General features: G+C 45.6%; 1 protein-coding gene across 2 annotated transcripts; it reads left to right on the top strand.

The window, feature by feature from the left end:
* Positions 1-76,940: 76,940 nt before the first annotated feature.
* On the top strand, positions 76,941-136,465 carry ST8SIA2 (ST8 alpha-N-acetyl-neuraminide alpha-2,8-sialyltransferase 2; the record flags this gene model as incomplete). 2 transcript variants are annotated; one of them, XM_079701014.1, is made up of 6 exons in its annotated part: positions 76,941-77,038; positions 111,056-111,118; positions 113,173-113,301; positions 117,598-117,855; positions 122,516-122,809; positions 136,180-136,465. In XM_079701014.1, 6 exons carry the CDS (start codon positions 76,941-76,943, stop codon positions 136,463-136,465), a joined length of 1,128 nt encoding a protein of 375 aa, XP_079557140.1. The 2 variants fall into 2 exon arrangements, with proteins under 2 accessions (XP_079557140.1, XP_079557141.1); XM_079701015.1 differs by lacking the exon at positions 111,056-111,118.
* Positions 136,466-144,179: the final 7,714 nt, after the last annotated feature.

Here is a 144,179-nt window from a genome sequence, read left to right as displayed (position 1 = left end):
TGTGTGTATAACTGAATCATTTGCAGTACAGTAGAAATTAACACAACATTGTAAGTCAACTATACTTCAATAAAATAAATATTTAAAAAACAAACAAAAAACACTGGTGGCTTAGGAGTCTCTGTTCAAGAGCTTTTGTGTAACCCCCCGAGTTAGTTGTATTCTGACGACAAGGGCCATCCTGAGCTGAGGTGGCAGTGTCTTTGCCATTGGATGCCTAAATACGTTTTAGCTCCAGAGGTTCTGCGGATGCTGGGAGGTGGTTTAAGCTCTACCAGGCAATGACAGGTTGCTGCCTGCAGGTAATCCCCTCATCAGCAAAGTAGATGAAGTAGATTCATTCAAAGGGAGAGAAAAGAATGTTCTCTTGGGATGTTCATTACAAATACAGTTCTGGAGCCAAGCAAGGAGTTAAGCTTGCTGTTAACCTTTAGAAGCAGGAAAAAAAATAGATGGGATATAAGATTGAGATCTCCAGTTAGTGGTTTTTAAAAAACCTGTCAGATTTAATTAAATCATCACAAGTGCCTTTTAAAGGGCTCTGTGTGGTTGTCCTGCACAGTTGGAGGAACCTGATCCAAGAGGCAGCGGGGTTTGGTGGCTCGCCAACTTCTGTCCTTTCCCGGGCAAAAAACACAAGTCAGCCCAGTAGTGCTCGTCATCATGTGGACCCAGAAGGCCATCAGATGCAGAGCTGGCATCGGGTCCTGCGGCTCAGCACTGTGCGGGAAATTTGCCAGAAACTCTGATGCCCACATCTTTTGGTCCTCAACTGGCTAGACTTTCTCTGCAGTGCTTTGTATCTACTGAGTTCCTAAGTTACAGCCTCCCCTTCCTCTTCACTCCCGGTAGCACCAGAGACACAGTATGCAGGACTTAACTTCCATTCTCTCATCCAAGAGACAGCTACTGTATTAAATGAGAAGCCTCTATTGGTAAAAATATTATAATACATATTATTGTATGTGAATGATATAGGTAAAAATGACAGTAGGAAATACTTCTTCAGGAAATCGACACTGTTCTCAATACTTTACACATTTCCAAACTCCAAGACAAATCAAAAACTAAGTGCGAAACTGTGCGTGGCAATCAATCATGTTGTTCACCAGAGAATCCTGGTTCTCTGTTAGTTTGCAACCTCAGGAGCTGCCCAGGTATAATCTGAAACCAGCCCCATCCACAGAGGGCAGAGAGAGACCAAAGAAAGATGCAGGTTACTCCAGGTTGGTAGGTGGCAGGTTTAATAAACAAGGGGACTTCCATATGAGGGTTGTCTTGGGCACCACAAAATGAGTAGATCTTAGTACCCACCTGCCAGAATCTTAAAGTGTTTATAGAGAAGTTAACAGGGTTCAGTCACATATTCCATCTAGATGGTCTCAGCAACACCCTTCTGTTTCAAGGTTGTGTCCTTGGGCAGCTTCTGGGGTGGGGAAGGCAAGCAGAATGTACATTCCAAGGACAGGAGAGGGAGTGAGGCACCTCCGATTGCCTGGGTACAGCTCACATCCTTTCGTTGACCTCTTCCAACACTCCACACCTCATGACACCTCTTACCATTTCATAAGGCCCCCTCTTCTGCAATGTGTCCTGAGCAGTCAGCAAGGGGTTTTACTATCATGGAGGTGGCTTTTTTGGTGGCTATCTGGCTGCATTGGAGGCAGATGTCACAGCAATAGTATAGGCACATGTAAAAGAAAACACAGATGAAAATAATGCTTCCCAAAATAAGTAATTTTTTTTTTACCAAGAGCCCCATGATATGAACCACTAACTTAGTAAGTCTCCTAAGCTGGGGGGGAGGGGTCTGATCACTTAGGGTATTCATGTGTGTTTTTATGTGATTTAATAAAGATGAATATTAGCAGACTCCTCAGGTATGAGCACACAACATTTTAGTTGGATAACGGCACAAGTGCCTCCTTGCGAGGCAATAATGATGTCTAAGGCCATTCTATTTTGGAGGACAGCTTTTCTCATTAGAGACATTTCAGTGTTGAGGACAGGCTTTGCGAGCTATCATTTAAGCCCTGCTGGGTGAATTTATATTTACATAAAGTAACCTAAAGAAAGTTTAGTATCACTTATTTGACAATGCTTCCTATGTAATTTAATGTATCAAATAAGCCTAATTAATTTAATATCTCTCTTTTATGAAAAGAGAGAACACATATTTTGAGATGTTTCAGGGGCCCTCTGGAAAAATCCCAAAGTTAGTTAAAGGTCAACAAGACTTCATTTAGAATTTGATTTTGTGGAAGTTTGTCAAAAATATCAAAAGGTTTAAACCAGTTGATTACATAGGTCACTGTGAAAGAATACTTTGTCATCCCTTTAACCAAAACAATAAAGACTTCAAAGACGAATATAGAAAGTTACATAGTTATAAAAAATCTTTGTTCTTTTAATAAAGAAGATGCAGTTTTCTTAAGTAATCAAAAACCTGATAAAGTCAACAAGAAACACAAGAAATTATTTTGATAAAACATAGAATCTTTGTTTTCTAGATTACTTAAAAGGTAAAGAAAAACCTTTCACAATCCCATCAAGAACAGACAAATAGTCCAAAAAAACCTCTGTCCTTTTAGCAGATGAAAGAAAATTGTTTTATTTTTACATAAGTACACTATTGATATTAAAGCTTATTTTTTTAAGCCAGTAAAATAGAGCTCTTTTACTAATTAATTTTCGTAGTACCGCTGAAGGTAGAAAAATATCACATGTATGTAACATATACCCACAGACATACATAAGCATACAAACACAACATTTGCCACAGCTACTGAGCCTGCGTGCCACAACTACTGAAACCTGATTGCCTAGAGCCCGTGCTCTGCAACAAAGAGAAGCCACAGCAATGAGAATCCCGTGCACTGCAACAAAGAGTAGCCCCCGCTCGCCACAACTAGAGAAAGCCCGCGTGCAGCAATGAAGACCCAATGCAGCCAAAAATAAATAAATAAAATAAATAAACATTTAAAAAAAAAAGACTTGCATTTGTTCTTTACCAGTACTCTTATGGAGGCTGTGGACTGATTTCAGGCAAGGGAACTTCTATAGCAGTATGTATTTTAAATAACCTCTTTTTTTCCTTCTGTCTCAGGCAATTGTGGGCAGTGTTTTCATTATCTCCTGGGCTGTGTATATTTCAGACTTGATAAGATTTACAACTTCAAGTGTCAGAGGAAGAAGGCAAGTTTTCTCCTAGGATATTGGGAGTCTATTTCTCTATTATCAGAAATCTAGGGTAATTGCTATCTAACATGGTCCTTTGTATTAGGGACTGGACAGAATGGGGAACTCTGTCCACTTCACTGACAATCACCACAACATCATCCCCTTAATTCTCCTCGCTTTCCCAGAGCTTCTACTTCTTAACATCTTAATCACACTTTGTCACAATACTTGGACCTTAATCCATGACAGCTTGTGCCCTCGAAGCTTTGCAAAATGGCAAGCTAAGGTCTCCAACTTGTTATTTTGCTCTCCCACCTCGTCTGTTAGTCCTGAAGCTAGCAGAGTAGTGGACAACTGTACATCCTTCTCTAACTTCAGCTGTTCTCCCAACTTCCTGGATGGCCAGCTGAACTGCCCACAGTAGAGGTCAACCCACTGCAGTAGCCATTTGTTTCCCTTATTTGTCACAGTGCACTATGCACAGTTTCTCAAAAAAACACATTAAAGTAGCTCATGTTTTCAGGGCATCCTGTACTCATGCAGCAGTCTACAAGCATCTAACTCAGGATTTCCCCCACAGATACCTCTTCCCCCAGGCCCATTTTTTTGGTTTCCTGGCTGGCTCACCAATTGTTAGTTCACATCCTTGAGAGCATCCTGGGAATAATCTTAAACTGGCTTGTATACACGGAGGGCAAGCAGAGATTGAAGAATGAGGTAGACACTACAGATTGGTAAGTGGCAGGTTTAATAATCCAGGGAACATACATACAAGGCATGCCTTGGGCATCACAAGATAAGTAAATCTCAGCACCCGCCCACCAGAATCTTAAAGTTTATATAGAGGTCTTAAGTGGGTTCAGTCACATGTACCATCCAGATGGTCTCAACAACAACTTACTGTCTCAAGGCTGTGTCCTTGGGTAGCTTCTTGTACAGGGAAGGCAAGTGGAATGCACATTCCAAAAACAGGGGAGGGGGTGAGAAGCCTCCAACTGCCCAGATCCAGCTTTCATGTCAACATCCTCTTGATGACCTCCTCCAACATTCTCCCCTTCTGAACACACGGTTGGTTGGACATCCTGGCTCCATTGTAGTTGGAAGGGGTTGTGTGACTCATTCTGGCCAATGAATTTTGAGTGAAAGTGATACATGTCATTTACAGACTAGAGCATTTAATTGCCAATGCAAGACCCTCCATTTATCTCTTTCTCACTGGGATAGTGACTGACATCTTTTGGGATCCGAGCCCCCTACCAACCCAACAGGGATATGTGGCATTGTTGGTTTTTAATTTCTGAGCCACTATTATTTGGGTTGTTGGCTAGCAAGTCTATCTGATGAAACATATATTCATAGGTTATTTCTGGAAAGATGAAAATTTTGACAACAGTAAGAGAAGTAGAATCAGAAGTGGAAGGGATTTTATACTTTGATTTTTTTGTGCTCTTTGTTTTGTTTAGCATGTCCATGTATGAATGCCTTTCCCCCTCCTCCACCATAAAATTTTTTTAAATGAATGAATAAAATATACTGAGCAGCACTATATGCTAAGCATCACACTAGGCAACTGGGAGACACAGTTTGAAGCTATTCTATTCTCCTAGCCAAGGTCTGTAGGGCCAATGTTCCCGAGTTTTCTCTGGTCATCTACATCTTGCTCAAATGGGCCCTCGGCATACCATACAGTTCTCCTCCTCCATTCACAGCCAGGGAGGCAGACAGAATGGAGCTGGAATCTTTCTGGCCATGTCAGAGAGGTCTAAGTGAGCCTCTCCATCACCATCACGGACATCTAGGGTGGAGCTCGAGAAAGGCTGTGATGATGCCTGAAGCCTCTCAGCTCACTGTGTGAACAAGCAGTACTGCAGCTGGGTCACTTAAGGGGCCACTTCCCAGCCATATGGACATGAGCTTGAAGCAGGCTGTGTCCTGAAAAAGCTTCTGTTACAAGGGAGCCCATAAACAGCCCTCCTTGCCAGAGGCTGGGGCTATTATACCAGTTAGGATTCTTCATTCAGCTACAGAAACCCAACCACAATGGCTTAACCAAATAGAGTTATTTTCCCCCATAAAATAGAGCCCAGGGGAGGCTGTGTGAAGTGGTACAGCAGCCCATGGTGTTATCACTGTCCCAGGCTTCATCATCCATATTGTGTGGCTTTCACTCCTTGCACTTGTCATCTCAAGGCCGTAAGATGATGGCTGTACCTCACACCTCCCATCAGCATTACTGGCCAGAAGAAGAAAAGAAGCCATCTCAGGAAAGCACAAACTTCCTCAGAAATCCAATTTATATTGGCTGCAACCAGCCAATCATAGTAGTTAAGAGCATTGACTCTAAAAACTAACTGGGTTCAAATTCTGGCTCCACCATTTAATAGTTTGTTCTTGGGCTATTTACTTAACCCTGCTGTGTCTCAGTTTTCTCATGAATAAAATAGGAATAGTAGTACCTACATCATAGAAATGTTAGGAGGACTAAATTACAAAGTGCTTACAATCATGCCTGGACCATAGTAAAGACAACATAAGCCACCCAAGGCCTTGGCTCTAACCTTAGCCTCTCCCATTTTCACCAACCACCTCGAGCAAAGGGCCAATCCTCAACACAAAGGGAGGATCTGCAGAGACCTGAGACCGTCCTGTAGGACACTGCATTTGTCCTCACTCAGAGGCACTTGACTGCTGGGGCATGCAGCAATTTTAGGCAGGGCCTGGATGCGGAGTCAACCAGGAGACCTGGGGAAGGAAGGAGCTCTGAGGCAGTGCTAATGAGGCCCCTGCCACACTTTAGATCTGTGACAACACAGAATTGGTCTATATACATAGTAGGTGTAGCTGGCAGTGATGCTGGAGAAGGGCGGTCCCCTAAACTCAAAGCAAGATCCTAGTCAGCAGTCAGGTATGCAGGATGGGATGTGGGGAATGGGGCAGAGCACAGGTTCCCAGGGGAAGGCTGGGCATGGGTCAGAACATGGCTTCAAAGATGGCTCCCATCCAGCTAGGAACTAGAGAGCAAAACCGAACATATCAGGAGAGACACCTGGACTCACACACATAGGGTGATACTCAAAATAGTGCACAACCAGTAAGGTGAGGCACCTGAACAAGTAACATTCTAGACTAGGAGCATGGAGCCCCTGCTGTGCCAGGACCACTGATCATTTAGTTCCTGGACCACGGAGAGCTCTGGGTGTCCAAAGGGAGCCCAGGGAAGGGGGTGAGGCAACCAAGCAATTCAAGGGCATTTAGGCAACAGACACAATTTTCCAAATGCTAAGAAAGCATTTCAGGATTTTAACAGCTAGTTTATCTGTAAAGGTGCCTTCTAGAAAATGTCAGCCCTGCTCTCACCAGCTAAATTCCAGACACTGTCCCCACCACTTGGGTGTACATTTTTGAAGGGCCCCTTTCCTGCTCAGAATGGCTCAGGAGGAAGCAAGACTTAATCTGCAAGTACGGGGTCTCAGTGCCCACAGACCGAGGGGTAGGACTGACCCATTTCCCCTTTGTTCTTCCTCTAAATTTTCCCAACTGTAAAGGTTCTTGTTTTCCATTTTGAGGTATTTGTGGGGGATCAGGTAGCTGTTTGGGGGTTTCTGCTCAATGCCCAGCCCCAAAAGGGACTGAGAGGTGGGGGCACAGGCGGGTTCTGGAGGCCCCGCCTTCCTGGAACAGGTAACACAGAAATGATAGGGCTCATCCTCTGTTAATTGCTCCATTTCTTCAGGCAACAGGATTTTTCATAAAAACCCAATCCTGTTTCTACTCTATCGCCCTCATCTCCACCCCAAAAGCTGCTTTCTACCAACAACAATTTCAAAACTGATCTTTGAAATGACTCCTCACTTAAATCAGCTTCTGAGTTTTAAAGGGTAAGAAAATGTCTCTCGCTCATTTAGACTAAAATAATGTGTCCATTAACCACGTTGGAGACACGCAAAGTCTACTGCCTAGAAATTATCCATTAGCCTCATTTCAGGCTCTCCCACCTGCCAGCCTTCCTCCTGCGCTGCCTCAGAGTTCTAAACCTCAAACTTCATCTTGGCGTTCCCCTCCTCCAAAGACTAACGTTCCATGGCTGTCCATTGTATTCTTTTTTTAATTTTAATTTATTTATTTTTTAACATCTTTATTGGAGTATAATTGCTTTACAATGTTGTCTTAGTTTCTGCTATATAACAAAGTGAATCAGCTATACATATACATATATCCCCATATCCCCTCCCTCTTGCGTCTCCCTGTCTTCCACCCTATCCCACCTCTCTAGGGGAACACAAAGCACGGAGCTGATCTCCCTGTGCTATGGGGCTGCTTCCCACTAGCTATTCCGTCCATTGTCTTAAGGGTAAAATCCAAAATCCTCAGCCTGTGACCTAACTTTAAACTTCTTTCACCATGTCACTCCCTCTCTCTGGCCTGCGAACTCCAGGCTCCACCTCCACTAGATATATCACAACTTTATCCCAATTGTTCTGCCTTTTCCACCTGGAGAGACTTCATCCCATCTCCACCTGTCAAGTGCTAGCTTCAAGGACCTTCAAGGGAGGGAGTTAACTCCAGCCTTCTCTAAGCAGTCTTCCCAAATCCTCATGTCTTAGAAGATTAACCACCCCAAGCTCTCTCCCACCACACCTTGTTCTCACCTATTACAGAAGCCCAGTCCCTCTCACCTGTGCCCCAGCTCATCCTTTCTTCTCCATCTATGTCTACCCTTTGTTATCCCTTGAAGGCAACTTGCTCTAGGGTGTTTCTTGTGCCTCTGTATATGTTTATCCCTGGATGATCTTCTCTCCCCTTAACTGTCCAGCAAACTCAAACTCATCCTACTGAAGCAGTGGGTCTCAACCTTGGCTGCACGTTAGAATCAAATGGAGAGCATTCAAATGGGAGGTGATACCCAGGCTTTACCCCCTCCCCGCAGCAACTAAATCAGAACCTCTAGAGGTGGAAGCCAGACATCAGCACTTTTAAAGCTCCCCAAGTGGTTCCAACATGCTGCCAAGATTGAGCACACTTGTTCTGGAATCGCCTCAAGCTTTCACCTACTTTGTTCAGGTTAATTATTATTTGTATCCCAGAGCTTAGCATTATGCTTGTAACTAAATAAGTTGCTATTGAATGACTAAATAAATGAATGACTGGACGGTTGGATAGAAGGAAGGAAGGAAGGGAGGGAGGGAGGAAAGGAGGGAAGAAGGGGGGAGGAAGGAGGGAAGGAAGGGAGGGAGGAAGGGAAGGAAAAATGGAAGAACTGATGGATGCTATGTAACTCCAGAATAATCATATGCTGCCTACCACTTCTAGACTTATTCTTGGAAGGAAAGTATTAATCCCATACCTCTAGCAAGGCAACTCCTGTTGATTTCTTCGGTCTCTCCTTGCCCATACACAGAGGGCAAGGAGAGACCGAAAAAAGAGGCAGACCACTCCAAATTGGTAGGTGGCAGATTTAGGCTATTCAAAATGGCTGTTTTTTTTGCTCTCTGTGCATCCCCTGCTCGACCAGCCCCTGCTTCACCCACATGACTATCCAATCCTCTTAATTATAGGGCTTAAGTAGTCCCTGGTAAATGATGAGCCCACCTGATGTCAATCTCCCCTATAAATGGTAGCTTCCTTATCCCCCAAGCCGTAAAGACTGCTGCCATGTCCTGTCTGCCGCACATGGTGGGGTGTCACCCCAGGACCTTTTGTATAAGATCTCCCTGTCCAATAAACCGTTGATGTCTCCATTGCTGACTCCCGGCCCTTTCTTTGGTCTTGAGACTGCAGGCTTGTAGGCTTGTGGGGTGCAGCCCAACACAAGGGAACTTACTTATGGGGCTTGTCTTGGTTTCCACAAAATGAGCAGATCTCCACATTCACCCCACAGAATCTTAAAGTGTATATAGAGTCCTTAATGGGAATCAGTCACTTATACCTTCTAGATTGTCTCAACACCACCCTACTCTCTCTAGGCTGTGTCCTTGAAACAGCTCCCGCTCTGGGAACGGTGGTCAGAGCATACATTCCAAGGACAGGGGAGGGGGCGAGGAGCCTCCCATTGCCCTGTTGCAGCTGGCAGGTCAATGAATGGTCACATCCTCTCACTGACCTCCTCCCACCACTCCCTTACACAGCACAGGTACTGAGTAAATATCTGTGGATTTAAATTGAGCTGTGGCATCACGCAATTGTCAAGTTATCCACTAGAGCAGCAGTTCTCCAACTTTGCCCACGAAACACTCAGTTTTGACTTATATCAAAAGGGACCACTACTAAAAATGAAGTGATAAAAGTCTATCTTCTCCTAATTTGCAGAGGAACTTGGAATTTACTCCATTTTATATTTGTCCTTCCAAAATTTTTCTTAAAATTTTGCCTCCCTGCTGTCAACCTTTTTGCTAGCAAGTATTGATAAATTAATATGATGATTAAACATAAGAGTGAGTAAAGGAAAATCTCTAAAATATGATTAGAAAATAACATCTGGAGAATGTTTCCTCTGGCTAAATTGATTACTTGTCCTCTCCTTCCTCCCACTCTCTCTCCCTCCATCCCTTCCTTCTTTCTTTTCCTCCTTCTTTCCACAAACATTTATTTATCATGTACTAGATGCCAGGCACTGTGCTAGGTTTAATGGCACAATACAGACATGAGCTTTTCCCACAAGAAATTTACTGCAAATATTTGAATATTCCATGATTCTCACAGGTATGCTATGACTTCCAGAAACTCCACCTCTTTGACAACGTTAAGACCCACTAATATTTCACAGCCAGGGTTCCAATGAATACAACACGTGCACTTAACTGTCAGATTAAGTTGCTCTTGGTGAGTGAGCAGAACCAGAGAAGCCAGAACCAGCAGGGGGGGCTTGGGCATTCCTTCTAAGGACCCTACTTTCCCTTTGGGAATGAGCTGTGGTACCCTCTCAGGATCCTGACTGCCTCCACAGTCAAGCTCAACCTTGCCCTTTTGTTCTCAGGGCCCCAGACTCCAAGATCTTCCTGGGTTCCTTGCCGTTGTACCTTCCATAACCATACCAGCAGGATCCCTGGGATTTTCCACCTCCCTGTCCATACCCATCTTACGGTAAAAAGACACACAAACTTTAAGAGTTACAAAGATGAGGGGGGAAAAAGAATGTAGAAAACAAAATCACAGAAACCATGAATCAATCAAGTGAGCTGGACAGATTTGTGAGCAAGGAAAATCTTTCCTCAGCCCAGATTTCTCAACTCTCCCAATATCCAGCAGTGGTGCTCATTCAAATCTAGTGTGAAGCAGGTTTCTCCAAAACCTGCTTTCCATCTTTATTTGGGCCCCAGGTTTGCACTTCTAGCCTCAGAAGTCCTAGAACTTCTTACACATAATCTGTCCAGAGTAGCTCTGTCCCTAAAGCCTACTCTGTTTGCTTCCAAAAATGCCCAGCTCTGGACTACTGGTCTACCTTTCATCCCTTTGCAAAGCCATCACTCCTCCTGAGATCTGTGTGGTATGGTTTCCAGGCCTCAGGACCATCTTTTCCTCTTCATGGAATATTCAGTCAGTGTACTTGGTTTGTCTGAACCATTTACTGGTCTGCTGCCGAACTCTAGCCGTGAACAAAGCCAGACTCTAGACTTTTCAATCTATTGATTTTACTGAGCACTGTGCCCACCCTCCAGTGTCTGAGGGAATATCGTGGTGGAAGCCTTCTTACCTTGGGGCTCCTCACCATTGTTTCAGACCCCAGAGAGAGTCACTCCTGATCGCAAAGCCTAGATTTCACTGTGGTTCACTTAGCAAATTTCTGTGTTGCATACAAGAGACATTTCTAACTTCCCACTGTGGTACAAAGTAGGAAAAAAAGCCTCTCCTCTGCTCACACTATGGTCAAGTCATTCTCTGAAGATTCATCATTCAAGTGGAGGAAGGAATGGAATTTTCCAGAGGCCACTTAATTGCACTCTTATAGACTATGGTATTTTAAACATTAATACTCTGTAATAAAAGAAACTAGAAGAAATTTGGATTAATCAAAGGCAGAAGCTGGAAGAGAGAACACATTATGGAGATTGATGACATGGGTTAGATAATCACAGAGAGCCATGCATTCATTCAAGAAAGTAATTTTTAAGCTCGGGCCTTAAAGCACTAGGGTCCTATGGGGATGCTTCAGGTCTGCAAGGATTCCATAAAAGTTTGATTCAGAAATTCTATATACTTAACTATTTCTCAGTCTAACAAAAACTTGCATATTCAAAGGTTATGTTTCCAAATTTTACTTTTATTGGAGACCATTGGTACTTTAATTTGTGTGTTAACTCACCAACTTTATAATAAGTATCACAAATGTGAACAGACAAAACAAATTTGCCTGTGTTACTCACACACATACACAATGTAGGATATGAGGAATGTGGTGAAAAATATTTTTCTTGTCCTTTACAGCTGACCCCTGGGTTACTCCTAGAAAGGGAAATGTCTTTATTTGTTTTTTTCTTTCAAGGCCCACCCTCCTCCATGTTTATGTTTATTTGTTTTATTGATGAGTTCCCTTTCTCCTCAGAGCTCACGAGTCACATAACTGCCATTTGTCTTTCCAGACCCATTCCTTTCACACACATCTTCACTCTTCTTTCTGTCCAAGAGACAGATTTGAATGGATGACATCAATGGCCTCCCTTGCCCTTTGGCTCTCTGTTGAGTAGACCAGTGGGGAGCTCTAGGGAGGATAAGGGAGGGAGGAGAGTGAGGTCAAGGGAATGTATCTCTGATTCCTTTCCTTGGGGTCATTTAGGCCTAGCTGGGTCCCTCAGCAGCTGAAAGCCACTGCTGATTTCCTGGCAGCTCTCTCTTTACAAGTCTCTCCCTTTAAGTTCCACTAACCATTCCCTTCAGGCTGGGTTAAAATAATAGCTCTGGGTTTCTGTACTACCTCTTGTGGTTTCCCTACACCCACCCACACCTTTGTAAACAAATCTACCCTGAATTATCTTAATTTGGGTGTGCCATCTGTTTCTCACTGGAAACTTGACTGTACACCCTACTCCTGGTCACCTTCCCACAATGGAAAACATATGCACTTATGTGCTTCTGTTTGTATGTGTTCTTGCAAGATGGTGTTGTTCTTTATGCATGTATTTGAACTTTCTCATAAATGTTATCGAGTTATATATTTCATTCTGCTTCTTACCTTTCTCACTAATTACAATTTTTTTCAAGTTCATTCATGTTGCTATGGCTACAATTAATCTTTTGTCTCTAAACTTCTGCTCCCTGCTCTGCTCTGTGCACTCCCCACATTTATCTATCCAATCTCCAGATGATAGGTACCCAGGTGGTCTCCGAATTCCTGGCACGCAACCAATGCTGCACCGAAGTATTGTATATGTCCCTTGGGGAGCTGTGTAAGTATTTCGTCAGACTACAGATAGAGAGGGATAAAATTGCTGAGTCATTCAGTGTACATCTACTTAATTGGACTCGGTTAAGAGATGAGCACCAGCTGTGTTCTACAGAACATCACACCATCTGCCCTCCTGGTAACAGTGCCCAAGTGTGTGCATCTCCAAATCCCCACCAACACTTGGCATTATCCAGCTTTCTAATTTTGCCAATCTACTAGATAGAAAGTGGTATATTATTTTGTAATTTGTCTTTCTTTGATTATTAATAACTTTAAGCACCTCCTCAGGTGCATTTGGTTTCTGCTTCCATAAATTACATGTTCACATGCTTTGACTATTTTTCTTTTTTTAATTACTTTTTATTGGAGTATAGTTGCTTTACAGTGTTGTGTTAGTTTCTGCTGTAAGCAAAGTGAATCGTCTATATATATATATATCCCCTCTTTTTTGGATTTCCTTCCAATTTAGGTCAACACAGAGCATTGGGTAGAGTTCCCTGTGCTATACAGTACGTTCTCATTAGTTATCTATTTTATACATAGTATCAATAGTATATATAAGTCAATCCCAATCTCCCAATTCATCCCACCACCCCCACACCCCGCTTTCGCCCTTGGTATCCATACGTTTGTTCTCTATATGCTTTGATTATTTTTCTATTGGGGTTGCTATTTTACTTATTTAATCCACAAGGAGTTCCATGTATATTATTTAAAAATATCCTGTTAGTTTCAGTTTGCTAATATTTCATGTAATATTTTGTACATCTACGTTCACAAATGAAATGAAACTGTAAATTTCTTTTCTCCTATTGCCCTTATCTAGAGTAAGTTTAAAATTATAGGAATTAATTGTTCCTTACAAGAATCTGATGGCTTCTCACCATTTACACACTGGTCCAAGTCACCACAGTCCCTTACCTGGGTTACCAATGAGGGATAACTCAATGCAGGGGAGAAGGACATTGGGTTTTGGAGTGGAGCAGGCCCCCGTCATGAGCCCCCATGTGTGGTGTGATAATTATCTGCTTTTGTATCTGTCCTCCTCATTGGACTGTATTTCTAGTACCTGGCACACATGTGCATGAAATAAATGTTTAATTCATTGGTGAGTCGGAGATCATGCTGATTATTATCCATATGATTTGGAAAAAGTCAGGAAACCTCAGTTTTCTCATCTCTATTACCAGGATATAATGATAAAATCATGTGCCATAGTTGTGATAAGGGTTAAATAGAACAATGCATGTAGAGCAGCACCCAGTCTCTGGATCTGATGCATGATGATACGCATGTATGGGTGGAGGTGAGCTCAGGGATAACCCCAACTTATTTAAAAACAGGGCTCAAGAGGAAGATGGCGGAAGAGTAAGACGCGGAGATCACCTTCCTCCCCACACATACATCAGAAATTCATCTACACGTGGAACAACTCCTACAGAACACCTACTGAACGCTGACAGAAGACCTCAGACCCCCCAAAAGATAGATGAAAGGCTCTTGGTGCTGCAGCCAGGAGTCAGAGCTGTGCCTCTGAAGTGGGAGAGCCAACTTCAGGACACGGGTCCACAAGAGACCTCCTAGCTCCACATAATATCAAGCAGTGAAAATCTCCCAGAGATCTCCATCTCAACACCAGCACCCAGCTTCAGTCAACGACCAGCAAACTACACTGCTGGTCAACCTATGCCAAGCAACTAGCAAGGCAGGAACACAACCCCACCCATTAGCAGAGGCTACCTAAAAACATAATAAGGCCACAGGCACCCCAAAACACACCACCAGACGTGGACCTGTCCACCAGAAAGACAAGATCGAGCTTCAACCACCAGAACACAGGCACTAGTCCCCCCCACCAGGAAGCCTACACAACCTACTGAAACAACCTTAGCCACTGGGGACAGACACCAAAAACAACGGGAACTACGAACCTGCAGCCTGCAAAAAGGAGACCCCAAACACAGTAAGATAAGCAAAATGAGAAGACAGAAAAACACACAGCAGGTGAAGGAGCAAGATAAAAACCTACCAGACCTAACAAATGAAGAGGTAATAGGCAGTCTACCTGAAAAAGAATTCAGAATAATGATAGTAAAGCTGATCCAGGATTCTATTGCCAAGATCCAAAATCTTGGAAATAGAATAGACAAAATGCAAGAAACAGTTAACAAGGACCTAGAAGAACTAAAGATGAATCAAACATCGATTAAAAACACAATAAATGAAATGAAAAATACTCTAGATGGGATCAATAGCAGAATAACTGAGGCAGAAGAACGGATAAGTGAGGTGGAAGATAAAATAGTGGAAATAACTGATGCAGAGCACAATAAAGAAAAAAGAATGAAAAGAACAGAGGACAGTCTCAGAGACCTCTGGGACAACATTAAACGCACCAACATTCGAATTATAGGGGTTCCAGAAGAAGAAGAGAAAAAGAAAGGGACTGAGAAAATATTTGAAGAGATTATAGTTGAAAACTTCCCTAATATGGGAAAGGAAATAGTTAATCAAGTCCAGGAGGCACAGAGAGTCCCATACAGAATAAATCCAAGGAGAAATATGCCAAGACACATATTAATCAAACTGTCAAAAATTAAACACAAAGAAATCATATTAAAAGCAGCAAGGCAAAAACAACAAATAACACACAAGGGAATCCCCATCAGGTTAACAGCTGATCTCTCAGCAGAAACTCTACAAGCCAGAAGGGAGTGGCAGGACATAATTAAAGTGATGAAGGAGAGAAACCTGCAACCAAGATTACTCTACCCAGCAAGGATCTCATTCAGATTTGATGGAGAAATTAAAACGTTTACAGACAAGCAAAAGCTGAGAGAGTTCAGCACCACCAAACCAGCTTTACAACAAATGCTAAAGGAACTTCTCTAGGCAAGAAACACAACAGAAGGAATATACCTACAATAACGAACCCAAAGCAATTAAGGAAATGGGAATAGAAACATACATATCAATAATTACCTTAAATGTAAATGGACTAAATGCTCCCACCAAAAGACACAGAGTGGCTGAATGGATACAAAAACAAGACCCATATATATGCTGTCTACAAGAGACCCACTTCAGACCTAGAGACACATACAGATGGAAAGTAAGGGGATGGAAAAAGATATTCCATGCAAATGGAAATCAAAAGAAAGCTGGAGTAGCAATTCTTATATCAGACAAAATAGACTTTAAAATAAAGACTATTAGAAGAGACAAAGAAGGACACTACATAATGATCAAGGGATCGATCCAAGAAGAAGATATAACAATTGTAAATATTTATGCACCCAACATAGGAGCACCTCAATACATAAGGCAAATACTAACAGCCATAAAAGGGGAAATCGACAGTAACACACTCATAGTAGGGGACTTTAACACCCCACTTTCACCAATGGACAGATCATCCAAAATGAAAATAAATAAGGAAACACAAGCTTTAAATGATACATTAAACAAGATGGACTTAATTGATATTTATAGGACATTCCATCCAAAAACAACAGAATACACATTTTTCTCAAGTGCTCATGGAACATTCTCCAGGATAGATCATATCTTGGGTCACAAATCAAGCCTTGGTAAATTTAAGAAAATTGAAATTGTATCAAGTATCTTTTCCGACCACAATGCTATGAGACTAGACATCAATTACAGGAAAAGATCTGTAAAAAATACAAACACATGGAGGCTAAACAATACACTACTCAATAACGAAGTGATCACTGAAGAAATCAAAGAGGAAATTTAAAAATACCTAGAAACAAATGACAATGGAGACACGATGACCCAAAACCTATGGGGCGCAGCAAAAGCAGTTCTAAGGGGGAAGTTTATAGCAATACAATCCCACCTTAAGAAACAGGAAACATCTCGAGTAAACAACCTGACCCTGCACCTAAAGCAACTAGAGAAAGAAGAACAAAAAACCCCCAAAGCTAGCAGAAGGAAAGAAATCATAAAGATCAGATCAGAAATAAATGAAAAAGAAATAAAGGAAATGATAGCAAAGATCAATAAAGCTAAAAGCTGGTTCTTCGAGAAGATAAACAAAATTGACAAACCATTAGCCAGACTCATCAAGATAAAAAGGGAGAAGACTCAAATCAATAGAATTAGAAATGAAAAAGGAGAAGTAACAACTGACACTGCAGAAATACAAAAGATCATGAGAGATTACTACAAGCAACTCTATGCCAATAAAATGGAAAACCTGGAAGAAATGGACAAATTCTTAGAAATGCACAACCTGCCAAGACTGAATCAGGAAGAAATAGAAAATATGAATAGACCAATCACAAGCACTGAAATTGAAACTGTGATTTAAAATCTTCCAACAAACAAAAGCCCAGGACCAGATGGCTTCACAGGCGAATTCTATCAAGCATTTAGAGAAGAGCTAACACCCATCCTTCTCAAACTCTTCCAAACAATTTCAGAGGAAGGAACACTCCCAAACTCATTCTACGAGGCCACCATCACCTTGATACCAAAACCAGGCAAGGATGTCACAAAGAAAGAAAACTACAGGCCAATATCACTGATGAACATAGATGCAAAAATCCTCAACAAAATACTAGTAAACAGAATCCAACAGCACATTAAAAGGATCATACACCATGATCAAGTGTGGTTTATTCCAGGAATGCAAGGATTCTTCAATATACACAAATCAATCAATGTGATACACCATATTAACAAGTTGAAGGAGAAAAACCATATGATCATCTCAATAGATGCAGAGAAAGCTTTTGACAAAATTCAACACCCATTTATGATAAAAACCCTGCAGAAAGTAGGCATAGAGGGAACTTTCCTCAACATAATAAAGGCCATATATGACAAACCCACAGCCAACATTGTCCTCAATGGTGAAAAACTAAAACCATTTCCACTAAGATCAGGAACAAGACAAGGCTGCCCACTCTCACCACTCTTATTCAACCTAGTTTTGGAAGTTTTAGCCACAGCAATCAGAGAAGAAAAGGAAATAAAAGGAATCCAAATTGGAAAAGAAGAAGTAAAGCTGTCACTGTTTGCAGATGACATGATACTATACATAGAGAATCCTAAAGATGCTACCAAAAAACTACTAGAGCTAATCAATGAATTTGGTAAAGTAGCAGGATACAAAATTAATGCACAGCAATCTCTGGCATTCCTGTACACTAATGATGAAAAATCTGAAAATGAAATCAAGAAAACACTCCCATTTACCATTGCAACAAAAAGAATAAAATATCTAGGAATAAACCTAGCTAAGGAGACAAAAGACCTGTATGCAGAAAATTATAAGACACTGATGAAAGAAATTAAAGATGATACAAATAGATGGAGAGATATACCATGCTCCTGGATTGGAAGAATCAATATTGTGAAAATGACTCTACTACCCAAAGCAATCTACAGATTCAATGCAATCCCTATCAAACTACCACTGGCATTTTTCACAGAACTAGAACAAAAAATTTCAAAATTTGTTTGGAGAAACAAAAGACCCCGAATAGCCAAAGCAATCTTGAGAACGAAAAACGGAGCTGGAGGAATCAGGCTCCCTGACTTCAGACTATACTACAAAGCTACAGTAATTAAGACAGTATGGTACTGGCATAAAAACAGAAAGATAGATCAGTGGATCAGGATAGAAAGCCCAGAGATAAACCCACGCACATATGGCCAACTTATCTTTGATAAAGGAGGCAGGAATGTACAGTGGAGAAAGGACAGCCTTTTCAATAAGTGGTGCTGGGAAAACTGGACAGGGGCATGTAAAAGTTTGAGACTAGATCATTCCCTAACACCATACACAAAAATAAGCTCAAAATGGATTAAAGACCTAAATGTAAGGCCAGAAACTATCAAACTCTTAGAGGAAAACATAGGCAGAACACTCTATGACATAAATCACAGCAAGATCCTTTTGGACCCACCTCCTAGAGAAATGGAACTAAAAACAAAGATAAACAAATGGGACCTAATGAAACTTCAAAGCTTTTGCACAGCAAAGGAAACCATAAACAAGACCAAAAGACAACCCTCAGAATGGGAGAAAATATTTGCACATGAAGCAACTGACAAAGGATTAATCTCCAAAATTTATAAACAGCTCATGCAGCTCAATAGCAAAAAAACAAACAACCCAATCCAAAAATGGGCAGAAGACTTAAATAGGCATTTCTCCAAAGAAGATATACAGACTGCCAACAAACACATGAAAGAATGCTCAACATCATTAATCATTAGAGAAATGCAAATCAAAACTACAATGAGATATCATCTCACACCAGTCAGAATGGCCATCATCAAGAAATCTAGAAACAATAAATGCTGGAGAGGGTGTGGAGAAAAGGGAACCCTCTTGCACTGCTGGTGGGAATGTGAATTGGTACAGCCACTATGGAGAACAGTATGGAGGTTCCTTAAAAAACTAAAAATAGAACTACCATATGACCCAGCAATCCCACTACTAGGCATATACCCTGAGAAAACCATAATTCAAAAAGAGACATGTACCAAAATGTTCATTGCAGCTCTATTCACAATAGCCCAGAGCTGGAAACAACCTAAGTGTCCATCACCGGATGAATGGATAAAGAAGATGTGGCACATATATACAATGGAATATTACTCAGCCATAAAAAGAAACGAAACTGAGCTATTTGTAATGAGGTGGATAGACCTAGAGTCTGTCATACAGAATGAAGTAAGTCAGAAAGAGAAAGACAAATACCGTATGCTAACACATATATATGGAATTAAAAAAAAATGTCATGAAGAACCTAGGGATAAAATGGGAATAAAGACACAGACCTACTTGAGAATGGACTTGAGGATATGGGGAGGGGGAAGCGTAAGCTGTGACAAAGCGAAAGAGAGGCATGGACATATATACAGTACCAAACGTAAGGTAGATAGATAGTGGGAAGCAGCCGCAGAGCACAGGGAGATCAGCTTGGTGCTTTGTGACCGCCTGGAGGGGTGGGATGGGGAGGGTGGGAGGGAGGGAGTTGCATGAGGGAAGGGATGTGGGAACAGATGTATATGTATGACTGATTCACTTTGTTATAAAGCAGAAACTAATAAAAAAAAATTTAAGTGACAACAAAAAAAAATTAAAATAAAATAAAAAATAAAATAAAATAAAATAAAAGCAGGGCTCAAGACACCAACTGGTTGGAAGCAGGGCTGATGTTTCAGACTGGAGGAAATTCACAGGGACTCGTGAACCTGCCTACACAGGAGCACAGGTGCCTAGCTGTCCCCAACTTCCAAGGATCCCAGCACTGATTATCATGTGAACAGTGCCCTAAGTAGAGAAGAGCCCTAAAGGAAAAAGGAAGATGGAGTCTCTCTGGTCCCTGGGCCTGCTCACCACACCTCTTAACACCCATTTGACTCCACTCATTAGCGCATGAATGGGGCATTGATTACCAAGCCAAGCTATTGTGCAGCCTTTCAATGGAGTGGCTTCATGGGAGGATTTATTGGTAATTAAGCCTTGAATAAATGTTTTGCAAATGGGGTTTCTCCTGATGAATAGGAAGGGCTTTGGGAATTGAGAAACCGTCAGTGCTGGGACCATACAGGCCTGTAGTGTGTGCTTTCACTTTCACATAATTGTATGTTTGTCCATTTCAAGGCTGCCCAGGTCCCAGTTGGCAAATGACAACCAGTTACAAGTGCAGGTCTGCCCTCTTGGTTTTATTCTTTCCTGGAAGAAGTGTGTGAAGTTTCTGGATTGTTTGTCTTGGCTAGTACCAATCCAGTGGCTCCCTCACAGCATCTCACTGGGGAGACACAGTACACTGGCAGAGCCTATGGGGGAGTTCCAACCTCACCCGACAGTGCCACTTCTCCAGGGCACTGGGGAGTTACAAAGTTTCTTACAAGGTTTGGTCTGGCCAACAATTCTCACAGGGTGATTACTCTTAGCTCCTAGCAGTGTTCTCAGCCTTGATACTATTGACATTTGGGGCCAGATAATTTACTGTGGGGAGTGAGCTGTCCTATTCACTGTAGGATATTTAACAGCATCCATGCTCTTGAAACCGAGCAGGACACTGTGGTGCTCCTAGGCACGGAAGCCTTTCTGTGTCCCCCATTGCTTGTTTGTAGGGAACAGACTCCAGCCTCCATGACCTTCCTGAGTTCCAAAGGGCAGATTTGAACAGTTGCTAATCAGGGAAGGGAGGGGATGCAGAGACAAGGGAGGAGCAGCCAAGAAACAATAATGCAGTCTTAGGGCAGGGTCCTTGTTCTGCCTCAAGGGATTCACATAAAAATGTCTTTGAGCTCTTTACAGAACTAAAACCCTCAACAAATGGAAGAAGTTAGCATTCTTCATTCCAGAGAAGATCACCAATTGATAACCACAGCAAGAGGCCACCTGAGGCCAAGTTTAAGGAATGCAGACCCTACACACACCCTAATCCTTAACAGCAAACCCACCCTTGAACCATTGCTATAAACCTCCTCACCAAATCCTCCTGGGTTGGCACACACAGTTTTGAGGGGCATGAGCCTGCTGTGTCCCCCTTTGCCTGGCAAAGCAATAAAGCTATTCTTTTCTACTTCACCCAAAACTCTGTCTCCAAGATTTGATTCAGCACTGGTGCACAGAGGCTGAGCTTTTGGCATCAATCTCCACCCACTAGATACCAATAGTACACTGGACAATAAAAATGTCAGCAGACATCACCAAATGTCTCTGGAGGACAAAAATGCACCCACTTGAGAACTGCTGCCCCTACTAGAAAGGGTTTCCAAGGATTTTGACAGAAATACTGAACTTGTTTGGGGAAAAAAATGTCTGCAGATTAACAATTTTTTAGGTTAAGTTGCTTTAATTGTTTTAAACAATTTTTAAGGTTAATGAAGGAAAATTTTGTTTACAAAAATCCATTTATTCATGCCTTTGTCCATTTATCCTTACTTTCTTAGGTTCCTTTCCTATGCCAGGCACTGTTCCGGGTGCTGAGAGTTAGTAGAGAACAAGACACACAAGGTCACTGCTCTCATGCAGCTCGCCTTCTAGATGGGAGGGGCAGACTGACAGTAAACAAGTCAACAAATAAATGTAATAACTTCAGGTTTAGGTAAGTATTATGTGATTGATATGATCAAGAGTAACCTCAATGAGGGATGGAGTGGGTCACGATTTTACATGGAGATCAGGGAAGGCTTGGATCATGAGATGGAGCCAGCCACAGGGCCCTTCTGGGGAAGAGCTTTCCAGGCAGACAGAACAGGGAGGGCCAAAAAGAATGGGGGGATGGTTGGAGCAGTTTGAGCAGGTTCAAGGAAGAGAAGAGGCTGGTGTGGCTGAGCTAAAGACTAAGGTACAGTGCAGGCTGAGGTAGAGTTTGGAGAGGAAGTTGGGAGACACATCATGGTCTAGATTGTATTTTATGTGTAATTACCCACCACCACCATTATTCCTTCTAGTGGTTTGATTCCAACCATTCCTTGGTCCCACGAGGACCTCCAACCCCTTGAGCCTACCAATCTCTTACTATCCACTACTCCATCAAGTTCTTGCTCTCCTTTCTTGACTTAAATCCATGGCCCATCACTAGTAACACTCTTTTACACATCCTCAACCCCCTTCCTCTCTTTCTGCCACTGCACTTGCCTAATAAAATTTTAATCCTGCTTATATACCTCATGTTTGCCTTGGAAGAGCTGGATGTAGTTGGAGAGAAACAAACAGCAGACTTTCCTGACATTAAAGTTATGCTCACAATCTCAAGGGAGCCTTCAGCACTGCTGGCAACTTGACTCTAGTCCATACATTTAACCACTCTAGGAAAACTGAGTTATGGAGCCTTAAAATGACATCTTAAAAGGTCTGTGGTGAACAGTTTAGAAAGGCCCAACATGAGAAAATAGTTTTCTGTAGAACACATTTCTATTTCCTAACCTGTTCTTTGGAAGCAGAAGCTACTCTTGGCTATCACTCCACCAAATCTCACATTCATTTCCTCAAGTAACTGGAATGCAGAATGACTTTTCAAACTGGTAATGTGGGATTTCCCCCTCCTCCAGTCCCTTCATACTTCATGACAAATCATTAAAGTGTTCTATAGCAAGTCACTGTGAGGCCACATGAACCTTCCTCACCAGTAAATTCTCCATTGGTAGGAGGTTAGACACACAACAAATTACTCATTATAAGATTAGCCATAAATTCAGGGTTGATGGTTGATATTTGTATTAGTTTCCTATTGCTGCTGTAACAAGTTACCATAGACAGTGAATTTAAAATAACACAGATTTAGTCTCTTACAGTTCTGGAGGTCAGAAGTCTGAAATCAGTCTTCCTGCACTAAAATCCAGGTATCTGCAGGGCTGGTTGCTCATGGAGGCTCTGAGAGGAAAATCTATTTCCTTGCTCTTTTCAGCATCTGGATTCCTTGGCTTATGGCCTCTTCCTCCATCTCCAAAGCACATCACTCCAATCACTGCTTCCATCATTATATCACCTTCTCTTCTGACTCTGGTTCTTTCTGCATCCCTCTTACAAGAACCATGCTGATTGTATCAGGCCTACCTAGATAATCCAGGATAATCTCCCCATCTCAAGATTTTTAACTTGATCACAACTACGAAGTCCCTTTTGCCAAGTAAGGTAACATTCACAGGTTTCAGGGATTAGGACATGGACATATTTGAGGGACTATTATTCAACCTACCAACAACATCTGTTCAGAGGGCATCTAAACCTGAAAATAGTATTTCTCCAATAATTTCCTCAGTTTGTTCTTCAGGTCCTGTCAATTTTAAAACACCATGTAACCATGTCTCAGCCTTCAATCAGAAGTCTGTCAAATAGTCATTTGTACTTCGTATGGGTTACATCCTTTACTGGTAAGACCGGGCATCTGAGATTTGATTTCTCTTCCCCTTCATTTTCTCTTTTTTTTTTTTTTTTTTTTTTTTTTGCAGTACACAGACCTCTCACTGTTGTCGCCTCTCCCATTGCGGACCACAGGCTCCGGACGCGCAGGCTCAGTGGCCATGGCTCATGGGCCCAGCCGCTCCGCAGCATGTGGGATCTTCCCAGACTGGGGCACGAACCCGCGTCCCCTGCATCGGCAGGCAGACTCTCAACCACTGTGCCACCAGGGAAGCCCTCCCCTTCATTTTTGACACTGAAAACTGTAAATGTCATTTTGTTATCAGGGTCTCAATATAAATTAGAGAGTATTTGTTCTAAGCACAAGGTTTAAATCAGGCCTTGACTTTCGGGATACTCACTTTTATCACCTCTTTTGCTAGTCAGCTCTGGCTGCTGTGGCAATGATGAGAACTAGAGTAAAGACCAGGACTGCATACAACTGCACATTAGGCATGCCAGTTCAGCTCACAGTGCTTTTTTCTGTACCAGGGCCTGTAACAGATAAATCCCATGAACCAGACAATATTGAATATGTCAGGACTGACAATTCTCTGAGGCTGAGACATCCTGAACTATGGGAGACTGTAGCTATTACTGTGCCATCTGGGCAGGCTACAGTATAAGGAAGAATTGAACCTTGGGGGAAGAGTGAGTTGAGTTATACCTGTTGAATCCAGGGACAGTAAATTTATTAATTCATTGACTCAATCAATCAATCATTCCTTACTAATTACAAGCTGATAATACTCACCCAGTGCTGGCGCTGCAGAGATAAGAGACAATATTGTAAACATGAATTTATGGTCCCATGAGGCTTGCTACTGTTTACTTAGAACTTGCTATGGACCAGTCACTCAGAGGGAACTGTTTGGAATGTAGCTCTTGTACATATAGTCCTCCAAGAAATACCTCAGAGAATTTAGACCAATCTTCTGATTCAGGAGGAACTGGTGGGTGGAATGAATAAGAGAGGGGACTCAAGTCAAGAGCAAGTTAAGTGAAATATGGGTTCTGTCAGCCCCTGGAACCTATTTGGGGACTTTGGGATATGGGGGTCACATCACACCCTCCAGGGTTAGGCATGTGCTGATTCAAATTATTGACTGAAAGGATTAAAAGAACCAGATTGAGTTTATCTGTAGAGCAGCCTCACATTTGGTGTGTTTTATACAATTATTTCAAGGGAGCCCTGGACCCAGCTGTCCAGGGAGAGGCCGTCATCTGAAGATGGCTGTTATCACAGGTCAAAACTCACATCTCAGAAAATGTGGTGCTATCTCTGGGAAGCAGGAGGTAACATACATTTTGTTCTCATCACAGAGACAAGAAAATTCCCTTTCAGAAATGGTGCTGCTGGGAGCCGGTGTGTGAGGAGCACAGGGCAGACCCTTGTTGATTGTGGAGACAGGAGTGAAGACAGGGCCAGCTATTTTGAGCATCAGTGTGTAGTCGTTTCCATGGATGACCATTGATAATGGTAAATTAGACAAAAGCAAAGTGCTTCATGGTGCCTGGCCAAATTACACATCTGGTTGATCAAATTTTAATGTCAGCATCTGAAAGTCTAGAAAACTGGCTGAAGAATGTGCACCCCACCCTCATTTACACTCTGTCTTGGAGGTACTGGGCTGTATGGAAGACAAGGTGCTCTTTAGTCACTGACTGAGCTTCCCTCTGAACCATGTGTCCTGCTTTGATTGATGCCACTTCTTTTGAGGGAAGGAACCACATCAGGCCCACCTGCAGCCCCTATCTTAGAATGGAGTCTCAGGGGCTTGACTTGGGGGAACTAGAGAGTTTACCTGAAATGGCCAAAAGCAAAAAGATTTAGACTATGTGCAAGATAAATATGATGGAAACTGTGAGTGATGGGGATAAGAGGAAGTCTTTCTTATTCATTCATTCAGCATCTCATAAATATATATTGAGCACTTACACTGGGCCAGATTCTGCAACGAGTGATGGGAATTCAGTGGTGAACAAAACATGGGTCCTGCCTGCAAGTTCTGGCTAACGGGCATCATGGTTTAGCCCTGTAGGGATAGCTGGTGGTTGCCCGTTCCGCATCCATTCCCATCACATCCCTCCCAAGCCATACTCCACTTTACTCTGGAGGCCTGGGGTTTGAGTGGGTATGATTTTACTTCCAGCTCTGGAGATGGGCCCCACTAGCTGAGGTTAATCATTGTATCCAGAACTGCAATTAGGCAACAGGACTCCTGCCTTGGGCCACACACTTCAGAGTGCCCAGCTTTTACCCCATTTCAAGCATGCATTTTACTATAATGTGAGAGTCTGGGGGACTGGGGGGACAGACCCACAAGGAGCCTACAGCTCCCCTTATAGAGCAGGCCCTTGGTATCAGGGCTCCACTTCCTGGGCCTGCACTGGTCTCTTGCCCAGTTCTGTCCTCCCAGAGGCAGATCGTGTTGCCAGTGGACCCACACCTAGGCCAGGTGTGGAGCTTGAACATGAGGACAGGGGTATCCACATGCATGTGTATAAAGCCGTTCGCCATGTGGATGGAGCATGAGATGGACGAGCAAAGGGCGGGGTGGGGGGGCGGCTATTGCCTAGAAGCCTCTATTTGTACACTTGCCTGGAAGCCATAAATATTCATGTAAGCCTAAGATATCACATTTTCATCAACCCCACAAATGGTTCAGGAGTGGGCAAGGAACCCAAGTTAATTCAATCAAGTGAACTTCAGGAATTTTGTGGATTGTGACAGAAGGAACCTTTTAGAACTACTCTTGCCTAAAGCCAGCCCTACATCTGAAGGTTTTGGGCTTTGTAAGTCAATCAATTCCCTTTATCATTTCAGCCAGTTTAAATTGGAGTTTCTGTTTCTTACAACCGAAAACATCCCAGTAGGGTATCAATCCCATTTCTATCAGCTACCAGCTGAGCTACAATGAGCCTGCAAATCATTTTTATCTCAACAAGGCTGAATTTCCCCAAATGTACATGAGGATGATAACTCAAATGTTGCTGGGTGGCTGGGAGGAAGGAGTGAAATCATGTGTGGAAAAAATTGCCTAACCTGGCATGAAGTATGTGCTTGGTAAAGGTCACTTCCCTTTTGATCAATGTGGACCAGAAAACTCAGGTGAAGCTTCTAGAGGAGTCCACGACAGTCACTCTTTCATGTCACAAACCTTTACTAGGCCCCTCCCAGTCATCAGGCTCCACATTAGGGGTTAATAGCCAAAGATGAATGAGCCAGAGGCTCTGCCCTTGAATGGCAGACAGGCTCATGGACTGCAAGGGAGAGAGACGAGTCCTCAATCACATCAGCATGGATGAGGCTGTGCTCACCTGTCATTCCCAGGACCTACTCAGGGCCTGGCACAGAGGAGATGCTCCCCAGTGTTTGCTAAATTAATAGGATGTGAAACAAACCAGGCCTTAAAGAACAGGTTGGATATGCATAAATAAAGAGAAATTTGGCAGGCATTTTATGTTAGAAATTGCTTTTGGTTGTTATCAACAGAAACCTAACTTTCATGGCTTGTACACACAGAGATTTCCTCTCTCCTGTGAAGTTCAGAGATTATATTCCAGGGCTGACATGGTGGCTTCAAAGGACCCTTGCTTTTTCTACCTTTCTGCTTGGCCGTGTATAGCCTTCCTGTCAAGGTTTCCCCCAAAGGTCCTAGAAGGCTACTACAGTTCCAGCCATTCTATCCATATTCCAGGTAGCAGTTAGGAGGAAGAGGAAAAGTGGAAAGACAAAAAGGGGCTTACCCCAGCTGTCCTTCCTTCTCAGAGGTCCCTCCCTCTAAACTTCCACTTAAAATCATTAGCTAGAATTTAATTCTATGATTACACCTACTTGCAGAGGAAATGTTGTTAGCAAAGCACAATGGTGTCTCCATAATACAGGTCTATTGGCAATAAAGGGGAGGAAGATGGATGCTGGGGAGAAAACCAGCTGCTGCTATCACCAGTGAGCACCATAAGAGCAGAGATGAAGATGCAAATCTTATATATAGAATGGATAAACAAGGTCCTACTCTATAGCACAGGGAACTCTCCATTCAATACCCTGTGATAAACCATAACGGAAAAGAATATAAAAAAGAATATATATGTGTATATATATATATATATATAAAACCGAATCACTTTCCTGTACAACAGAAATTAACACAACACTGTAAATCAACTATACTTCAATTTAAAAAAAAAAAGATTAAATAGCCCATGACCAGGAGCAGGGAGAGGATAGATTTGGTTGGAGTGGAAGGTAACAAAGAGGTCAGGATTTCAAACTTTAGAATCAGAAATACCTGGAGGGCAGTTCCAATGCCGGATTGCTGGACCCCACCTCCAGGGTTTCTCATTCAGGAGATCTGGAGTGAAGCTCTAAAATTTTGCATTTCTAACAAGTTGGCAGATGATATTGATGCTTCTGGTGTGGGGATCACACTTTGAGAACCACTTTAGGATGAAGTTAGGACTTCATCCTCTGAGTAACATGGACCCCCTTAAAGCTTTTGAGCTGGGAAGAAAAACAATGAACTAACTGATTTATGAGGACTTATCTGTCAGAGGTCTGTAGGATGGGCTGGAGAAGGTAGAGATAGAGGCAGAGGCTGAGGCAGTAAGAAGGCAGGAATCAAACCAGCATTGGAGTTGTGTTCAGCTAGGCTTAACTGTATTATTTATAGCAATCCCATGAAGATGCTGACCTTCAAACCCCAGCTGTATCAGCTGTGGGGAAACCAATCAAGCTAACTGCCTTATGCCCAAGTCAACCCTGTTATTGAAGGTGTATTAATATTAATGATTGTTTTTTTCAATAAGCAAAAATGATATAATGACATGTGTCCCAGTCTCCCTATCCTACCCAAATGCAGCCCAAAGAAGTTTATATTGAAAAATGAGAAGCAGCTGGGTGGGACTCACAAACAAATTATCAGGTCATGATTAGAAGAAATAAGATGGCAGAGAGACTAGGTCAATGGATCCTTATTCCTTTCAAAACTGAGTCTCCCCTGGTTTCTGTTTGTTTTGCCCTCACCTAAGTTTGGGGTTTGCTTTTAGGACTGAAACATACAGGGAGGCAGGATAACCAACTGAAGATTTAAACCAACTTCAGTTTAGCCCTAGACCTAGCTGCGAAGCAGGGTTGGTGGCCAGTCTCTGGGGAAAGTCATGCTCTGGAGAGTTTGACAACCAGAATGTGGCTAGATTTCAGCCTCCATTTGATCACTTGGCCAAACCCCTTGTGCAGGACACAGCTTGTAGAAGGGTAAGAGGTGGTCAGGCTGTGAGAGGAGACGTACCCTCAGGAGCCCTGGGTTTCTCTATCAGATGGGATGGTAGGCAAGGGCCTCAGAGTTTTTGGGCAGATTAAGTGAATAAACAATATAAAGTACCTGGCACGTGGTTAGTAACCAACAGCATCAGTTTCCTTCTAGATTTCCATTTGAATCAGTGAGAGTAGCTGGATGGGTTAAGCCTCTTTGGCTGCAAGGGAATCATCTGTTCCTCCAAATCTTGGCACAGCTGCCCATGCTTAGCATTTGCAGCAGCGTGCCTGCTGCATCTCCGCCAGCATCTCATCGGCGTGAAGAAAAAGCGACGCGGGGCGCAGGACGGGAGACCAGCTGAGCTTCCGCGGTCAGCACATTAGCTCCTTAATACTGCCAGCTTCAGGGGTCGCCAAGACCCAACTGGGAGTCTGAGATCCCAGTGCCTTCCCTCCCTTTTCATTAATTTCCTAAGCTCTAACACCACTGAGATAATGCCCCGCCAGGTGCGGGGACTTCTCGAAACAGTTTTGCCCTCTGATCCAACGCATAGCGTGGTCCCTGCATACTTGGCCCAGGTGCTGGAGAGGCCAGGAAGGCAGGGGCACGGGCATCATTTCAGCAAGCCCTGTAGGTATGAGGCGATGTGGCGAGCTTTCACCGCTGATGACTCTCTTTCTAAAGGCGCCAGCCAAGAGGCTGAAGCACCAAATCCCAATTAATTCACAAAAGAAGTAGGAGCAGGCGGAGGATGAGTGGGGAGGGAGGCTCTGGGAGGGCTGTCTACCCTACTTGCCCAAGGCTGAGCAAGGGTTGCTGGATGGGGACTTTTCTCCTCTTGGTCCAGGAATAATTGTAACAAACGCTGAGCATCAATCACGGGCCAGACATGGGCAATCCAGAGACGAAAGAGACCTGCTGAGCAAGCTCACTTTTGAGTCGGGGAGACAACTGCCAACAGCCCCTAGCCTACAATGGTGCAGGAGCTCTAATAGAGCTCAATGGTGGTGGTGTGAGTACAGGAAGGAGGGATGTATTTCTGCCTGCAGCGATGGGGAGGCTTCAGAAAGGAAGGGGCACTGGAGCTGATTCCCAAAGGATGGGCAGGAATTTCCAGGCAGAGAAGATGGGAATGGCATTCCAGGGGCAGGAACAGCATGTAGCGGCCAGAGTCCTGAAATGTGGTGGGGAGTGGAGGAACAAGTAGGGAAATGACGCCAGCAAAGTAGTGACACTGAAAAGGGTCTCCTACACTGACAGACTTGTCAGGGGACCAAAGGAGGGAGAAGTCTTGTAGACCAAAAGCAAAGAGGAAAATCCTTAAGCTGCTCTGTAACACACACATACACACACAAACACGCATCACGCACTTTCCCCATCCCCATTTTGTGGAGTTAGGGAAGGGCAGGCTGGTAGGATAATGAACTTCTAGGAGTTAGGTGCTTGATACGATATCCAGGCCAGCAAGATGGAGAGAGTATATCCTAAACTCTGAGATCAGTGCAGAGGGCAAAGAGCTGGGAATGGGAGGTTAAGTTAAAAGATCTGGAAGAAGGCAGTGGAACAGGAGGAAAGAAGTTGGGCAAGAGGTAAGGGCATCTGGAATTTTACCATCCTGGGGCTCTTTATCTGCATTTTATGCAGTATCAGTGACAGGGCATGATCCCCCACTAATTATCTGGATTCGTTTGTCATGAAAGATCATCTGACCCGTGCCCCTGACCCTTCCCTATATGTAGACATTAGTGTCGGGAAAGGCAGCAGGCAGGGAGCTACCAGGAATGTAAAGCCTGGGTCTTGTAGGTACAATGTTGTTTAAGTTCATGATTATGGGTTATGTAGGGTCTGGCCCAGCTCAAGGGCTTGGAATTATGAGTGTAGGAACTAGATTCAGGGCTCAGAGTTGATGTGGGATCATTCTCCAGCCAATCAGAGAAAACCAGCATCATGCCAGTTTGTTTTCTCCCAAAACCATGTGATGGAGAGAGAAAACACAGGTGAGTCCCACCAATGATGTGAAGAAACATGCACCTGGGGCTTCTGTGAATAGGAACTGATTTTTCATTGTGTAATAGTGATGTCTAAATAGTCCAGATGGTGTCCCTGAGACCCTAAAGCACAATGGGCTGGGAAGGGTCATGGGAATTCAACCCAATAAACACTGTTTCATACCTACTGAGGCAGCACTGTGTTCGACACTGAGAAAGAGAAGAACAATATCAAATCAGGCCTGGCTTTCCTGAAGTTTACAGTCTAGGTGAGAAACAAAAAATTAAACCTTGGTTACAACTGACCTGCGCTAGGTCTATGATTGAAGAAGCATAGGTAGCCATGGAAAGCTATCCCAGGACCCAATAGGGGCTGTGTGAAGGATGTTCCAGGCAGAGGAAAAAGTGTAGCAGGGCTCTAAGATCACAGAGGCTGGCACAGATAAGCAGGGAGAAAAGTGCAGTACAGCTGGATGGAGGGCATATGCTGGGCTGGGAGGTAGGTGCAGGCTAGAGTGGAATCCCAAAGCCAGGACCAAGAGAATGGGCTTTACATAGAAATCATAGGAAGACACTGGAGATGGTAAAGCAGGGGAACAGTATCACCTTCTGGTGCAAATTACGCTGCCTTGTGGAGAAGGAACTAGAGGGTAGCAAGAGGGCAGACAGAGCTTCACTTAAGGGATTACTGTGTAGTTCAGGCAAGAGATGATGGGACCTGGATTTGAACATAGCAATGGAGGTGGAGGGAAGTACAAAGACACCAGAGATACTTATGGAAGTAGCATGGGCAGAATTTGGATACTAAATTATGATGCAGGCATAGGGGTGAAGGAGCTTGTAGTAGGCTGAATACTGGCCCCCAACAGTATCAGGTCCTAATCCCTGGAACCTGTAAATGTTACTTTATAGGGCAAAGGCACCTTGCAGGTGTCATTGAGTTAAGGATCCTAAAATGGGGAGTTTATCCTGGATTATCCACTGAGTCCTAAAAGCAATCACAAGCATCCTGTGAGTGAGAGGCAGAAGGAGATTTGACACAAGACAGAGAAGGCAGTGTGACCATGGAGACAGAGATTAGAGTGATGTGGCCACAAGCCAAGGAATGCTGGCCAGAAGCTGGAATAGTCAAGGAACACGTTCTTCTTTAGAACCTCCAGAGGGAGCGCAAACCTGTAGGCACCTTGCTTTCAGCCCAGCAAAACCAGATTTTGGGCTTCTGGCATCCAAACTGTGGGAGAAAAATTCTGTTGTTTTAAGTCACCAAGTTGTGGAAATTTATTTACAGCAGACACAGGAAACTAATAGAGAGCTGAAGAGTAAATTCTAACCATCAGTTTCCTAGTATGGACAACTGGGTGGACACTGAACATGGAAAACCCCAAAGGAGAAGTAGGTAGGTAATAGTGGGTTCCAGAATGGCCATGGTAAATGTGAGGGTTTTGTGAGCTATTGGAGGGTGGATGTCCAGCAGGTGATTGGAAATACAGCTTTGATGCTCAGGACCAATGTCTGGGCTAAAGCCTGAAACTTATGAGTCATTAGCATTTAGAGAGTAAGTAAAGCCATATTGGTGGATGAAATCACCAGGGGTGATGTGGTTCTCACCCCTAGCAACACATTAGGATCACCTGGGCAGCTCTTTCAAATGCCTGAGCTCCCTTCCTGGCTATTCTAATTAACTTAGCCTGGGTGTCCAAGCCTTCCTATTTTTTTTTTTTAAAGCTTCCCAGGTGATATTAATGTGCAACCAGAGTCAAGAGCCACTGGTGTAGAAAACAGAAGGCGCTGAAGACAAACACCTCGGAGCAGTGGTTTTCAAAGTGTGGGCCCTGGACCAGCAGCATCAGCAACACCTGGGAGCTTAGTAGAGATGTAAATTCTTAGGACCCACCCCAGACCTACTGAATTAGAGTTTCTTGGGGCGGGGCGGTGGGTGGCCCAGGAGCTTGTATTTTAGCAAGCCCTCCAGATGATTCGGATGCATGCTCACATTTCTGAGAACCACTGGGTTAAAGGATGATCATCAGAGACAAAGAAGCCCTTCCTCCAAAAAAGAGATTGAGTACAAGTAGCCAGCAAGGTGTGTGGAGATCCAGGAAAATGTGTGAACTGGCATCAAAAGGAGGTGGCATTTTTGTAAAGGGAGCAATACTGCCAAAAGGTCAGATCGACATCATTGGATGCAGTGACCATGGATGTTAGTCCTTTTTGACATTGACTAGAGCAATTTCAGTGAGCTGGTGGGATTATGGTGGATTGCAGAGATCCAGGAGTGGGTAAACATGAGGAATTGGAAGCAATGAGTAAAAAACACTATTTTAAGAAAAGAGGGAAGAAGAATGGGACCAGCAGCTAGAGGGGAGATGTGGAACCTAGGGAGCTTGTTTTTTATCTTTAGGGTAGAAATGACTTCAGAATCTTTGAATGTGGAGGGAAAAGGAGCAGAAGAGAAGGAGAAGTTGAAGATATGGGGCCAAAGCAGGGATAGAGCAAGGGTGAAGAGGAGGCAGGAGGGAATGAAGTCCAAAGCACAGGGGTTGGAGTGGCCTTGGATGCAGAGGGAAAGGAGAAATGGTACATTGAGGTATAAATCCATTAGCAGGTGTGAGGAAGCCTGAGGACATTTTGAGGACATTGGCTTGAGGTGTTACATTTCTCTGGAGGTAGACTGTAAGTAAGATCATCTGCTGAGACAGGGTGGGTGTAGGTGTGATCAATTAAAGCCACTGAAGAATGGGGACAGAGGGCTGACAGGAGAAAATAGAAGTCCTCCTGGGCAGTGTCATAGCTCTACTTCTGGTTGAATATTGGGAATTTATCTTGGCCCCAATTTGCAGGCTTGTGTGATATTTTTGTTTTCCTTTCACAATGCTCAGCAGAAAGGGCTAAGAGTTGAAGTGGTGCGTGGCTGGATTTTGCCAGGAGGGTGAGATGAAGGGGCTTGAGTTGAGGATGCTGGCAAGAGAGTGGCTGACACTCTGGATGGATCCCGGACTCTGGGCCGGGAGGTTGGGAGTTGCTGATGGACAGAGGGAAATAGATAGGTCAAGGGACAGGCTGTCTGAAGGAGGATGAATGTAACTAGTGACACACGTGAGCAGAGATGGGGCTGTGATCAGAGAATGGGATGTCTGAAATGTTATGATTTCAGAGGTGGATTCTAACAGAAGCAAACTAGAGATACACTGGAAGGTGGTATCTGGTGGACCAGGGGAAAGAGTGTGAATTCAGGTCACCAATCCAAACAGGTCCAGGTAAAGGGGCAGGGTGAAGCCGGGAAGCTGAAAGACAGAGGAGCTGGGCTGTGCTCACTGGGGTTTTGGGGGAGGGGAGGTGCCAGGGGGCCCCCTCAGAGGGGTGTGACGGGGTGCTCCAGAGACACCCTCTTGATGGGAAGTATCAAGTCCTCCTGGAGTTGCATTGTTCTTGCCTTGCACCTGACCATTGCCACAATGCATCATTGCTGTTGCTGTTAATAACAGCTGGTGTGACCTATCCAAATTAATATAGGACAAGAGTTAACGTCTGTAACTGCCCTCATCTGAGCCCCCATTTTGGAGACAACAGGGGTGGGCAGGAGGGAAGTGGTAGCAATTTCTCAGCTCTTTCTCAGCTCCCATTCCAAAGGGTTTCCCCTCCCCCTTCTCCCTCCCAAGCTGGCACCGAGGGCAGAGGGGAGCTGGCATAGCCCCGCAATGGTGAGGAGGGACCCTCTGGTCACCCACCGTCCTCTGGGTCCACATGCACCCTGCTAGGTGGTCCCTCCTCTCACGCCCTCACTGGGTTTCCTGTGCTGGTGTTCACTGAGGGGCAACCGCTACTGTCTGTTTCTTGGGAATCCTGTTGAGGTCCAAGGTGACATCTGGAGTCCCTGCCATAAGCCCCCACTTAGGTCCCCACATGCTGGGGCTACTTCCCAGTGATATTCTACATGCTGGGATCTCTCATTATTTTGTGTCCCCCACCAGGGGAAACAAGCAGGATCTTCCGGGGCCCCAGATGCCATGGGAACTGGGCAACAAGGGAGCTGGGCCCTCTCTCGGGGGCAAACATCCCCAGCTTTCATCCTGGCACCTTCCGTACTGGTCCAAGCCGAGAGCAGGCCTTCTCCAAGAGGCTGCAGTTCTCCTGGGCTACCCTCTGGGAAACAGGGAGCAAGCCCTCCTATTCTGAGATTCATCCAAATTCTCGAATGTTTCTACAAATCCTCCTCAGTCTCCCCAAGGAATCGGAGGGGGAAGAAAGCAAGGACATTCATGTCTGACCCCTTGCTCTTCACCCTCCCCCTTTCTCTGCCCCCCAGCAATGGCGGGCCTTCTGCTTCCTCTTCCTTTCTGACAAATCTTACTTCCTCCACATATTTGGTCTTCCCTCCCTCAGGCAATGAGGGCATAAAAGTCAAAAGAAGAAAACTGGATTTCTTTCTTCTTCTTTTTTATTTTCATTTTTTTTGCCACACCACAGCATGTGGGACCTTCCACAACAAGGGATCAAACCCACACCCCCTGCATTGAAAGTACGGAGGCTTAACCACTGGACCAGGGAATTTCCAGAAAACTGGATTTCTGAGAAGACAGAAAACTTTGACGGGTATTTTGAAAATATTATTCCAGTTACACTAATAACCAATAACAGTGTTAAGAGACTTATCTATACTGCTTCATAAAACTGCAGAAAAACCTTGTGAGGTAATGCTGTTATCATCATTTCATAAACAGGGAAACTGAGGCTCAGCAAGGCTAATAACATGTCCAGTATCACACAGGTAGTAAGTGATGGGGGGCGGCCTCCAACCAGGTCCACGTGATCCAGAACCGGAGGTCTTAACCACTATATACACGGCCTCAACTAGCCCAACCAGCTTCTGTCTGACTCCAAAGTCCAGAAACCATGGATCTTGTTTTCATTCTCTGTCCCTGGAGCCCCAAGGGTAACACTTTCTGCATTTTCCCCTAACAGCAACTGAAGGAGGTAAAGGAATATTTTGCCATCTCTCCAATGTCTGAACCATTGGGAAGGAAGATGGGGTTAATATTCATCCAGGCTGACCAAGATCAGTCATATCAATTGTTAAAATATTGAAAGTTGAATTGTTAAAATACTTCTATTCCAGCTGGTAAATAGCTTCAGTCCTCAAGTACCCCCCACCCACAACCCTGCCCAAGTGCCATCCTCCAGTGTCTCATTTTGATTGGTTGGAACTCAAGCTATACACGTTGATAAATATATTGAATATTACCCCTAAAAGCAGAAAAGAGGGACTTGCCTGGTGGTGCAGTGGTTAAGAATCTGCCTGCCAATGCAGGGGACACGGGTTCGAGCTCTGGTCTGGGAAAGATCCCACATGCCGCGGAGCAACTAAGCCCGTGTGCCACAACTACTGAGCCTGCACTCTAGAGCCCACGAGCCATAACTACTGAAGCCCACGCACCTAGAGCCCATGCTCCGCAACAAGAGAAGCCACTGCAATGAGAAGCCTGCGCACCACAACGAAGAGTAGCCCCTGCTTGCCGCAACTAGAGAAAGCCCGCACCAGAAACAAAGACCCAGTGCAGCCAAAAATAAATTAAATAATTCAAAAAAAAAAGGCAGAAAAGAGAAGTTTTACCCTGCTAGGATTGGACATATATGTATAAATGCTACCTCGAGCTACTGATGATACCATAAAATTGGCATTTTCTGTAACTTTAGTGAAATAACTTGTGTGAAAGCACAGAGCATAATGCGTAGCACATAGCAGGTGTTCACTAAACATTAGCTGAACTATAATCTAATTTATGTTGCTAAAAGTCTCCCTTGAGGGAGAGTTTGGACCCCAGCAATTCCCAGAGTTGATGGAACTGATACTCATAGCAATTTTCATTTAGGTCCCTGATGTAGAGATATGAATCAGATATGGCTAGAATTGGAACATCTGGATAAGCTAGCAAAGGCAATTGCCTGGCCATCAGAACCACTGGACCTGAATGGGGACTAGCTGACAGGCAAAAGCAAAGTGAAATAGGAAAGAGATTTGTGCCAGCAGCAGAAGCCAATTGTACTAACCACCAAGTCCTCCCTGTGGACAGACATTGGTCCCTGTCATTTACTGAGTGCTTTATCCTCTTTTAATCCTTAAACCCACTGTAGAAAGAGTCCCAGATTCCCATTTTTGATGTTTGGAAATTGGAATTTAGAGAGGGTTGATAACTTGTCCAAGGTCCATGGCTATTAAGACCTGGAGTCAGGAAGCCCATCCACTCTATCTGGTTCTATAGCAGTTAGTCTGTCTCCTCCACCACAATCCTAGGTGTTCCCCTTATACACTACTGTGGTTTGTTTTAACCAACCCTTAGAAGGAAATCATGAAAGTAATGGTCCAAATATTCACATATTCCCAATTAGACATGTTTCTAGTAGAACTCACCCACAATCCAGAGAGTCCAGCAAGGTCTGTTATGATGGGAAGAGTAAGGAGATGCAAAGAACCAAACACACACACCTACACCTGCCAAGAGAAACAAGAAAAGACGACATCAGTTGACAAGACCCATGACAAACACTCACTGCCTCGAGTGCTTCCATGTGGGTGGAGAATTGGATGGTGCCACAGACATACTTTGCCAATGGATGGCATCTCTGGATGAGCAGGCTTGGTCTTGGTGTAGAAGGGAGCTGTGAATGATGGGGCAGATGGATGTCCGTGGTGAGCCTGGTGGTTGGATTGATGCAGTGGGAGCTTATGTTCCTAGACTGTGCGTGTTTACAACTGGGATCAACACAGAGTGGGTGGGTCTCGACACAGGACGAACTAAGGCTGGAGTCTGTGTGTTCACACAGCATCTCTGATGTCTAGTCTTTGCTAATCTGTGTGTGTGTGTGTGTGTGTGTGTGTGTGTGTGTGTGTGTAGCTCTACATGGTTTTCAAAGTGCTGTCTCAAACAGGGTGGCTTTTTAACTGGACGAGGATTTTGAACATGCTGGTAATCTGGGTCCCTGGATCCCACTCTGTCCATTAGCAGATGGATGAGTGAGGTTACTTTTCTTTTTCTTTCTACCTCAGTGGAATTAGCTACTTTCTAACTGGTCTCCCAGAGGGTGGAAACCACTGTGTCCATGCTTGCATCCACTGCCTCAATTGCCTTTGTAAACACAGATCTGACTATGTTTCTGCTCAGAAATTATCTGAGCCTCTCCACTGCTATAGTTTGTCCATAGATGATATTCTGAGCATGGAAATGTGGCCAAATAAGTTTGGGGAGATGCTGCAGATAAGATCCTCTCTGTGTTTTGCAATGTACAGTAACATATTAAAGGGAGTACAGACCTGTTTCCTGTGTTTTGGGGTCTTCTTAATGAATTGGGCTACAGAAATGTATTGTACTTCCTTTGCCCTTTGAAACATCTGTTAAAATCTCAAGACTATACCTTATAGAATAAGCTTTGGAAAAGGCCTGCCTAAAAAATAATATCCAGACTGAGTAACTTGACTTTCAAAACCTTCCAGAATCTTGACTTAATATTCTTCAAACGTGGCAAGAGTTCAGGATCAAGAATCAGATCCCAGTTCAAATCCCAGCACTGGCATTTAATCCTATGAAACTTTGGCCTTAATTACTCTCCCATTCTGCGCCACAGTTTGCTTATCTATAAATGGCAATGACTGTGTCTTCCTTGAAGGGTTATTGTAAAGGACTGCATGAGAGAATGAATGTAGAGCCCATAGTAGAATATCCAGCCTACAGAACAGACTCATGAAAGGAATTTCTATTATTATAATTATCTTTGATCCAGAAAAGAATGAGACCATTTCTGAGTGCACAGTATCTGGCTTCCTCTAAAACTTCTACAGAATCAAATAATCAGACTCCTGATAATGACAAAAGCAGTGAAAATAACTGACCAGGGTGCTGAATACATATGAAGACTTATAGGGGTTTTCAGTGCCAGAAAAATAACTTGGCTACATGATGTAACTTACTATGAACATCACTGGCTGTGAAAATTAGAAGACAGAAGGTCTGCATTTTCTGGCCCTGGAGCTACCTATAACTTGGTGTGGGACCCTGGGAGAGAATCTTGGCCTCTGAGGGACTCAGTTTCCCCTTCTGCAAATGAGGACATTGGGTGGTAAGATAACTAAGCTCCCTACCAACTCTAAGTCCATGGGGAAACCCTCCTTCTCTATTGTCTCAGACATGTGTTAGCTAGCTCCTAGTGTGGCATTTGCTCTGCCACTCTAAGAGCATCACACTGAGATCGACACACCAATTGTGTTGCCTTATACCACAAAGGACCACACTGGACCATCTGCTCCCCAGATCTGCCTGTGTGACTCAGGTCATAGCAGCAGAAACTTGCTCTGAACGTGAGGGTCAGTCAAGAGGAAAGGCAGAAAGAGAAGGCTTTTCCTTTCTACTGATTTGGTATCTTTGTCTTGTCTGTGGCTCACTTGGCACCAATAAATGAATCCCTGGGGTGGCAGTAATGATTGGGATTTTGGTTTTATGATCTGACCATGTAGTAATCTCTGTAGAGGGAAGTTAGAGTCTCTATTGGGTGAGACAGGTGACAGATTACCTAGTTTGTCTATTTAACTATTTTAAGCTCTGCTCAATTAAGAATTTCAGCCTACAAGGAAGGAGATTGGCTCTTTTAAATATGGACCAGTGAATTTTTGTGTTTCTGTATTTACTTTTGACTTCTGGCTAAAGTTGTAGAGCTGAAGCTACAAATTCTCTATATGACTGTTAGTCCATAAATGAAAAAGGCCTTGATTTCTCATTTGTAAGAGTATAAAATATTTTCCTACTTCTGGAAGATAATATGTTTCTTAAATTATAGGATCACTCTTCTGACTTGTTTATAAACAAAAATCAATATATAAGTGGAATATTCCTAAAATTCCCAGGAAATAGAAACATTGAATTTCTGATACTTCGATGTGCTAGACCTGAAAAAATCCATCTTACATAAATTGTTAGCTCAGAAACATTGTAGGGAACCAAACACATAATTACAGAAAATTTTGGCAAATCACAGTTCAAGAAACACTAGATATATCTTTTCTCTGATTTATCAGTGTTAAGTGTAATACAATAGTACATTTTATTTTACTTGGGTATGTATTCCTAACAAAATCTGAGTCTCCTATGTTTATATAAGTTTACTAATCAAATAAACTAAGATTACTCCCAATGAGGTTTAAGATTATGAAAAATGTAAATTTGCATTCAACTGAATTGAGTCATTATCTGACTTTTTCATATCAACAGTAATTATATTTTGTATTGAACCAGTTTAGACAATTTCCAACATCTTTAGGTGAATTAAAAGCTTGGACATATATCAGAGTGAGCTAATTAATGGATAATTCTTAGACACCTAGCTATTTTCAAAATAAGATAGAATAATGAGACTTTGATTACAAATTATAATTAAAGTATATGTGCTTTTGCTTCTTATTTTTATAAGCTATACAGCTAAATCTTTGGGTCATGTTAATAAACGTATTCATTTTAAAGTGTAAAAGTGGTGTCTGTAGCTATATAAAATTGTGTTGTATGTATCACAAGTTCTGTTAGTCTGCTAAAATACTCATATATGACAGACAGTCCTCCATTACCTACCACCTAATTTGCTCTGTGAAATAGAAGTTAGTTACTTTAGTTAGAAGTCATAATTAATATGGATGGTTGAGACAATACTAGGAGCGATGGTGACAGAAATACAAGTGCCTGTGTGCTTTCACTTTTTAAGCAAGTCTATTCCAAGATATAAGGGAAGGACACAACTTGGAAAGTGAAATCTATTTGCCTTGGCTTATAACACCTGACTCTGAAAAGAAGCCATGAAAATGTTAACATTTTGACAAAGTTCTCCCAGCTTTGAAGGGCTGGCTTCCTTGATTTACTGACCAATGTCATTATCCATAATATAAAAGAATATTCTTTACCTTCTGTGTAATCTTCCTAGATAGCAAAGATTCTTTGTCTTACCAGAATAATTTTCTATCCCTCTATCTGAGCTTTATGTTTACTTTATTATGTCCTTGATTATGAAAAAGCAGTTCATCCCATAAAAATAGCTCAGATGCTTTATAAGCCTGTTATTTAAAAATATTTAACAATTACTTTGATAAATAGGTAGTCAATTATTCTTTTTCAAGCATCCAATGATCCTATCTTTTTGTTTCTTTGTTTTTGTGCGGTACACGGGCCTCTCACTGCTGTGGCCTCTCCCGTTGCGGAGCACAGGCTCCGGACGCGCAGGCTCAGCGGCCATGGCTCACGGGCCCAGCCGCTCCGCGGCATGTGGGATCTTCCCAGACCGGGGCACGAACCCGTGTCCCCTGCATCAGCAGGCGGACTCTCAACCACTGCGCCACCAGGGAAGCCCACAGAGAAGTCCCCAATGATCCTATCTTAATCAAGTATCTGAATATCCTCTGGCAACTCTTTAAATTTTTGCCTTCCCTAGATTGGATCCTAATTTAGAATAAAATAAAATGTTCAGGATATTTTCTACACCTATCTTTGAAAATTCCCAGTAGACCACTGGAAAATTGCAAAGATTTGTACTTTCACCTTATAAAAAGAGAAGTACTAAAAATAACTAGGTTTGTTTGGAGTGATTCATTGATTCTCTGGTTGGATTCACTATTGTAAGAGATGCATTTGAAGAGTTGTCAAATCAGGAGGGCTGCTCTGTCTCCCCTGCTGAGACATGGTCCTGCTTCCCAGTCTGGGCAACAGTGAAAATGGCCTGGTTTCCCTCTTCTGTCATACAGCTTCTATAGGATGAGTGGACTTAAGAATTCAAAGGATTTGGGGGAGGAAGGAGTTCAGTGATTGGAGCAAGTATGAAGAAGAAACTTCTCTTAAATTCCTTCTCTACTCTCCATGCTCACAGGCCCACCATTTTCCAGATGTTTCCTTCTAGGTGGAAACAGAGTGACCTATATAAATCAAAGACTGGCAGAACCACTTGGATGGATGAGTGGGGGTGTAGGGTGAATGTGTAGGTGGGTGAGTATGTGGGTGGTTGGATGGCTGGATGGGTGCATAGGTGGATGGGTGAATGGATGAGTGGGTGGATAGGTGGATGGATGGACGGGTAGATGGGTGGATAGGTGGGTAGATGGAGGGGTAGATGGGTGGGTGAATGGGTAGGTGGGTGGGTAGATGAGTACATAGATGGGTAGGTGGGTGTGTGTGCTACAGCAGGGATTTGACCTTACACAACTATAAGCAGTCCCTGTGTGGCTGTTGTCTGACACTGCACTTGAAGTCCTCAGAACTAATAAGCAGGCAGGGAAGATGAGTATAATATGAGGGAGATCAAGAGCAAATTGGAACTCACAGGCTGGACTAAAACCTGCGTCAACCTTGATGACCAGGCCACCTGTGGAAGCTGACCTTAGGCCATAGGGAAAATTCAGCTGTTCTTGCACACCCTAAGAAATTTTGTGAGTTTCTCAGGTTCGCTCTACCATATTTTCCAGGACACCATTTTGCTCCCACTGTAGCTTATCCCTAAATTTATCTGAGGGTCCTGTTGAGTAGGCATCCCTCTAGTCAGCCTGAGGGGACAGTTCACAAGGACCCACACCTCTTTATTTCTCTCTGATTGTCCTCTCCTGCCCTCAGGCTGTGGAGATGTTATCTAGGCTGTGTTTGGAGAAGAAAAAGAGCTGCTTGGCAAACAAATATCCTTCCCAAATATTCCTGCCATACTCTGGTGCAGTGGTTCTTTAATCTTTAAAGCCAAGTATGTGATGTCTTTTCCTCTGGCTCTGCCGTGGTCATCACTTTTGGGGGAACTGGGCTTACATCTGACTGCTGGGGCTGAAGGGTTCAGAAAGGGTGATGGAGGGAGGAGAGAAAGCAAGCAGGACATTTGGAGCAAATGGAGAAATTTGGAATCGAGTGGTACTCATCAATTAATACTCCAGAATTGTATCTACCGCAAAAATACTAAAAAACAGAGGACTGAGTAATAATTTCAACAAATAACTTACTCCTTTCCAGTAAAGAAACAAACCTCTTCCCACTATACCTACTATACACACTGCCTTCGAATCCACTGAGACATTGCCCTTGACTGTGAAAGTAACACATAGGCATGGTTGTTGGAATTGGAACCCACCATGGACCCTGAGCATCATTGTATGTTCTTGCTAAGGGTGCCAGGAATGCAAGGCACTGACTGCTCTTTACCTGGACTACTTTCCAGAGCTGTGTCTGCAGTGATTAACCTTAAGGGAAGAGGTAGCATCTCTCTCCCCAAAGCTGGCTTTCTTCCCCTTCCTATAAAAGTGATGAATCCTCCAATTACAGTGTAACATAATTCACTGCCTGTGAAGCAGCCATCCAAGCCCACCTATGTCACTTCCCTTTACCTCCATAGGACTGTAGGTCATGGAGAACTGGTACAAACAGAAGCTCCAGCTACAGATTTTGCCATGAGTAACAAAGTCCTTTGTCTCTGACCCAGGAGTGTCATGTCTTCTGCCAGCATCCATGGAACCGTGATGTGTGAGCTTGTAAGTAGGATAAAATCGCAGACCATTATCAGTTCTTTTCAATGGTGGTCTCTCAATGCCTTCTCCCAAAACATGCATGGATCACCTAGACCACCATCTATGTGTCTTAGTGTGACCCTGCTAAGTGATATAAAGAAAAGATGAAGCAGTTGATGATAACAGAAACCAAAGCCAGAGTGGAAATACAATGTCCACCTCCCACTGGCTGGGCTTGCCTGGCACGTATGCCTAGAAACCCAAAAGCACCATGACAGGAGAGAACTGTTTGATGGTGTCCTGGCCCAGCATATGTGCCTGGCTGATTTGGGTGCATTCTTGGTGGTTTTAGGAAGAGGGTATCTACAAATGCACTCTGGCTTCTTAGCTTGCTGCTAGCAAATGCTCACCATTCCCAGACTCCAAGCAGCCTTTCTAGATGAGATTTCAAACCTAATTAAGCTTAACATTATCATTGTTTTTATCATATTAAGTTCCCGCTTGGCCCACAGCAGCGGGAAAAAAGTCAGTGCTGCATCTTTAAAGAGAAACAACAGATTTTGGTTCAATTAAAAATTCATTAAAATGCAAATTAGTTTGTAAATTTTTTTCTCTCCTTCTGATGATTCCTCAATGTGGCTTTTTAATCATAGTGGGCGCTGAAGGAAAGGTGAATCCGTTGCTAAAGGAATAGAGAGGGAGAGCTGGAATTCTGGACCCCATTCACTGTGGCTGGATGCTGATTCTCTGAGAGCCTTATCCCTTCTCCTCCTCCTCCTTCCCCCTCCAACACTCTGTTTTCTCCCCAGAGGAGACTAGTTTCATGATTGCTCCCCAGTGCTTGACTGATAACTCCCATCATTTTCCTTATCTCCATCTCGCTGAATCTTAAGGGAAACACCAGAATAAAATGAATAATTACCCTTATCCACCTAGAGCCCCTGGCCATCCCTCATATTTTGATAATGCTTGCGGGGAGCTTTCTCCACTAACAGGACATTGAAATGTGACTGGGGCTTCCTGCGATGACTTAAAATGACAATTAACCCCCCCCCCAAATGGTTAGCCAGGTAACCTCTTTGCCCAAATCCTACAAAACCACAGAGCTTACAGAGAGACATGCACAAACTAACAAAATGTCTACTATATACAGCACCTGTAAGTCTTTGCCCTCATTCTCTGACCAGTCTACCCAGGAATCTTAGTAAGTTCCCTACTATTAGGCCTGGCATAGGAATGGGGAAACTGAGGCTCAGAGATTTGGGGTGATACATGCCCAAAGTCACATTACTAGAAAGTAGTAGTCAGGACTTGAACCCATATCCCTTGGATTCCAAAGCCAGTGCTCTTTCCGTTACATGAATTCCACGATTCTTTGTTTCCATTTTCACGGAGCTGGTCCGGCTTTTTGTTTCGAGGATTGACCAGCTGTTACCTCCAGTTGATTCTAAGACACGTTGGAGGTATACACTGATGCTAGCTTTCTAGAGAACATGGTGCCTCAGATCCCAGGAACGATGCTTTCACGGTGCTGCTGGCTGTGGGAAGCAGGCAGCTACTGCAAGTTCATTAGACGCCCCTAATTGCTGAGAACACATTCAGGTGGTACGGTAAATGCAACTTAATTGAGAACTAATTAACTTGTTATAGTTATCTCGTTACATGACAATTAAATGTCTAAATATTCTTTTCTTCTCAGATAAAGGAATAAAAAGGAAAATCGGGGGTGAAACTGAATCTCCCATCAGATGGTAGGGCGTAGGTAGATAGATAACAACACTGCCGGTGCAGCAATGGGGCCTCGTGGTCTTGAAGAAGTCAAGCTCATTAACACCATTTTAAAGGAAGATGTTCAAAGGCGGTGGGCAGATCTTGACTTTCAGAAGAATTCTCCATTAAATCTGGTGTGAAATGGGATTTGGCCTCAAAGGCTCCAAGAGACAGGACCTGGCAAGGACTGTTTCTCCCACACAGCTTCTCTCTAGCTATTTAAGGTTTGGGCTTTGTATCCTTTTGTTTGCTGATAATCTGCCCTTTTCTGTGAAAATCCAAGGAGACCTTCCACATAACGTAACCTCGTGCTGTTGTCAGGAGCTTATTGCCAGGGCAGGGCTCTGTTTCAGCCCAGCTCTCATGTAATCATTTGCTCTTAATCCGTTTTCAGCCACAATGTCGTTTAACCCTCTCCTCGGCCGAGTTTCCAGAAACTCCTCCAAAACGAATCACCAGCAGTGGGGGAGCTGAGAGGTGCCTCCCTGGAGGACCAGGAATGAAGGGAAAGCTAAAAGAATAAGTCTGTTCACGGCACTTTACTCTTTCAGCCCTGATGTTTCTTGTTTAATTATGTGTGTTTAAATCACCGAGAAAAGCAAATTCTGTTTATTTCCATCAGAAACTAAAATCAATATCCGGTCCTGGCAGACAAGGGAGTCAGATCCCATTCTCACGGGCTCGTTGCCATTGGAACTGATGGGCTGGTGAGTTTGGGCCGCCTTGTTGAGATCTGTTGGTATTGCATGAGGAAATTATCTGGCTTTTCATCTTAATGAAAGGCAGACATGGCTGCTTGGAAACACTCCTCTTGACTCTCTCAACCCCTCCAGTTTGATGACAAGTGCCCTTTCCAGATTTTTCTGGTTCCTCGTCTCACTGAAGATGGACCCAACCACATCGTTCCCGGGACTTTAACATTCTTCCTTTCTCACAGCCACTGATTATCTTCTGTTCTGGGGACTGATAGTGCTGACTTAACTTGCAGCATCCCTAGAGAGAAATTAGGATGCTGAAGGCGCGTTCTTTAAGGGGGAGCTACTTACCTGGTCTGCCCCCAGGCTGGATGTCCAAACCCCTCTGTCCAGGTATGTTTCTGTAAAAGACCCCTTAGTTCGGGCCTTTGTGAAGACAACAAAAGAATTAATGGAAAACAAGGAGCCCACCCTGTGGAAAGAAAAATGATAAACCACTTACTATACAGTCAGCAAAGAGCAAACTGTAAATAACATACAGTGAGATTCTGATAGGAGTTTCCAATTTCTTCTCACTACAGAACTCGTGCAACCCCTCTTTAGTATCATTAAGAAGCTTGCCTGTAATCTGATTCATCTGGGTGTTTTGAAGTTTATTTTACCATCTAGGTGTGGCTACTTTATTTCTGCTGTGTCTCTAACCCCATTCCTGTCGCACTTCAGTCTGTGCTGGGACACGGCTTCTTTGTATGAAGCCCTTGCTTGCTTCTATTTGCAGAAAACACTCAATCTCTGCTTATACATTTGTTCAAAGTTCACTTTAAGTACAGAGTATTTATCAACTGTATTGCTCAGCAAAGTGCCTGCCGCTGGTTACTCATTAAAGGGAACGGCTTCTCTTCCTATTTTGCATGGCCCTGAAGCTTTCTGTCTGTCTCTCTCATTGAGCGCTCTGTTTTCCTTGGCCAGCTGCCTCTGTTCTCAGACTGCAACCTGATGATTGGGGGCATATTTCAAACCCTCTACTTCTTGTGGGTGGGGAAGGTAATGACCAGTTTGGGACTGACATTAAAAAGAGCTCTTCTATTGCATAGAAACATAGGTACTGTGTTGAAATCCTCCTGGCAGAAGCAGCATCCTGGTGAGGGAGGTTTAACCGAAGCTTTGGGGATGGAGGTAGAGGGGGGTGGCTACAGAGTGGTGTGGTTTCTGCCAGAGAATGACTGTCTCAACGCTGGCTGCCCTTTGGAATCCCCTTGGGAGTGTTTGAAATTCTGACACCTCTGTCCCACCCCAGAGATTCTGATTGAATTACTGAGGAGGAGGGAGCCTGAATCAAGGTCGTTTCAAGTTCCCCAGGTGAGACGGAGAACTGCTAGGCTACAGGTTGGAGCCAATCAGAGTCATCAAGAAAAAGTGAGCTTCCCTTTCAGGGGAGAGCAAATCCCAACTTCATGTCCAAAGGACTAGCAACAGGATTGGCATCCACACTGGAAAGCTAAGAGTTCAAAGTGGAGCAGAAATGGAGCACAGTGTAAAGAAAGTCAACCAGACAAGAGCCACAAGGATCCAGAGTGGCCTCTGCAAGGGCCCTGGCTGGTGGGGCTACAGCTCAGACTTGAAGGCCAAGGTATCTAGAGCCCCAGTGTTCAGCTTGGCTTAATGTCTGGGGCAGGACCCGTAAGGACCTGTGGCTTCCTGCTTACAGCTCTTAGACACCATTCTGGCTGCAGTAGCTAATGGTTGAGCCACTTCATACCATTGCTACACAGATTATATGACCAATATAATGGTGTAGAATCATAGAGTATTAGAGCTGGACAAAATAATGTAGCCCAACCTTCTCCATTATATCAAAATCAGATCAGAACCTATTTCTCCTCCGCTCCACTATAAAGACTTAAAAGACTAAAGTCAAATGTTCATAGAGGCAAGCAGAAATTGTTTGAATTTTTAGTAAGAAAGTTTCAATTATCATCAACTCTATTACTGCGGAGTGGTGGGAAATGGGAATGCATCCCTAAACCAGCCATTCCCAAACTTCAGTGTGCTTGAAACATGCCCAGGGTTGGGAAGGGGAGGTGGGAGAAGGTATGCATGTTAAGAATGCAAAGTCCTGGGTCCACTCCAGAGAGTCTGATTCAGTAGGTCTGGGGCAGGCCCCAAGAATCTCCATTCTTAATATGTGAGATGCCCTATTATACGAGGAATTCTGATGTACATGGTACCAAAGCCAGGTTTTAAGAAACACTGGCTTGAGCTGTGATAGAATCACACAAATCCTGGGCAGAAAAGCAGTGTTCCAAATCAGCAATTATCAACCCTGGTTGTCCATAGAATCACCTGGGCAGCATTTTGAAAAATACTAATGCCTGGACCTCAACTCAAATCAGAACATCTTAGGGCTGAGGCCTTGTATTAGTTAGACATTACTGTAACAATGCTGTGTAACAAACATCTCAAAACTCAGTGGCTTAAAGCAACAAGCATTCATTTCTCCCTCACAGGTCTGTGGGTGGACTGGAGCTTGGCTGATCTACGTTGGGCTCAACTGGGGAAACGCTCTGGACTGCAGGTTGTATTCTGGTGAGCTTTATGTATGTTTCATACTCGTTAGAGCAGTGGCTACCCAGGGTACATTCTTCTCATGACCTATCAATGGAGTGTGAGAGACAAGCAAACTAAGCACATTTAAGGCTTCTGCTCTTGTCATGTCCAGTAACGTCCCACAGCCAAGCCCAATATCAACAAGATGGGAAAAAATACTCTGCCTAATGGTCCAAACTACCACAGTGCTCCATCCCAGACCAATTAAATAAAAACTCTGGGGCGGGGTATGGGAACTGCAAAGCCCCTAAAATGTGCAGCTAGAGTTGGGACTCTTTCTTCTAAAGGATGATTCAGGTCCCAAGCAGTTTACCCTGTGTGAAGGAATTACAGTCCTACATATTTGGAATAAAACATGAGAAGTAGCTCCATGGCAATAGGATTATTAATTAATGATAGAGAAAATAATAATAATCAAGCAAAGTACATTATTTGTTCATGTCAGCCCTTCATATATTTGGGCTTAGTTACCATGTTCTGCGCAGCCAACCCCCAGATCCTCTGAGCTGTATGCTGTCGGTTCCACTGCCCACTGTCCACGTGCCATGCTGTCACTCTCTTGCCATTGGTCTCACTCTCTTAATGCATTCTAGACATTTTATATGCACCCCTTAAATATGGGGTCTTCCAGAAAATCCCTCAGTGTGCCTGCTGTGACCTCAACTTGAGAAAAATAAAATCAGCCCCGTTGTCCTTGAGACCAAACTCCTGTTAACTCAGCCCAAGTGAAAGCTCCAGGGAGGAAACAACACCCAGGTCAGGTGCATTGACCCTGGTTCAGTGTCAAGACCAGTTCCTCAACCCTCCCTTTGGGTCTAGTCCCAGCTCTGCCTCCAACACCCTGAGTTCCCTTGGATAAGTCACTTCTCTTGGCCCCAGTTTCCTCATCTGGAAAAAGGATTCTGGAGACAGCCATGCCTTTCCCACTCTGCCCTTGGCAAGTGGATTATGCCAGCCTGAGAGTTGCCCTAGAGGAGTGCTGTTATAATCAGGGGGCTTGAAGGACACTTACCTGGGATTATTTCCCAGCATCACACTTGTGAAATGCTCAGGCAAAGGCTCATGCAGCTCCAGAAAGATTAATTGCTTTGTTGCTGCTAGCGAAACAAGCCACTAACCACATCCTCCCATATGCACAGTGACTGGGCTCCCAGTAAGGAAGCTCCCAGTAAGAAAGAGCTTTAACACAGCCCAGAGCGGGGCCATCTAGGATGTGGTTACTCAGCTATGTGCCCACCAGCCGCAGCATCCAGGGAGCCTGCAAGCCTCACTCCCTTTGGCAGTAAAGCTCTGCCTTTGTAGGTACTTCTCACTGCTCCCTGCCTTCCTCATCTCCCTGCACCTGACTACTTGGGATGGTGTTGTGGAGGTCATTCATCCAACTGCCCTTACCCTAACCCCATCCCTATGTGGCCTGACACTGCCTCCCCCTCTGTGCTTGTCTCTTTCTCTCTCCCCCAGCTTTACCATATACCTATCACATCAGCCTCCTGGACATTCCCAAAACACATCAACTTCTTTCCCTCTTACCCGCCTGGACTCCTGGGGCCACAACCACACCCTCAGGAGAGGCGTCTACTTCTGTACCAGCATCTTATCCCAATACCCTATGTTCTTTCTCCAATATCAGCACCATGCCCCTCTGCCAAGCATGGGTTTAGAGTGATTCTCAGCCACTTTTCAACAGAATCTATGTATAACCCTCCCCCAGCAAAAAAAGAAAAGCAGTCCAAAGGATTTATTTCTTTCATACTCCAGGTTAAAAATTTGGAAGAGCACAGTATGTGTATGCACCATGGGTCTCAGTTTAGACAAACTTACTAGATTTAGAAGTCTTATTTTCTCTTAAGGAGCTGTACAGTGGGTTAAAAAGTGTATGATCATAAGTTTTGTACTCATTAGCATCATTTCTATGCTGTCAAATGCATAATTCTGACTCACAGTTCCCACTGAACCTATAAGCAAGAGGATTTATTTTATTGTTTCATTTTATTCATTGCTTTTCCTTCCCTCTCAGTGTTTCCCTAGGGCTGTGTCATGGGCAAAATTTCACCTGTCATGGGGTCACAGTGGTAGGAGCTGGGAATCTGGGTACCAGTCTCTGATTGGCTGGTACCTACACTTTGGTAGGATGAGGATGTTTTTGAGAAGGATTGTGGCCCTAGCCAAAATGCTTCTAGCCAGAACAAAGGAAATCTTACTTTCTAGAAAAAGTCACACCTCTGATACCAGTGTCTAAACCTGAGCCCCAAGGTATTAGGACCTGCTCCTTAATATTTTAATGGCAGGTATTTGCATGGTAGCTTGGACAAACAATGTATTTTTCTTTTTTTTTTTTTTTTTTTTTTTGCGGTACGCGGGCCTCTCACTGTTGTGGCCTCTCCCGTTGCGGAGCACAGGCTCCGGATGCGCAGGCTCAGCGGCCATGGCTCACGGGCCCAGCCGCTCCGCGGCATATGGGATCCTCCCAGACCGGGACACGAACCCGTATCCCCTGCATCGGCAGGCGGACTCTCAACCACTGCGCCACCAGGGAGGCCCTGTATTTTTCTTTTAACTTAACTATCCCCATATTCATAAGAAGTCCCCATCATGAATAGGCAGTTCACAGAAGCAGCATACAAAAAGATATTCACTCTCACATATAATGAAATAATTTGCATTAAAAACAACAAAATAGACTTTTTTTTTCACCTAGCAGTTGGCAAAGATACACAAATTTGATACAATGCTATATTAACAGGTGTGGAGAACATTTTGATGGGAGAGTGCATTTGCATAGTTCTTTGGCAATGGTCACCAAAATGTAAAGTGTATATGATTCCTGATTTAGCAATTCTGCTCCTGGACTCTCCCAGAGCTACAGTGGCCCATGCAAACATTTCTGGAGAAAATTTCATGCCTGTGCAGACTGGACGCACTGGATTCACCTCAAGTGTGGAGAAAAGGGAACCCTCCTACACTGTTGGTGGTCATTTAACTTGTGGCAGCCACTATGAAAAACAATATAGAAGTTCCTTAAAAAACTAAAAATAGTGCTACCATATGATCCAGCCATCACACTCCTGGGCATATATTTGGAAAAGATGAAAACTCTAATTTGAAAGGATACATACACCCCAATGTTCATAGCAGCATTATTTATAATATCCAAGACATGGAAGCAAACTAATTGTCCATCAACAGATGAATGGATAAAGATATATATATATATATATATATATATATATATATATATATATATATATATATATATATATATATATATAATGGAATACTACTCAGCCATTAAAAAAGAATGAAATAATGCCATTTGACAAAACATGGATGCACCTAGAGATTGTCATACTAAGACAGAAAAAGACAAATATTATATGATATCTCATATGCTGAATCTAAAAAATAATACAGATGAACTTATTTACAAAACAGAAACAGACTCACAGGCATAGAAAACAAACTTATGGTTACCAAAGGGGAAAGGAGAGGGGAGAGATAAATTAAGAGTTTGGGATTAACTACTCTATATACAGTAGATAAACAGCAAGGATTTACTGTATAGCACAGGGAACTATATTCAATATCTTGTAATAACCTATAATGGAAAAGAATATGAAAAATAATATATATTATATATATGTACACACACATAAATGTATATATACCTGAATCACTTTGTTGTATACCTGAAACTAACACAATATTGTAAATCAAGTATAATTCACCAAAAAATAAAAATTTAACTTCAAATCTCAAAATGCACCCCAACCATGCTTAGCAATTCAACAACTCTTACCTAGTCCAAGGACTTTCTGCTCTACTAGGTGACCAGATCATACAGGCCCCTCATTTCTTAAACCTCCAACTTCTTTCAGCTGGTGACCCCTCCTCTGTCTTCATGGAGGAAGAGATGCAGATACAAACTGTTTTCCCAATTTAAAATATTGTGGTAGGTCTACCATGGGGATGGAAGATAGCATAGGATTTGGTGACAGTCAGCCTCTGAAGTAAATGGGTTTAAATGCCACATATCAGTAAAAGACTTTGGTCAGGTTATATAACTCCCTGAAATTCAGTTTCTTCATCTATATAACCAAGGTCATGATCATGGCCATGGAGGAAAGATGAGAATCAAGAATGACTCCCAGATTTTTGGCCTAAGCAACTATATAGATGGTGGTACCATTAACTCAGATGGCAAAGGTTTAGGTCAATGGTTCTCAAACTATGGCCCCTGGACCAGCAGCATGAGCATCATCTCACTCCCACCCCAAACCTACTGAATCAGAAACTCTGTGGTGGACCCACCAGTCTATTTTAACAGACATCCAGGTATTTCTGATGCGTGCTAATGTGTGAGGGCTGGTGATTTGGAGGATATACCAAAAGTGAAAGAATTTGAGTTATTTTAAGCAGGAAAGGATTTAAGGTAGTAGGTGGTTACCAAACCCTTGAAACGGAGAAAGAATACAGGTCAGGGAAAGGTGCCCCTGGTAGCTTGGTTTACCTCCAGTTTACAGAGAGAGGGGAAGCTGTGGAAGTTCGGAAAACCTCTTGAAATAATTTCAGCTTCAGAGGTAGATGATTCATAGGAAATTGCTGGGGGCCACGGCAAAATCTTTCATTTGCTGATTCCATGAGGAGCAATTATTTGGTTTCTGCTTCTCTAATTTCCTCCAAATCTCATACAAAGGCTTCTTGTTAGTGGAATCTAAACTGGAAACCCATTGTCAGGGATTTGGGGAAATGGAGTTGTTAGATTCCCAGAACCTTTGATGGGAGCAGAGTAAAAAGGGGAGGATGCTCTTGGGTTCCTCACTGAGCCCACTCCCCACTGGCACAGTGGGAAAAAACAAGAGTCTGTTTGAGATGCTGATGAGCCATTCAAAAGGAGATGTGAAGTAAGCAACTGGATATCTAGACTGAAATTCAGGGACAAGTCAGGGCTGGAGATCTAAGTGTGAAAGTCCTCAGCCTGTAGGTAATATTTAAAGCCTTGAATCCCCAAGATGACATCGTTAGAGAAAGTGTGTTACTACAGAAGATCTGAAGAGACTCATAATTTGGCCCTGGTCTGCCAGAGGAAGAGGAAATGGTCAAAAACAAGAGAAGAAAGGGCCACCCAAGAGAGTGCTTTGTCTGGAACCCTAGAGGGGGAAGTCTTTGAAGAGGAAGGAAGGGCCAACCAAGTCAGATGCTGCTGGGAGGTCTGAAAATGGACCCCTTGGTTGGCAAGATGGAGGCCATTGGTGAGGTAGCTAAGAGCCACTTCAGCAGAATGGTGGGGCAAAGCACTGTTGGGAATTGGTTGAGGAAAAAGTAAGCATAAAGGAAATGGAGACAGAGAATTGACAGCAAGCACATTTTGCTATGAAAAGGGACAGAGAAATGGCCCAACACCAGGATCTTGGTTATTTATAGGAAGAAACTATATTTCAGAGAGTTTATATGATTTGACCAAAGTCTCATACAAATAGGTGGTATTTAAACCTTTACCCCTGAGCTTGACTGTCACCAAATCCTGTGCTATCTTCCCTCCCCCAGACAGACCCTCCACAATTTTTCAGGTTGTTTTTTCCTCTGGGCTTGTTTTCCCATAGTTATTGGAAAGAAACTAAATTCCCTACTTACTCCTCAAAGCCTCTTGTCAGAAGGTGACTTTTCTTATTAGAAAAGAGATCTTATTAGACAGAAGCAGGGATGAGGCCCCATCCTGCTGAGGGATGAGGCAGGTCTTCATATCTTCAAAAGCAAAGGACTTCTACTAATTCACTCCCAAAAGCACTTTCACAGAAAGAGAACATTCAAATGGTTAAAGGGGAGAAGAAAGATAGACACTCCTTCCCTTTGATTGTTTCAGGTTAATAAATCAGTATTTGTGCAAATGGATTGACTCTAATGGCCACATGAATCTAAGCCAGGCTCAGAAAAAAGAACTCCAAAACTGAGTACGACATGGACAAGTCAATGCCACACTGGGATGGGGTTACGATCTGCCTGTCACTCACTGTCTTCCTAAGGACATCACATGACATTACTTCCCAGGACCTGGGCTATCTGATTGGCTGTGAAATCTGAATTCATCTTGTGTGGATGTCAAATGCACCTGTTATAGTCAACCCAAGAAAGGCTGAGAGCCAGTAGTGGGCTCCACAAAGGTGTTAAAATTATCTACTGATCAACTGATTTACTGAATTTACTCCTTTCTAAATAGATGTTTGGAAGCTTGATCATATATGCTACCTTGCACCCTAGAAATTATAAACAAGTTAGTTGAAACAAATAATCAAATTAGGAGAAGTTGATCTGATTTGAATTATACCTTGAAATTAAAAATGTTGTCTTATTTTCTTATTTTATTAATTTAGTTAGAAAAATAATACATGAACATTGTAGGGGAAAAAAGGAGGCATTACATTTCAGCAGTATGGTGGACAGGAGGATGCCTCACCCAGATTCCCATTCAAGGAAAGACATTTTGCCTCAGCTACTGAGTGTGCAGTCAGCAGACAGCTCCAGATGTCAGGTCCTTCAGTGTCTGCCTCAGCTCCTGAGCACCACCTTGCCCAAGAACATGCCCTTTCCAGGGGAGTTCATGCCCAGTGACTCATCACTGATGCCTGGACATTTCAGCCCAATAGGGGACAACTCTGATGGGCCATGCATGCATCAGAACTCTCTGGGAGGTTGGCCAGGGCTTTACCAAGCATGCATGCTAATTTTGTTCCTTCTTTGCCCAATCATGTTTCCTCTCACAGGTTTTGGGCCCCATTAAAAACTCCCATCTTGGCATCTACTTGGAGAGAACCCAACCTGGGATAACCGGTACTGGGAGTGGTCCAAGAAAGCAGGCAATAGGATGAAGATTTGGAGGATCACTGGCTTCTTGGTTGGCAGTGAAGACCCCATGACTGGTGGTAGTTAAAATGCAGAGAGTTCATTTGTTAGAATTCTCACCTTTGATCAATTGGAATGGTAAGCCAGCTGAAGGGAATGCATTAGCTGGTGCAACTTATCAAGAGTGTATTGGGGTGGGGGTGGGGCATAGTACCTATAAAGACAATGGATTGGATGGCTATTTTTATGCACCACTGATACCCTAGAGAAAGTTCACAAAAAGCTGACAAAAGTCAAGTGTGAAAGCCAGGGGTCTTCCCTGATAGCCAAAAAAGGGGTTTTCATCTCCTGTAGTGAGAGGACAAAGAAAACTGAGGCCTCGGCTCAGGACTTCATTTAAGAGTGGACGAGATGCAACCTAGCAAGGACCCCAGGAGATGGTGCTGACTTGCCACAAGGATGGCACCTAGAAGCATGGAGTAGTGATGGCTCATGCTAAGTGAAGTTGAAATGCCAGAACTACCATGCAGATGATGGAGAAAGGGATTAAAAGGCTCAGAGAAGTGGATGGGCTGGAGTGGATACATAGTGTAAAGCCAGAAGTTTCAACACATGTTCCAAGGAAGTCTCAAAAAAGACACCACTTTCTAAAGTCAGTGGTTGGAGGACACCAGCATCACTAAAAAGTTCAGTAGTAGCTCTCCTCTGTAAGCCTGGGCTGGTGGTGGAGAGGCTGTTACAGAGCTAGGCACACTGAGAACAATGGGGATGATGGGACCCTGGAACAATAAAGCCCAGGTGGACACAGTTATTGTGATGAGTACACAGTAATTGTGATAGGAGTGGCATCCAAGGGAGCTAGACCCACAGAAAATTCCTGTTATGGAGACAAGTAACAGAACATAATGTCACTAAAGGTGAGATAGATGGGCATCCCACAATGGTACCATTAAGCTTGTACCACCAGAAGAAAACAAGAATAGATGAGCAGAAGGCTGAAAGCTGTCACCCCAATAAAATGTCACATCCTCTTATCCATATTCTTGATTTGAGCCAGTTTTCAGACTCAGACCAATTGACTGAAGAGCTGGCTTTGTCCCAGGAGGAAGGAGTCTACAACACCATGGCAAGTACACAATAATGACTCCCACAGTCCTTCCTCAAAGGTACCTACAGCTGTTTACTTGGGTAGCTGTACACTGGGGAAAGGGGAAGTCAAACGTTTGGAGGACTGTTGGACATAAGTCTGAGCTAACACTGATACTGAGAAAACTAAGGCATCACTATCCTTCCCCCTCTGTTAGAGTTGGGGGTACATAGGAACCAGGTAATAAGTGGGGTCCTGGCCAAGATCTGGCTTACAATGGATCCACTGGGTCCATGGACCCACCTAGTGGTCACTTCTATTTTTTTTTTAATTTTATTTATTTATTTACCTATTTATTTATTTATTTATTTGTGGCTGTGTTAGGTCTTTGTTTCTATGTGTGGACTTTCTCCAGTTGCAGCAAGCGGGGGCCACTCTTCTTTGTGGTGTGTGGGCCTCTGACTGTCGTGGCCTCTCTTGTTGCGGAGCACAGGCTCCAGACGCGCAGGCTCAGTAGTTGTGGCTCACGGGCCCAGTTGCTCCGCGGCATGTGGGATCTTCCCAGACCAGGGCTCGAACCCGCATCCCCTGCACTGGCAGGCAGATTCTCAACCACTGCGCCAACAGGGAAGCCCCCTAGTGGTCAATTCTGTGGGCTCGATATACATCTTTGCGATTCATGTATTCAGTAGTTGGTGCAACCCCCATACAGGATTCTTGATCAGTAGGGTGGGAACTATCAGAGGGGGGAAGGCAAAGGGGAAGCCTTGGAACTCTGTCCTTGTTTGGAGGTAATTCTCCATAGTTATGGCACTTCTGCTCATCTTCGGAGCCAAGCACCCTGTAAGACTGTTTCTATAACAGACTGTCTTAGAAGCTAGAAATAGTGTCTCTAAGACAGAGACCCTCAGACACATTCCAGGATGATAAAATCTCCCTCCTCCCAGAAGATTTTCTTACCTTCTAGAGTAATAAGCCTAATCTTTCTCTGGAGAGGAGGATGGGTGTGTTTGCCAGCAGCCTCATGTAGGATTTAGTGTTTCCTAAGCTCATTGTTCCTGGCCTGCGACATAGACGTGTGTGTGTGTGTGTGTGTGTGTAGCATCCACTAAGCCCACTCCACATTGTCCCATGGAGCTTGGGGGACAATGGGTATCCATGCAAACATTTTGTGCCATGACTAATAAATATATTGTCTGAATGCATTTTGCCTCACTGTTTTCTTACCAATCAAATGTATGAAAGTGCAGAAAGCAAACCTTATGAACTGCTTGATTGCTTGGCCTGACTCTCCATCACCCTCCAAAACAAGAGAGCAAATCAAAAACAGGATCACGTTCTCGAAAGGATGTCAGGAATTGCTGACACTCTTAAAGACCTAAAGCAGGTGTTGGTAAATTACAACCCACAGGCAAAATCTGGCCCACGACCTGTTTCTCTAAATAAAGTTTTATTGAAACACAGCCACTTGTTTGTTTACATATTATTTATGGCTGTTTTTGCAGTATAGCAGCAGAGTTGAGTAGTTACATCAGAGACTGTATGGCCACAAAGCCTAAAATATTTATTATCTGGCCTTTTGCAGAAAAGGGTTACTGACTCATGATCTAAAGATGTCAGAATATGCCATCTCCATACATGCCTCAGTCTGGACTCTGGAAGAAACCAGATGGATCCTGAAAGATGACAATAAACTACCACAAACTCAACCAAGTTGTAGCCCCAATTGCAGCTGTCATGCCAGATGTATTGACTTTTTTAGCTCAAATTAACATGGCCTCAGGTACATGATATGTGGTAATTGATTTGATAAATGGATTCTTTTACATCCCTACCAGAAAAGAGGATCTGAAACAGTTTGCACCCACATGGAACAGGCAACAATATGCATTCATAATTTTGTCCCAGGGATATATGAACTCTCCCTGTAAAAGAGATATGAATGCTTTGAACATCCCACAGCACAGCACATTCAGTCTATCCTCTACATTGATGATATTGCAATAATTTGGGTCAGATAAGAAAGAATTGGCTAAAACACGGGACGCTTTAGTGTGACACATATGCTCCTGAGGGTGAAAGGAATAATCAGAGTTGCCACATCAATACAATTTTTAGGGGTACAGTGGTCAGGGGCATGCCAAGACATCTCCTCCCAAGAAAAAGTATTGCATTTATACCTCCCACCATGAAGAAGGAAGGAAGCACAGTGCTTGACAAAACACTGGTAGATTTTGTCAAGTTCTGGAAGTATCATATTACATACTTTGCAGTACTGTTCTAGCTTATATACTGGGTGAAATGAAATACTGTATACTTCGAGTAGAGCCAGAGCCAGAAATGCCTTTGCAGCAAGTCTAGACTTCAGTGCAAGCAGCCTTGCTACTTGAGCTGTATGACCCAGCAGAACCTATGCTATTGAGTTGATGGTGGTGAGCAAAGATGCTGTGTGAAGCAAATGGTAAATTCCAGTGAAATAACCACAGTGAAGAACCCAGGGTTCTGCAAGCCCATAGATCTGCAGTGTAGAATTATACACCTTTAGAAAATAGATCGTAGTAGAGATGGAGCACCTGACCATGGAACACAAGGTGACCATGAGTCCAGAATTTTCCATCATGGTCTAAGTCTGTCATCATGTCCTCAGGTTGGGCTGGCCCAGCAGCAGCCCAACAAAAATGAACAGGATGAGACCGAGCAACGGTTGGCCCAGAGGGTGCAAGCAAGCTGCATGAACAGATAGCCTAGATCCCCATGACTTCACTCTCAGCTCATCATATACAGGAGCCTGTATGACAAGCTGAAGGAGGAAAAACCCAAGCTTGGTTTACAGATGGGTCAATGTTATGGGCTAAATATTTATGCTCCCCCCCAAATTCATATGTTGAAGTGCCAACCCTCAATGTGATGGTATTAGGAGGAGAGATCTATGGGAGGTGATGAGGTTTAGATGAGGTCATGAGGGTGGAGTCCCCATGACAGGATTAGTATCCTTATAAGAAGAGTAAGAGACACCAAAACTTCTCTCTGCCATGTGAGGATAAAGAGAGAAGGGAGCTGTCTACAAGCCAGGAAGAAGGTCCTCACCAGGGACCAAATCTGCCAGCACCTTGATATTGGACTTCCAGCCTCCAGAACTGTGAGAAACAAGTATCTGTTATTTAACCCACTCAGTCTATGGTATTTTGTTATAGCAGCTGAGCTGTCTGAGACAGTCATCTTGGTATGTGAATACAAGCTAAAAGTGGATGGCCATTGCAGTTGCTCTAGAGTCTTGCTTAGGGGTGGCTTTGAAAGTCAGAAGTGAGGAAAACCCTTCCAATGGGTTCTACTTCATGCAGTACACCTCATCATTCACTTTGTGCAGAAGGAGAATTGGACCATAGTAAGAACACATTATAGCTCATGGGTAATATGAATAGTTTGTCTGGGTGGTCAGGAGTCTGGACGGAGAAAGATTTGGAGATTGAGGACAAAGAGATCTTGGGTAGCAGCATGCAAATGGCCATATGGAAGAGGACACAAGGTATGAAGATCTTCATATCACATATTAACATCTACCAGAGAGCATCCACCATGGAGGAGGCACTAAACAACCAACCAGACAAGATGACTCAGCCAGTTGAGTCAGCCACCCTAGGTCACTGGTTACCTTAGTGCTGACACAATGGGCACATGAATGAAGTGGCCACAGAAGGAAGGGTGGAGGCTATGCATGGTCCCAACAGCATGGGATCCCACTTACCAGGGCTACTTAGCTACTGCTGCTACCCAGTGTCTATCTGCCAGCCACAGAGACCACCCTGAGTGCTGATATGAGAACATAACTCAAAAACTACAACTGGTCACTTCAATCCTTTCATCCTGAAGAGTTAGAGAGTCCTTGTAAGAGGAATAGTATATATTCCAAGTACAGGTTTGTCTTTTCTGCCCACATGGCCTCAGCTTATCCAAGGCCTTAAAATGTTTGAACCACCACCATGGGACCTTATAGAACATTGCATCATAGGGAACACACTTTGCAGCAAAGAAGGTGTAGAAATTGGCCTACATGGAATCACCTGGTCATATCACATCAGACACCACCCAGAAGCTACCAGCCTCACAGAGCAATGGAATAGCTTTCTGAAGGCTCAGTTGAAGCACCAGCTTGGATGAAATACTCCATGAGGATGGGGTGCCGCTCTCCAGGATGCAGTATACACATTGAGTTAAAGACTTTTATATGGTATTGTGTGCCCAGTAGGAATAATGCATGGGTCTGGGAGGCAAGAGGTAGAAAGAGGAATGGCCATATTTAACATCCCTGCCAGTGACCCAGTGAAGAACACTGTGCTTCTGTTCTCTACAAAGCTGGATTCTTCAGAGCTACAGGTCCTAGTTCCCAATGGAGGTATACATTTGCCAGAACCAGAGCAAGAGCCCCACTGAATTATAAGCTATGGCTGCCACCTGGTCATGTCAAACTCTTTAGGTCCAGGGACCAACAGGAAAAGTGAGGAATCTCCTTCTTGACAGGGGTAATTGTCCCTGAAACTGAGGAGGTAGAGCTCCAGGTGATCTACTGGGTGGCTTTTCGTCCCCCCCCCCAACCTTGCCAATTGTAAATGGTAAATGAGTAAGTGCAGCATCCCTGACCCAAGAAAGGCCTGGTGACCAGGGACTCAGACCTCTGGGTATTTTAGCAAGTGAGCCCCTGAGACCAGCAGGAGTGTTAGCTGAGGGTGAGAGGAATCTAGGCTGGGTAGTGGTGGAGAGAACACTGAGTTCCAGGTGGGACCCCAAGACCAGTTGCTGTTAGTTCCTTCTAATCTTCCTCTTCTAAGTTTCCCACGGGAAGTGGGGAGATCACTAAAATTTAGTCAGGCTGCTCGAGAATGCATATGAAGAAGTGGATCTGAGTAGTGCAAATAGCAGACTGTGGACACAGAGACGTCCACCAAGATCACTGTGGAAGAAAGCTCCTGTTGCCGATGCTGCGGGAGTGCTATTAGTAGACCACTTCCAGCCATCAGCTCCTTCAGGGTTGGCCTCAGCTACAGAGTGACCTCACACAAGGGCATGCCTTTCCTAGGCTAACACATCCAATTATCCACTGTAGGGAATATAAATCTGTCCTTTTCCACCCAATGGGGGAAACTCTGATGGGCCAAATATGGTCAAGAGTTCCCTGTGTGGTTGGCCAAGCACAACTTGGCCCAACCCCCATAGCAGCGCAACTCTCACCTCAGCCAAGCCTTGCTTCCCTTTCCTCTTTTCCACTGTGGCTGACACAAGAATGAGTTGCTCAGGAGCCCGTTGAAGGAGGACATACTGTCCAGTGTGGGAGGTGTGGTCAGCAGACAACTTCCAGCTGTCAGCTCCTTCCAGGTCTGTCTCAGGCATCAGAGGTCACTACCTTCTCAGGGCAGCCTTCATCCAGTGGCTGAGCAACAAGGCTACAGAGGCCTAGCCATTCTTAGCCCATTCAGGACATATCTGATGGACAATATTGGCTCCAGGTTCCCCTCTGGGTGGATGAGGTTTTATAAGACCTGCACTGTAGTTCACTGTCTCCTTCTACACAATACCACTCCTCCCCCTCCTTTCACAGGTGTTGATCCCTAACAATCTTGGAATTTAAACTCTGTTTTTGTACCTGCCTCCAGAGAACACAAACTGCAATAAAGAGGAGGAAAAATATGTGAATTAAAGTCACCCCAAATCACAACCCCCACCATAAATAGAGAGCATGTCTCAGAGACGTGATCGCTCTGACATAAGTATATGAAATCAGCCAAATACATTGTAAACTGTTAAGACACTCTTCTTTTTATTCAATAACAGTGTCAAAATCTCAAATTTTTCATCATAATAAAATATAAAAGATTGCCAGTATCACATGCAAGTGATTTGTAGCCCCCAAACATTTTAAGAATGCTACATTCATGCCATCCAGACATACTGACATCCAATATTTTCCAATATATACCTCCAGACCTCTTATCCTAGGTATTAGTTATCTATTAGTACCAAATTACCACAAACTTGACAGCTTAAAACAACACACATTTACTATCTCACAGCTTCTATGGGTCAGGATTCTGGACATCTTCTTTCTTGGAGTTTCCAACAGGCTGCATACAAGATGTTGGCCAGGGCTGGGTCTCATCTGAAGGCTCAACTGGGGAAGCTCACTCAATGGTTGCTAGCAAGATTCAGTTCCCCATGGGCTATTGGACCGAGGGCCTCAATTCTCCAGTGGCTGTTGGCTGGAGGCTGCCCTCAGTTCCTTGCCAAATGGGCCTTTCCAACATGGTGGTTGGCTTCATCAAAATGTACAAGCCAAGAAGGCAATAGAGTCCGATAGCAAGACAAAAGTCACAGTCTTTTGTAGGCTAATTAGAGAATTGAAATCCCCTTAATGTTGCTGTGTTATACTGGTAAGAAACAAGTTACTCATTGGAAGAGGATTATACAAGGCCATGAATACCAGGAGGCAGACACCCCTGGGCACCATCTTGGACAATGTCCACTCCACCATGAATATACATACATGTTTATGTTTGCAAAGTGGGATCATATTGTTTTGTAAACTTCAACTTACTAAAAATGCAACCTAACTTTTTTTTTAACATCTTTGTTGGAGTACAATTGCTTCACAATGGTGTGTTAGTTTCTGCTGTACAACAAAGTGAACCAGCTATACGTATATATATATATATCCCCATATCTCCTCCCTCTTGCATCTCCCTCCCACCCTCCCTATCCCACCCCTCTAGGTGGTCACAAAGCACTGAGCTGATCTCCCTGTGCTATGTGATTGCTTCCCACTAGCTAGCTATTTTACATTTGGTAGTGTATATATGTCCATGCAACTCTCTCACTTCGTCCCAGCTTACCCTTCCCCCTCCCTGTATCCTCAAGTCCATTCTTTACGTCTGTGTCTCTATTCCTTTCCAGTCCCTAGTTCCTCAGAACCATTTTTTTTTAATTCCATATATATGTGTTAGCATATGGTATTTGTTTTTCTCATTCTGACTTACTTCACTCTGTATAACAGACTCTAGGTCCATCCACCTCGATACAAATAGCTCAATTTCGTTTCTTTTTATGGCTGAGTAATATTCCACTGTATATATGTGCTATATCTTCTTTATGCATTCATCTGTTGATAGACACTTAGGTTAAAATGCAACCTAACTTCTATATACACAAATGTCACTTATTTATGAGTTAAAGACTGCATAGTATTCCACTGAATAGCCATCACATGATTTATTCATGAAACCCTATTGCCAGACAATTGGTTGTTTTTGATTTTCCATTTCTATAAACGATGTTGCTGTGAACATCCTTGTAACTAAACATTTCCACACTCATTTATATGTTTGCTTAGGAAAACATTTCTAGAGATGGATGGAATTGTTGGGTTGAGGACATACTCTTTTTAAAGACTTTTGTTATGTTATGAGGTGTTTTTAACTGATCTCCATTTAATGGACTTAGGTTAACAGAAGGCCTTCATTCCTCTCTGTAAATTGTACTGCTGCTCCCAGAGCATAACGGCTGTGCAGGAGCAGGTCTCTTCCTGGTGGGTCTGCACATTTCCATTCTCACTGACCATCAATTCCTCTATAGAACAGGTGTCCCATATAACATGATTTCCATTATATCACTAAGTTTGCCCCCCAGAGAAGTTGCTCCAAATTACCCCCCTGTGAACAGTATATGGGATTATCCCCCTCTATTTAAAATCTGTTATATGAGAAGATGCTGACCCATCCTCAATAAAGTGCACACATTCTGGATTATTTTCCTAACAACAATGTGAGTTTCACACAGATGCAGCTCTTAGATGCCCCTGGAGCCAAGCACAGATCACAGGTACGTGAATCAGACTGGATGTTAAAAGCAACAGGGAGTGGTGGACCCTGTTGAGAGCTGAAGTCTGTGGCCCACTAAAGGCCTTTAGACTTGAAACATTTTAAACTACTTTGCTGGCCCAAGAAAATATTTTTGTGACTCAGCGTAAACTTGGGCTATGAGTTTATGATCCATGATTTATACTTGAGAGACACTTGGTAAAAAATAATTTCCTCTGGACATGGAAAAAAGCAATCTGTAAGCAAAGCCAACTGCCCCATATAGGTGACACTTAAGTCTTTACTCCAAAAATGTCATATGAAATGGGACAGCAGGAACTCCAAGATGGACAAAGGGCATGAAGATTAATAAGCATTCTTTTCTTGGGAAGCAAAACTAGGTGTCATAAAAAGCATAAATGAATGAACAAATGATGACAGCTTTTCTGGTACTGTGTTCCCTTCCTCCCTACCTGCTACAGGAGTAGAACGCTCTCACTTTCAGAACCTGCGAGTAATGGGAGATGCATTTATAAATACTCCCACACTTGCCATGAATCTCAGTAGCTTCACTCCACATCCCTGGAGAACTGACTATAGGAATCCATTAAGTTAATGAGGAGTTGGGTGCAGCTATATCTATGCAACATGTGACAAGCGTCACCTCATAATTGAATTGGGGATCTTTTGCAAAGACTCTGAGGGAAAAGCTCTGGCTTCAGTTTCTTAAAAATCAGATTGGTGGGCACAGAGCTGGGCACATAACGGGAAGATGTTTACTAGGATCTTGTGGCAGGTGTGTGAGCTGTGAGGACACAAATACTGTCTTAATATCACCCTCTTCCTCCTCCTTCAAGGAAGTGGATTTGCTGTTTTATATCCCTTTCTTTGGGGGAGGGGGAGGGATGTCAAGAGAAAGACTCTGGTTTTTGGTCTAATTATATGTCAGGATATCTGGGGAAAGTGGGAACATTTCATATTTTTAACTTTTTGATTTAAACAGCTAGAAATGTACATCTTACTGTGCTTGTGCCCAAATCAGAAATAGTGCAAAGTGTTGATTTATTATTGATTTTCACTGATGGTGCAAGGTGTCATTCTATTACTGACTTTTGTTATTGATTGTTTGAAGAACTGCTCAAATTTAATTTCTTCACCCAAGCTAGAAGGGGCATTAAGAAAAGGACTCCTCTGAAGAAATACCTTGGATTCCTCTGAATAAATAACTCGGATTTTCCAACCAGTTTTTGATAATCCACAGCCATCTCCCCTTGACTTGTTTGCCTTGGATACTGATTTCCAGAGATACTACTGTAACGACTTTTTCATCTCAATTCCAGTTACATTGTGATTGAAACTGGCTTCTGAGACAGGTCAATAAGCAAAATGTAAGATTCTTGCCCCTTTAGGTGATTGTCTCCTCGCTATACTCCCATTCTCTCAATTTCCCTTTCGACTCTTGGTGGTCCAGTACTTTCCTGGCACTGGCTCAGCCCAGGGATACCACTTCATTCTGGGTAAGCCCGACCCCCACCCCGCAGCCCATCTTGCACAGTGCCACCTGGTGGTTCCCCTCGGCTATTACAGCAGGACAACAAAAGCAGCTGGGGGGAAAAGCTTATCAAATGAATGGAAATGAAAGCATCCAGGACTGATTGCATAAAAGAAATCAAATGACTGATAGAAAAAATTTCCTCCTTTTGTGGAACGGCCATAAATGTACAAGTTGTATCAATGCAGAGTAAGGATTGATTCTGCAGGGACTAGTTTACAAACATCCAAAACTATATTCCTATCCACATCTTCTTTGAAAATACCTTTTATATGTTATTTTGTCAGTGAATGAGGATGACTGAGTGGTAAACCTCTCCCTATGGAAGCCCTCTCTTTACCGGCTTCTGAAAGCAAAACTGTAAAATGGTTCTCTATTATCTAGCAAATTATGATGAATCATCAATATTATTGATACTTAAGAGTTTATCCTTTCAAACGGCTGCAGCAACCTTGGAACGACAATTCCTGCTTCATTCAAAGAGTCCCCCTCTCATAATCTCACAATGGCTAGCTGTGCACTGTTGTCCTGGGTCCCGGCTAATATTTTGCCATGTGAAGGAAAAAAGAACCAAGTGGCAGTAATCTTTTTAGTATTTACTTTCTTCTTTTTTTTTTTTTAGCTATGCTTTAGAAATAACAACAAAATGTTTCTGGGATATGATTTTTAAATTTCCCTATTTTAAAAAATAGATGCCACTTAGTGATTTCTGCTTTGTCATTATTTGTGGTCAATTCCATTCTAGAAACGAAGGAAAAGAAGTTCTTTTCCTGCCAGCTTCATCTTTCCCATTGATTTCCTTTCGCAACACATGCCCCTAATGGAGCTTGAAATGAATGCAGCTTTGCTTTTGTTTTCTCCCTTTGCAGTGGCACACCTCTGCCGGAGGCCAGCTGTGGTCTGATCCTGGGGCACTCATCCTGCATGAAGGACATCTGCCCCTCTCAGCAGCTGGCACACAGACATGGTAAGGAAGGGGAGGGGAAGATGCCATCCCCTTTGCTAGGCCTGGAACCACAAGAGAGTAGTATCCTTTGAAATGAGCTGAACTATAGGGAAAAAAACAAAAGGTTTATAAAACACATAAAAGCTAAGACGTTACCAATTCAAGTAGAAAATAGGATGACAGTGCTGAGAATGTGAGGGGGGGTTTGTTATAAAAAGTCAAAGGAACTCACTTATATCTTGAAAACTACAAAATAAGAAATAGAGTTACAGATGTAGAGAATAAACTTATGGTTACTGGGGGGTAAGGGGAGGGGAGGGACTACTATATCTACAAAAGATAACTAATAAGGACCTACTGTACAGCACAGGGAACTCTGCTCAGTACTCTGTAGTGGCCTATATAGGAAAAGAATCTGAAAAAGAGTGGATGTATGTATATGTATAACAGATTCATTTTACTGTACACCTAAAACTAACACAACGTTGTAAATCAACTATACACCCCCCCAAAAAAAAAAAAAAAGAATTACAAAACTCATCAAATGTTCCAAATGGGGATTATTCACACAGAGGAAAAGGGGAAAGGAAGGACATTGTAAAGAAAGTCTTCCAAGTTCTCCAGCTGTCACCGGGTCTCTCTTTCTTCCTGACCTTCCCTGTAAGCTCTAGAAGCACAATCCACACAAACAGCTGAATCAGTGGATGTGAGAGAGTTTGGCCGAGGACCTTATGAGCACTTACAGAGGTAAAATAACCCACAATGGGGCCCTTCTGGATCTGAGACCCCAGTTTTTTTCCCTTTGGAAGAAAACTGAAAGAGTAAACTGGCCTTCCTAATCTCTCCCGGACCCATGCGCTGCTATATTGGGAAAATCTTGTGGCATTTCTCTGACTCAGTATGTGAGCAATTTAAGTGCTCACCAGGGTGGCTGTTAGGTGCCCAATCTACCTCCCATTGATGTCAGACGGCTAGAGGTGGCTCCCAGGGCCACTCAGGAAAATTTACTAAACAGCTTTCGGACCAAAAGAGTGACCCAGCTCTCATCTGTCATCTCAGTGAATTTCCAGAAACCTAAGAAATGGACTGTACTTCTTCATTGGATCACGGTTATAACTGGGGTTCTATTACTGACTAAGGACTTGGAAGCAAGTAAGTCATAGCTATCACCAATAATATGCTTATTTATGTTAAGGCAGGTACACAGCTACAAATCTCCATAATCATTCAGAATTGTCAAAATTATCTCCCTGTATGTAAACTTTTAGTCTAAGCTTCAATTGCATGTGGGATTCCAATGTACTATGAAGAATATTTGTAACATAAAAACATGCAACTCTACTTGGTGGTAAAGATAGTCTTTCCCAAAAAAATGTTCACTGTAATAAATGTTGAGTAGTAATAATACCCTTTTAGAGTTTGGAAGAGTTTGAGACAATTTGGATTTAATAAATTTCTTTAAAAAAATATGTTGTCTGGGGAAACTTAAATTACTGCTTGCTTTTCCATCTCAATAAATTTCCTCCCAGCAAAAAAGAGGATATTTCAAGATGTGTAGTGGTCACCTAACTGCATTTAAAGTGAGGATTATTCTTCTCAAAGAGAGCTGTGCACCATAGGATGCCTTGAAGTCCTGGCCAAGAACTTTATTTGTGAAGATTTGAAAAGAAAGGATGTCTTTATGAACTTCATGTTTCTTTCACCCTCACCCTTCATTTTAACAGATCGTCAGTATTGTTGCCAGCGTGAAACCATGGTCAGCAGAATTTGAGCAGTGGTGGGGCAGAGGGGAAGAGGCCCCTTCAGCCCCTGGGAGTTGCAAGATTTGGGGCACCATGTGGGCGTTAAGCCACTGTCTCCTCTCCCTGCAGGTGGCTCTCTGAATCGCCCCTTTGCTCCAGAAGCTGGGGCTGGGCTGAGATGTAGAACAACCAACAGAGAAATCCAGGTTAAGTGATGATCAGTGACATCAGGTGAGAAGTATATGAGAGGGAAGAATCTCCAAGGCTCCCAACATGAGTGGGGCAAGGTTTTGTAGGCTGTGCTTTCCTTCATTGGAAATTGCAATATGAATACTAGGTAGATGTTTACAAAACATCAAAGAAAGATTGGAAATTGTTTGCAAAACCAATTTTCTTAATATGTGCATTTATATTGGGTTATTGAGAAAGAATATTAAACTTTGGGAGAAAAAAATTCAGTGCAGAGAAAATAGGCATGACAAATTTTAATGATATTTTTCTTGATTACAGAGTCATTTATGACCATTGTAGAAAATTTTATAAAACAGAGAAACGTATGTAGAAAAATACAGATCAACCCAAGTTTCACCATCCAGCAATAACCACTGCTCACATTTTATATATATATATATATATATCCTTTCTATTTTTGCATTATCCTAAATAATAAATGAAAGTCCATATGTGATGAGCATTTACTTTATGCTAGAATTCCATGTACTTTAGTTACATTATCTTAGTTCATTCTCACTGAAATTTGTGAGTTGAGTATTGTTATTTTCCTCACTTAATATTTAGGAGACTGAAACTTGAATCAAGATCACACAAGAAGCTAAGTTCTGAACAGTGATCTGTATGATCTGGAAATCAACTCTAAACCAGAACTACTCAAAGTATGGTCCATGGACCAGTACTGGTGTGTGAACTGTATGTTACTGATCCCTGCTGAGATAAGTACAGAAAGTAAAGACAAACATTTAGAAGCTTTTATAACAATTTCACATTTGCAACATCTCTGTGTGTGATTAAGGGCTCCCCTAGATGAAGAGGGTTTGGGGATGCCTGACACCCACAGTGAGTAGCCCATGGTGTGAACTGCATACTAGTCATGCAGAAGGACATGCACTGGTCTGCAATCAATGAGCAATTTAAAACCTAATAAAAATGCTGGTCCTGCACCATGAATAGTCTGAGGAGCACTGCTCTGTTTTTAAATGTAGGTGTTATTATTCAGCTATAGTGAGGCAAATGGATCGGGAGAGCCATCAGAAAGATAGTTTGTCACTCACAGTTCCAAGAGGAGGGGGGCATGACATGCCATGCAGGACCACCAGGGGAAGCACCAGGGTCAGTCAGAAAGCAGAATGTGTAGGGAAAAAATGTGGGCAAGAGCCTTTATTGTGGTTTCCATGGAAAGGAACAGGTGAGGCAGGATAAGCAGGCTTAGGATTGGCTGGTTTGCATAATTTCAGTGGGCTCTGGGGCATAGGGTCTCTCTCTAGGTATCTGGTACTGGCCTTAGGGTATTTAGGACAAGGGGATAGTGGCCCAGACTGAGAGCCCCATAAAGAGGTGGTTGGGGTGTGGACCCTGGATTGTTTGGCTTGCACATGAAAGGCACAATTCCAGGCAAATCCTTTACCATCTCTAGGAACTGACTACCCTGGGCAGGGTAGTCTGTCTCTCCAGGGTCAGCGAGGATCCAGATGTCAAAGCATTAGAATCAAAATACCTGCTTAATACAAACCACTACACTGCCTCCTAGGGTGATAACAATGAAATAAAGGTAGGAAAATAGTGTGCTAAGAAACAGAAAATGCAACAACATGAAACTCAGCTACAGAAACAGCTCTGCTACCCACACACATGCTTATTTCTGGTCAGCAACTTCCAGCAAGTCCTTGCTTCACACAATCATCTGAAGGCAGGCCTAATGAGGGTTTGTGTGCAGAGCTGGAGGTGGGAGAGAAAAAGCCTGCCGTGGTCTTTTCCATCCCCACTGTGGGAGAGCCTGCCAGTTGTCCCCCACATCTCTCCTTCCCTTCTTCCATGATAGACTTCTTAGCTGAGCACATAGAAGGCCAGAATAGAGATTTGTTCATGCTTCTCTTGCAGCTAGGCGTGGCCACATGACAGTGTTCAGGACAAAGGGGCAGAAGCAGAAGTATCATGTGGCCAGTTTCAAGAACTTTCTTTTTGCCTTTGTCTCTTCCTCCATGCTATTGTTTAGAACTTGGATGTGATGGGTCACAAGGAAAGGGCCTCACTATAGGGATGAGACAGGGGAAAGCTGGAAGGACCTGAGTCCCTAAGGACCTTGGGGACCCCATGGCCAAACCAGCCCTGGCTATGTGCTTGGAAACTCACACATGAGAAAAAAAAACAAAAACAAAAACTTGTTTTTGGGCATTTTGTGTTTACTGTTGCTTGCAGCTAAACTTAATCCAAACTAATACACTCATAAAACCACTGGTCTCTTGATCCTTCTGCAACTTTCCCAATCTGCTTTATCAAACCTGACTTGGGGAACTGGGAAAAAAAGATGTACAACCAAAATAATACGTTTGAGGAGAAGTAGAAGAGGACTCCTGAAGGGACATTGTACAATAAACCCACTTGGGGCCAAGGGGCACTCCCCTTTAACCAGTGTTTTGTGCTATGATCCCAGCAGGTGGATATTCTGATGAACGCTGCCATGGCTTTGGAGACTATCTCATCTGGAATCTACTTTAGAAATGGTATTTCACCCAACCTGCTCACCAGGATGATGTGACTGTGGCAACTTCCTGTTGCCACTGGTCACCAGTGTTGCACTGGAAATGCCTGATTGTTAAAAAGGGCTGTCATTAAACATTAAAATATATAAACTTACACTGATAAATTATAAATAAATTATATTAAAGGCAATACATACTCGGAATGCATCACTTCTTAATTTTATTTTCTACATTTTACCTATGTTTTTTTAATTTTATTTATTTATCATTATTATTATTATTATTTTGGCTTCATTGGTCTTCGTTGCTGCACATGGGGTTTTCTCTAGTTGTGGCGAGCAGGGGCTCCTCGTCATTGCAGTGCACGAGCTTCTTATTGCGGTGGCTTCTCTTGTTGCGGAGCACGGGCTCTAGGCACGCGGGCTTCAGTAGTTGTGGCTTGCAGGCTCTAGAGCACAGGCTCAGTAGTTGTGGCACATGCACTTAGTTGCTCCGTGGCATGTGGGATATTCCTGGATCAGGGATTGAACCCGTATCCCCTGTATTGGCAGGCGGATTCTTAACCACTGCGCCACCAGGGAAGTCCCTTAGCTATGTTCTTGAGATTATTTCATATATGGTCTGTACATGGTAGAAATACTATATCAACTCTTCTCAACGTTGCCTTCAGTGAGGTGATGGTTGGGGCTTGAGATTGGCCATGGCTGGAACAGGTATTGAGTTAGTTTCTATCACAATGGATAACATGGGACCAGAAGAGAAATAGAGGTCCTCACCCCTTGAGAATTTACAATCTCACTGAAATGTCATGAAAAACTAAATAAAATTGGTATGTGCAGGAGAGCTAGCACTGGACTCAACTAGAAGACAGGAGAGCTGAATTCTGTTCTCAGTTCTGAAATTAGCAGTGGGGCTGTGGTCAAGTCTTTTGGTCTCTGGGTCCCAGGGTTTTCCATCTGTAAAATCCCCCAGGACTCCAAGCTGCAGGAGAGCAGAAACTGTGTCTACGGATCCCCACTACATCCCAGCCCTCTGGCAGAGTTCCAGACCCATGACAGGTGATGCAGCAACACTTAAGTAAATGAGTGGCCAGGAGCTGTCTCTACCCACTCTTGCAGCTCTGAAAATATGGAGGTCCATGATCCAAACTGAGGTTAAAAGAAGAGACACAGGACTGAGTGCCACGGATGGCCGGCTCAGGCCAGCTTCCTCGGATGCCTCAAGGGGTGGTGGCAGGTGAGGGGTCATGCTGGACTCTGAGCAAAGTTGGGTGAGCTGACTCAGAGAAAGCTGATTCCAGGATCGCAGTGATAATTTCGCTGAAGCACTGGTCAGAATAGAGAAAGGACATTCCTTTTCTTTTTTTTTTTTTTTTTTGACTGTAAGAAAGTATTTTTAATATGTGTATCTGACAAAGGACTGGTATAATGGATGCTTTTTTTTTTAATTGTATGATTCCTTTTTTTGTTGTTTTTTGTTAAACCCTTTTATATTGAAGTATAGTTGATTTACAAAGTTGTGCTAGTTTCAGATGTACAGCAAAGTGAGGACACTCTTTTAGGTTTATCTTTGCCATCTGGTACCTGACTTCATGCTTTGGTTCAAACCTCCTTTAATACCGTCTGAAGGGTTAGAAAAATCCCAGCAAAACTGAACCATTTCCCCACTGTCTGCTAACACCTCCAATTCCCTGGGGAGCACATTCCCAAGTCCCTTCCAAGATCTTCTGCTGATAATCCCAGAAACATTTACAGCAATTGCCTGGATATATTTCCTTCCTTTCTTTGGCTAATATACAATTTTACCACTTACAAAAGCTACAGATGGAATGCAAATGTGCCCGTTTACTTTTCCTTGTTATGGCTCGATTCTGATTTTGAAGGGTGAAAAGTTGCATTTCTGAGAACATTCAAATTTAGAGTAAATTTCAGAAGGGAAGGCAGGTTCTCTCAGCTATTGGAGGTGCAGAAACACAACAGCCTATGAGTCTGTTCTAACTATGATATTCTACTTCCTCACACCCCCCAACCCACCCTGTCCCGCCGATAGCTGTTCATAGCTTCTGCTTCAGAGATGATGAAAAAGTCAGGTCATTACCACTTTGCAAGTTTTTAACATTCTAAAATGTTAAAAATGTCAAAATTCTCTCTCTCTCGGAGAGAGTCCAAGGGTGTTAGTTACCAGGTAAGAGTTCGGAATGAGAAAATTATTATTTATTATTGAGGGTTTTTTGTTCGTTTTGGGGTTTTTTTTTGCAGTACGCGGGCCTCTCACTGTTGTGGCCTCTCCCGTTGCGGAGCACAGGCTCCAGACGCGCAGGCTTGGCGGCCATGGCTCACGGAACTAGCAGCTCCGTGGCATACGGGATGTTCCCGGACCGGGGCACGAACCCGTGTCCCTGCATCGGCAGGCGGACTCTCAACCACTGCGCCACCAGGGAAGCCCTGTTACTGAGTTTTTAAAACAAGTTTGGATTGACTGAAAGGCCTAGGCTCTTTGATGTGGAAAGACAAAAATTGAGATTTATGATCATGGTCTCTCCACTGATGAAGGGTGTGCAGGGAGTGAAGATAAATTTGTTCCTTGAATCCTGACATCCCAGAACTAAGAAGATACAGTAAGAATCAAAGGCAATGGTAGCTTACAAATCCATTTAGAACTGCCTGGAGTGCTGGAAGGTGCCTTGGCAATCTGATCCCAGAAGTTGCTGAGGCCCAGGGGAGGCCTAACTGAATTAAAATTTCCTCTCTGCCAGGTGAAACATCTTGGGCAGTTTAGCCTCTTTTGAGCCTTAGTTTCCTCCAGTGTAAAATGAAGAAGGTGGTACTCATGTGAAAGGATTGCCAAAAGGATTCTTCATTACCACCTAAGAAGTAGTTCTGGTGAAAAGTCTATATATCTGGGGGTGAGAGGTTGGGGGAGTTTAGTTAGATGTGTAAATGGTACATGCAATTGTGAGTTTCTCCAAATTTCAGCTCTGGGTGGCGGTCCCCACTACTGAAGTTGGCCCCTGGAAGGGGAAGCACGCCCTTAGCCAGTGTCAGGGATGAGAAGGGACTGCCCCATGACTGGGTGAGACTCGACTGAGCCCCTTCAGGGCTCTGCAGAGCTTCCTGTTCCTCTCTCCCTCATTAATACGCACTTCCTGGGGCCTGATGAGGTGCCTGAATAGCTAATAGACTCTATTAATTTGAGCTAAAATGTTAATGGGTGGTAGTGATTTTTCATTTGCTGCCACTCCCATAAACTCCTATATTTTAACCCACACATTCAATGACTTAGCTTAAAGAAATGGTTACCGTGGGACCTTCCAGTTTCTTGGACAAACCAAGGCAGGAAAAAGTCACGCTTAAACAGAGGGGTCATAAGGAGAGGAGGGGTCAGGATGGCCAAGCCAAGCGTGCACCCACAGGGCAGGTTACCCAGCATCAGCAGACGTGACACTTTTGATCCAATCATTCTTCCTCCTTCCAGATCCCAGGAGCAAACTCAGTTTTTGGAGACAGCTGCAAGGGGCGGTGAATGTACACAGATCACTGTCGGAGTAGCTGGCCCACACAGACTCAAGTCCAAGTGCTTAGGGACAGCATTCCACAATCAACTATCACAAGGGTTCCCTATTATTCTCCGAGTAAAATCCCATCTCAATGACTCTCAGTGCAAGGACAGCCTCCACGTTACAAAGCTAGTGCTGTTTCCCAGCAGATGTACTTGAGGGGTGTTGCTCTTTGGGTCTAGTTACAAGGATTTCTCTATAAGGGATGGAACTATTCACCAAGTTTCTACTCCTCCTGGCCACTCATAATGACTCCTCAAGTGAGTCCAAAGAAGGAAGCCTCTGAGGCTGGGATGATAACATGGGTCACCTAATAGAAGTGGAAATAGACTCTGTTGTAGCAGTGTTTATAGCAGTGACGTTTACCTGACCTGGGATAAATTTAGGATCATGGCAATCTCTCCACGATGTTCCCCATAGCAAGAGTGTAGTTGGTAGAGAAGCAGAGAGCCGGAGAGAGACAGGCCAGCCAGTTCCTTCTTGCTTTTGCGGGTGATCTTATTAATCAATTATAAGCTATTCAAGAGGCCATAGCTGTATTGTAGCTCACAGCCCCTACCACAACTACAAATTTCCAGGTCTGTCTTCCTCGTGAACCATGAACCACTAGGGGGCAGGAAACATGGGCCTCTCTCTTCTTACGCTATCTCTAGCCCCCAGCACAGAGCCTGGCACAGAGTAGGTGCTCAGTAAACACTGCCAAGTGATGGAGTGAATGGATGAGTGATTGAAATGTTAAGCAGCGTAACAGCTGTATCCTGTTCTGTCCTCTCCCTATCCCACAACCCCAACCATTCGTCTCAGAAGAACAAGGCAAAATGATAACAAATACAACTACACACAAAGAGGCAGAAGAAGGCAAAGAGGCAGAGCACAGCCAGTGCTTTGGCGGGGAAATCAAAAAGGCCCTCTTACCAACCCAGGGTTCTTCTGAAGGGGCTTAGACACTGCCAGCTCCTCTCCAAGCCCCTCTGGGACCTGGCTCTGTATGGGTGGCCCCAGAGGCACAGCCCATCTGCCTCTCCCACTCATTCACCAGGGCTTTCCAGAGAGGACATTCCATATAGCTTCTCACTTTCATAACCAGCTTGTCATTTCTGGGAAGTTTCCTGATTTCAGGATTGTGACAATTAGTGCAAGAAAAAGAAAATTGGGGTAATTATCTAATTCCAGTCAAACTTAATGGGGCCCTTCCCACCCCAGGCTAATGGTTGGTGCAAAGTGTAATTTAAGTTAAGCTGTCTAAGGTTGGGGAAGCATGAAATATTCAGCACGGGGGGCATTACCCCTTGTGGGAGCCATATTTTCTAGCAGACCTTTAGATCAGGATAGGACTCCAGGGCAGGGGAGGGGGGTGGGAATTATTGATTTTGCCAGGAGAGGGCAAGAGCTGGTAAGATGAAGCCCAGCTCGGAATTAGCACCGCGAGGGCCCAGGCAGGGCGGGCACTGAGTCTGCCATTGTGGGTAGAGCAGCCACTCCAGCAGGAGCCAGGGTTCTAGGCAAGGCTGCAAGAGCTCAGTCAACTCAGGGGACTCTCTGGACCCGGTCTCCTTGGGTCTATCAGTGGAGACCAAGATGACCGCCTGAAGGCGGTGGTTTCTTGGCGGTCGAGCACCTCGCCCACAAATTGCAATCTGCATCTCTGCCGAAGTTGGCCTGTCCTGGATATTTCTTCTCCCCTCCCCTTCCTCCACCACCCCTCCTAATTCGTCAACTGCTGAAACATCTGCCTGGCTGAAACGGCCTCCTCGCCGCGCGCTGGGGACTGTCCCCAGGTGTTGGTCTTTGTGTCGGGAAAACTTTGTGAGAAACCGAGGGCGCTGGACAAAGAGCGAGCGAGGGAGGGCGTTTGCCAGCCGGCGGGGTACGCCGGGCGGTGCTCGCTCTTCCCTGGGCTCAGCTCTGTACGCGGACGCACCCGGTGCCCCGAGCCCAGCCTCCTTAAGCGGGGAGTGGCAGGCTCCGGCCACATCCCACCGCCCTCGGGAGCTGAAAGAAGCCGGGCGGGAGAAGCAAAGGCGGGAGGCTGGACACTGGAGTTGACTGGGGTGGGAGGAGGAGGGCAGAGGAGCTGAGCGAAGCTGTCAAACTGCGCGCGGAGCCCCGCGCTGGGCGGGGGAAGGGAGGGGAGGGGAGTAGAGAGGAGGGGCGGACGGGAGCTGAGAGGGAGCGAGCCGGCTTGCCGCGCCTGAGCAACCCTTGTCTGCCGCTGTCGCCGCCGCCGCCGCCGCCGCCGGCCCGGACTCGCCCGGAGCGCAGGGTGTCTGCCCCGCTGGGCGCCACGCGCGGAGGCTCCGGCGCCTGCCGCTGCGCCCTCCAGCCCCAGCTCCTCGCGCCGGCCCGCGCGGGTCCCGGTGGGCGCGAACCCACCATGCAGCTGCAGTTCCGGAGCTGGATGCTGGCTGCGCTCACGCTGCTCGTGGTCTTCCTCATCTTCGCAGACATCTCGGAGATCGAAGAAGAAATCGGGTAAATAGCTGCGCCTGGGCCCGTGCCGAGCCCTGGCGGGATCTCTTACCACCCCGGTACTCCGCATCCTCCCTCACGCCCGCTTTGTGTGCGCCGCGCCCCCCTGTCGCTCCGCTGGAGAGCCGGGGGACGATTTTGGCTGGGGGTGGCTGTGCCGGGAGCCCAGGACTGTTTGGGGGGCGGAGGGTGGGGGCGCGGCTGCCACTGGGAGTCCCCGGGCAGGGAGCACTGCCAGCCTCCAGCTGGTCCGCGTCGGGGAGCGGACTCGCCCACCCTGCCTCCCTTCCTCTGCATGTCCGCGCGCGTTGTCGCCGGGGTCGAGGGAGGGCGCCCGGGAGTGTCTGGGGCGGGCGGAGGGGCCGAGAGTGGAGGAGGCAGGAGTTTCTTTGTCTCCTGCTCGGCCGCTTTCTCGCCTGAACAAAGTGGGCAGGGGGCGCGCGGGGATCTCTGTGCTGGGGGAAGGGATCCCCGGGCCGGGGCGGAAGGCGGGGGCTCTTCACGGGCTCCCGGGAAGGCGAGTGTCCCCAGTACCTACAGACACGCACACGCGCCTCCCGCCGGCCCGGGAGCCCAGCACAGGGGTGTGGGCTGACACCGCTAGAGGCGGAGCGCGCGGGCGTTAGCTGAGATCCCTTCCCCACCCTCACCTGGCTTTGGGCGCTCAGCTAATCCCGCGGCTCCCCCTATGCCCCCGGGTTCCTGTGCGCTCGCAGCGCCACGGTGGAGACCTTTCGGGAAAGTCTGTACCACCGCCCTCTCGTCTTCGGGGGCTGGGGTGGAGGGTGCCCAGGCACGCGGTCTAGCCCTGGCTTTTCTCCCGATCTCTCCGGGGGGAGCGGGGGGACCGCGAGCCCCTGCCCTGCCGCTGGACTTCCAAGAGTGCGCGCTTGCGGCGCGGGACGCACCTGCTGTGGGTCCTGGAGGCTGAGAGTCGCGCCCCGCCCCTGGGCCGGCCCCTCTCCGCTTCGACGCTACAAAGAGTCTCCAGGCCGCTGTAGGCAGGTGGGGGGAGTGGGCAGCCAGGGTTCTGAGGGGCCCATTGGAGAGCCTCCTGGCCCCGGGCAGAGAGAAAGTGAGGTCGCAGAGTGGGCAGAAAGTCCCTTCCTCCGTGGGGCTAGTCCCGCACCGCGTGCGCCCCTCCTTTGTCCCATCTGTTATTTCATTCACTATCAGCGCTAGTTGAGGGCTCGCTAAGCTGACAGATCCCTCAAAAGGGAAATGCCAGTCCTGGTCCAGGATGCCAAGGCCCTAAGGACTCAAACCTGGGGCAGGCGCCACTACCTGCTCTCTCCTTTTCTCCTTGCCCCTTCCCATCTTGGCCCCCGCAGAATTCCTTCTGTGAACTCCAGTGCTCTTCAAGTACCAAACGTTTCTCTGCCTCTTCCTCCTCCTCATTCTCGGTTTCCCCAAGAGCTCAGAAAACTTTCACAAATAGTGTTCAGTTAATACACGACATGCTCCCACGCGGAGATAGAGAAACGCTACGTTCTGTAGCTGTTCGCCTCAAAAACGTGGATCGGAAAGGAAATCAGGCAAGACAAGTCCTGAGGTGATGGAGGACGCGGTGGGGAGGGCCTTCCTCTCGGCTCCCACACTCTTCTCCCAGATGTGGGCTCTGCCTGGTCCAGACCACTTGCTGACCTTGACATGTGAGGGAAGGGCCAGCAGCTGCCCATTGTTCTGCTATGAAAACGTAAGAGCTGCACCCATTCAGGCATCCCTCGCTTGTCCATTCACTGAACTTTTACCGAATTTCTTCTATAGGCCAGTGACTTTTTTTTTTTTACATCTTTATTGGAGTATAATTGCTTTACAATGGTGTGTTAGTTTCTGCTCCATAACGAAGTGAATCAGTCACACACACACATATGTTCCCATATCCCTTCCCCCTCTCATCTCCCTCCCTCCCACTCTCCCTATCCCACCCCTCTAGGTGGTCACAAAGCACCGAGCTGATCACCCCGTGCTATGCGGCTGCTTTCCACTAGCTACCTATTTTACGTTTGGTATTGTATATATGTCCATTAGGCCAGTGACTTTTAAGTTTTAAAATGCAATCAGGAAATCACTTTGCACATAATGCTACACTTCCCTGCCAAATGTGTTGTAAAGCCCCTACTCCCCACGTTAGGTTGTTCTAACGGTATCCAGAAATAAGTTGCAAGGCCTGAGCTAAGAAGGGCATTTACATATATATTTAAATCCCAGGGCTCTTGTGCTATGGATGTGTTTCATTGGGGGGGGGCGGGTCCTGCTTGGGCCCACACTGGGGAAAATTGTCTAAAAATTTTGTGTCATCTTGTGTGACATTATCCCCCCTTCTGGTGCCCCTGTCCTCAGGCTGACCCCTGACTTGACCAGTCCTGACCCAGGCCTGAGACCCCTCTCCCGCAGCCCCTTGTCCAGTCCCACCCCCAGTCTTCCCCACACACTGTTAACTCATCTGGGATTTGCCATAACTGGGGGAGGAAGGACATGAAACAGAGGACCAGAATCCCCGCAGCCCCCTATATCTGTTTTTCAAGCCAAGTTTCAAGCTCAGTCACTTATTTAATCCTTGGAAGCACCCCAACTTTGAGCAGCCAGCAGGGGTCAGTGCCCTAGCACAGTGGCCAGTGAGGGGGCGCCAGGAGCAGGACTCTTATCTTCCTCACCCTATGCTTTGCCTTTCCGGGAGACCTGGGATCATACTCCAGACCACGGTGCTATTGCACCAGCCCTGCCCACCCTTCCCCTACTTGATATTGACCTGTGCTAGGGAAGATTACAAATTACCTGCTAGGACCACTCCCTGGGAGAAGACAATTCTGTGAAAGGATGGCTGTTTCTGGAAGGCAATGGTGGCACCCTGTGATCTGTTAGGAAGGAAGGAAGGAAATAAGGAAAAATCTCTTCTTGAAGTAAATTTTCCAAGGATTAACACATGAGAAGTAAAAGAGGAAAGACAATTTCATGTGTATCGTCTAGAGGAACAAAACTGAGATATACTTTTGCTAAACTCTTGATTCCTTTTATTATAAAATAAGGCTTTTGCTGTGGTGATCTCAGAAGTTCTGTCCTGCCCAAGGAATCATAGAACGGGTTCTGAAGGGCAGGGGTTTTCTTCCAGAGGCTATTTCCCTAGAGACACGTCTCTTCCTAAATGATGATTTTCAAAGTTCTGTTTCTAACTTGCTTGCTTGGGAAAATGCCTCCCTGGGGCTGAATGAGAAAAAAAATGTAAAATGCTCTTCAAAGCATTCAAAGGATGAATTCAAATTCTAAATCAGAGATTGGGTGGAGCTTTGGTAAAACAGCCCCCATCAACTCATGCAGCACCCCAAATTTAGAGTCAATTGGACCAAGTCGTAAGCTAAAACTCTTTTTCTGATTATCCCCTGGGCCCACCGTGGTGCCTTCAAAACCTGACACACAGAAGGCATTCAGTAAACATCTACTGGATAAATATCTTTCTGGGGTCTGGCCCAGCGATGGGCATACACGGCATCCTTAGGGAAGGCTGATACTCACAGAGCCTTAGGATGGGAAAGGAGTGCAGGGCTCCCCCTAAGAAACCTCCTCTCTTTTTACAATTAGGATAAATTTGACCCTGAGAAGTAGCGTCTCTTATCCAAGATCACACCTGGCTGATTAGGGACAGGGCAAGCCTGCACAGGTCTCCTCTCTTATAACCCAATGCCCTAGTCCCCAAATGAGGTCTCTAATCATAAAAGAGTTACAGAACTCTTGTTAAAGAGGATGTAGCTAGTAATAACAGAAATCATGGCAATGGTGAAGATGAAGGTGATGGTGGTCATTAACATTCATTTATTTATTGAGTGCTTGCTGTGAACCAAGAGCTATTCCAAGTGCTTTACAGGCGCTAACACATGTCATCCTCCTGGCAACCCAATGGTCACCTACTAGTGGCACCAAAAGCTACTATTTGTTGAGCACAAATAGTGCCAGACACCGTGCTTACTGCTTTAAAGCACCAGCTCACTCAGTCCCCACCAAACCTCTTGAAGCTGGGTAGGGTGGCTATCTTTAGTTCATCAGTGAGGAAACTGAGGCTCAGAGAGGTTGTATAACTTGCTTGTGATAAAACAAATGACCCTAATTCTATGAGAAGCCAAAGCCCCTGTCTTGACTGCCGTGCTAGACTGCCCTGTCCTCTGAATTCTTTGCCCCCTGCAATAACATTACATAATAGGTCTCAGAACTAGCCTTCCTAACTCATCCCCCCGCATTCTTCCAAAGGCTCAGTTTTCCTAAGAGCCTGGTCTGACTTAGTAGTTACCCGCTCCCCTGCCCTCAGCAGTTTAGAAGGAGGGAAGGTGAGTACTGAGGATTGGAGAAGGACTCGGGGCTCGTCTCCCCAAAATGCCCCTCTGGTCCAGTCAGTGTGATGCTATACCCTGGTTTGCCAGACAAGCTCACTGGCCATGGGCCTGAGCGTCCCAGACTTATAGGTGGGACCTTGGGCTAAAGCTTCTGAAGGAGAGAAAACTCCCATTCCATTGCAACCCTGATTCTGATGTCAGTTGAATGCGCCTTCCTCACTTCTACACACCATAAGACTGGGCATCCAGGAACCTGGACTAGGTGATAGTAAAGATGCTTAACAACTGGTCCCTCTAGGGCACTGACCTGTTAGAATGGACATCTGACTGGTCAGAACTGATGCCGTCCAGTACACCATGGTCAGGGTCCTGGTGCCCCCCACACATCAGACACTGTCTGGGAAGGTAATAGACAAGGAAGGGCTAGCTCTGACCCTCAGATCCGTGAACTGGCAACTACTGCCATCAGCTGAGAATGAGGTGAGGTGCACCTTTTAGTGGATGAGTCCAGGTGGATGTGAAAGGAAATGACCTCGGGCAGTTGCAGTCCAGGCACTCTGTAAGAAACACACATATTTGCACAAGACCGTGCAACATTTTTTTAAAGCCCATTCTTCGCCCCAGTCCTCATGTACTTCACTCAAGTATAAACATGATTGGAGGATAAAATAGGACAGAAAGAAAGTCTGGTGTTTAACTGACTTGCTCCAAGCCCTTGTTGCCAACTGTTCCTAGCATCAAATTTAAATTGCAAATAGATATCCATCTTAGAAACCAATTCACCACTCAGGGCCTCTTTCCCCTTGTAAAGCAGGGTTGCTAGATTTTTAAATTGCTTAGGTTTTACAAATTGGGGATGTTGTAGATTGCAAATGATAAATACTTCTCAGAAGTAGTGGAATTCTATAAAGGCTCCCATTGCTCTTAGCATGGCATACAAGGTAATACCTAATCTGGTCCCTGCCTCTCTCTTCAGCCTTCCTGGCCTCCAGCCATTCTGTATTGCTATTGCTCACAGTTCCCTGGAATGTACCATGACTTCATGCCTCTGTGCCTTTGCACATGTTCTTTTTTTTTTTTTTTTTTTTGCGGTACGCGGGCTTCTCACTGTTGTGGCCTTTCCCGTTGCGGAGCACAGGCTCCAGACGCGCAGGCTCAGCGGCCATGGTTCACGGGCCCAGCCACTCCGCGGCATGAGGGATCCTCCCGGACCGGGGCACAAACCCGTGTTCCTGCATTGGCAGGCGGACTCTCAACCACTGCGCCACCAGGGAAGCCCATTTGCACAAGTTCTTACTGCTTTCTAGAACAACCTCCTTGCACACACTATTCTTAACCCCACACCCCACCCATCCTTACTTCCCCTCCCTCCTCCTTTAAGGCGAAGGCTAGTATCACCTCCCTTGCAAAGAATTCCAAGACCCCAGACCTTCCTTGGACAGTCTGGGGTAGCTGCCTCTCCTGTGTGTACACTTAACATCTATCATGACAGTATCCTATGGAGATGGACTCAACAATTTTGTTTTATTTTTTCCCTTATCCCCAGCCCCTGGTGATAAGTATATGGTTTAGTAAATAGAGCCCATAAAGTATTTTCAGAATGAACAAACTTAGGCCTAGCACATGGCAAAAGTAAGCATTCAGCCTTTCTGACCCCAAAGGTCTACACGATTCTAATAACAATTAAACACCTTCCACTTGCTCAGAAAGCCCCTTGCTTTTCCCAACATGTGTATCCAACATGGAGGCCACAGCCCAGTTAAGGGCACAGTTTTCATTGTCTCAGAATGTTGTAGAACAGGCCAATGGGAATGAAAGCACCTTTCTAGTTTGTAAAAGAGGAGGACCCAGTGATAAGTTTCCCACTGTCAGTTCAGACAAAAAGCAAAGGTGTAAAGCCCCACCTCCAAGCCTCTGTCCAGCTCATCTTCTCCAGAGAGCCCTTTCTAGCCCTGCCACTGCCAACAGTGCCAGCGCCTCCCCCATCCTCCTTCTGCCTGGAGAGGAAGTTCCTGCTCTGTCCATCTTTATCACCTTAACGGCTTCCACACTGGAGTTAAGAGCAGACTTAAGTTGGTGCCAACTGTTTCCTTCCAAGGGCTGGTCCCCAGAAAGGATGCTGAACAGAAAGGCTGTGTTGTGTGTTTGAAACATTGAGGGAGTAAGAAGTCAGGTTGATGTGTGTCATCTCAAAGATTTTCTCTATTAAGCACTTTTAAGTGGTGTTATGATTTTCAAACACTGGTCAAACCAGGGAATCATGATGGATCAGCCAAGACTCATAGCAGCTGCAAGGACCCTCAGTGGGTTTCAGGAGCCTCACACCTCTCAGCTGCCTCAAGTGAAAACAAGTTCAAGAGGCAGATGGAAAGATACAGTGAAAGGAGTAAGGAAGGGGCAGGAACATGAATGCCACCAGGGAGCTGGTCAGGTGGCTGCCTCCTGCCAGGGAACAGGGACAGGTTCATCTCTCCAGGAGAAGCCCCAAGATGAGACGCTTGGGTGCCATCTGCGTGCAGGGAAACCGTCCCCTGTGTCTGAGTGACTGCTGGTCTGGGGCTTGTCCTTAAGTGTTGAGATTAGTCACTCTCCTGGGGGACAGCTGGGCTGGATTTAAATTCTCCCCAGTCTCCTGCAATTGGTCACTTGGCTAGGAAGCCGCCCAGTGTCCTGACAGGACCTGTTTGTCACAGCATTTTCTTAGCTTCAGCTGTCACAGGCTTCGGCAGGGAGCAGCTCCTCCGGACACTTCTAGCACTTGGAATCCTGATTCGCTGCTCTTGGAAACCCAACGTCCTGCCTTGCTGTGTGGGTGTGTGTTTGAGTTCTGAAATTGCTCTGTGAGAAGGAAGCTCTTGGCTCTGTCACAGAGTTTCCTCAGCACTTTGCTCTTATTGTTGGAGAAACACGGAGACGCTCAGCTCTGCTTCCTTGTCCCCTTTTAAGGCTCCGGGCTACAATTTCTCCTCCTCCTCTTAGTTGATGGCTGGAGGTTGAAATGACCCTGAGATCAGCATTTCCCAGTGCTGATCTGCAGATGGGTGGTGATCCAGAAGGAAAAAAGAAAAGAAAAAATAAAAAACACAATGTAGCCGTGACAATTATGTTAGTTTCAGGTATGCCAACTGTCATTTCCCGAGAACTATCTTTTGAGATGATGTTCTCTTTTTTCTTTTGGGTATTGATGTCCTTTCTTTCCTGAAAGAGGGTGATGGTAAATAGTAGTTGTGATCTTTTTCCTAAACTGAGTCCCCAACCCCAATTCTTTGGAAATGTTACTGATCACTGAAATCTATAGTCTGGGGTCTCAGTTTACCTTGAAGAGTAAACAGAGGGCATCGCTTCTAGAAACAGGGGCTCATTCCTCATACATCTTTTCTCCATGAAGGCTGACGCCAGCAGAGAGTAACAACAGTCATTTTTGGGGGGGCGGGTCTGCTGTGTGCCATATGATAGACTAAGCACTTTAGTTCTGTTCGCACCTATAATCTTCCCAACAATCCTATGAGGTCCATATTGTTATTATCTCCATTTTATAATGAGGAACCTGAGGCACAGAACAGTTAAGTAACTTGGCCAAGGTCACATAGCTAGTCAGTTGCAGAGCTGGGATGGAAACCCAGGTTCCAGGGAATCAGTAGAATTATCCAAAACTGACGTACGAAATGACATCCAGTGGGGAAAATATGCATGCTCGTGTTTCCAAAGGGTAAAGCTTGGAAAGAGAGAGGTCTGTGGGAGAGAGAAACCCGGAAAGCAGCAACGCTGGAAGAGAGCTCAGGAGACAGGAAACTAGAGGTGAGGCCGTAATGGAATATGGCAGCCCAGAAGATCAGTGCAGTTTAGGGTCGCCAGATCCACAGCATCTTGTTTTGGAACGGTGCCCCCCACTCCACCTTCCCCCTTTCCCTCCCGTCCAGCCCCCTCCTTGTCCCCACCAGGTCTCATCAGAGTGGCTCTGGAGCATATTTGTTTGACCAACTCATTAGAGTAGACACACACACGTACACACACGTACACACACACTGATGGGAGAGAAAAACAACACAGACGATTAAGGCCTGGAGGAATTTTCTTCTGGGGAAAGAGAGAAGGGCTAGTGCAGTCAGCTTCCTGGAACCGGGCAAGGAAGGAAGAAAGTAGGCTGGGAGGGGACAGGCTTCTGCAGGGAGATTGTACAGGCCCAGGGAGCCCGTTTCCTGGGAGCTGATATTGTGCTGAGAGCTGCACAGGGCAATCTCTTAAGCCTCACAACCATCATGTTTGCTCATCTGCAGATGAGGAGGTAGGGGCCCAAAGAGGTGCCAAGACTTGCTAAGGTCACACAGCCAGTAACAAGGAAATGAGGTGCCAGCCAAGTTTGCCTGACTCCATCACCCACTCTGTTCATAGTGACTTCTGTGTCCCCGAATCACCGGGCTCCCTGCCCCTGTTCCGCCTGCCTCCCATCTCCTGCCTTGGGCCATTTTCTGTACCACAAAGACAGTTTGCAAAGGGAAACTGGAAACATTGGGACTTCAGAAAGGACTCGTGGCATGTCAGGTGAGCCTCCCAAGCACTGTGGCGACCACGCCCTTGGGTGCAACGTTTCAGCCAATGCTGAGGAGGGACACACACCCTTGAACTCTGTCCAGCGAGGTGTGGGCGCTTGCTGTTAGGTTTCCCATCTCCAATTTCAAGAACAAGAATATTGGTCATGCTCGGAGGAGCGCTACACAGGATTAATTCACACCTTCTTGCTTAGTAAATGCCAGCGTGGCTTAAATAATGCAGCGGGGAGGCTAAGATACCTGGAGAAAATGAGCTGGTAAATTGATAGGTCAGGCGACTTTCGTTTGCTCTTCTCTTGTAAGCAGCAAAGCCCCTAATACTGCACCTCTAAGGTTCCTAAGTTTGGGAGTTAGCTCTAAGCGGACTCTGCCTGATGTCCAAACTATACCCCAGTCCATAGGTTTAGTTCCCAGGAGAGGCAAAGAGAAGGGCAAGAGAGAAACCCACAGTGGTGTACAGGTCCTGGCCTGGGCAGAGAGCCTCTTAGACTGCAGCACGAGAGCTGCAGCTCCTTGACAAATAGCCTCCAGAAGAGCGGGACCATCCAGCATTGGGGGTGGAGCCAGCTAAGCCCCCGCAGCCCCTTCCCCAGAGGGTAACCGCCACCAAAGCTCTACCCTCCAGCGTCATTAGGATGACTCCCTTAGGGCTTTGTAAATCTCTCCCAGCTGCCAGCCTGGGGCCTTCCTTTTCTCCGGTCAGTAAGGACTGTCAAGTCTTCCCTATGAGCCAGACTCACTGCTCATGCCTCTGGACACTAAGCCACACCTTTGGAGCCCCTGGGAGCTGCTATGGAAAGACTGAGGCTCTAATCACTGATGAAACACTTATTACCTGCGTGACCTCACGCAGGTGGCTTCACCTCTCTGAGCCTCAGTTTCCTAACCTGTATAATGGAGTTACTAGTATCCAACTCACAGTGTTCTGAGGAGTAAATTATAAATCGTGGGAATGTAAAATGGTGCAGCTGCTGTGGAAAACAACAGGGTGGTTCCTCAAAAAATTAAAAATAGAATTACCATATGACCCAGCAATTCCACTTCTGGGTATATACCCCAAAGAATCAAAAGCAGGGATTTGAACAGATATTTTTATACCCGTGTATATTATAGCAGTATTATTTGCAATAGCCAAAAAATGTCCATCAACGGATGAATGGATAAGCAAAATGTGGTATGTATATACAATGGAATGTTACTCAGCCTTAAAAGGGAAAGAAATTCTGACACATGCTACAACATGGATGAGCCTCGAGGACATTACACTAAGTGAAATAAACCAGACACAGAGAACAGATATTGTATGAGTCCACTTATATGAGATAACTAGAATAGTCAAATTCATGGAGACAGGAAGTAGAGTGGTAGTTGCCAGGAGCTGGGGGAGGAGAGTTCCTGTTCAGTTGGCACACAGAGCTTCAGTTTTGCAGGATGAGAACTCTGGAGATTGGTTGCACAGCAACGTGAATGTACTTGACACTACTGAACCGTACAGTTGAAAATGGTGAAAATGGTAAATTTTATGTTAGGTGTATTTTACCACAACTAAACACACACACGCACACACACACACACACACACACACAAATGAAAGCAGCCAGAAGAGTGCCTGGCAGGTGCTCAAGACACAGTGATTTATTTGAAGAGCATAGTTGTGGTATTAACAAAGCAACATCAATGTGAGTACTATTTAATTCAAAAAATGATATAGTACAAAAATCATGGTTGGGAGGCAGTAGAGGGAGAAAAAGAGAAAGGGACGTAGACTAGAATTAGAGACATACACACCATTTCTTTGTTGTGAGCATATCTGGATACACTTGCTGGAGGGGGCCCAAATTCCCAACACCTGGGATTTAAGACCTTGGAAAGTGCAGACATATACTTTTCGTGGACTCTCTGTAACTACTCGTTGGCCTGCCTTGCTGTCTAACTTCAGTGGAGGGGCCCATAAGGTCTCTGTCAAAGTCTAAACTGCATGGAAGTCAGGGAGTGGTGGGGGAGGGAAGCAGGGGGGAGAGAGGTGGGAGGCCAAGGGTGCAGATAGCCCAGACCACCCCTCCCTCCCAGATCCAGGTTCCTAGCTGCGCTTTTCTTACCATCTGCATCAGAGTAGCCATGGTTAGTGTTTTTGGCTCAAGGGAACAGAGAAGGGAGTCCCAAAATGCTGATCCCCAGAGATTTGGCTCCTGCTAGTCTGGAACCTGCTGAGATACAGCTTACTCTCCCCATTTAGGCTCGTGCCAGGCAACTCCCAGAAGACAACTGGAGTGAGCCAGTGCTGTGGTTTCCAGGGTCAGGCAGTCCCAAAACTGGGGGCTGTTACAAACAGTGCCGGCCCCACCCCAGAGTTTCTGATTCAGCAGGTCTGGGGTGGGTGGAGCCTGAGAACTGGCATCACTAACAAGTTCCAGGTGATGCTGATATCTCTGGCCCTTTCGAGGACCACACTTGGAGAAACACTGGGCCTTGTCAATCAAAGTGTGGTTCTTGGACCAGCCACATGGGCTTCACCTGGAGTTTTGGTAGAAATGCAGAATCTCAGGCCTCACCCCAGGCCCACACCTGATGAAATCTGCATCAGAACAAGACCCCAGGTAATTACCATACACAATCCCTGCACTGGTGGGAATAATTGGTTTCATGGCCTTCTGCAGAGCCCCAGCCCAAGCCAAAGACCTTGGCCCATCAAACCAAGGGGAAACTTGTCTGAGGATCCCTGTTGCCCATCAGAGTTGGCCTTGACTCTCAAAAGGATGTCAGAAAAATCAGTAATGGTTATTATTACAACTGGATGCCTGTGTGCACACCAGGGGTTTTCATACATTATTTCATTATAAAACCCTGGAAAAACCCATTTTATTGATGAGTAAACTGAGACTCGGGTAAAGTAACTTCTTGATAAACACAGAAAAAAGAACTGAATTTTATGAAGGCCTACCTGACCATTGCCGGGGTGCCGGGGTTTAGGCCTGTGGATTAACCTACTTCTCTCCCTTTCACCCTCCCAAAAATGAGGCCTGAGGCATGAAGTAAGGCAAGGAGAAATTTTTTTTTAATGCACTTTATTTTCCATCTCATCCATGAGGCTTTTTTTTTTTTAATCTTGATTTCAGTTACCCCTGTCTTTGCAACTTTCTTGGCCAAGAAGTTCTTAAAACTTGGTTTTTGGTTTTTGGGGTTTTTTTGGCCATGCCATGCAGCATATGGGATATTAGTTCTCCCACCAGGGATCGAGCCCATGCCCCCTGCATTGGGAGCACAGAGTCTTAACCACTGGACCACCAGGGAAGCCCCAAGGCAAGGAGAAATCTTAACCAAGGGTTGAATTGGTTTATTAAATGAGCTTAATTAAGGAGGCCGCAATGTCTGTACCAGAATAACTTTGACCCAGGGCTGGAGCATGTGATAGAAATTTCCAGAGAAGCTGGTCAGCCAAGTACTCCTTGACTGTGTCATTAAGTCCCCTCATGAGCTTGGCTTGGATGTGATCATTCACACAGCCAATGGCCCCATTTCACAGTTGGCACACGCGGTTACAGTTCCCTAGAGTTCTTGGGGTTCCTGAGTGGTTTTGGTGGCCTGCCCAGCCAGCAATCTAATTCCAAACTCCATTCTCAGTTATAAAAAGCAGAGGAATTGATGGTGGAGGCCTCTAGGGGCTATCGAAGGCAAGTAGAGGGGAGCCTTTTAAAACCAATCTGCTACTTCAGATAAAGACAGCCTCTGGGCAGGCTGGAAGCCAAGAATTTAATTGTATTTATTTTTGCCATTACTTTCTATTTAGGGCAAGGGATATTGGTATTCTATTTATGGTTGTGATATAAAGGTTCCTTTGATGATTAATTCATTTAAGTTTTTGAGTCGATTTAAAGAAAACTATTAAGTCAATAAAGTGGGATTAGCAAAACACGTAAAGGTAGACCCCAAAAATGACTGAAGTCGATGCTGTGATGATGTGCTTGCTTTACTCCTCTTTACGACCATTATCTGCCCCCTTGGCAGCAAAGCCGCGACAAGTCCTTGTAAAACTTCTATAGAGAGTAAGTGAGTTAATCTTCCAAAAAAGTACCTAGTTACAGATATGATTTTCTCATTGTATCTGGGAAATTGCCCAGTGCTCAAAAAAAGAATTCTCCGATGAAACAACCTTGTGGATGACTCAAAAGGCAAGGATGATTGAGCCCTGCCACCAACTCCCAGAAACACCACTAGGTGAGACTCCCGTTTTAGAGTCTCCCAGCGCCCTCCATATTTTCCTCCTTACGGTTCATATTTCTTGCATGGTGCCTTTCCTGCCTGGTAGATTGTAGCTTTAGGAGGGCTAGGACCATTTCACATCTGTGCTGCGTTGTACTTTCAGCCCCTTGCACAGTGCCTGGCAGAGAGTAAGTGCTGGTTTGGAGAACAAAGGAAGGAAAGGAGGGAGGGCAGGAAGGAGGGAGTTAGTTCCAGAGAGAAGCTCAGAACAGCTCCTGCCACCTACCTTCTGCAATCATTTATATATTCCTTTCCATGGCCAAAGGAGAGAAAATATGGTGGTTTATATCAGCTCCCACATAATTGTCTGATTTGAAATCCGTTGAATTCCGTCTTCGTTATAGATGAAATGCACTTTTCCTTTTCCCTGATTCCTTGGAGAAAAGACCAGCCCACTATTAAAGGTTTCTTAACAGGGTAATTCATGGTGCTATACACAAGCTCCATGGCCTGGTACGCAGAAACCAGAGGACCGGAGGGATGTGGATGTGGCCAGAATGGGGAATCAGGTGCGCTGGCTCCTGGCAGGCCGAGATCATGCTGATAACAAAGAGATTAATAAGGGTCTGCAACCTCCTCCATCCTGTAGTATCAAGGAGGGTTTTTAAATCAATGCCGGACTGGCTGGCTTAATGGTACCTAATCTTACCTTTTGAAGCTGGAATCTTTGAGAGTTGAGATCAATTGAGATAAAATAAAGCAAACTGTGTTGACTTTTGGATTTGGGGTCTTCATCAGATTCCCATTGTGTAGTGTTGTTTTTATTTTCTGTCTTGGAAATAGGTGGAAATTAGCCACTGGAGAGGGTTGTTCTGCCTGGACCAGGTGACGGTATATTTACTTCTGTTCTTCTTTTTTTCATCTTCCACAAGATGATTCTCCATGAGGGAAAGATCCATTTCTATCCTGTTCATCTCCATATACCCAGGGCATGTCGCCCAGTAAATGCTCAATGACTATATCTCAAGTACAGCATTTTAGTGTAACTAGCACACTCTCTGCCATGGGCCAAGTCTGCTGGAAAAGTCAGTCTGTTCCCAATTAGGTGCAGAAACAGCCACCTTACAAGGCATCCCAGTGCCCCTGGAGAAAAGCCTCAGGAAGTCTCCCTGGTACCTGGTTTCCGTGACTGTTACCACGAGTCTTGTGTGGTCATCACAAAGCTGTGTGAGTAAAATGCATCTGATTCGTCACACACAAGGGCTCACAAGCCCTGTGCGAGATGCTGGTGACATGCAAAGATGAACCCAGCACAGAAAAAGTGCTTGAGGAGTTTGTGGTCTGATGGAGGAGAAACTCTTGAAAGTTTAGGCATTTCTCTGGCCAGAGGATCCATACATTTTAAAGGATTCTCAAAGGATAGCACAAAGCTGAAGAGGAGCTGCTATGAACAGCTGAGACCCTTGAAATGTTTTGAACAGGAATGTGCATCACACATCATCCTGTGTGAGGATGAGAAACATGTCTGGGGTGAGTGAGAGCTGGGAGATCTGCCACCTCAAGGGCAGGCCCTAAGCTCTCAGGGCCTCAATTTCCCCATCTGTAAATGAGGTTCAACAACCCCACAGGTCTCCTCTAGCTGCAAAGCATCACCACTGGATACCTTCCCTGTTGAGTGAGTCCAGACTCACTGGAAATAGCTAATCCTTTTTCTATGCCTCTAAATTCCTTGCCCTGAAATCTTAGAGTAGGGCAATATATAGGTGCTGAGCTATTTTCACCTACCACCTGCTCTACATTTAAAAGGGGAAAAAGCCACTCTAAGGGAGGTGGAAGGCAAACTTACACACTGAGGGTCTGCCACATGCCAGGCATCACAGTGGGTGGATGCTTTCACATCTCAACGAAGCCTCTTGATGAACTGGCAAGACAGGCTCAGCAGCATCTTTATTCCCCGCCTCTCAGTACTACTTGGAGACACATTCTATTACAGCAGGATGGGTGTTCCAGATAAATTATGCTCAATATACCACGTTTTAGAAAAGCATGTGAGTGTATGTTATAAAATATAGAAAAGCTGGCATCAGTCATAGCTCAATTGGAGGATTTCGGAAGCCTTCTTCCTTCAGTTATCAGGAAGATTCATTATCACCAGCAAGCATCTCAACCTAGTAAGCGTCCCTGTCCTCAGTGGTGAGCCCTGCCATGTCACAGAAACAAAAATTGACAATATTGTGCTCCTAGTGATGATGATTCAGATCTGTAGGAGCTCCAAAGAGGGAGTCCCCACAAAGGGTGGGGATCAGGGTGGGAACTTGAAGGAATGGTCCAAGACTTAGCCGGAAGAAGAATGAAATTGATGATCCAGATGGGGAGAATGGCCTGAGACAAAGAAGGTTCAAGTGCACATCAAAGAGCTGTTCCTACCTTTGGGGCTTGGCTGGAGTTGGGGGCTTCGGGAGGACCTGAGGGTGGAGGAAAATAAGATAGGACAGGGGGTGCAGAGCCAGGCTGTCAGGGGCTGAGGGGCTCACACTTGATTTTTTGGGAGGTTGCTTTGGTCTCATCTGGGGTCCAAAGACCTCTAAAGAGTCTGTGATGGGTTTTAGGAGATCCATGAACCTCTTGAAATCTTGGGCATTTCTCTGGGCAGAGGATCCATACATTTTAAAGGATTCCACAAAGCTGAAGAGGAACTGCTATGAATAATTGAGACCCTTGAAATGTTTTGAACAGGAATGTGTAGACTGTATGTTGCTGGAAGGAGCAGAAGCTAGGGAGACCACCCAGGTCATCTATAGGAGCAGCATGGAGGGTCTGGGCTGGGGGGCAGGGGCTATAAATGGAAAGGAAGAGAGAGCTAGGGAGTCTTGGTTACAGAGGAGAAATGACAATACTCTGGGGTGGTCAGTGATGGCTGAGCCCACTGTGGGTGTCAGAATCCAGAGGGAAAGCTGGGCCTTAAGGTCCAATGGTGAGTTTGACTTTAAACATGATGATTTTAAGAGGATAGAGTTCATCTATGTTGGAATGAAGACATTTAACAATCATTGAATCACCAATTATTGGAGTGTAGGTACAAAAGAGGCCAGCCAGCCCATTCCCCTGTATTTTCCAGGTACAGCAATGACACCCCAAGATGGGAAGGGACTTGTCCATGGTCACCTAGATGGTGGGCAACTGTAACCAATACATAAGCGAATAATATTTAGGAGAGAGGTCAGAGCTGAGATGGAGATCAGAAGCCATTTGGAGGGAGACGAATGAAGCCATGAGTGTAGCCATCTTTAACATAGCAGAGACCCCAGGATTAAGCTTCGGTCTTTGCCGTCATTTAGAGAGTTGGAAGGAGGAACCAAGGGAGCAAAGGGCATGGAGAAGGACAAAGAAGTGAGGAGAGAACCGAGAGACCAAAACTGTGCCTAAGGGGGGGCAAGCGCCCCCGGCAGAAGGGCGCATGGGATGAGGATGCTCCAGGGCCACTGGCTGGGGCATCGGCAGGCTCTGGGTGACAGTTGAGAGACCTCTTTCCTTGGTGTGGTGAGGTGATGAGAGATTTCAGAGAGGTCCCTGATAAAAGGGGGCCATGATTACAGTCTGGCCTTACTAGAGGTTTGAGAGGCAAAGAGAAGCAGGTCAAGAGCAGGACCAGGCAGAAGGAGAATATTTTAAAAATTTAAAAAGTGTATTTGAAAAAATAAGGTAAAGAAACAATGAGGGGAGAGAAGGAAAGAGGGAGGGGTTATATGAGAAAGTCACAATCTTGAGGAGAAAATGGGACCAATAAACAGAGGTGGGGATGAAGATTCAGAGACCATCTTATGGGGTGGGGAGGGCCCAGAAACAACATGAATTTTACATGAGGGAAGATTGGGATCCATTCACCCATCAGGCTCCTCTTGCTTTGGTACCATGGCTTGTGCAGACCCCTCTGCCTGAGCTCTTCCCACAGCCCTTTCGAGGCTGCCCTCCTCGTATTCTGGGGTTCTGACAAAATGCCATCCCCCCAGACAGCTCTTCCCTGCCCGCTCTCAAGTATACCCTCAGTCTCTAATCACTGCTTCTCCTGGTTTCTTCTTAGCATCACCCAGTGTATGGATGGGTGGTTATGATTCTGTTCCTTTGCTGCAGTGTCTCCTGTATGTGTTATGTGTGTGAGTGTTTCTTGTCTCCAAATTTCAATTTTAAGCGCCTTCAGACTGGAGACTGTCTCCATCCCCCACTGTGACCCCAGAGCCCAGCCCAGGGCCCATCACGCACGTTAATTAGAACAAAAAGAAGAGAAGGAAGAAGAATTCAGCCATGACCTACTCTCTCTTCTCAGAAAAGTTTAATAGGAACAACAATAAAAATACAATTAAAAATAGCATCTGCCAAGCTGTTTATACCTATTCATTATCTCTTTTACTCTTCACTGTTTACTCATTTTAAGAGGTGAGGAAGCTCCGTTTTACATGTTCCGCTAGTGAGGGTGGACTTAGGGATCACACCAAAGCCCGTGTTAATGACAGTGTTGGACGAAAGAGGCATTTCCATCAAGAAAACAAGAGGCTAGATCCCTTTCTCCCATCCCCTCTGCCAGGGGATGGGTAGGCTCTGTGTATCCTCTCCCTGCTCCCGCCCACAGCATCACCTGGTTCTCAATGTGCCCGTGCAAAGCATGTGCAGGTGTTCTACTATCTAGAAAAAAAAAAGGGTTAAATTTCCTGTCCACCTGTCAGTCCACTGCGGTCACACGAGAAGTCGGGAGGTAGAGAATTCTCTTTGCCTTTTAATTATTCTAAACCTCAAGGAGGGGCCGGGGTGTCCCCCTTCACCCTAGCCTTCTCCCTTGGCACTTTCTACAGGAATGTGATGGCAGGAGAAATGGGAAGAGGGTGAGGCTCTGAAGCAGCCCCCAGATGCAGAGCCCTCAGTGATAACTTGAGCCACTGTCCCCTGGGCACCGTCCAGAGCCACCAGCCCAGACCTTGGAGGTAGGCAGGCCTGTGGCTGTGATGCCGCCTCAGGCCCCAGCCCACCCTGGATGTCTGGACTGATGCTTAGGGCAAGAGGAAAATCAAAGGAGGGGGGCTTCCTGTTAACCCATCTTTGTTCCTCTCCTTTGTGCTTCTTTAGAACAGGAAGCAGGTTCCCAGCCTTCCGCACAGCCTGAACTTCCTGTCCAAAGCTGCTGGAAATATTCAAAGTGTTAGGGTCAAAGTCTCCTAGAATGAGGGGTGGGAATCAAGAGGTATGGAAGGATCCCAGGTCACTTGTACACTCCGCTTGTCCTGACATGGCTTCACACCTCCTCCTCTCAGCTGTGGCAGCTGGAGTTGCAGGCATGTCTGGAGTCAGGTGTAGAGTCCCAGGTACGATGACAGTCTGGCCCTGCTCTCTGGCTTCTCTTCTGGGTTTGCTCCCGTTACAGCATGCCCCAGTTCTGACTGAGCTCAGACTTTCACCACCACTCCACCCCAACCTCTTGCACCAAGTTCCTGATTTGGAGATAATCTGTCAGACAGAGCCAGGTTCAAATCCTGCCCCAGCTCCGTCTTCCCTGTAAACCCTTGGATATGATGCTTAACATCCCTAAACAAAATGGGAGTCATAAAAAGGCCCACCTCTTAGGGCTGCGATAGGGACAAAAGGAGAAAATCCACAGTGAGGGTTTGGTCCGTGTCTGCCCCGTGGTAAGTGCCTAGTCAGTGTTAACTCTGGTGATGGTCACTTCTCCACTATCCATCTGAACAGATGCCTCCTCAAGTCCCCATTCAGACACCCGATTCTAGCATCAACCTGGACACAGCCTTGGGTGCCACCATCCTCCCTATGCCCATCCGCATCCCACCCCCCACCTGCTACCAGCTGCAGTGATGTTTCTTGGTTGATGTCACTTTCCGTGCCCTGAAGCAACAAGGCTGGAGTTCATTTTCTCCACCCTGAGCACTATCTCGGGGCTTTTCTCAAAGGTAGTCAGAAAGCAGCTCACAAGGGGGGCCCAAAGGGCAGAGCCCCCCCAGTTCCTCCCCAGAGCCTTGGGCTCCCACAGAACATGTGCTGGGGAGTGGGGATGGAGACCACAGCTCACACCTAAAGCGTTAGGGCTGAGTATCCTTCCAGAGCCAGGGCTGGCTTTCTATTACTAGTCTATCAGTTAGTGATTCAATCAGCAAGTCCCAGAAAGCAGCCTTGTCCCACATCATAAGGAGAATGGAGCTCCCAAATTTTCTTTTCCAGAACTTTAGTCTTCTGAATATTGTGTGTGGGGTGGGGATGACGGTGCCTCTGGGTGTCCCTCTTCTGCTACAGTTGATTTTATCAATAAGCATCTTGTCAGTTGTCATTGAAAGGGAGCAAGGAACTAGTACCCCCTGCCACTTCCTATACACCCTCAGGTCCCGTAGCCTTGCTGTACCTGGCATAAGCGGGACTTCTGAGTCAGGGAAGGTCATGGAGAAGGTGACATGAGCTGAGTTTTGCTACCTGAGTAGGAGTGGGTCTAGGGATCTCAAACTCAAATGCCTTCAAGGTCTAGGCAGGTCACATAAATAAGTGAAACAGTTCAGTGTAAGACAGTAAGAAGTGGTGTGGACTGTGGGAAAATATAGTTTATACCCCCCCCAACCTGAGGCACAGCTGCTTCTCATCTCCACCAGTTACTATGGTCCAGGGTTGCCAGTGCTTCTGATTGTTCAAAAGAAGCCAAAACTTAAGATATTTTATAATGACTAATCCCTTGAGTTTTTACCATTGGCCTCTTAATCCTAAAAGATTTAACATTGTGCAAGTTCCCCAAGCCAGATACAACCTGGGGCTGGCAAGTCATAAACTCTGAATTAAGTAAATGGAAAACAGAATAAAGGGTTCTGGAGAGAGAGGATTATGTTCAAAGGCACAATCTTGTGATCTGACTCACACGTTCCGGAAACTACCCATTGCTTGGTGGAGTTAGCAGGTGGATGTGTGAGAAAGTGAAGATGAGGACAAAGAGGGCCAGCTCAGCAAGAGTCTTCTGTGCTACGCTAAGGAACCCGAACTTTATTTTGAAAGCAATGGGGCTCGGTGAGGGAACCCAGAAGAGCTTCAAGGAGGAAGCGCCATGTTGCACTTTGCACTTTGGAAATCCGGGTCCCACGTGGGAGCGTTTGGCAAAGGATGACTCTCTGCAGACAGGGAGCTAAGACAGAAACCATGGTGGGGAACCTGAGGGAAGGCATGAGGGCATGGCACCTGCTGTCCTCAGGTGGGAGAGTCTGAAGGCTGGGTGATCTTGGAGGGGAAACCTGGTGAGAGAGGATGGGGAGTGTCCACAGCACCCTGATTCTGCATGACTGGGTGGGTGCCATTCCTTGAGAGAAACCTGGGAGAGAGCAGGTTGGGGGTGTGAGTGCCGGTCAGGTCTGAGGTCTGTGTGGCGGTGACTAGGCTGTTCTGTGATTCTGGAACCTGGAAGTGCATCGGGAGTTGTGGGCGTGTAGATGAACAATGGAAGCCGGGGCTTCTCAAGGGCTAAGGGTGGGCTCTGAGCAACCCTGACATCTAGGGGAAGGGCCTAGGAGGAAGGGCTGGGAGGGAGCAGCAGAGAAGAGTTTCAAGGAAAACCTGGAGGAGTGTTGACACTTGATGAAGGAGGAGGGAATCTAGGACCTAAGAGACATTTCAGGGTCTGCTTCAGGAGAACTGATTTTTCGTCAACCCGCTCAGGGACCAGGCCACACCCTGTGGGTCCCATTGGGACTCCATCCAGCACAGCCCTGTGGCTGGTGGATGGACCACACCCAGGTCTTGGCAACATGACTGCCAGATGTGCCTCTTGTGCTAGTTAGCTGAGCACTTCTTTGCTGAAGAAAAGAAAATGCACTAATTTAACCTCGGGCAGGTCTCCCCACTGGACGGTCACAGAGCCATCCGACAGAGCAGCAGCAGCAGCGGTGAGAATCACAGTTCTGCCACAGATAACACATTCCATTTTCTTCCATCCACTGCTCCTTATTTCTCCCAAATGGACCATGCTGTTGGAAGGCAGCTTCCCTGAGGACAGCTGATCCAAGGGGGCTTGGCAGAGTCCACACGCGGCAGTGGTTTCTTCTGACCCCGAAGGCAGTAGCCATCACCTTCAATAACAGCACTGCAACTGACATTCACGTCTGCCCGGAGCTTCTTGCTTTAATCGACCCCGCTTTGCAGAGAAGGACCTCAAGTCCTCGAGAGGCCAAGGGCTGCAAAGCTAGAGCACGTTGGGAACCAGAACTCCAGCCCCCTTACTGATGGTCCCGCCGTCCTCCTTCCAGGTGACGGCAACACTCCCTGAGTGGTGTTGGCTGTCAGGGGAGCCGCATTTATCCAGGTCCCGCAGAGTAGGGAAGGGGGCAAGACATATCAAACACCCAGAAGAAAAGTGACTTTAAAGTCGTCCCCCACCCAGGTGCCCTCCAGGGGTTTTCTCAGGAAAAGGCTGCAGCTGTGTTAATAGGGACACGGCCTCTCTGAATGCAGGTCTGTCAAGAAGTGAACAAAGGGGAGGGATGAAAGCCTGGCTTAAGGCAGAGGGCTTTCAAGTCCCAGCGAGGCGGGTTCAAGAGCAGAGCATGGCACGTTGGACAGACGTTCTGCTTCTCTTTAAAGAGCACGGATTTATCCACACCGTGTGACATGAATGAAATGAGTTTTCAGGGCTGCCAACCTCTCTGTTAAGGTTTTACAGTGGTATATTTCTAATACAATAAAAAAGCGGAAAACGACAGCCAAGGCTAACACTGTGTCTGCAGCAGGAGGCTGCAGCAACTGTCAATAGTGGGCGCTAAGTGATGGGCCAGTAGAAGTGCTATGGTTTGAATGTTTGTGTCCTCCACCCCACAAATTCACATGTTGGAATCTTAATGCCCAATGTGATGGTATTTGGAGATGGGGCCTTTGGGGGTGATTAGGTCATGAGGGTGGAGGCCTCATGAATGGGGTTAGTGCCCTTATAGAAGAGGCTTCAGAGAGACCCCTCACCCCTTCTGCCATGTGAGGATAAAAGACATCTGTGACCTAGAAGAGGGCCCTCATCTGGCCATGCTGGCACCCTGACCTCAGACTTCCAGCCTCCAGAACTGTGAGCAATCAATCGGTGTTGTTTATAAGCCCCCCAGACTATGGTATTATGTTCTAGCTGCCCAAATGGACTAAAATAGGATTGAATGAATTTTCATATAAAACTCTTCCTAAGCCTAGTTTTTAATGGCTAGATCACATTTTGTCCTTTTTGGTGTGGTGCCAGTGGAGAATCTGACTTGAATATTTTCCCAATTAGCTCACAAAGTGTCTCACAACTACTTGTTGAGTAACCTTTGCTTCCTCTTAAGTCTCTGGCATCTCTTTGTGTATTAAGTTTTTACATGCAGCAGGTGAAGGGCAGGGTGCAGGAGCCAGTGTTCTGCAGGCACACGTGGTTTGACTACACGCAAACTGTATCCCTGCTCTGCCAGTTTATTTGCTGGGGGTGACCCTGGGCAAATCACTTAAACTTTTTGAGCCTGCATGTCCTATTTCTAAAACCAAAATATGAAAATTAACATGCCACTGGTACAGTGCCTGGCACAGGGTGGAGCTCAAGCAAATGAAGTTATTAATAATTTTCACTGTTCTCTTGGAATCCACGTCCCCTTCCTAAGGATGTGTTTTGTTAACATGTACGTCTGGGGCTGAGATTGTCACCTGGAATAGTGAAGCCATCGCTCTTGGGGAGTAAATTTTGGTGGGGGTGCAGGAAGCTGTTGAAAAAAATATTCAACCGTATTTTGTATCTGAAAATTTTATAAAACTAATATTTTGTAAGAAAAATATTTTCTATATTTTGATAGAAAGTAATGCTGGACAAAATCTTGTTGGGTGTGAATATAGAGAAAAATTGAGATTTTTAATTGGGGGGCACCCTCTGTCAGGGGAACGGAAAGAATCAAGGAGGGATTTTATGTCGTTGTTAATGGAACCTTAAAGTGTTGAGAGGAGCATGATTTAAAATAATGGATTTTCAGAGCCAGAAGGAATCTTAAAGATACCCTGAGGACTCTCACCCTTCTCTTCACTTGGGATCATTTATCATGTCTCTTCCCAGTAGCTTATTTCCTCCAGAGGGAGAAGGTTTGTCCAGGGCCACCCTGTGGCCAGAACCAAGAAGTCCCGACTTTACTTATCCAGGAAGGAGGACATGCCATCAAATGTTGACAGAGTTCAAATAAGATGGGGACAGACATGTCCATCACAAGGTGTTCATACAAGAGTGCTTTTGATAGAGTGTTGGGGACATGAACCTGAATGGAGTGGTAGGGGGAGAGGGTGGAGCAAGGAATCACAGACAGTGTAGAAGTTTACAAAGTGCTGGCCAGAGACAGAGAAGGAGCTGAGGGGTGTATGAAAGGAAGGTTGGGTCATTTATTGAAGATGAGAAAAGCAAACATATATATAAATGCTAGTGGGGATGAGCCAGCAACATGGCAGAGTCATAAGGTGCTGGTCTGAGCCAGCCTGCTGGGTTCAAATCCTGGCATCACTTCTTAGTAGTTGTGTGGCCCCGGGCAGGGTTTTCCCCTTCTCTCTGCCTCTGTTTCTTCTCAGGTAGAAATGGATCATCATTTCTGCATTCTCGGGCTACTGTCAGGCTTAAATGAAGTAATATAAAATTCGTAGGACAGAGTCTGACATATACAAGGTCCATGATAAAGACCAGAATTATTACGCAGCTGAAAGGAAGCTGTAAATATATGGAAAAGAGAGAAGAAGTAGTTGATGGAATAAGAATTGCCAAAGGCAGGAAAGGATGCAATTCCGAACACAGGTGGAGGTACTGGGTTTGGATAAGAGGACAGCTGGCTTCTTGTTGTAACAAAGGACGGGAGGAGGCAGATTCCTTCTATTTGTAAATATTCACTGACTTCTGATGATGTCCAGGCACTAGGGGTGCAGCCGTCAACAAGATAGACACAGTGCTTCCATCATGGAACTTACACTCCTGTGGCAGAGGCAGACCATACACAAGATATATGATCTGGTGATGAGAAGACAAAAGGAGATGGGAGTGGGAAGGGCCACAGCGCGGGGAGTAGGACAGCAGATGCTCTGTTAAATGGGATGGTCAGGGAAGGCCACTCTGAGAAGGTCCGATCTGAGCCAAGATTTGAAAAAGGGTAAAGGGAGAAGTGAGCCATGGGATATCTGTTGGAAAAATGTTCCAGGGAGAGGGAACAGCCAGTGCAAAGGCCCTGGATCTGGAGCACTCCTGGCAGGTGTGGGTAGGTGGGCAGTGGAGGTGGGAGTGAGGCTGGGGTTTCCATTCTTCCTCCCCGAGACATGCTTCCGGCGGGGGCTGAATCCTCTTCTCTACAGCGAAGGGATGGCTTCAGCTTTTTTGACTCATCTATTCATTCAGCAGTCCTCTTTGGAGCACATTGGATGTGCAGGAGATATGTGACCTCCACCCCTCCATGGTAATGCAGAGATGAGCAGGACCCTGTCCTAGGCTTGGCCCCAGTCTAGGGGCTGGTGGTGAAGCCACGTGCTAGGTGAAGCTGCAGTGGTAGCTGAGTGTAGGGAGAACCTTGCTGCAGGTGTGACCAGGACAGGTGTGACGAGGCAGGTCAAGGGACGCTGGTTCACTGTAAAGAAGGGTCTTCAGAATGGGGGCAGGAGGGACTCAGAAAAGGCTCTATAGCCATGAACCACTTACTGGAGAAATCTTCTCTACTGACAGCTTTCACCAGCTCCAGTTCAACCAACTGCATAGATATGTATCGTCTCTGAGTTTTAACTGCCTTGGTTTCTGGGGTTTTGAGTGGTCTGGATTTGGAATGCAGCATTCTCTTAGAAGTCTTTGTATTATAAAGTTTGTCTCCTTTATAAAATGAGTGTAGATTGGAGGAGGACCAGTACCACATGAGTTGGTCATCCCAGTTCATGTATCATTTCTGGTTGATGACTCGGTTTACTGCGAAAGTGTTTGGTCTGGATGATAAATTATATGGTCTCTCTCCTGGTTGTTGGTCATGATGAGAAAGAGAAAAGATCAGGAATAAGTGTTGTGGGAAATTCTTGGCATCCAAGTGGCTTGTTTACTTTTCTGATGTGCAGATGACTAGTACAACAGACTGGGGAAATTGGCTGGAATCAAAGCCCTCCGTTCTTACGAATATTTTCTGAGGTCGAGCAGAGGGAAGAGCCAAGAGTGAGCTGGTACCTTTCTGTACACTGATGGAAGCTGATTAACAAACAAAAGTTTGCTGAAATTACAGCCAGTGGATACATCAGACCAAGCTAATATTTAACGTGAAGGAAGAGGGGATGGCAGAAGAAGAAGCTGAGCATTCAGTGAGGTGGGCATAAGAAGACAGAAGCCCGTGTGCTTGCTGCTGTAACCCTCCTGTTAGCGCCTACAACACCCACAGAAGCCAGAGGTCTCAATTTTCATGGAAACACTATTGTCAAGGCTGAAACCTACACTGGTCTCTTCGGAGCTCTGTGCCCAGCAGTGTTTCAGTGTCTGTGAGGTCCAAGAGCTCCAGTGCCATGATAAGACTTGCTGAATAGGAAAAGGCATCTCAAAGACTGTTGAGCACATCAGTGAAGGTGTTAGACCTGGCCTGAGGAGCTGGAAGCTGAGTGGGTGGACCTGGAGGAGGGTAACAAACTGGTGTCACACACGGGTGGCACTGGGAGTAAACCTAAATTTGGTGCAAACATCATACCAGAAGTGTCGTTTGCTGCCTGTAAAGCTGAAGCTGCTGAGAGGGGGGCCCCTGTACCGTCACACTGAGTCCTGGCTGGCAGTGCAGAAGTGACTGACCAGTTCCAGCTTTCATTGTGATCCAGGGTAGTTCTCACACTGCTAACGAGCCAACAATACAGGAGTTTGTGATCCTCACTGTTGGAGCTGTGACTTCAGGAAAGCCGTGCTCATGGCAGCAGAAGCCTACCTCAACCAGAAGGATGTCATCAGAAATGTGGCAAAGATGCTTTGTGGAGGGGCATTTTGCTCCTAACATCCTAGAGAAGGAATTAGCAAAGCACGGCTCACAGGTCAAAGCCGAGCAGCTACCTGTTATCATGGGGCTCTCCAGCTGAGATGATTTTACATTCTTAAAGAGTTGCAAAAAAATCAAAATAAGTATAACACTAAGTGCTTTATAATATGTCATGCACTGTTTTAATCTCTGCACTCATTAGCTCACTTAATCTTTATAAAAACTCCATGAAGTAGATACTATTACTCATTTTTTTAGATGAGGAAACAAATGGAAGCTTCTAGATAGGTTAGCAGTAGTCAAAGATCACACAGCTAATGATTAGTTCAGCTGGAATGCAGACACTGGGAGTCTTATCTCAGAGCTTGTGCTCTTAACTTGCTTCCCCATATGACAGGTTCCTCAACACTGTTAGGGTGTACAGAGTATAAGTCCAAAAGAGAGATTCAGGTAACACAATCCGGTGAGTTCACCAGAGGGAAGGTAACAGTGTTTCAGAGAAGCAAGGGAAGGCTGTATAGAAGAATGAGGCCACCTTTCTACCATGATGACAGGAACACTAACTTTGAACCTCAGTTAACTAAAGTCTTATCCCCCAAAAAGAATTACATTCTTCTTATTAATAGACCTGTTACCCAAAATAATGTTCCAATCATTATTATTATATTTTTAATTTCATCAATAAGAACTTTGTCGAAATTTGTTTTCTCTTTTGTTGTTTAAGTATCTTCATCTGCATAAGATCTTCAATTTTTCCTCTTGGCCCACAAAGCCTAAAATATTTGCTGTCTGGCCCTTTAAGGAAAAGTTTGCCAACTTATATCCTAAAGAATTCAGGGCCTTGGAGTTGCTGTGGAATGTGATGGGAAAGGCTGGTGAATGGCACAGATGCAGCAGCATCTAACTCTTAGAGTTTGGAAAGTATGACCTTGAACTTTGGGTCTCATATTGACCCCAGCCATTACATCACTCTGATGAGTTGGTGAATGAGTACAAGTCCTTCATCAAGGACTACCTAGTGGCATCCACTGAAGATGCCTTAGACCAGTATGATTGGAAAGCTTGGAAGTTCTCCACTAGTGGAGGTGGTGCCCAGGTGGTAGGGGATGGTTGCACAGTGACCAACCCGAAATGTATTCCCAAGCCTATGGGCAAGGACTCTGTGCAACTGCCTTCTACTCAGAGTGAATGAAAAAGACCCTGTGACGGAGTCTTTTCAGGAGTTCAAACTGGCCCAGTCCAAAGGATGGGGCACCATACTTCTCACTGTGCGAGGGAAACTGAAGATACCGTCATTGCCAGCTTTGTGACTGGATCTGCACTGGACCAGCCAAGGCAGGTGCCCCCTTGCCCATCTGAGCACTTGGCCAAGTACGACCAGCTCTTCAAATGGAGGAGGAAATGGGCATCAAAGCTCAATTTGCCAGCAAAAAATTCAGGAAGTTCCTAGCCAAGTATGCTCTGGGCAGGAGAGCCCCTGAGCTCTTGAGCCCCAAGCACTTGTCAGCTGGTGGGACCTCTGCTCCTGTGCTAATCACAGGTGCTCAATGATCCAGACACAAACACTTTGGAAGGGAATTTCCTTCCCCCGTCTCTGTGATATTCTAGCTCCTGAGAATAGCCACATCCAAAGCCAGGTTTCCGACATGCTACTACGTGGATGAACCCTGAAATACTTTATTAAGTCAAAAAAGCCAGGCATAAAAGGACAAATATTGTATGATTCCACTTACAAAAAATATCTAGAGTAGGCACATTCACAGAGATAGAAGAATAAAATAGAATAGAGGGGCTTCCCTGGTGGCACAGTGGTTGGGGGTCCGCCTGCTGATGCAGGGGACACGGGTTCGTGCCCCGGTCCGGGAAGATCCCACATGCCGCGGAGCGACTGGGCCCGTGAGCCATGGCTGCTGAGCCTGCGCATCTGGAGCCTGTGCTCCGCAACGGGAGAGGCCACAACAGTGAGAGGCCCGCGTACCACAAAAAAAAAAAAAATAGAATAGAGTACTAGGGGGCTGAGGGAGGAGGGATTGGGGAGTTATTGTTTAATGGGTATAGAGTTTCTGTTGGGGGTGATGAAAAAATTCTAGAGATAAATGCTGGTGATGGCTCCACAATATTGTGAATATATTGGATGCCACTGAATCATACACTTAAAAAGGGATAACATGGAAATTTTATGTTATGTATATTTTACCACAAAAAAGAAAAAGTCTTTAAAAAAACACCCTTGAACCCTGTTGGAATCCCTTGCTCTGTTCATGTGGTGACTGCAAATCATCCTTTTCCTTCTTTTCTCCCTATCATGTGTTTATGGGGCCACATACTTATAATGTGTCCTTGGAGGATCAACAGGCAGGGACCCCGGTGGTTTATATGCACAAGTTGAAAGCACACGTTCATTATCTTCCCAAAACTGTAAAGGAAGAATCATCTGCAAATTCATGAATTGTGTTTTAGTTTAATCTTTTATTCTCAGGACTAATCAACTGTTTAAGTTGGGTCCGCACTCTTAATTAAAGCTTTCAGCTCTTGAAAGTTCATTTACTGAGCCTGACTCTTCAGTGAGGAACCAAGGATGTGGGAGATTCAAACACAGCTGTGAGACCCCAGCACCCTGAAACATGACCTTACCTATAAAACCACTGGGCTAAACAGAAATGCAGTTTTCAGGTTTGCTAATTGCTTTTCACTGAAAACAAATCCAACTATGCATGTTATTATTGTTTTAAAGATTTTTTTGATGTGGACCACTTTTAAAGTCTTTATTGAATCTGTTATAATATTGCTTCTGTTAGCTCCCTGACCAGGGATCGGACTCGCACCCCCTGCATTGGAAGGCAAAGTCTTAACCACTGGACTGCCAGAGAAGTCCCTGTTATTATTTTTGTAAACAGGCTATTTTTATTCTTTGTCTTAGTTTACTGCTCGGAAAGAGTATTATGTTCATGGTGGAAAGGAGACTGACATCTTAAAATGTAGAGCTTTGGAGTTATCAACCTCCATCCTCACTATAGCTGAGAATATTGGGCAGAGTCAAGTGGACAGTGATTATTACTAATATCATACCTTGTTTTATAGAGTTCTTTATAGTGTGCAAAGAGCTTTCCCATATATTTTCTCATTTGGATGACCTAAGCATCTTTATTTCTATGATTTCAGAAGTTGATGAATTATCTTTAGCAAATTTTTCTCACCTGATCATCTTCCTCTGTCACTCAACCAAGCAGGTGTCAGCATTCCCCAATCACAAGGGATGTAAGCTTATTTTAATAACAATGGAGGCAAAACCTAATTAGGAAAAAAAATCCCTTGCCAATTCATGTGATTCATTTTGAGCCAAATATCTGCAATCTGAGTTTCTTTGAATGACCGTCTGCCCCATTCTCTGGGTATCTGAGAGGTGAAACTGTGTCTTGTACAAGTATAAGTAATATGTGTGAACACAGCATGCAAACTGCAGGGAAGACTTTGGAAGAAAAGTCCCACTTAGCTCTGAAGTTAGATTTGATTCACTGAGCCCCAGTTGGACAAAGTACTATGCAAGGCGGGGAAGGTGAACAAAACAGGGTCCCCCTGTTTTAATATAGGTTTTATTATTATTTAGGTATGGTCAGGCCAACAGATCCGGAGATGACCACCATTGACAATGTAGTTTGTTATACTCCCACATTCCAAGAGGGCTGGCACACCACGTCATGCAGGGCCACATGGAGTAGCACTAGGTCACTTAGGAGGGAGGGGAGGGGGAACTGTGGGCAAAAGCCTTCATTGTGGTTTCCATAGGAAGGAAGGGTGAGGCAGGGTAAGCAGGCTTAGGATTGGCTAGTTTGGATAACTTCAGCAGACTCTGGGGCATAGGAGCTGTCCTACCTGTCTGGGACAACTGTAACCCCTCATTATATTAAACCAGATAGATGCATAGATGTCTTGTACCTAGCTCCAGGTGATTATGGCAGGTGGATAGTGGCCCAGAGAATAAGATCCCACTAAGGGAGGTGGCAGGGGTATGGGCTCTAGATTAGTTGATTTGTATTTGAAAGGTGCACTCCCAGGCCAGTTGTTTACTATCTCTAGGAATTTGCTAACCCTGAGAGGAGCTGTCCCTCCACAGTCAGCAAGGTCCCAGATGTCAAAGCATCAGATAAAGAAAATAAAAGACATGGTTAATGCACACCATCCAGGGGCTTCCCTTCTAGTGTGGCGAGCAGCTGAGGAAGCTGAAACCAGAACCAAATCTCTAGCCCTTGGTTTCTTCAACTATAAGAGGAGGAGTTTAGACTATCTCAATGACAGAATTTCTTTAAAGTCTCCCATCTGTGATTCCATGAAATAATTAAATATGAAAAGGTGACAAATGCTGTAATAGAATGCTGTAGGAAGAGAAGGAAAAGGTGGCTGAGAATTGAAAACTAAGATGGTTTTGAGGGGAAGCACAGGTGTTGGGCTTGGGGTTTAGCATAGGAAGGCGATGGGATGGGTTGGCTGATGGAGGGGATTCATCTTCTTAGAGGTATTAGGTAGAAAACAAACGTCAAAGCAGAGGTTCTCAAATGGAGGCAACTTTGCCTCCCTGCCCCAGGGGACATTTGGCAATGTCTGGAGGCATTTTTAGTTGTCACAATTTGGGGGTGTGGGGAGGCCTTCTCCTGGCATAAAGTGGGTAGAGGCCAGGGATGCAGCTAGAACACCCTACAGTGCACAGATAGCTGCCCAACCCCCAACACCAACATTGAAATATCAATAGGGCCGAGGTGAGGAAACCCAGAGTTAGAGGAAGGATTGGTATGAAAAAGTGCATGGTTTGTGGTGGCCAAGTCAGCAGGACTGGATGCTCCCCAGGACCTGGCCTGGAGGCAGGAGAAGAGAAAGCAGGAGGAAGTTGTTGCTCAGCATTGAGTACTCTCCAAACCCCTGGTTGCATTAAACCAGATAGATGCACAGTGCAGTGCTCACCTCACCTGGAGTCCTCTCAGATTTCAAGAAAGATGCTGAACAGAGTTTGTTGAGGTTTGCTGTTTGTATAAGCAGAATTTTAATTTTTTATGAAGATTTTTTTAAGTCTGTCTGTATTTTCTCTTAGAATTTCTTCTTCCACTTCTGAATTTTAAAAGTCCTTCACATATATTCCTCATACCTCATCAAGATTTGATAAATATCCTCTTCCATTTTCTTACCAATTTTGTATGGGCTGCCTTCTTTAAATATTTAACTGTTTAATTCAGTCTTCCCCAGAGGTGCTATAAGTGTCCTTGGTAATAAGATGATTTTAGGAATTCCATTGATAAATATTTTTGTGGTAATGGTTTTGTGTTCTTTTCAAATGAGTATATAATCATGATATCAAACCCATATTTTCACAGATGGCATTGTGTAGGTTAAGAAGTTTTTAAAAGATGAGTCAATTTAAAAACTTAAGTAGTTAGTAGTATGGGTGATAAACAAAATATGGCAAACTGCTGGTAGGAATATGAGAATTACTAAAGTCTGAGAAACACTAGTTAAATCCACTTGAAATTTATGTCAGGGAACACTTACATGATTTCCCTCCAACTCACCTCCAGATTATTAATCAACTACTTCAAACCATTTATTGAATTTCTCGTTGATAATGATTTTTTAAAATCATACATCAATTCTCATGTGCAGCATTTCTAGACAATCTCTTTTGTTCCAGTAACCTTTCATTAGTCTTGAGCTATGACCACACTTTTAATTACTGTACTTGACTTAATATCTGGCCCAGCAAGTCTTCCCCCCGCCAAGGAGTGCTGATTTTGAGGACTGGGGTCAGGGTTAGGACATGTGAAAGGTCAGTGTCATGTGGACAGCAGTGGGCCCAGGAAAGCCCTTGGGCGCTGACCTAAGTAGATTATGGTTACAGGCCAGAGATGGCCAGGTATTCCCAGACCCTTGAATTAGACGTGTGAGAATGCCGCCATCCCAAGGGTAAATGAAGAGAGACAAAAAAGAGATATTACGCGTTGACTTAAATGTGAAGAACCAATGATACTCTGTGTAATTAAGAATTAGACTGTGTGTAATGAAACTTGAGACCTGAAGGGAGACCTGAGATGAGGCACTGGGTGAGTCATAGCACACATCCTGTTGCCTGGTCATCCAGCTATGAGGCAGAATATTTCCTGTTGCCAAATAATGTTGAAAGGACATTCAGTCTATCAGGAAAAGATACACGTGCACACACACACACACAATGTTATATCTACAAGTATGTGAATCCTAAAGAAAGCAGATAGAAAAATCCAGATTTAAAACCAGTGAGGAGTTAGGCAGTAACTTCCCCCAAAGAGTTCTTATTAAATCACAGGATTCTTTAAATATACAGCTTTTGCAGTGATTTTAATTATTTCTTTGGAGTGTACCAACACCTTGGCTGAAAGGCTAGATGGAACTTTTAAAAAATGATAGATGTTAAAAAATGATAGATGATCTTATTTGCAAAGCAGAAATAGAGATACAGACGTAGAGAACAAACGTATGGACACCAGGGGGAAAGGGGAGTGGGATGAATTGGGAGATTGGGATTGACATATATACACTATTGATACTATGTATAAAATAGACAACTAATGAGAACCTACTGAATAGCACAGGGAGCTCTACTCAGTGCTCTGTGGTAACCTAAATGAGAAGGAAATCCAAAAAAGAAGGGATATATGTATACATATAGCTGATTCAGTTTCCTGTACAGTAGAAACTAACACAACATTGTAAAGCAACTGTACTACAATAAAAGTTAATTCAAAAATTAAAATAAAATCACAAAAAGGGCTTCCCTGGTGGCGCAGTGGTTGGGAGTCCGCCTGCCGATGCAGGGGACACGGGTTCGTGCCCCGGTCCGGGAGGATCCCACATGCCGTGGAGCGGCTGGGCCCGTGAGCCATGACCGCTGAGCCTGCGTGTCTGGAGCCTGTGCTCCGCAACGGGAGAGGCCACAACAGTGAGAGGCCCGCATACTGCAAAAAACAACAACAACAACAACAACAACAAAAATCACAAAAAAATTATAGCTCTCCAAAAAAAAAATGAGAAAAGTGTGAAGAAGTGTCTCCTCAAACCACATATCCTATAAATCAGTGGTGAAAAAATTATTTAACTTAATAAAAATAATTAGTCTCACATACAACTTTAAAAAAACACACACAGAGCACAAAGTGGGCTGGGTACCAGGGGCAGATGGATTCATCTCTCCCCTGGCCCAGTGTGATTAGCAAAGCAGGGTGAAACTTCATGGCCCCCATCCACAATGGAATCGACAGAACTGAAGAGATGGTGGAGCTGGAAAGGGCCTTAGAATGCTTTTACTCCAAAAACTTTTCCTCCAGAGGAAGAAGCAAAGGACCCCATTACTCACCCATCTCCTGCTCCCTGGTAAAGTGACACCACTTAATATTATTTTTCCTGCCCCCAAAAAGCAAATCATTCTCACATTTGGTTGGAGGCACTGGTTGAGTCAGTCTTGCTGCCTCTGTTGGACTTCTGATGTCTCAAGTTTGGAGATAATATGATGGACAACGTCTTACCACAGGTGAGTGACAGCCAGCGAAGACCAGGGGCAAATGATGAGTCAGGCTAAAGGAAATACTGAGTCATGCTACAGCAGGTGCTTAGTCAGGCTCAAGCATGCTAGCCTATGAGATTAACCAGAGGAGACAAAGGAGTTTGCCTCAAAGCTCAAATGAAATTCTCAAGTGGAAACCTTGGTGAGAATTGAAACAATGTTCAAGTGAGAGGCGGGGGAGCATCTAGGAGGTCTACTTCCCTGAAAATGCCTGGGTTTGTGGTTGGGCCAGGAGGTTGCCCATTTCTGGAGAGGCCTAGGTGAGATTTCATTGTCCCTCTGTAGTTCTCCTAGGCGGGCTGTGAGATCTCCTGGCAACTGAAGAGGGCTTTGCAAAGAAGAGCTGGGTTTATAAATAATGCATTTCCTTTGTCTTGCAGGAATTCTGGAGGCAGAGGTACAATCAGATCAGCTGTGAACAGCTTACATAGCAAATCTAATAGGTTTGTAAATTAGATTTTGTGTTCATTTGTTTTTGCTGTAAGGCAGCTATTAATCTGCTTCTCCTCTTTGCTGGATGGTGCCCTTCTTACTTAGCAAATAGCAAAGAGATCTGTTTCGTTTCACTTTGGCTTTGCATTTCCCTAATCACTTTTGAGGGGGGAGCTGTCAATAGAAGAGCCCGTGAAGTGGCCCAAGGTCTAGAGGCTGCAGAGATAGAAAATTCAGATGAGTAAGAGTCTCTTTCTGCAAAAGAGCCCACTCACTTGGAGGCACTTCAGCCACCAATGAGCTTATTCATAACTTGAATTTTTGCCGAATAATGGAGACTCTGAAAGGAATCAGGAATTTCACCCAATTTCATTGTGGTAGATGGCTTGTCCAGGAGGTAAAGACGGAAAATAGAGCATTCAGGAACTTTGCTGAGACCTCTTAAAAATATTTAGGAAGTCAATTCAGAAATGTTAACCTTGATTACTGAAGGCACACTCTAAATTCTAAGAGTGTTTCCTCGAATGACAGTCTTTGGCCAGAAGACAGCTTGATACAGGAGTGTGAGCAAACGATTTGCAAGCCAACAGACTCAGGCATGCCACTGGCTATGGTTGGACCATGTCCAGTCCCCATCCAGAGGATATCTTCCTCTTATATACCTTCTTTCTATAAATGGGGAAACTGAGGCTCAGAGAGATAAAATGATTTGCCCATAGTCACACAACTTATGAAATCTTTTCACTACACCCTCTGCTTCTGTTCATGAAAACAGCAAAAATTGCAAAGGGTCAGGTCTTTTGTTTCCTTTCATAGGTTCCCTTTAAGCCTGCAGGCTGGAGGAATGCATCCACCTTACTCAAAACCCTTGAATTTTCTGTTCTTTGCAAAAGTTACATATTTTTGAATCCCAGACAAGGAATATCAGCCAGAGGAGTCAGGAATATTGGGAATGGAGGTATGTGGGGAGAAAGTGCACCCCCAAATAAATTCCTTTCTACCTACAGAAAGCAAAATAGAGCATTGGGTTTAGACCTGTTAAAAGGATTTCATCTTTTTTAACTTGGCTGTTCCAAGATAAATGCAGAGGACATAGTTGTTTGGTTTGAATTCTTTAAAGCTCCAGAATTTGGCATCAGAAATCCACTTATCATTCTAACTGAGAGAATCTGCTGTCAGCCCAGACAAAAGGAACTTGCGATGTGACCCACATGCATCTGTGTGCATCCGGCAGAGGCAGGCTGGCTCCTACACTGCCTTTTGAGATGTAATTGTAACCTAGTTTCATAGAAACCTACTAGCATAGATTTCAAACATCTGAATTCAAGCGGGTCCTGTAGTGCCTGAGTCAGGTGGAAAGATTGTATGCACCCAGAATTATGATTGGCCCCGGGCATTCAGAGCCAGCCAGCAACTTCATCCATCCAGGCACCCCCCAAGGTCAAATCCAAATTCAAATTCAACAAACACTTATTTATTTAGCACCTGCTATGTTAGACCATTGGGGAATATAGAAATGAGTGAGGGAAGTCCCCTGTTTACAGTCTAGTGGGAGAGAGAAACAGCACGGATAACTCTGGAACTACACAGACGTTTGAAGTGGCATCTTACAAACGAGGGATAATGAGATAAAGCTACATCCCATTGCCCCAATATGAGTTTTTGTTTCCTCTTTATTAAGTTTGTAAACCATCTTATGATACTTGGTTGTTAATGCAACTGCTCTTCGGAGTTTCACAAAAGTGGCTTGAAGAAGTATTACTATTACGACAGTGACGGCTAGGTTTCACTGGGAGGAAACATCAGGGGCTGGGGGTGGGGAGAAAGATAGTTCATCACCCCCTTCCTGTCTCCCAGAATATATGTAGGTAATACCTGAGGGAGAGAGTTGGTGCATTCTAGAAGATAAATAGACTTCCTTCCCTTCTCAGGTAATAACTGCAATTTTGCTCCTCCGAAGAAGTTTACATTCAAGCTTGTGCAAAAACAAAACTATTAGACTTGTCATTGGCTTGCTAACAGATCATGTCTCCCCTCTTCCTCTTTTTTTTCCTCCCCCTTCCAGAGCTGAAGTTGTAATAAATGGCTCCTCGTCGCCGGCTGTCGTTGACAGAAGTAATGAAGGCTTTAAGCGCAACATCCAACCAGCCTCAGCCAAATGGAGACACAACCAAACGCTCTCTCTGAGGATCAGGTAGTGGTAATTACCTCTAGGACAAGAGACAGACTTGGCCTTCTTTGGCACAAGCTGACAAATTGCCGCTCTCCATCATCTAAAGAAGTCAGGGTAGAAATAAAATGTTTACCTCCCGCTGAGGCAGGTTTCATCTCTTAACTGATCAATTGGAAATAAAAACCCCAGGCAAGCCCGGCAGCCCAGCACATGTGTGCGGTGACTCAGGCCGGGGAAGTGACAGGAGCAGCTGGCTGAGGTCCTGGGTTTGGAGGGAGTGAGGCTCTTGGGTCAGCAGCACTGAGAGCCTGGGGCGGGGGGGCGGGGATCACAGATGGCTTCTCCCAGAGGGCCCCAAAGCAGCAGTCCTTGCCTGGCATCCATCCCCTTCCAGCGGCAATGGTCCTCCCATTTGTCTTTGGAGAGCTGTCTCCTCCCACAGCCCGTGTGACTTGAGTAGGCAGCCACTCCCTGATGACATGAAGAAAAGCTACAACTGGGCATCAGGTGACCCAGGAGCTGATGGGACACCTAACCACAAAGGGAGAGGTCTGTTTTAGCCAGAGAGCAACACTTGTCCTGATCTTTGCAGAGTGATGTTTCCAGAGCAGTGCAGTCATTGTTGGGTGGCGGGAATGGGGAACTGTAAGGAAGGGATTCCAATGTCAGCACTTTGGCCACTTGACTTTGACAGAGCTGTGATAGATGCAGCAAAGAGTGGTCAGTATAACCCAACCATTCACTTGCAGACATTGTGCTGGGGGCCGGGGGCGCTGACATGAATCAGACATGCTGGCAGGAGTCACAAATGTAACAAAGATAGAGCAGGGCAGTGTGATGTACACATTAGGCAGTGTTGCCTCATATAAATAGGTGGAGATAGGGCTTCCCTGGTGGCGCAGTGGTTGAGAGTCTGCCTGCCGATGCAGGGGACATGGGTTCGTGCCCCGGTCCGGGAAGATCCCACATGCCGCGGAGCGGCTGGGCCCGTGAGCCATGGCCGCTGAGCCTGCGCGTCCGGAGCCTGTGCTCCGCAACGGGAGAGGCCACAGCAGTGAGAGGCCCGCGTACCACCAAAAAAAAAAAAAGTTGGAGATAGATCATACTGAGGAGAGTACTCCATTTTGTAAGGGGACTAAGAGGGCTGGCCAGGAAAGGCTTGCCAGGAGCAATGGGTTTTGAAGGATAATTAGGAGTTTTCCAGGCATGCCAAGCTGCTGCCTGAAGTCTGGTGTCTGTGCTGTGTTGCTGGAGCACCCATCAGGAGGAGGGAATGGGGGTGATGAGGTCAGTGCAGTAACCAGGACTAGACGGGAAAGCCTTGACTATCACAGCCCACCTTCCCAGCCCATCATCATGGAGAGGAAGCTGAGAACAGGAGTCTGGGGCATGGCGGTCAGCCTTGACCATAGCCACCAAGAGTGTCACCATACAGAGCAGGGAGCTTCCCCCTTCAGGTGGGCTCACTGTCAGAATGCCCCTACCCCTGGCTTCTTGAGGCTTGGATTTGGGGCCTGAGGAAGTGTGGGGAGTAGAGAGGTGTGAGATTGGAGCCCTAGCAGCTGAGAAAGCATCTGAAGGAGCTGACTCCTGTCACCACCATTCTGCCTCCCCTCATTCAAGGCCTCTTCGGAGGGCCCCTGGCTGGGCCCTCGGCCTTCGTCTTACACCCCAACAGCGGCCAACCTGCGTTACTCACCCCTGGTCAGCAGCCCTCGTGAAGCACGAGTCCTCGGACTGCTGTAACAAATTTCCACCAACTCAGTAGCTTCACACAAGAGAAATGTATTCCCCTATAGTTCTGGGGGCCAGAATTCTGAGCGCTCCCTCTGAAGGCTCCAGGGGAGAAACTGTCCTTGCCTCTTCCAGCTTCTGCTGGCTTCAGGCATTCCCTGCCGTGTAGCCATGTCACTCCAGTCTCTGCCTTGTCTTCACGTGGCCTTTCACTCTGTGTCTGTGTATCCCCTCTCCTATCTCTGAGAAGGACACTTGTCATTGGATTTAGGGCCCATCAGGGTAATCAGGATGATCTCGAGATCCCTAATTTAAATACATTTGCAAAGATGCTGTTTCCAAATAAAGCACCTCACAGGTTCCAGGGTTAGGAGGTGAACATATGTTTGGGAGGCCACTATTCACCCCACTACACCACCTGTGAGTGAAATCCTCCTGCCAGCACAAGCCCACCTCAATCTCCACTCACTCTTTCTCCCACCACTGGGTAGAGAAAAGGTTTCCCCCTTTCGGAGAAGACCGGACTGTGGCCGCCATGGGGATCCTGCAAACACACAGCTACCTTGACAGGAACAATGTGCCTTCACCCAGGGGAGAAAAGGATTTCCTTCATCTTCCTTCAATTAGTCACCAACATTATTCATAATAAAGATTCTGTGAGTGATTTGGAATGATGTTTAATAATTAGTAGTAATTTCTCATAATTAGTTAGAAATTAATTCATCCACAGAGGAGTTTATCTATGGGATTTCTGGGGGCTCTCTTTGCTTTTAAATACTCTGGGGGTAAGTAATTGCAAAGGTTTCAGCAATTTCCAGACCATATTAGTTTGTAAAGTTGTGTAATCCTGGGTAAAGCACTATAAATAAAAACGATGTTTTCTGTTGTATCTCTGTTTTCCATCAAGAGATACAAATTATTCATCAAGAGTGGTTTCCCCTGCATGAAAGCACGAGATCAAGATTATTAATAAGGCAAGACCAGTGGAACAGGAGCATTGTGCCCTGTCAAGCATTCTAGGTGCCCCTTGGTGACGCCAGAGGCTCCCAAACCTGGACCCACCTTAGAGTCCCCTGCAGAGCCTTTGAAATGCTGAGACCTGGGCCACACTCAGAATCAGGATTTCTCAGGCATCAGCCTGGAGCTTCTAAATTCTTTATAGTTCCCCAAATAATTGAATGTGCATCCTGCTGGGATACACCACAGGTTGTGACCATCTCAGATCACACAGGCTCTCAGGGATCAGTGTTACCATCTGTGCAACGGTACAGCCACCTTGCAAATCCTCACATTTGCAAAGCGTGTGAAGGTCCTGTTCCTCTGGGGCTTCGTGGAAAAGAACAGCAACATTGTGTCTGTTCTAGATGGGGGCTCACTAGCTGCAGGAAATGAAATTAATTCCAGGTGATCTGGGTACCAGATTTCCTTCTCTGGATGACTTGAATCATTTCTAAAAACCTTTGGGGCAGTTTACACAGTTTTTAAAGTGAAACCTCCAGTTAGGATCCTCACCTTCCTGGGGGCAGGAATAAAACTCCCCTGGTGATTCTGAGAGGATTCCTATCCCTTTTCTGACCACATCCCATCCCATCTATGTGCTTTGCTAGATGATTCTGGAGCTTTCCCCCTAAATCAAAGTCACGCTGAAGCCTAGAGAGCTGTCTTTTGATCACCTTTGTTCTGAAACAACACAAAGCAACGCTGCTCTGTGGGACCAGAGAGGTATCAATATTTACAAACTCCAAACAAGACAGCAGTGAAGAGGGCCAGGGAGCACACAGCACAGAAAGGACCAGTGCACGGACGGCAGGCCATGTTCGCAGTCCTGCAAACGGCGAGTGGTTGACACACCTCACAGTGTCCACACACCCACTAGCCCCCTGGGAGGCCCCTGTGCCCAGAGAAGGCTTCCAGGGAAGAAAAGAGGCCACTGAGGAATGAGGGACACCTGTCATTCCGGTTTCCAGGTCCTAATTCAGGACTGCCTGTCAGATGGTGGCCCTGAATCCCACTCAGAGAGGGGAGTATGAGATAGGATGACCATGGTCTGGGTTTGCCCCAGACTCGGGTGCAGTTTGTCCCTGGGGTACAAGGCTTTCAGTCTAAGACCACGCTTTCCTAGGCAAACCAGGGTGGCAGGTCACCCTTCCTTCCAGGGCCCTTCATGATGAGCTCACATTCAGTCCTGATGAAGTCGTTTCCCAGGGCAGGTATCCTATCTCCTAGAAGGAGGATCAGATCAGCCTCTGAGCCGTGTTGCCAGTCTCTGCCCAGAACCAGAGATTGGAGATTCTCCAGTCAAACACATAGACGGGATGAGATGTGGTCAGAAAAAGGATAGAAATCCTCTCAGAGTTACCAGGGAAGTTTTATTCCTGCCCCTAGGAAGGTGAGGATCCTAACTGGAGATTTTACTTTAAAAACTGTGTAACCAGAGATTCTCAGAGGGCATCTGACCTCTAGCTGCCCCTGTGTGCTGGGCTGCATCAGCCCTGCAGGGTGACCAAGGAGAGGAAAAGCTGGGTTGGCAAAGGGCAGGTAGCAACAGGAGACTTTTTCCTCATGTGTGTTTGGTTTTCATAGGAAGCAAATCTTAAAGTTCTTGGATGCTGAAAAGGACATTTCTGTCCTCAAGGGGACCCTGAAACCTGGAGATATTATTCATTACATCTTCGACCGAGACAGCACAATGAACGTGTCCCAGAACCTCTATGAGCTCCTCCCCAGAACCTCTCCACTGAAGAACAAGCACTTCGGGACGTGTGCCATCGTGGGCAACTCCGGGGTCTTGCTGAACAGCGGCTGTGGGCAGGAGATTGACACACACAGCTTTGTCATCAGGTAACCGCAGTAGGTGCCCTGGACACAAAGGGACAGGCATATTTAAGTTGAGCATTGCCAGTTGTCCCAAAAGGATGAAACAAGATTAGTTGGGTGAGTCCCCTTCCTCAACCTTGACTATCCATTATAATTGCTCGGTAGCCTTGGAAAGTTCCAACATCCAGACTGCACCCTAGACCAATTAAATCCGTCAGAGGGGTGGGGGCATGTAGCCCAGGGAGCCTGGGGGCTTCTGGTGTACAGCCAAGATTTTTTTTTAAAACATCTTTATTGGAGTATAATTGCTTTACAATGTTGTGTTAGTTTCTGCTGTATAACAAAATGAATCAGCTATACATATACATATGCCTTCATATCTCCTCCCTGTTGCGTCTCCCTCCTACCCTCACTGTCCCACCCCTCTAGGTGGTCACAAAGCACCGAGATGATCTCCCTGTGCTATGCGGCTGCTTCCCACTAGCTATCTACTTTACATTTGGTAGTGTATATATGTCCATGCCACTCTCTCACTTCGTCCCAGCTTACCCTTCCCCCTCCCCATATCCTCAAGTCCATTCTCTATGTCTGCATCTTTATTCCTGTCCTGCCCCTAGATTCTTCAGAACCATTTTTTTTTTTACATTCCATATATGTGTTAGCATACGGTATTTGTTTTTCTCTTTCTGACTTACTTCACTCTGTATGACAGTCTCTAAGTCCATCCACCTCACTACAAATAGCTCAATTTCCTTTCTTTTTATGGCTGAGTAACATTCTATTGTATATATGTGCCACATCTTCTTTATCCATTCCTCTGTCGATGGACACTTGGGCTGCTTCCATGTCCTGGCTATTGTAAATAGAGCTGCAATGAACATTGTGGTACATGACTCTTCTTGAATTATGGTCTTCTCAGGGTATATGCCCAGTAGTGGGATTGCTGGGTTGTATGGTAGTTCTATTTTTAGTTTTTTAAAGAACCTGCATACCGTTCTCCATAGTGACTGTATCAATTTACATTCCCACCAACAGTGCAAGAGGGTTCCCTTTTCTCCACACCCTCTCCAGCTTTTATTGTTTGTAGATTTTTTGATGATGGCCATTCTGACAAGTGTGAGGTGATACCTCATTGTAGTTTTGATTTGCATTTCTCTAATGATTAGTAATGTTGAGCATCCTCTCAGGTGTTTGTTGGCAATTTGTATATCTTCTTTGGAGAAATGTCTATTTAGTTCTTCTGCCCATTTTTGGATTGGGTTGTTTGTTTTTTTGGTATTGAGCTGCATGAGCTGCTTGTATATTTTGGAGATAAATCCTTTGTCAGTTGCTTCATTTGCAAATATTTTCTCCCATTCTGAGGGTTGTCTTTTCATCTTGTTTATGGTTTCCTTTGCTGTGCAAAAGCGTTTAAGTTTCATTAGGTCCCATTTGTTTATTTTTGTTTTTATTTCCATTTCCCTAGGACGTGAGTCAAAAAGGATCTTGTACAGCCAAGATTGAGAACAGTTGGTCTAGAACAGAGGCAGGCAGACTATGGCCCATAACCTGTTTTTATCAATAAAGTTTTACTGAAACACAGCCATGCCCATTCATTCTCATATCCTCAGTGGCTGCTTTCTCACTGCGATGTAGAGTTGAATTAGTTGTACAGAGTTGAAGAATTGCAACAGAGAGAGTATATAGCCCACAAGCCTAAAATACTTATTATCTGGCCCTTTGGAGAAAAAGTTTGCTGACCCCTGGATAGAGCCCAGTACAAAAGGTTGGTTTAAAAAGTCTCCTGGGCTGGCCAGTTGTTGGCTCAAGTTTGGAAAACTCTTTTAAGTTGTACTCTACTAGTACCTTTATTCTCCTGTAGACAAAATCTGGGAAGTGAAGGGGCGACAGAGAGACTTGTATTTGTACTTGACCATCATTCTCTCCAAAGAGAGAATGAGCTCTCATTCTCATTTCTCATTTTCCAGTCGCCTGGGGACACATTTGGACACAGTTACTCACGGCCCTGATACCTGACCCCCAACCCAACTCAAAAACAAGGCCTTGCTGTCCCCTGGTCAAAAGTAGGGCACACAGAGCCTCAAGTTTCATCCTAAACAGCACCCCAGCACTGGCAGAACCTCATCTCACGTTTCTACCGGGACTCTCTTGATGCAAAGAGAGCCTTGTCCTGGGCTTTGGGAAGCGGCCTTATCACAGAGCTCCCTGGACCTCAGGACATGGGATTAGATGGGGTGCTGACTCCTGCATCCACTGTGATGCACGAGCTGCTGCAGCCCAGCAGCCACGCTTGTTTTAGTTTGTTGTCCTTTGCCAGGTTCTGTCTGTGCCTGGCATACCCAGTGGTTCAGTCCTGTTTCTCAAAGCTCTCCAGTCGAAAAATTGGGGAGGGAGAGGAGAGGGGAGAGGAGAAGGGAAGTGGCAGGTTTGTCTGATTAGAAGCCAGAGAAGGGGTGAGCGTAGTTGGGGAGGGCGTTAAAGGTATGGTCAGAGGGCAAAAGCTGACCCTGGCAGGGTCTGATCACCTCCTGGGGAGCCTGGCAGCATTGAAGGTGGCCTTCCTGACCTGGTTTCCATATTGAGTTTTCAGTTCTCCACCCAGCCCGGCCCCAGGATTTCCAGAAGCCACAGCGGGTTCTAACCAACAGTTTTTTGTTTTGTTTTTTTGACACTTGCACAGCAAGATGAGTGGTATGATATCTGGAGTCCAGTCTTGGCTCTGCTGCCCATTTGTCACATGACTCGGAGTGTGTCACTCCCCTTTCTGAGCCTCAGTTTCATCATCTGTAACCTGGGCGGTGGGGCTGATAGTCTCTGAAGTCCTTCCCTTAGGCTCTAGCCCAGTGTCTCCAGACATAACCAGCGTATGAATCACCTGAGCTTATCAAGATGCAGAGTCATCAGGTCTGGGGTGGGGCCCGAGACTCTGCATTTCTAATACCCTTGTGCCCATGAGTGGACCGCACTTTGAGAGGCATGGCCACAGCATGCTCTGCCTTTCCCAGGACTCATGTCCGCAACGGTCCACATGCACTTGGAAAAGAGGGACCTGAAACACCACGGCGAGAGCCACTTAGAACAATGTGTAGCTGTACTTTGACCTTTATTCTATGGCTCTCACAGATCTGCCTGTCTGTGGGGCCGACTTGTGTGGTTTTTCAGGACAAAAGTCACACGGCGCCACTGTGTACAGACCCCCACTGGCTGCCAGGTGGCAGCATCCCTGACACACAGACCCTTTGCTATCTCACCTTGTTTGCCTCTCTCACCCCATCTCCTCCACACAATATGCCCCCATCAGAGCAAATCACCTGCCTTCCCCTAAATGCCCACACTGCTTCATACCCCTAGGCCCCTGTGATACATTTATTGGGCCTAAGATGCCATAGCATGATGTTTCCTAAACTGCCTGGTTCTAAGACTAAATACCAATTCCTCAGCTCACCTGCTGAATCTGGACCTCCAGGTGAGGGACCGGGGGATTCTGTATTTTTTTTTTTTTTTTTTTTTTTTTTTTGTGGTACGCGGGCCTTTCACTGTTGTGGCCTCTCCCGTTGCAGAGCACAGGCTCCGGACGCGCAGGCTCAGCGGCCATGGCTCACAGGCCCAGCAGCTCCGCGACACGTGGGATCTTCCCGGACCCGTGTCCCCTGCATCGGCAGGCAGACTCTCAACCACTGTGCCACCAGGGAAGCCCAGGATTCTGTATTTTTAACCACTGCCTGAGGTGATTCTTCTGCTCTTGCAAGCTGGAGAAACACTCTCCTGAGGTGCCTTATCCACAAATGGGCTTCTGCTCTGCCGTCCTTCCAGACTTTCCGTGATGGTCACCACCTCAGGAAGCCCACCCGATGCTCCTCCTCCCCATGAGGTTGATGATAACAGTGAACATGTACTGAGCTCTCACTGTGGTCCAGCAGCGTTCTAAGTACTGGGTGTCTAGGGACTGCCTTAATCCCTGGTAGGGGATGATGTTGTGATCTCCGTCATAGCTAAAAAAAAAACTTTTGTGGCTGTTCCTTAACCAGGAGGAAGCTCTCAGAAAGCACAGAGAGGTTGATCAGTTTACCTAGAATCACACAGGTAGAAAATATCAGAGCTGGGCTTCCCTGGTGGTGCAGTGGTTGAGAGTCCGCCTGCCAATGCAGGGGACACGGGTTCGTGCCCCAGTCCAGGAAGATCCCACATGCCGCAGAGCGGCTGGGCCCGTGAACCAAGGCTGCTGAGCCTGCGCGTCCGGAGCCTGCGCTCCGCAACGGGGGAGGCCACAACAGTGAGAGGCCCGCGTACCTCAAAAAAAAAAAAAAAGAAAGAAAATATCAGAGTTGAATTCTGAACCCAGGAGTGTGTCTTCAGAGCCCTCACTCTGTCACCTAATGTGACCAGGTCACACCTGCCTATAGCATGCTCATCTTGTGGGCTGAGGGCTGACTTACTGGCAGGCATTGTCCAACCCCGGGGCCCAGCAAGGTTCTATGTATGTGCTAAGGGCCCAGTAAATATGTGTGTCAGGAGAAGAAGGAACAGGGATGACAGGAGGGCCTGGTGAATTCAGGAAGATGCCCTGGGTCTTTGTTTGGGGATGAGGAGGATGTGAGGAGAGATAAAGGATGGGTAAAGTTAAGTATAAGCAGCAGTGCCTCAGCTTCCCCAGAAGGACCATTGCTGCCTTTTTCTCCGGCAGATGCAACCTGGCCCCGGTGCAGGAGTACGCCCGGGATGTGGGGCTCAAGACAGACCTGGTGACCATGAACCCCTCTGTCATCCAGCGGGCCTTCGAGGACTTGGTCAACGCCACGTGGCGGGAGAAGCTGCTGCAGCGGCTGCACAGCCTCAACGGCAGCATCCTGTGGATCCCCGCCTTCATGGCCAGGGGCGGCAAGGAGCGGGTCGAGTGGGTCAACGAGCTCATCCTGAAGCACCGCGTCAACGTGCGTACTGCATACCCCTCTCTGCGCCTGCTGCACGCCGTCCGCGGGTGAGCAGCCACGGGGTGTGGGGGGTGCTTGAGAGGCAGTTTTCCTTTCCCAGGTGCATTTGCAGCCCAGCTCCACCACTCACTCGTTATCTGACCTCTGCAAGTCACCTGGCCTTTCTGAGCCTCCCTTCCTGGAGAAGTAGGCTGGCAAATGTGTGGCATGTGGCATGCCGGTTCTGAGCAATCTGTTGCCTCCACCCAGAGAGCTGTGTGGAGAATGATCCTCGGACAGCCACTGGGTGGAGGAGAAACCATAGAGGGGCAAAAAGGAAAGCAGAAATATCTGCTGGAAAGCAATTGCAAGAGTCCAGGTTGGGAATCACTGTGGCTTAGACTGGGACAGTGGTAGTAGATATGCAACACTTTGGTCAGATTTGCTAGAACATTTAGAGTAGAGGCAGCAGGATTTGCTAATGGATTCTATTTAAGGACCTCAAGGGGTGAGAGAAATAGAGAAATCTAGGATGACTGTCGGGGTTAGAGTTGGAGCAGATGCGTGGACAGTGGTGTCATTCTCTGTGATGGGAGAGTCTGGAAGAAGTCTGTGTGTGTTTGGGCATGTTGAGGAAGAGAGCTCTTTCTTGGGCATATTAAGTGTGAGATACCTGTTACAAATACATCTCATGACACTCCTGACTGCCAGCTTGGCCCTGCATCCAGTGGTCCATCCAACCACCTGGCAGTTCACAGTCCTGCTCTGGTGACATAAGACAATTTCTGGGGGACATTGGAATGATCTTCACTGGGGCCTTAGCCTAACTTGGTGTGACCCTAGGAAGTCCTTTGAGCCACCCAGAAAGAACTCTTGCTGTCTTCATAAAGGTGACCCCCGACCCGAGACACCCAAGCCTGTGACCAGCACTGGTCTAATTAGGATGGGTATCAATACAGAAACCCATTGCCCTCAAGAAAGACCTAGAGAGACATTCAATGAGAGGCAGCCACATTCGTGGCTGATAGAGAGGAGTGACACCTGTATGGACCCAGGCTCGCTAGGGCTGCATTCTTTATCCTGGAGGTTGACCTGTCAAGCCTCCCTTTAGCACCCACTTCACCCCCTCATGGAGCGGGGCTGCTGCAGCAGCCCCCATCTCATGGATTTAGGCTCCATGCCTTTAACATTGTTCCTTCCTGGAAGGAGGAAAGTCTTTATGTGGTTTTGAGGTCAGAGGATATGAGGGAAAGAGACGAAGTGCCCTTTGGTAAAGAGAAAAAAAGTCCCTTGGCTAGGGAATGGGCAACCACCTGGAAGAAACTATGCAGCCAGAACTATTTCCAGCTATAATTGACTCACTTTCACCTGTCAAAATAGCATTAAGCACCAGTAATAAGCCCTTTAAACAAACAGGCTGTTAATCCTGAGATTGCAATATCTTCCTTTGCAGGAACTCCCAGGAGGAAATACTGCAGGAGAGACGGATGGGAAAGGGTTCTCCTTTTAGCAAGGGGAGGGGGCAGGAATGAGGGCTTCAGGGGCCTTGGGATGGATTTCTGACAATGGCCCCCTCCCTCTGTGCGGACACTGGGCCCTGTAGGGTTTGGGTCCAGTAGGGCATCACTGAGAAGGTGGGCAATGTCTGTATTGAGAGGAAGGGCTTGCCTCTGTTCCCACCAGGTGGGAACTTACCTGGTGTTTACTGCAAGAGGAAGAATGAGCTGGTGAGGGATGCAGAACAAAGGCATTTGAGAAAACAGCAAGGGGTCATAGAGAAGAAGGCTGAGGAGGAGTCTGGCTAAGAGGCAATCTGGCCTAGCATCAAGAACATGAGCTTTGGAGGTAGGGACACCTGGGTTCACATCCCAGCTCCGTTACTCCCTTGGTTGTATAACATCCTTGACCAGATGGCTTGTCTCCTGTGCCCTGCTTTCTGTATTTATATTGGGGAGCAATACCTACGACAGAATGTGTGTCCTGTGCCAACACAGGGGAGACAGACAATCAGTCATAGCTACTGTGATCATGGCAGCTGCCACCAACCACCAACCAGGGGATTAGACTTGTACTGTAGACTCAAGCGGTAGAAGTAGGACCAGAGGGTGAAATCACTGGGAGGGAAATTTATTTAGCCTCCATTTAATAAAGGAGTCTATAGAACAATGGACTAAGTCAAATTCACCTGTCAGGAGTTCTTTACCTCAAAGTTCCAATATGGGTTGTAGTTTGCAGAATAATCTTATTTCCTTATTAAAAATCTGTTGTCCAATAAACACCCCATTTATGGGGTGGGACAGGATAAACACTTTTTTATTGTGGTAAAATATACACCACATAAAATTTACCATTTTAACCATTTCCAACTGTACAGTTCAGTAGTGTTAAGTATTTTCACATTGTTGTGAAACAGATCTCCAGAACTTTTTCTGCATGCAAATCCAAAACTCTGTACTGATTAAACACAAGTCCCCTTTTCCTCATATCTCCAACCCCTGGTAACCACCATTCTACTTCTGTTTCTATGATTTTGGCTACTTTAGATACCTCATATAAGTAAAGTAATATAGTATTTGCTTCTTTGTGACTGGCTTATTTCACTTAATGTAATGTCCTCAAGTTTCATCCATGTTGTAGCATGTGTCAGAATTTCCTTCCTTTTGAAGGCTGAATAATATACTATTGTATGTATATGCCATGTTTTGTTTATCCATTCATCCATCAATGGACATTTGGGTTGCTTTTACCTCTTGGCTCTTGTGAATAGTGCTGCTATGAACATGGGTCTGTGAATAGCTCTTTGAGACCCTGCTTTCAATGCTTTCAGATACACACTCAGAAATGGAATTGTTGGATCATACCATAGTTCTATTTTTAATTTTTTAAGGAGCCTCCATACTGTTTTCCATAGTGGCAGCACCGTTTTACAATCTACCAACAGTGTACAAGAGTTCCAGTTTCTCCACGTTCATCCAACACTTGTTATTCAATTTATCCACATCCTGGCCAACACTCATTATTTTGGTTTTTTGATAGTATAGCCCATTGAAACCATTTTAAAGTGTACAATTCACTTAGAAGAAATTCACTCTTATAGGAAAACATAGGGAATCTCCTCATGACCTTGGGTTTGGCAATGGTTTGTTAAGTATGACACCAAAAACACAGGTAACAACAACAGCAACAAAGAACAAAATAGATAAAAATGGACTTCATCAAAATTAAAACTCTTCATGTGCCAAAAAGACAATATATCAAGAGAGTTAAAAAGCTACCCATAGAATAGGAGAAAATATTTGCAAGTCATATTATTTCATAAGGGATTAATATCCAGAATATATAGAGACCTCCTATAACTCAACAACAACAAAAAAATCAAACAACCCAATTCAACAATGGCCAAAGGACTTGAATAGACATTTCTCCAAAGCAGATATACAAGTGGCCAATAAGCACATGAAAAGGTGCTCAACATCACTAATCACTAGGGAAATATAAGACAAAACAACAATGCGTTACAACTTCACACCCACTAGAATGGCTATTATCAAAACAGTGGAAAATAACAAGTGTGAGGAAATTAGAATACTTGTGCTTGTTGATCAGAATGTCAGGCGGGAATTAACTTTGAGCACCCTAGTGTCTTCATTTTACAAATGAGGAACTTGATGACCAGACAAGTTGGGTGATTTGTATGAGGTCACCCAGCCAGTAAGAGTCACAACCATGAACTTAACCACATTGTCTCGCTTTAATGCAATGCGCCAGATGCAGCAGAAATTCACACCCACCCAGTTCTGGATTTGGGGGTGCTATGAACTCAGGGGGCTGGGAGCTGCTGCACTGAAGACGTGGTGTTAGGAGACCACAGTGGATAGCAGCGTGTCAAGACTCCACCTGCACAGCACCGTTATCGCAAGCACAGGGCAGCTTCCCCACCAAGCAGAACAAGCAGGAAGGTCAGGACACCTCAGAACAGCCTTATAAGATAGATACTATTTCCATCCCCATTTTACTCATAAGGAAACAGGCTCAGGAATGTGAAGAGGATTGCCCAAGATCACTCAGATGGGAAGAGGGGGATTAGAATCCACATGTAGAGGCTTCAAAGTCTCTGCTTTTCCCACTGCCACCCGCCTTCCCATATCCTTGACATATAGACTGACCACTGTCTGTTGACCATTGATGCCCCAAAGACACTAATTGATTAGATTAATGTTGACTTCATGGAGATCTTTAAAAACAGGCCACCAGCATCCTGTCCTGCCAACTGTCCCCATTTTTACCAGTGACTTACTTGAAGGCCTCAATTGTCTGCTTAGAAAATTCACAGGTGATGTGACTTTTGGGGAATTCCCAATACTGGGGGCCTCAGAGTTGAATCCAGATTTCTCTTGACAGGCTGAAACAACGAGCCAATCTAAGAGGAAGAAATTTCATATGAATGAATGCAAGATTCTGTACTTGGGTTCCAAACAGTTGTACAGGTAAAGAGGGATAAACGGTACCAACCATCAGCAGATGTGTGGCTGCTCAAAGGGATAATGTGATCTTAGCATTACACATCCACGGCAATGGATGGATGGGTAACATCTTTGAGAGTCAGGGAGGTCAGCGATGGCCTTGTTGGAGAATCACATTCAGTTTTGGGTACCAGGCTGGAGAGGGGCCACAGTGACAAAGAAATTCAAAAGTTGAAAGGATTTGGGAAGAGAAGTCTCCAAGGAGTATGAGAGCAATCTTTCTTATTCAGCAAATACTTACAGACACCTCAAGGGTTCCAGGCCTGTGCTGGGGGAACACAAAAATCAATAAATCAAGGCTCCTGCCCTTGAAGGGCTCGCAGATTTGGGCTGTGAGTCTCCAGGTGTGAACTAGGGTCGGGAAAGGATCTAGAGTAAGTGTGATTTCCTCTGGACACTGGGAAGAACATTCCAACAAATAAAGATCATCTGAAATGACCATAGTTGCCTCTTAGGAACGGATGAATTCTGCATTCTTGGAGATGTCCAGACAGCAAGGGATGCCCCTTACTGGGCTGTGGAGAGGGAAATACGTATTATACAGTTAGGGTGTTAGTTTGCTAGGGCTGCTGTAACAAAGTACCACAGGCTGGGCGGCCTAAAGAACAGAAATGAATTGCCCTACAGTTCTGGAGGCTAGAAATCCTTCTGGGGCCTCTGAGGGAAGAATCTCTTCCAGGTCTCTCTCTTTGACTTGTAGATGGCCATCTTCATCATTCTCCCTGTGTGCCTGTCTGTCTCCAGATTTAAGGACATCAGTTATATTGGATTAGAACTCACTCTAGTAGGCTCATTTTAACTTGGTTGTCTCTGTAAAGACCCTTATCTCCAAAGGTCACATTCTGAAGTACTGGAAGTTATGACTTCAACATATGAGTTTCGAGGGGATGCAATTCAACCTTTAACAGTTGGGCTAGATAGTACCCGCCCCCCCCCATAGAGAGCCTTTGATTCAACACACCTGTGCTAGGAGAATCTCTACCCACCATGTACTCTCAAGATTCCTGCCATCTGTGGCAGTTATCGGTCCTGGATATTGCAGGGAAGTGGGCATCGTGGGGCAGAGACACTGAGCAGAAGGCCTGCCCTTCGACGCTCACTGCCCCTGACCCAACCTGGCTTCCAGGAGCTTCTGGCTCTGCCGGCCCTCAGGGTGGCACAGTGCCCTGGCTGGCTGTTGGCAAGGGGCGTGAGCAATGGAGGGGAAGGACACCCAGGCAATTGAATTTGGCTGCAGGAAGTGGGAAGCTCTGATCAGCAGCTGGTAGTGAATAGCTCTAATTCAGTTACCACAATGGGGAAGGCTGGGACCTACAGAGAGGGCTGCCCTCGGGCAGGAAAGCAGCTCGCTGGCTGGCCTGTGTAGCCAGCTGCCCAGCCCACAAGCCTAGGACACAGAAGGCTGGTGAATTCATGCTTAATTAGGCATCAGGAGTGCTGAGCCTAGGCCCTTGGAAGGCACTGATCCAGCGGGCACCACTGCCAGGGCTGGAGCAGCGGCTCAGCAAAGTAGGTCTTGCTGCCTGTCAGAGGGGAGCAGAACCTGAGGCCGGAGGGCAGGTCCAGGGGGTGAGAGGAAGCAGGGTGCAGGGCGGCAGGGGAGAGACCAGCTAAGGCTGGAGGGGGCCCCTCCCAGACATGCCTATCAGAGTCCACAGAGCACGTCTCCAGGGCCGGTCACAGGAGTTGAGGCCCAGTCTCCTCCAGTGGACACGGAGTATGGAAGTGCATTGCCTGGTGGTGTTACCTAAATAAAGGGAGGAAGGTCTGGGGTGTTAAAGCACAGATGGCATTGGTCATTTTTAATGGATTGTCTCCATTTTTTTTTAAATAGCAATGGACATAGTCAAAAGGAAAAGCCAAATAGTATGGAAGGATTTCAAGTGAAAAGTGAGCCCTTCTCCACAGAAACAGCCTATTAAACTGGTTTTTCTATGTGTATCCTTCCAGAAACATCCACTTTCACACCTAAGGGAGCATGTTTTAAGTACTGCACTTTGCTAAATTCTGGAAATTATTCCATATTGACATGCAGCACCTCATTCTCCTTCACAGCTGCCTTACACGTGTCTGGACCATAATTTCTGTTAGCAGAAGGCATCAGTGGGCATCGCAAGCTTTTCCAGTCTTCTGCTGGTATGATCAGTATTACAGCAATTGTCCTGGACTGGCATCTACACACATATGTATATATGTAGTCTTGCTTTTTAGATGTGCCATTGCTAAAAAAGGAAGATGGATATATGCTATATACATTGTTAGTTTTCATAGAGATTGCCAAATTGCCCACCACAGAGGTATGTACCAATTTACACACCCACCTATGATTATTGAAAATATCTGTTTTCCCATAACCTCCCCAACATGATGTGTTATCAACAACTATTATCTCTGCCAATCCGGTGAAAAATGGCATCTCGTTGTGTGAAACTGAATTCCTTTAATTATGAATGAGGTTAAATATAACTTTTTTTTCTATTTGTAGTGGCCTCAGTTTAGATTCCAGAATCTAGCCAGAAGGTTTAAACCCCCAAGAAATGGTCTTGCTGGGTCCCTGCAGGGCCTCTAGCGACAGAAGCGATACCTGTGTGGGAGCTGTCTCTAGACTCCCTGGGGCCACCCCCACGTGTAGCAAGGAGGAACGCCTTAAGTAACCAGCATCATGGTTTTTCCTTCTTTCTTTTGGCAACATACTGTCTAGAATGCTGTTAGCCCACCTTTCACATGTGAGAACCCAGTGGCTGCCTAGAAGGGTTTAGGGTAAGGCCAGGCTCCTTCCACCTCTCCTGCCAGTGCCCCCAAAGGGAAACATTAACCCCTACTTGCTAATCTTTACTCACTGCTTCATTAAACAAAGATCTGTGAAGCACCCACTCTGTGGGTGAGCTGTGCTTGGATCTGGGGTTACATGGAAGCAAGAAGTCAACCCACTTGCTCATAGAAGTTTAAATTGTAGGGGAGGAGGAAGACAAGTAAACAAATCGTTATAGCATAGCATGATCAGTGCTAGGATAGGAAAAGAACAACATACAGGACACAAAACCATCCAGGCAGGTCGTAGAAGGCTTCCTTCAGGGAAGCTGAGAAGGAGTTGCCAGCCAGGAGAAGTAGGAGGTGGTGGTGTCCTGGAAGAAACCAGAAGTTCCTGGTGGCAGTGTGGCTGTGCATGCCAGGTGGTGGGAGGGATTTCAGGCCCAAATCTCAAGGGCTTCACAAGTTGGGCTGAGGCTGCTGGGTGTTATCCTGTGGACCCCAGGAGTCATGGGGGAGCTTTTGGTGGCATGGTAATACTTGAGGCTAGCCTGGCTTACTTGAGTGAGAACACTGGCTTGGGTAAGCATGGAGGCCTGGGGACCAGGAATCAGCCTCAAGCATCCCCAGGGCTTAACCAGCTCTGCATACCAGCCCCAAATTCTGAAACAAACCCCCCGATCTCCACTTCCACAAAGTTGGGAAGCTACATCCTGAGATGCCCCCCAAGACACCAGAGCTCTAAGGTGCTCCCAAGGAAAGATAGCAATGGGCTTTGAGGCCCCTGGACCAGAGACCGGGCTGGCGATGTAGGTGACGAGAGAACAGGAGTCTGAGAGCCCTGTTTCTGGCTTTGCTGATGATCCTGTGCAAAGCATCACCAAGTATCCCTCGATGACCTCCTGTGAGGCATTCCTGTTCCATAAGGACGATATGAGCTATATCCCACAAAGTGCTTTCAGCTTCTTAGAGAAAGCCCCTTTGGTCACTTTTTCCAACCATGGCAACCACCATGCTTGCCACATACCAAGCACAGGAATCCAGGTAGAAGGACAAGTGTGCTTTGGTGATGATTTTGGCAATCTTCATTTATTGCTGTCCATGCTCATAAAATATGGCACTTAATTGTCTTGGCAACTGGGGTAACGAATTTGAAAAATAATTACTGCCTTTTTGGAGATTACTTTGCCTTCTAATTAAAGCCTCCAGACTGGGATATTAAAGGTGCATTGTCAATACAGCATCCTGGATGCACCCAGCTAACCTCGTTTAGGAAGGCAAAATTAATTAGTTTGTGTTTTAACACCCAGCTGTTATCTCAAGGAAAGAAATCGTCTACAAGTCGGTCATGCACACAGTCTCTAAATTGGCCAGGGCGACTGAGGAGCGATAAAGGAAATGGAGAGTGATTTGTTCCTGCATAACTGTCAGCTTCTAGAACAAGCTGCTCATTAAACGGCGCCCCCGTGTCCCTGTCAGACCTCACTCAGGAGCTCTTGTTTACCCACAGAGGCAGAATCGGAAATGAGAGGGTCCCTCCCTGCCACTGAGCTCTCAATTCATTCCGGAGCCTCTTTTGCTGTTAACACCTTTCCCAGTGAGCGATTCTGGGCAGCAGATCTGAGAGGCTGGGCGTTTCTATTCCTGTCCTAGCCCGCCAGAGTCACAAAGCTGCGTGCACTGCTAGCTTCCCCCTCTCTCCTTTTCTACTTCTTCCCATTTTTTGATTCCATTTAAGTCCAACGTTGCCGAGAGCCATGGAAGCCAGGATAATCAATTCTAGTTTATGCTACAATAACAATCCCTGAAACCCTTGTGATTTAGCACAACAGAAGTTTATTTCTCATCCTCGCAAAGTGTGATGTAGGTTGGTTGGAGCTGTCTTCCTACCAGTGATTCTAGGATTTAGGCTTCTTTCATCTTAGGCTGACATCATCTTTCCAGGAGGCACTGAGGTTCTCCAAGGCAGGAGTAAGCTCTCGGGGAACAGTTGGTCCAGCAGGGACCATTTCCTATTGCAGTCTATTGGCCAGAACTGGTCATGTGACCCCAGCTCATTTACAAGGGATGCTGAGAGATATAGGCAAGCCCATGGAGGATTGGTTGAGCGATGCTGTCTTTGCCATAGTGCCTTGGCTGCACCACACACTGAGCCAGGTGCCTCTGATGACCCCACAAAGGAGTGTAAGGCATGGCCTCTGCTCTTGGGGAGATCACAGTACAGTTTCAAGTGGGAGTCCAACCCATACAGTAATGAAGGATCAGCTCGGGTTGATAAGCACAATAGGATCCATGGAAACAAAACTCATAATAATAAGGGGGGAATGACTAATTCAGTTTGAGCTGAGAAGAGAGTAGAACAAAGGGAGCATTTCCAGGAAGACGTGATTCACGTGCTCAATTTGAGGGGGAAAAAAAAAGAGAGTTCACCAAGAGGACATGTAGGGGAAAGGCACACCTACGGGGAGGGCACTGCACTTGTCTGGGTAAACTCAGACCCACCTATGAGCTACTTGGACGTTTCCCCACTGATTCAATTCTTCCCTGCCTCTCTCTGGGCAGAGCATCAATGGCTTGAAAAGAAATTTATTTCTGAAAGCCTTACCCTGCTAAGCCCTTGCAATCAGAAAATAAACAAACCGCAAATCCCTAGTCTGTCATGTGGCCGTTGTTAGGGCTTGAATTTCTCAGGGAGTGAACAGTCTTTGAGATGCTCTCATGAGGGGACACAGCCCGTGGCTCGTGTGTCCCTGGATAGTGTCAACAGCAGCTGCAGCCAGCTCATCCCCAACCCCGACAATGCCCCACCCCCCCCAGAATCACCATGGAGTGAAAAAAACCCAAGAACCAGGAGTGGGGAGGCTGCATTTTATCCAAGCTCTATCTGACCAGCTGTGTGAGAGGTTTGCCTCTTCTCAGGCAAGTCACCCTGGATTCTCACTTTTTCCTCTGTAAATTGAAAGAAGAGGACAAGTTCAATCCAGGAGAACCGTGGATTACCCATAGATATGGTCTGTTAACTCACCCAATAGGGACTCACCGGATTTTTAAAAAAATTTTTAAGTAGTTGCCAACATTTAAAAATTTGGAGAATTTGTGTTAAAATCCAGATTTCTGATAACTTTGAAAAAATCAGAAAATTTGACATGACCATACAAGATAACAATAAAACCAGCTACCCCTTTAGATGCCACAGTCCCCACCACTCCCTATTGCCTTGGCAACACAGAGGCCAGTGTCAGTTTTCCTTACACACATGTCCCAACTCCCAGCTAGCTCAGCTATATCCCCTGTCAGGCCGCTGAGCTACATAAGTTCTCCAGGCCCAACTGTCTTTAAAACTCGATGACTATCCCTTATGCTTAATTTTTCCCCCTCTTTTCTCTAAATAAATCTCGTTCTTAGGTTCTTTTGGCAGAACCACCTACCAGTTAGAGCAGGGCTTCTTAACCTTGGCTGCACATTTGAATTACTGGGGGAGGTTTTAAAAATCCCAGCGTCCAGGCTGCACCTGGATGTGGGACCCAGGATGGGTCATCTTAAAGCTCCAAGGAATTCCAGGGGGCAGCCTAGGTTAAGAACCATTAAGTTAAAGCTGAAAGTGCAATGGACTAGCTCAAGAGGGGGTGAGCTCCCCATTATTAGATGTAGTTAAGCCGAGGTGTCAGCTGCTGCTCTTCTGGATTCTTCTCCTCCATGCACTCTTCCTGCCTTCAACCCCCAGGGTCCTCCCAAGCTCAGCTCAGCCCCACTGAGCATATAGAGTATCGAAGTAGTCTAAGGAAGGGCTCCCTGTCTAATAAGCCCCAGTCTCAGCATCAAGCATCCCCCTGAGCCAGCACCATGCCTCCTACATATCAGCTGGGATGAAACTTCTCAACCATGCAGGACAGAAATGATGAAGTTCTGTGGTATGTCCGCCAACTCTTTTCCTATTATTTTTTTATTGTGTTTGCAGTTACTAGAGCCATTCTTCTGTCCTCTGCCTCTACCCCTCTGTCTGATTCGAGGTTGGAAAATTCAGCTGCAGGGAAGTTTCTTGTCTCAGACAAGATGGAAAAGGAGAGGGTACAAAGAAAGGGGCCTTCAACTGACAGGCTTATGAAACAACAGCAGTTGTGAAAGGGGGCCACCTGCAGTGCCCAGAAGAATCATGTTCACTCTGATTCTGGCCATTGGGGACCACAGACTCCATCATCGATGTTAGGGGGGAAATTCAGATCACCCTGGCCTGACAGGATGGGGTGGGAGGGAGCCTTGAAATAAGTTTTATTATATCCAATAGTACATGATTTACTGAAATTATATGGGTTATTAGGAATCTATAACCTTGTCTGATACAAAGGCTAATGCCTCCCTCAAAAGCTAAAGGATTTGGGCTTCCCTGGTGGTGCAGTGGTTGAGAGTCCGCCTGTCGATGCAGGGGACACGGGTTCGTGTCCCGGTCCGGGAAGATCCCACGTGCCGCGGAGCGGCTGGGCCCGTGAGCCATGGCCGCTGAGCCTGCGCGTCCAGAGCCTGTGCTCCGCAACGGGAGAGGCCACAACAGTGAGAGGCCCGCGTACCGCAAAAAAAAAAAAAAAAAAAATGTAAAAGCTAAAGGATTTAAGCTTGAGTCTCTGAAATGTTTGGGGGTTCCTATTTTGGAGCTGCAGAAGGAACCTCTTGCAAAAAGGTGTACTTGGGCTTCTAGAGAAGCTGCCCCCAAACTTTGAGCTAGAAGCACTGTTAATAATGTAAAACAGTTATAACTTTCAGCAATATGTAAGTGTTCTGTCCAGCATCGTTTTACCTTCTGGCATGAATTTAACTGACATGTGTGACTTTATAGTCTCAGGCATCACTGTGCCGAGGTGCCGTGGGGAACGTTGGCCTGTGCTTCCGATGGGGAGTGGGTGTTTTTCACAGAGGCAAATGGGAGCTCGTGGGATGGGGGCCCACAGAGTGTGTTTGAGTACAGAAAACCACGGACACTGTCTGGTGCAGACACAGTAGTAAGGAGTTTGTGCTAGGGAAGTACGGCTTTCCACCAAGGCATACGCATTACTTTTAAAAGGGTTCAGCATTGGGTAAGTGGAAGGTTTTACTAGAAATAAAGAGGTTGGACCACACATCCCAGTGGGTTCTAAATCCAAGCAGGAGAAAAACCATGATGGAAAACAAAAATGATGGCAAAGAGAGTGTCTATTTTCCCACTTCTGAAAACACTTCTGGATTGTGGTGGAACTTGGAGGCTGTCTTGGCAATCCCTTGGTCTGTGCCCCATCACTGCATAAATGTGAAAACGTGGGTCCAGCAGGGAGAAGCAACTTGCTCAAAGGCACACAGGTAGTTGTAGACAGAACTGTCACTAAAACCACCTCTCAACCTCTGTTGCTTAGCCTGCGAAATGAAGATGGTTTCTTCCTCACTTCTTTCTCAATTACGGTAAACCAAAGCCCTCTATGTACAAAGGTAGCTCAGCACCTCACTCAACACAGGAAGCCCTTAGCCTAAGGCTCTGCTCTCCCCGCCCTGCCCCCGCCCCATGTTTCCTCTCATACTTCTGACAGATTCCTTTGCAGAACCCAGCCTCACAGGGAAGGCCGCTGTTTGCTGCTCCCTCTGCCCTCCAGGGAAGCCACATATGCTCAGAGATGGGCAGCCTGCATCAGAGGCGGAAGGGGGTAGGGTGTGGGGCCTGTGGGCAGGGATGGGAAAGAAATCTGATGATGCTTAGGAGGCAAGGAGGTCAACCCCTGCCAAAGTCAGGTGTGGCAAGAGGCGGTGGGCACCATGCAAGAGGCGGCCCTTTACCAGGGTTGGCAAACTATGGCACAGCCACACCCGTGTGTGTTGTCCGTGGCGCTCTCGGGCTACAATGGCAGAGGCCAGGAGTATGGCCGCAAAGCCAACAATTGTTGCCACCTGGCCCTTTGCAGAAAAAGTTTGCCAGCCCCTGCCTTAGATTTCAACCAGCCTGAGCTCCAGTCAAGGTCCTGCCCTTTCTACTTAGGTGAACCTGGGCAAGCCCCTTTAATCTCTGAACCTCATGTCTGCAGCTCCTCTTCAGCAGGAGGCAGGCTGTGGCCCAGGACAAAATCTTCCCCTTCCTGGAAAGGATAATTCGCAAACTGTTTCTTTGTTTCACTTTTTTCTTCTTCTTCTTTTTTTTTTTTTCCCAGATACTGGCTGACTAACAAAGTTCACATCAAAAGACCCACCACAGGCCTCTTGATGTACACCCTGGCCACGCGTTTCTGCAACCAGATCTACCTCTATGGATTCTGGCCCTTTCCGCTAGATCAGAACCAGAACCCTGTCAAGTACCACTATTACGACAGCCTCAAGTACGGCTACACTTCCCAGGCCGGTCCCCATACCATGCCCTTGGAGTTCAAGGCCCTGAAGAGCCTGCACGAGCAGGGGGCTTTGAAACTGACTGTCGGCCAGTGCGACGGGGCCACGTAAGGTGAGCGCCCCGTGGGACTCAGTGGCTCACATTTCCTGCCAGCTATGCCACAGGCAGATGGGAGTCGGGGTGGCACAAACTCTAGAACAAGCAGGCTAGTGGTTTTCTTTGTTCAAGTGTAAAACAGTGACCAGAATATATATATCTATACCTGCATATATATATTGACCTGAGTATTTATAACTGTGTGGTGTTCATCTAGCATTAGGCAGATAAGCCACAGGAAGAAGGTGTGGAGAACCCACCCGGATCAGACTGAGACTCAGAGCATCTTTGGGGGCAGAAGGACTTGACAGGAAGAGAAGTCAGTCCCATGACTTTGGATGACACACTGCCTCCCAAGCTGGAGGGGTTTTTGGGCTCATGGATGATTAGAGAACCACTTGTTGGCAGCTGCCCCGAGCCTCTGAGATATATGGATTCTGGGTAAGCCAAGACCAGAGGGGACAACTTGACCCAAGTCTAAAATGGTGCTGTTCCCAGGAAGAGGGAGGTTGGAACATTCAGCCCAGCCAAGGAGCACAAGTTCACCAAGAAGCAGAGGCCACGTCAGAGCTGAGGACTTGGTTCCATGAACTCAGAGCTGAACTGCCCGCAGGACGAACCACAGTTGACCCACCTGTCCCAGACCGGCCTCCATAGCTCTGGAGAGAAGGCTGGAGAAGACACGGTGGACAGGTCCTATTCTGGCTTTGCAAGATCCCCCAAGAACATGGGACGGAGCAGGCAGATGACACTAAATTGCTAGAGTGTTCCAAATCGTGTTTTCGAAAAATTGCAACTTCCTACTAAGAGTCAGCACTCCAGCCCCGAATAAGGCAAAGGAGTGTCCAAAATGTGGTGGTTGTTCTTTAAAGCCACTTGAGTTGTCAAGGAGGAAGGGACCCTGGGCTTTCATCCTCAGGGTTAGCCTCCTTCCTGCTCTGTTAGAATGTCACAGGAGGGACTGTGCTATTCCCTTCTGCCTCCAGGGAAGCCGGCGCAAAAGCTTGAAAGGGCACCGCAAAGATAAATGTCATCCCTTTAAAATATATATGATTGCCTTCCTGGGTGCCTCAGGAGCCCCAGAGTGTGAGGCCTGGAAGAATGTTAAGCATCGAGCTCCATTTCTCTACAGCCACTGTGTTTGCTTTCTGCATCCTGCACTCCAGGGCGGGGTGTGTCTGCAGCCAGACTGCTGTATCAATGTCAGTTTCTTGTCACTTTCCTACCCTGATCTTTGCACTTGCCGGCACTGAGCTGCAACACAGGTTTTCAGCTCTGTGGGGAGAGGTTCCAATGTCCATCCCCACCTCCTTCTTTTCACAGAGGTAGTGATTTTAGAATTTGGCAAAATCCTTTTCTCCCCTATTAAAATTAAGAGTTAAGACTTTTTTTAAAACCCAAAGCCAAATGTAGTATCCAAATACTGGACATACTCTCCCCAGGGAAACCTGGGCTTGATGACGATAATTTAGGGGCTGGAATGACATGTCACATGTAGACAAGCATTAGCCAGCTTGATTTGTTAGATTCATTCCCTTGCCTGATAAATAACAGTGTTTTAAAATATATTTGAAAGATAAGTAAAAAAACATTATATTGAAGGTGGAGGGGGTTAAGAAAAGGGATCAAGATCCGCTCCCAAGCATATGAGACGACATAATTAATCAATGGCAATTCAAGCAGGACATTTGCTCTAAATTAATGCCTGATGGGAAGCCAGTGGAGACAGTGGAAGGATGCTCAGAACCTATTAACCCTGCATGCGGACGCTCCAGCTCCAAACCAAGATCACGATACTATGTCTCTGTGTTTCTTCCCTTGTTGTTCTCCTTGTTGACACCTGAAGTCTGAGATTTGGGATTTGCATTATAAAATTAATATTTAAAAAAGCAACAGCCCTAACAGGCTCTATGGGGACAGAGTGGTTTGGACTTCTCACAAGAAGTGGAAATAATTAGTATCATATTTTACACTTCTCCAGGGCCTTTCATCTTGAGGATCTCAGAGGCCTTGGAAGACATTTCATTGTTGAAGCTTGCAGTGCCCTGGGGAACAGGCAAAATTGCCAGTGAGGCCTCAGTGGATTAGCTAAGGCCTTGGGTTCCAGAAGGTTCCAGTGGTGAGTGCAGAGAGGAACCCGATGTCAGGTCTTGGAGTTGGCCCTGCGTTCCACGGACCTGCCAGTGCCCACCTGCAGGGGAGTAAAGAGGCCAGAGCTCTTTGGAAAACACAGTTTTCTTTCTGTCTCTTCTTGGTCTTGGTTCCTTAAACTGAAATTGATGGAGTGGGAAGGGAAGGAACTCTCAAAACCTGCCTCTGGGTTCTCTCCAGAGAAGGCTGGGGACCCAGGACAATCCACACCTCACCATTCCCAACCCGCAGGTCCTGTACTGCCAAAACACTTCGGCCCTGTGATGGCGTGAGTTCCAGAGACCTCGGCTTCCCCTCCCACCTCGCCCTCTCCATCTGGGCACCATGATCAGGAGGCAGCCTGTCCTTTTCTCCTATTTAGAGCTCAATTTGCCCGAGGTTCCACTGCAGCCTCTGACACAGCCCAGCTAGTCTGGGGCAGCCCCACGGAGTCCCGGCCTGTACCTGGTACCCGGTACCCTGATCTGCTGCCTTGTAATAACAGTGGCCACAGGCCTCCGGGAGCAGGTGGTCAGTCAGCCAACCTCCTTTTGACCATCAGTCAATCCCCACTCATCCCATCATCACCCACCCTGAAGCCCCTCAGATCTTCTCCATTCGCCTCAAACCCCCAAATGACCCCCACCTTCAGCCTCCTCCTTCAGTGAAGAGGTGGAATCATCTGAAATGCAGTCTCGCCTCAAAATCTCTTGATCTCTCCCACTTCTGAGGAAATGACATCATTCATCCTCTCACAGGTCCTCAGCCACTCTGCCGCATCTGTCCTCTCTTTCCACCAACAGGCACTCATTCCACCCGTCCTGGCTCCTGTGGCTCGTCCCTTCACCACCAGACCTGGGGGTGGGGGGCTTTCTGGTGCTGGCACCACCTTTCCCCTCGACCCCCTCGTGGCCCCCATGCTCCTGGGACCAGAGACTCAGCTGCCACGTCAAAAGCCCTTTCTCATCACCAAGCTTTTTGCACTGCTTGGCTCTACACTGACTCCTCCTGGACGTTCCCTGTCCCCTTGGTGCCCAGGAAGCCACATTCTCATGACTCTTCTCCTTTGCCAACACCCCTTTGTTGTTTATTTATGTATTTATTTATTTATGTATTTATGATTTATTTATTGACACCCTTACCTTAATCTAAAAAGTAGCTGAAGTAGATCCGACCATTATCTCCCTCTCTCCTTCTTGCCCCACACTTAGACCTTCCCCACCTTGGCGTCCTCTCCTCGGCCCCCTTTCATCACATCCCTGCACACTCATCAGCAACGTCCCGCCTTCCTTTGGAGCCATCCTACACTTCCTGCAGCCTAGCGCCTCCCCTGAGCTCCAGGCTCAATTGCACACTGCTCGTTGGTCATTCACCCCATCTGCTCCAGCAGCGCCAGAAACTCAACATCTCTGAAGCCAAGTGTATCATCTCTGCCTCCCCTTCCTCTACAATCTCTCCTTTTACTGTTAGAAGACCCATGATCCTCTTCACCACCCAATTCTGAGACCCTAAAGTCATCTTCATTTCTTCTCCGTGCATTCCCTTGCTACTCTTGCCTTCTGGTCTCTCAATTTCAGCAGCAGTCTCCTCTCCCAGATTTCCTCTGGGCACACTTGCATGTTCTCCAGTCCATCCTAAACATTCATAGAGATTTTTTTTTATCTCCAGCCATTCACAAACTTTTAAAATAATGTGCAAGTCTTCGTCCTGACATTACAGACCATCCAGTAAAGCCCCATCCTTCCTTTACACCTTGTACCAGTCCATCTAGATTAGCCGTCATTCCTGGAAGGGGTGCCCGGTTTTCCTGTCTCTGTGCCTTTGGTCTTGCTGTTCTCATCCCCTGAAACACTCTCTTCTGGTTCTTTCAAGGCCCATGCAGAAACCACATCTTTCACGAAACCCCCTCCCAATCTACCAACCACTGGGATCTCTCCCTCCGCTGAACAACCGTAGCACTTTATTTGTACCTTTCTCATGGCACTTACCATATTCTGCCTTGTATTATAGTTATTGTGCACTTGTCTTATGACCGTTCTTAGATTGTAAGCTCGCCAAGGGCAGGGACTGTGTTTTATTCATCCATGTCCATCACAGCACCAGGGGTGGTGCATAGCACACAGCAATTGCTCAATAAATGTTTGTTGGATTAAATCCTCAATGCCTGTCAAGGGTTGTATAATTTAGAAAGTCATTTTGCATCTTATAGTGTCACAGGAACTTCCAAAGAATCATGTGAGTTGGGATGATGCAGAAATCGTTATCCCCATTGTATAAGTCATAAGACTGAGGCAAAAACCACCTGAAGCCACATAGCTCACCAAAAGAATTTGCATCCAGGTCTTCTGGTCCCCACTCCAGGGCTTTTTCTGTTCATCCTTGCAGTTGAGTCACTGTAAACTGAAAACTGACCCTAGGCAAGGTCCTGGCTGCCACGGGTCTGGGCATCAACTTCACAGAGTCGGGCAAACCTTACTGTGAACCCCCTCTCATGTGCCCATCAGCACAGGCAAAATCTCGCTCTTTTTTGGAGAGGACAAAAGCCATTCAGGTTTTACCAGGCCCAGGGGGTGGAGCTGTGGGACCTCGTAAATCATTCCTGCTGCTGTTGTCACAAGGTAGAAACCATCCGTCCAGATGGCAAAGAGACTACCAGCTCCAAGGGGCTGCCGTTTGATGAATCTCTTCATGTCTAATTAAGGTTCCCCTTCCAGAATGAATGGAACAGGAACAGGAATGAATGATGCCAGTCAGATGGGACTCCAGACACGCATGCTGCCTCATGAATGCCCTTAATAGCATCCCCAATGACACTGACAGTCTGCCCCAGCCTGCCTGTCTCTCACCAGCACTGCCAGATGTCATCATCTTTTCCCATCTTTATCCCCATCCTTTCGTTTTCGCCTCTCCAGGGCTCTTTACCTTGGCACCCACAAAAATCAAGGTGAACCTTGGAGAGCCAAGTTATAGCTCTTCCTGGGGACCGGAGCCCTGGCCTGGGGCAATGCAGTGAAGTGGCAGGAGAGGAGGAGAGAGGGGAGCACTCTATGCCATAGAACAAGGAGCTGTTCTGGTGGTGGGCCATCCATAGCAATGAGAGGTTTCCATGGTTACTGTCTAGAAGCAAAGTTTTTGTCACCCTTGGGCTTCATGACGAGGGTAGGAGTTTCATTTCCATCCCTAGTGGTCCAGGTGGTGGGACCAGTTTCCACATACAGTGCATTGAGCTCTCCAACCCCAGGTCATCCCATGTGTTTAGAATCACCCCAGTTGGCTGTAGCCAAAGCCCAACAGAACCACCCAGCAAGGACACTGAAGGTCCTTTGTGGCCTCTCTCCATCTTCCTTGCCACTTCCTCAGCCATCCCACCTCCCCCTAGAACTTGGGGTGGGAAATGGGATTCCCAAGGGGTTCCAAGATGTGTGTCAAGAAAACCCCAAATACTCCAGCCATGACAACATGTTCAAGTATTAAAGAGGCTTCCATAAAACTGATCTAGCACTAGCTGTCAGCAGCCAGTCCTTGGGGAAGTAACAGAATATTACTGCCTGGCTGACAGCCAGGCAGTGGGGAGATGGCCCCATGGCCCACGTGGACCCTGCAGGGCAGGTCCAGCCAACAAGGACTGCAGACTCCAGGGCGGAACACTGAGGTAAGTCAAGGTGAGGCTGGCGCCGCAAAACACCCCTTTGATTTATTTCAAAGTGCCTTCATTTTCTAGAACAAGGTTGTCACGGTAGAGTTGCAGGATAGTGTCTGTGATGGGATGCCTGACTCAGCACTTATGGGAAGTTGGCTGTTGCAAAGAAGACCACTTTGGGGTGAGCTGCTTTGCTCAAGGAAAGCCAAGATTGAGCTTTCCCATCCCCACGGCCAGGGTTGCAGTGAATGTAACTCAATGTACAGTAAGTCCCCTACGCATGAATGAGTTCCATTCTGAGAGCACATTCTTAAGTCCACTTTGTTTGTAAGTCCAACAAAGTTAACCTAGGTACCCAACGAACACAATCGGCTATATACCACTGCTTTTACGCTTGCTTCCAGACATCCTGAGTTTGAAATAAAGGTACCTGTACTACTGTAGTCTATACAGTACTGTAAAGCATTGGGTTGGCCAAAATGTGCCTTCGGTTTTTAAGTAAAAATAAAAGACATATTTTTCATTTTCTCCAAGAACTTTATTGAACAACCTATTCACCCTGTTATTCCACTACTTTCTGCTATTTTTCAGGCAACTTCATAATTCCATCTTCCCAAAACTTTTTATCTTTTTGAGCAAAGAATGGTTCCAGGTGCCTTTTACAGTCTTCCAGGGGATTGAAATTTTTTTCCATTAAGAGAATTTTGTAAAGACTGAAATACATGGAAATCCGAAGGTGCAATGTCTGTTGAATATGGTGGATGAATCAGAACTTCCCAGCCAAGCTGTAACAGTTTTTGCCTGGTCATCAAAGAAACATGCAGTCTTGCGTTATCCTGATGGAACATTATGCGTTTTCTGTTGACTAATTCTGGACTCTTTTCGTCGAGTACTGCTTTCAGTTGGTATAATTGGGAGAGGTACTTGTTGGAATTAATTGTTTGGTTTTCCAGAAGGAGCTCATAATAGAGGACTCCCTTCCAATTCCACCATATACACAACATCACCTTCTTTGGATGAAGACCGGCCTTTGGTGTGGTTGGTGGTGGTTAATTTCATTTGCCCCATGATCTCTTCCATTCCACATTGTTGTACAGTATCCACTTCCCATCACCCGTCACAATTTGTTTTAAAAATGGAATGTTTTCATTACATTTAAGTAGAGAATCGCATGTGGAAATACGGTCCAGAAGGTTTTTTTCACTTAATTTATGTGGAACCCAAACATCAAAGCGATGAACATAACCAAGCTGGTGCAAATGATTTTCAACACTTGATTTGGATATTTTGAGTATGTTGGCTATCTCCCACATGGTATAACATTGATTGTTCTCAATTAGCGTCTTGATCACTATCAACTTCAGCTGGTCTACCCAACCATGGAGCATCGTCCAGCAAGGAGAAATCTCCAGCATAAAACTTCGAAAGCCACTTTTGACACGACCGTTCGATCAGTCACAGCACCTTCTCCATACACTACACAAATTTTGTGTGTGTGTGTGTGTGTTTTGGTTGCGTTTTTACCTTTCTTGAAATAATAAAGAATAATATGCCAAAAATGTTGAGTTTTTTTCTTCCATCTTCAATATTAAAATGGCTACACAAAAATTCACTGAGTTTGATAAGTCTTTTTTTAAATGTACGCTGATATGACAGCTGTCACATACAATCCAACAAAATTGTTTCGAATGAAGTTAAAGACAACTAAGTGCTACTAGAGCCACCTGATGGAAAAAACCGAGTGAACATTTTGGCCAACCCAATACACAAAAGTACAACTACTTGCAGAGGATGCACACACACGACAATGTACGCCAGACATGTGAACTAAGTTACGTAATTGGACATGCGAATGCACATTCGCATCTTTGAAAGTTCACAACTTGAAGCTTCATATGTAGGGGACTCACTGTAACAACAACTGTGACTTCTCGTGCTCAGGAGTATCTTTGGGCAAG

This window comes from Hyperoodon ampullatus (genome assembly GCF_949752795.1).
Source record: "Hyperoodon ampullatus genome assembly, chromosome: 3".
NCBI classification, from domain to species: domain Eukaryota; kingdom Metazoa; phylum Chordata; class Mammalia; order Artiodactyla; family Ziphiidae; genus Hyperoodon; species Hyperoodon ampullatus.
The sequence above is the reverse complement of the archived record's forward strand: the minus strand, read 5'-3'. Positions and strand labels throughout refer to the sequence as shown.